We start from the raw sequence: 124,013 nt of genomic DNA, 5'->3' as shown, positions 1-124,013 counted from the left end.
ATCTTATTTCTTTGTTAATCTGTTATGGATTCATCACTGTTATGGAACTTTTGTTGAATTGAGTGTTAGAGAAGAAAACGTTTTTGTTGGAATGTTTAAAGTTAGATACTTGCGTGAAAATTCAAATCTGAAACGAACAGATAGGTGTTGTTGAATTATGAAAATTTATTGTTTATTTATTTATTTATAAATATGGATAGATTTGAATGACTAATTATGATTCATGTTGCCAACCTCAAATTTTTGGATATTGTTTGTGAATGATGACAAGTCTTATTTTTGTGTATATAGATAATTTGGATTTAACAGCTTAGCAAAATAAGGATTGAACAAATATCAATCTAATTTTCCAGTATATTTCAGAGAAATTAATGGAAGCTGGCTTTCCAATAGCTAATAATTACACCCAACACAAGCTCAAAGAAGAATGAACTCCATGTGTTTGAACTCCAAAACATCATAAATAAATATTCCATGTAAAACTCATGAACATAATACTGAAAAAAGGTTTCTAATGAGCAAAGGAGAAGAGTATAGAAGCAAAGTCCTTTTTCTTATGGGGACTTTATCCTACTCCCTTTATGCTGATCTTAGGATTCTTACGCAGATAATGGGATTTTGAACTTTCTGGGTCTCGACTCTTCTTAAAAATTTTATTTTATTTTTTGAAGTTGGGTTTGATTTTAATTGGGTTTAAACTCACCATGTATTTTTTTGAATGTTAATGTGTATGAGATGTTACGTGGATGTTAGATTGTGTATTATGCAAGTACTTTTTTTATCAGGAAAATTTCATATGTTCATTTTTAAGGGGAGATGCTGTCAAAATTTCGATAGAATTATAAAATTTATAAATTTATTTAAATTAAAAATAATTATTTTTATAATTTTTTAATATAAATTTATTTTATATATATATATATATATATATATATATATATATATATATATATGGGTCACGTTATTACGACCCCCTTTGCGACACACCTTTTTGTCCTATATGGGCAAAAATGTTTGGAATGGGCTGATTTTTTGTGAGGATGATCTCTGTGATGAGGGGATCATCCTGGCAAAAAATCATCCCATTCCAAAATTTCTAACCCCATCAAAATTGATTTACAAAAATTGGACGGTCTATAATTTTTCAACAAAAATCGGACGGTCTAGAAGTTTTGGAATGGGATGATTTTTTGCCAGGATGATCTCCTCACCATAGAGATCATCCTCACAAAAAATCAGCCCATTCCAAACATTTTTGCCCATATAAGACAAAAAGGTGTGTCGCAAAGGGGGTCGTAATAACGTGACCCTATATATATATAGTGTAATTATATATTTATGAAGGTATTCTGGTCATTTTTGGTGCATTCTGAGTGTATTATCAACATTAAGGGTATTCTTGTCATTTTATCAGAATCCAGCAATAAAAAGCTGTCAAACAAACATCAATTTCTGGCTTTTGTGCTTCTGTAACAAACAAACTTCTGCTACATGTGGCTTTTCAGGTTCTGGGCTTCTGCTTTTTTCAGAAGCCAGCTTCTGGAGCTAGAGCTGGCTTCTGTAAAGAACAAACCCTACCTCTCCCTGATAAAGTTAAAAGAAAATTACTTAAAGGTCCTTGGTGGAGAGTTTTCTTTCTTAATAGTACTTGAATTCTGGTGATAGCTTGATAGTCCATTTAATAAACTTTTTTTTTTTCCTTTTTTTCATAATGGTCCCTCGTTATTGTCGAGATCAACATTTTTATTGTCAAAGTCACCACTGATTATTGTCAAGCTCACCCCATTTTTTTTTTTTATTGTTGAAGTGACTAATTTTTATTGTTGAATTTAATATTTTTTATTGTTGAGCTTGACAATTTTTTAAATTATCGAACTCGATGATGTTTAACCCATCCGTTTTCATTTTTTCGATTAGAATACATGAAAAGATCGACTAAAAACTTGACATAACAACTTGTCTAGATGATTTCAAATCAAAAGTATCATCTTTGATCGATTTTCATTCAAAAATAAAATAAATTTTCTTTATAAAAAACCTTGATTTTCTACATATGTTTTCAAAATGCTTGAAAATGGCTTTTTCTTTCTTCTCAAATCTTAAACTTAAATTCTTTATAAAAAAATAAAAAATAAACCTTGAAAATGCCTCTATTTTTTTTCTCCAGTACTTAACGTTTTTTCCGAAGTTTTCCCTTCGAGTTAAACCCATACTCCGACTTTCTGATTATGAAGGGGAGCATCTCAAGTCTTCAACACAGTCAAATTCACGGCTCTTGGACAAGTATACCCTCCAATAAATAAAACAATTACATGAAAAACCCTTGTTACCCATACAAAACAGAGGAGCGGGAGCCTCATCTCTATGTTGTCTTCCCCATCAAAGAAAGTCGTTTTCTTCTCTGTGAAGCTCGTAGCCGGTTAGAGGTTAGTTGCTTTTTTATCTTTTCTCGTTCTTCTCCTCTTCATGAATCATCTTCTTCTTTTATGTGGAGAGCAACAAAAGTGTATATATGGTGAAGCTAAGGTTTCTATTTTTCCCCATTTTCACTCTTAAATTTCCATCTCTATTAGATTCCGATCCAAATCTGTCGTTCTTAACGATTTTTTTAAAATAATCTCTCCATGTTGGTTTTATTTTTTTTATATATCTAATTTCTCCTTCTAATTTTACGTTTTTCTGTTTATGTGCCTCAAGATGTTTCTGATTTTGTAGTTTCTTTAGTGTTATGTGTTCAATTTTGGATTTGGGTTTGTGTAAAATAAGCTAGGGTTTAAGGGTTTTCAGTTCTATACTTATTTCTCTATTGATTTTGCGATTTTAGTTGGTCTAATGCAATTTTCAGCCATTGTTTTTTTTTGGATGGGTAAGCTGGACTTGAACCCACGACCTCAAAGTTGTTTTGCAATGTGTCAAACCAACTGAGCTATGGGTCTAAGCCCAATTTTCAGTTTGTGTTATTAGTATGAATTCCTTAATGTTACTTATGACATTTTAGTATTAATTCCAGTTTTTAGGGGAGTTTTTGCCAATTTTTTTGTAAAAAGAGAGTATAGTTTGAGTTTCAAATGATAGATGGTATACGTTTTTATCCATAAAAACAGTAAAGGTTACTTTTTAGGGCATAATTAGTTGAGTTGTAATATTAAAAACAATAACTGGTACTTATAAGGGCATTTTGGTCATTTTACTAGAATTTAGAATGGTTCCAAACACAAAACTCCGTCAGAACTACTTATGATAGTACTTCTCAAAACACTGCATCCAAATACACAACACTTATCTAGCTTTTTCAAACAATACTTTTGGCTCCTGCATCAAACGGGGCCGAAAAATAAAAATTGTACCAAGAAAATATTAAATTCATGCATCTAACAGTATGCGCCATGGGTTTGATGTGAGAATCTTGAATTAAACTTCGATTAATTGATGAGCAATTATAAAATATTATTTTATATAGATCACAAACACTTATCTTATTAAGAATTATTATTTTATAAAAGTTCGTGTAGTTTTTAATTTACACAATAGAGAGAGGAATCCTTTGTTTGTTTAGTATTTACTTTACACAAATCACTAATCATGCTTTGGACATAATTTAATGGATGAGTAAGTTCATTCAACTGACCCCAAATCTTTGGGATGAGGCTTTGATGATAATGATAATCAATCCCGTAGCCAAATAAAAGAGGATTTTGTCCAGACAACAGTCCATGTAAAAACTCGAAATCCTAAAACTCAAAATAATAACGTGATACATAATTTCTTTCTATGAGCATTTTTCATTTTGGTTTGTGGTTGAAAATGCTAAAATTGAAAACCATTAGGAATCACCTATCAAAATATGAATATGTAGACCCACCCATGGTGGCTAGATGAACCACAAAAGGAGGGTCACAAGGCATTTTTGGGTACAATTCCATTGGTCAAGCTAAGAGAGTCGGCCTTAAATTTTCTAAAAGTCCCATTTCTTCGTTTTCCTAATAAATTGATTTTCGTAACCATAAAAAAAAATAAAAATCCTTAATTTTAAGGTATGTATGATTGCATAGGGAAAACCAATGGGAAAATTCCTCTTTCAAGAAAATGTGGTTTGTGGGCATTTTTGATCGATTTTTCCTTTTTTTATTCCCTTGCAAAAGAGATTTATCTTCTAACCTAATCCACGGAAAAAGGAAGTTCTCAACTCTTAAAAGATGTGGATAGTGGAGCTAGAAGTACTCTGAGAAAGAGCTAGAGTTGAAATACTTTTTGAAGGAGCTGGAGAAGTACTCTAGGGCAGGTTATGCGTTTGAGAACCAAACTTTGAAAAGTACTTCCAAAAAGTACTCCTATGCTAGAATGGTGTTTGGGACCTATCCTGTCTTTTGAGAAAAAGATTAGAAGACCCTTATATTCATTATTTTACTTGTTTTTAATTCTCAAATGTTATATTATGCTTTTATGAGATTTGAATTACAAATATTAATATAATGAATAGTTAAACCTAGACCATTTTAAAAATTTCAATAGCAAATGTCATAATTAAATCAAAACATATAAATGTTGCGCACAACATCAAAATTAACCAAACCGGTTACACAAAAAATTGTAAGACAACACTCCACCACCATTAGAATCCACTCCCTGCACTCCACTACCACCACTAGAGTTTTGCATCGTAATCAACAACCATTGTAGATACATCTCCTTTGTCTTCAAACTGCAGAAGATATCTCCAAACTCTTACTTTTCCATAAACTTATCTAATGCCCAAACATAAAGTTCACTCATTGGTGGGATATCATTTGATAGTTGGTCTAAAAACTCAATGCAATATGAGATGTTGGTTCTTGTGTTCTTTGTCTCATAAGCAGAAATAAGTCGACCAACCTCTTCTTCAAGTCTAGTACTTTTTCTACCCTTCTTGCGTCATGAGTGGGACTTCTTACTAAATGATCTCCTTCTTGTAGGTTCTGCAGTTGATGTCTTATTCTCAAAATCATCTTCATTATTAGACATGTTTGGTGGAGGTTGGGTCTTGGACTGGACCTCTGATTGGGTATCGGACTGGAACTCTGGTCGGGTCTCAAGGATCAAATTGGGGGTACCATCATCCATATCCTCTGAAAAAAAAAAAAAACCTCGGTACTAATTGCAGGTGACTGGGCATGAGCTCCAGTGGCTACTCAACCTCCCTTAAAGGTCTGATGTTCAATTGATGGTATCACTATTCACTAGAAACTACAACCTTCAAAGTGTTGTGTATTAGTTTTAGTTTCACGAGTTTGATTTTAGATAAAAGAATAAAAGGCTTTTACAAGTGATATCTACACTTTAATTTCCTTATAAAAGTGAGGTGTTCTGTTAGCAAAGATATCTATGTTTGGTTTATGCATTTGAGTTTTAGTTCTTGTGATTTTTGAAATTCTGGAATTTAAAAAAATAAAAATAAAAATAAAAAATTGAAGTAGAGTGTGCACTAGTTTTAATTTCACAACTTTTGATTGTCGATAAAAGAAGATTAGATAAGTTGATCTACAACTTGCATGGTTAACAAAAAAGTATGGAAAAAATTCAATAAAATTGGAATTATTTTTACTAATTTTATCCACTCTCATCTTTTTGACTCCGATGATTCACTCAATGAGCTACCTTTTTTATTGCCTGTAACCCAAAAATTGCATAAATAGAATAATTATCTATTTCTGATTATCTGGTCAGTCACATACTTTTGTATGGTAGAGAAATGCACATATGGTTAACTTGTTATTGGTTGCCCAAGGAATGCATATCACAGTGAGAGCTAAGAATAGACAAGATCAAGAGAACCCACTTATTTTTTTCAGGCTCAACCTAACTACAAGTAAAAACTTCCCAAGAAAAATTTCATTGGAAAGATTTCTTTGCTAGTATAAGTATTCCCTTAAAAATGTTTTACCAAAACAATGGAATCAAAAAGGTTGTAGTTATGGATATGCTTTTCATGGTTATTGGAAAAATCTAATTACTGAAGGAAAAATAGTTATGTTTTTCATCTTTGTTAATCTTTGTGCAAATGCACATTATGTTATTCTACCTTTGGGACACATTTAACTAGTTACCTTTTCACTTGATTCTCAGTTTGGAATTTTTGACAGAGACTCAATGTTCTTCCTTAGCCTAATTGAGCATACCTTGCGTCTGCCTCCTCATCTCCTTAACCTTCCTCTTGATGAAGCTATTAAGGGAGAGCTAGATTCTCTATTCTTGGATAAGGTATATGACATTTTTGAGACTCTTGTTTTCTCCATGTTATTGTAATTTGCATGATTTTATTTGCTAATTAATGAGTGAACAAGTGTTTTGATGAAGATAATTGCAAATTTGGGGCTTTGCATCTCTGTCTATGACATTAAATCTATCGATGGTGGATTCATCTTTCCAGGAGATGGTGCTTCAACCTATACGGTATTATTTATTCCCTAAGGCTTATCTATTCGTTTCCTTCTTATCTTTCTATACTATTGTTGATATGAAGTGAATAATGAAATTGGTCTGGGTCTTGTTAGTATTCAATAAAAGGAATGTTGATTATGTCCAGTCCCCTCCACCCTTTCTAAAATCTTCATACAACCATTTTGATATTGTTAATACATACAATTTTTATGGTTGATAAGCCATTTTCAAACCTAATTGTCTTGCAAAAGACTTTCTAGTTGTTGGATATATGGTTCATAAAATCATCCAGGGTGATGGTTTTGACTCAGTAAAGTCTATGAGAAAGAAAATTATTTAAATGGTCTATTTCTTGATGAACATCCCCCCCCCCCCCCCCCGCTCCCCAAATTTTTGCAAAATTTCAATGGATAATAACTCTTTTGCCATGATTTTGCAGTTTCTGTTGAGAATGTGTTCCATGACAATCAAAGCTTGATGTTAAAATCGAAAGATTTTTTATAGTAGTAATCAAAATAAATATGTATTCACATATGGGTTGTTCAAATACTCATGGGTGTTGTGATCTTGTGGCAGGTGATGTTTAGGTTGGTTATGTTTCGTCCGTTTGTGGGAGAAATTCTTTCTGGAAAGGTTGAAACATCCGATGCAAATGGTTTACGTTGTATGTTGTACTATACTTCAGTAATTTGATCATGAATCCATTACAAATGTTCTCCTTATAACCATTGTTTAAAGTTACATACCATCTCTGAATGTTTTGGAACATTTAGGTTGAGATTGTTTTAATTTTTCTCCTGACTGGATCGTTGCCTGAAGATGAAATTTCAAACATTGTTTTAGGAATGTTCCAAATTATCTCAGAATGTTTCGGTCTGGATGGTCTCAGTTTTTTCTCCTGACCTAGACATTCACTTGAGACGAGATTCTAAACCTTCATTATCACCACCCCCATGGTACACTAAACATGTAGACTTATATTGCTAGGGATGTTACACTATATGATACACAGATGCTTTAATATGCCCAGTGTACCCGTATCCACTTAATATAATACTAATGCCGATGCTAGATACTTCTACATTGTGATTCACTCATTTCCTATGGTACTATTATAAATATTCTTAACTCCTAAATTATTTCTTCTTCAACAAAATGTTTTAAAACAAGTCTTGCTGGAAAAAACTTTGCAAACATAGAAGTTTCATTACATTTCACAAAAAAAAATGATACTAAAACTAGAAAAGATGAAAAATAGAACATGGTATCAAGATATTAGATAAATCCATGTCCTGGATTTTATGACATGAGAAGTCATCTCTCCATTTACTGTACCGTCTGTGTCAGTATCCATATACGCTGCCTAAAGTGTGAAGGAAATGACAATAAGAGAATTGTGGATGCTTTCAAGATCACACTACTACTAGTGTGGGTGACGTAGGGCAACCAAACACTGCAAACGTTTGTGGTCAGTTATGAAGGCATTTCTTTTTTTGTTGTTGATTTGATTCATCTTACTCGATGATGAAAAATAAGTTTTATGATTTCCCAAAATTCAGATGATATATGTAGTCATTGAGGAAACATCTTCACTTGTGATTTCATTCATTCTATACTCGTTCATCTTAGTTATAGATGAAATGTTCTTGTCTATCTATATTCTATTGTTTTGGATAATTCAGATGTTATATGAAGCCCCTTAAAAAAAAAAGAAAAGAAGAAGATGTTATCTGAAGCCATTATGAGAACTTCCTTAGTTTTGATTTGATCCATTCTGTACTTACTACTACGTACTGGTGTTGACTCTGTAATGGCAGTATCTCTTGGGTTCTTTAAAGACATTTATGTGCCAGTCCATCTTTTGCCTAACCCATCCAAGTTGTAAGAATCCTTGCCCGTACTGATTTAAGAGCTTACCTTATTTTGCAACAACATTCAATTCAAGATAGTTTACAACATTCTCTTCTTATCTTTGTGTTCAAAATATCACATGTTCTTATTGTGGACTACAGTGGCGACGATGGAAAATGGACCTGGGAGTTTCAAGAAGCAGAACTGACTATAGAAAATGAAGAGGAGGTTCAAGTTATTGTGCTTTGGTTGCGTGATTTTTAGAATTTGAACTTAATATGATGTTTCATGCCCATAGAAGACAAGGGTATAAGTTTAACTTTTTGTGGTCCAATTGCAGATTCGCTTCCGTGTTCACAGTATAAGATATCCTCCCATCCCACTTGAGCAAGAAAAAGATGCAAAGCCATTTTCTCCTATGGTGATTACTGTGAGTTTTTATTCTTTGAAATTTTTGTTCCCCCACTGCAGCATTCAATTTTGTTCTGATCTTGGGAAGTTATACTAAATTGTTTAGTGGTGTCAGCTATATTGTTAATTTTTAGTTGATAGGCCATAAAGATATTTGATGCTTTTAAGAAAATTGCACCTCATTCTTTGCATGTGGAGTGACATAGTGATAGCAGATATGAACACACTTAACAGAATGCATGGCTTTAGACAAAATTGAGTGTTGTTCAGCCAACTCCAAATTTTGGGTCAAGACCTTGATGCTGATGCTAATGTTGTATTCTGTGCGAATGTATCTTGGTCTTTTTTGTTACTTGACATGCAAAATTAAGAACAATTTTTTAAAGCATATGAACCGTAGATATTTATACCAACAAAGGAGCAGTTTTCTCGATTCTTTGGCTTCCAAAATCAAATCTGAAACCCTGCTCCTGAATAAAGAAGATTGCAGTAATTTCCTAATTAATAAATCTCATTTAAGTAATAATTTTTTTGACCCAATGATTATGTTGCTCTGGGTTTCATTTGTTCAATGTTTCTCAAAATATATCTTTTTGGTACTTAGTTGAATCAAGTTCTTCTCTTGGACTCTATAACCGTGTTTGCATTTATTTGTAGGCATCGATTGATTACGATGGTTTGGGTCCCGTTTCGTGGTGGGTGTAGAGGATCATCTTCAAAACATCCAATATGGGTGTTGCAGGAGCAACATATCCAATTTGTTTTTTGGGGTTTTAAATAGTTTAGGCTCTGAGGTAATCTCTTACTAAGAAGTATGAGAACAAATATAAACAATAAGCATCTTTTGGTTGAAAATGGAATTGATTTTAGCTTACCAAATGTCTCTCACTTTACAGTCAACATTTTTATTGCATGAGGACTTTGTCACTTTGAGAATAAGAGATGTTGCCTTGCTATGCCCTTCATGACCCTACTATATACAAGGGTTTCCAGTTTTGACAATTTAAAATAGTTATATTTGGAATCCGAATAATCGATTCTTGTTCTGATTGATATCGGGAGGAGGTTGTCAACTGGTCGGTTCTGCTCAGGAAACAGATCAAGAATGGAACTCAATTGTTTTGGTTTTTATAAACTCTTGACACTGAATAATATGGGCCCAAAATATGGATAATCAGTTCCAATTCTGGTCTAGTATTAATTTTCTTCTGGAGCAGGATCTACAAAGAATTCAGAGTAACTTTTTTCGAAGATTTCTTGTTTAAATGGGATACTTTATGTGACTCATGATGTTTTAGTTGTCTTGCTTTTTTTCAGATTGTTTTTTCTTCTTTGTTGTTGTTGTTGTTGTTGTTGTTGTGTATGTGGCCTCTGTGGCCACTTGCCTTTTGTTCCTTCAATAAAATTGATTTTCCTGTGAAGGAAATACAATAAAATTATGGTCTAGTATTAGGTACCCTATTGTTGGAAGAAATGTTACAGGCCAAATGTGCGTTTCTTCAACTGTTTGGGCATTTGAGTTGGAAAAAACTTTGAAGTGGCCATCCCACTTTAAAATTTCGATAGAACCCACCCTCCATTAGATGACACGTGTCTCTAGTGAGGTATCCCAAATATTAATGAAGAGTAGGACCTTGAAATAAACACAAAGTTACATGTGACGTTTCAAGGAGTGTACCTTCAAAGTTGGACTCATTAGAGTTGCATTGTTGGTCCTAAGCACGGATATAAGAGGATTGGTCCTTTCCCTGCTGCACTACATCGAATCAACTAGTTCTCTTTGTTACCAATGGGATAGAATTCCTTGTGAATTAGATTCTTAATACTTCTTTAAGGAAAATAGTCTCAAATCCCTTGACAAGTGTCTGAATTCTTTGGTGTTTGGTAGGTGTCTCCTTGTTTTGTATTCTTTCAACTTCATGATCAAAGTTCCCTCGATGGAGATTAGTCCGACTCCCCATCGCTAGGCATTGTATTACCTTTATGTTTATGCTTTTGTATGGTTTGCCAAGTTTTAAACCTGCAGTGGACTTTGCATTTGAAAAAATGAATGATTGTTAGACCCATTCGCATTTTTAATATCAGATTATGATTCTGTTCATATTTTTCGATGAAGCCTGTCGCAGATCATTCTGAGATCTTTCGTATGCTCAGTCAATCATGCCTATCTGATAAAACCAGCTGGGTTTACAATCTCTCGTTTGATTGGTTTTGAACTTTTTCCAAACCCAAACAGAATTAAACATTCACCTTAAATTACTGAACTTTAGTTTTGTTCATCAATTAAAAAAAACATTTGTTTTTTCTTTTGAAATGAAAGTTAGAATTTAAAAAACAAATCACATTTTTGATATTGATAAACATTAGAATTGTTTCAAACATTCTGAAAGAAATATAGAAACCGAAACATTACATTTAATACATATGGATGTAAAATGTTTTATTTAATTAATGAATTTTATAAGCTAGTGAATGGTTGATTTAGTATTGAAATATTGCTTTCGACATGCTTTGGATAGCATTCCGAAATATTGAAACATTCCAGAATGTTTTTAAGCATTTTGAACATGTTAATTTTCAATAAAATAAATAAATTTCTTGATGTACTGACATGATTTAGTATGTGTTGTGGAACATTTCAAGATATACTGAAATATTCGATATATTTACAATGTTTTGTTCTATATCGGAATGTTTTGTTGTATCATTTTGGAATGAAATGAAACTTTGAACCATAGATCAAATGTAATCAAACAAAGAAAAACATCCAAAAAAAAAAATTAACAGGAGAAGAAGTTTTGAGTAATAAGTTCAGGAATTCAACACAAGGATGCTTCTCAATGCCCCTTTTGATGACAATCTACAATATATGTTTTGGTCTTTCACTTAGAGTGACAACCCAGACTCCTCATCCTCTTCAAGGCTGGCAGTGTAGGTAAAGTAGAGTGCCCAAATGAGACCAAAGACACCAAACAGAATCCACCCTAGAAGGTTGTTGCTCAACCCAAAGGGTAGTCCAGTTCCTTCTGTGCTCAATCTCTCATCCACCAGTGCCAAGGCTGGGTTCGACACGACCGCAGCAGTTGCAGCTGCCATCAATGATGCACCCATGCCCGTGACCGAACCCGTTCCACGTGCCGATGATGGCTTCTCCTCCATGGAACACTTCACACGCCCCCTCTTCTCCATTGCTGGCAATCCTGAAATCCATGTTGAATTCGACAAACAGTTATGTAAATGATTGCAATAAAGTTACTAGTTTTATGGGAAATCGATATTAAGTTACTCTACATGTGCAACTAAACAAGTTCCAAATTTTACTTTGTTTTGCTAAAATTCAATTTTTAACTACAAAAGGAAGACAAACCATGAAAACCGACGCATCGTCTACATCCCACGTAAGATTTGAATCATTTAATGGGTCAGTAATTAGTAGTTGAAAGCGGGTTTTGATCCAAGGACGTCATATCAACACTCATATACTTTAACCAACTTAGCAAGTTGACATTAATATTAAAGGGGAAAAAAACATGAAGATTTTCACATAATACTTTCAAATGACCCAAAATCTCACCAAGAACGGCGGAGGATGAGACCTTGATCGAACCCTTGTGCACGGCACTGGCATGTGCGACCAATGTTGCAGTGGTTGCAGTGATTGTGGTGGCCATTGGAAGAAATTGGATGTTGGATTTAGGAGGAAGAAAGAGAGAGATGGTGCACAAAAGCTTTGCTATGGGAGTTTAGTTAATTTCAAATGTGGAATTTTAACAAATTATACTGTTGGCTATAAAGTCTCTGTCCAAGCACCACACAAGATGGATAGAAAATAAATGGATAGCCTCCCATTTCATATCCTCATCACCACACTACCAATCAGTGTCCTCCACGTGTCATTTCATCTATCACTTAAAATGAATTTAAGTGGTACACCAAGAAAATGAAGGTTTTATCGGTTGCCAATGGATCGGGTCTGACCCCTAATATGATTCAAGTAAAGAATCCGATTTGATAACCTATTGGATTTAGTTCTGAATCGAACATGTCCCAAATACATAAGGCCTTTGTCTGGTAAAATATTAAAAAGTATATAAATTACATTATATATGTGGTTCAAATGTACGAAATTTATCTTTATTTTGTATATCAAATCGGATTTGATTTTATCCGGACCCAATCTGATTGTTATCGGATCAGATTTGGATCCTGAGATTGGATCTAATAAAAAACCTGATCTGACAAGTGTCTGATCTTGATCGACTCCAGGTCCTATCTGCTTTTCATCTAATTGGCCTAGATCCGAACGATGCATTATAGGGGTGCAACTTGGTCTAGTTCAAACCGAGAACCGAACCAAACTGATAGCTTTGGGGTGGTTTGGTACGGTTTGGAACAAGTTGCGGTTCAATTCTGAGTTACGAAAATGGAGAGCCGATCAATTTGATTTGATTCTCAGATCAAACTTGTATAGAACCGAACCAAATCGAGAATCAAACCCCTATGCAATAATATATATATATATATAATAATTATTATGAATTATTTTAGGAGTTAAGACATAAATTAGTATTCTTTTATGAATAAATTAATGACTTTTTATGAATGGATTTGTGATTGATTGTATGAAATTTTATATATATTTTTTTCATTAAAAAATATTACTTACAATTTATGGAATATTGACAATCCGTAAAGTCAAACCGAATCAAATCGACTTTAATTCGGTTTAGGTTGGGTTGGGTTGATTCCCATGGAATTTGGTTCGATTCTAATTTTTATTTAGTGGAACAGATCTATATTAGTTCGGTTCCAATTTGAACTCAAACTGATCCAAACGGAATCAAGTTCAGCCCTAATTGCATTAATATGGTGACAAATTTATTTTAATTACCCGAACACCCTCCAATTTTAAATTATCAAAACACCAATAGATAGATATTATGGTTAGGCTTATCCAATCAGGTTCTATAAGTGGGGCCCGTTAATAGGAGGATTCAAAACCTACTCATGTGTGCTAAAAAGGTACCTATTATATGGTATAGGATCAGATCCAATGCCAAACCTGGATTCGGATACCTAGAAGTAGGTTCTGTACAAGCTTCACTTAAATTTCGTTTACATTATTTGGACTAAATCTAACCCCATTTTCAATTTGGACCTTGTTTTCAAAAATCCAATTCTGACCCGACCCAATCATAAAACCCACTTGGCTAATACCCTAGAATTATCTTCCCTCATATTCTGATAATGAAAGTCAGACAAGAAATAATATGTACCAATGGAAGGTCAAATCATATTGTATGGTCTGTATAGACTTACTTGTCTTATTGTTTAGGTGCTTTATCTGTCTTTAACAACTATAACTTGGATCAGAAAATAACTATTTGGGTGTAAATGGTGACCATCTTTTGCGAATTACAAACACCTGAAGAAACAGATTTTTGGGTTATAAGTGTACCCTCGAAAAATGATGGTTTACAATTACATCCACAACCAATCACCCCCTTAACCCAATTAAGTACCAAATATTTTGCACATGGTCGTTGACAGAGCAGGGATATGTTCTGGACATCAATTGCGTTACGTAACCAATGAACGTCACCACCTGCTTAGACAATCAGAAAAAATCAGTACCATCGGGATCAAACCCAATCGGGATTTGACTGATGTTCTACCATAATCATGCATCTCAAAGAGAACAATCAATCAATCACAAAAACATCTGGAGCTAGAATTATAAATTTAATTTGAAGTGGTCAATCTGTTCCAATTCAAAACAAGAATTAATGTGTTTGGTATTACGGAAATATCTGAGTATGATTTGTGTATACATTCAAGCATCAGCATTACAAACACCAGGGACTCTTCTCTTATTCTATATCCATTATTTGTTTCAATTGACTCAGCTCTAAGATTATGCCGGCAAAAAAAAGATAGTTGCATTTACATAAGGGATTGTGAAAAAGATTTTAAAAAATCGAGCAACCGATACTGAGGAAGAAGAGTTAATTTGTACCTCCCAACCAATTATAACTACTCGTGGATGTTGCACTGTTGCAAATAAGGGTGGTTGTACTCGATATATCTGTTCCAATATCCCTTGTACTTTGCAATCCCGATCTCCAGCCATGGTTTCATATTTCCATCGTAGTGGATCACAGCTGCTCGCTCGATCTCTCCCCGTGCTACACCCAATTCGTAGCCAAGACCAAGGATGTGCCATCTCCGGTCCAGAGCCATTGTTTGGTTGTAGAAGGTAACCAGACCCAACGGCAAGCTCCCACCTTTCCACAATTGGTGCTTCCTTCCCTGCATCCCCACTCAAACATGGACACAAAACAAGCATTAGTATCTGCACATGCATGCAGAAATAGATACATTGAAGACACATATAAATACTGTATAGATCATTACAGTGGGTAGCAAAGAAATCATCATGCATGCTTGCATTCGTTGTTCACATCCACTCTATGTGCTGACCAAGCATTACACATAAATTGACATGCAAGGAATACACGAAAACATCTCTGTGGATGGATTTCAATGAAAGTAGAAAATTCGCATATACAAATTTATATTGGGAAATTATCTATCGATTCAAGAGACAGAGATTCAAGGTAGAAGACTTAATGTGTTTATACCTGTAAAGTACTGAAATGAAAAGGTTGTCAGTATCAAAGATTAAAATATGTCGAGCAAGCCCGTAGTTATTTTCTGTAACTAACAAAAATAATATGGTTAACAATTACTTAAGATATTGGAGGTGATTCAGTAGTGTAGGATTCCTCTTCTGTCCTTTTTAGTGATAAAAATTTCACACAGAGAGACTTTGGTTAGATGAATATTTACATCATGATGGGAGGACTTGAAGAAGCCCTTCCATGTCTCTGTTGTACACATAGTAGTTGCACACATCTACGGTGGTTTGAAGCAAATATTGGGTTACCGAGGAGATTTCTTGGTCAAAATTTGATATAATCAGATCAGTCATCCTCACCCTAGACTTCCATTTTTGGACTACTGGTTATGCTTTTGACCATCTAAATGAACACAATAGACTGAATGTGCCCCTCCTAGGTATAATTCAATTGTACAGCAGAGGCCAGGACAGAACCCCCTTTTTTTGAGAGAGAGAGAGAGTGTGTGGAGTGTCTTCTTCCCCTACTCACATTCTGAGGCAAGTACTGCATTGGGAAAATAAGTTTAAATATGATTCCTTACAAGAACAATCAAGAATACTCCATTGCACAGCAGAGATTACATAAACCCGAATAAATAGCTGATTCTATTTGAGAAGAAAAGGGACAAGGAAATGCATAGTTCTCACAAAGAAAATCATTCACTGCAAAGAAACGCATCCATGGCAATACAAAAAATAAGAAATTGTGTTAACTTCAGCAAAAAGAGGTGTTAGAGTGACTTTCAGAGGATTAGATTAATTTCAGCCAATCAAGAAGCTCCTGAAAATATTGTTCCTACTCCAGGGAGAACAAAAACACATTTTCAACGAAGCAATGAAACTGAACATGGGGTAGCATTATTTTCCTTTTAAGAGAACCGAGGTCTCCTGATCTATGATAGATAATAATGTGTTCTAGATGGGCAATAAAAGTAATATTATGGCTTAAGCTTATGTGCATACAGTACGTGTATATAATAAATACAAGGGCTTAAGTTCCTTTACCAATTCCAAGTATTTACGGTAAAGTGCTGTCAAATTCCGTCTCCTCCACTCTCGTAGATCAAACAAGTTCATCCCAAATGCCCATGTACACGCCTTAACATCGAACCTTTTTGCAATGGTTGGATCTGAAAAGTCAATAAGCATATCCATCCGACGGAACGAATAGTCACCTTTCCGACAAGTCTCCACTGCTCCATTTACTTTCCCCTTCATATCAATTCTCCACAATCCCCTGAGATCCCTTTGTACCACCACATCATGGTCAAGAAGTACAATCTTATTCAGTGCAGGGAATACCTCTGGCAGATAGAAACGGAGGTGGTTAAGTGGCGAAGTGTATCTGGGGTCCCGAGAGCCTTGATCCTTCAATGTTGAACCATAGTTGGAAGACAACCATTCAAAATCGTCAATGCTCTGGACTTGGATTGTGGCTTGACCAGGAGGGTTTAACAGGAACCACATTTTTATTGCCGGGAAGTTGAGAGCATCAGCCACCACATGGAAGACAACTTTCTCTGGTTTCTGCAAAGGGTACAAGCAGGAATGACCTCTCTTTTGCTAAAAAGTAAAAGAAAGAAAACAAATTTAGTCCTTATGATTTTATATTCTGTTGAGTGCATATTTTCCTCCACTCTCGGGTGTGTCATATCCCAATTAAGTCCCCTGACCCTCTTAAATTCATAGTTCTCCCGCTCTCCAACAGATCGGTCTTTTCAAGTAGTTAATTGGTTAACATCTGTATCAGAGCGCTAGGTTCGTATAGGTCACAGGTTCAATTCTTTCCACCCTTATGGGTGAAGGGGACTGTTGAGTGTATATTTTCCTCCACTTTCAGGTGTGTCATACCCCAGTTAAGCCCCAAGTCCCTCTTATATTCATAGTTCTCTGCCTCCACAATGAGATCGGTATTTTGGAGTAGTTGGTTGGTTAACATATTCTATAACCGGATGTATGGCGTATTATTCATTTAAAGATTCTTGTCAATCAAGCATCAGAATTTAGTGTAGCTAACAGATGAAAGCAACCGAAGAGCAATGGAAAGTGAGGGATGTTCGTGGCAATCCTTTCAACCTTCAATCTCTTGTTCCTTTCTCTGAAGTTTGCAGCTGAGCCCACAAAGCCAGGAGAAAGGACAATACAAAATTGAGTTTTTCTAAAGAAGTGCCCAACAAAGATGAGGAATCTTACTGTAGAAGAGGAGATGGTGGAGTTAATAACCACTGCACATGCAAGGATATTGTCAGAGAAGACAGCATAGTGATAGAGATCTGGTTCATGCAATTTGTGTTGGTTAGGGAACTCCCGCTCCTCAGGCTGCAGTGCAAAGTAATCCATGGTGAGCCTCATGGAAAGGCAGTGTAGACCTTTCGAGGTAGTCCTTGAAGCAAGCTGAACAAGATATGTGGCTTGATTCTTCTGTGTCCGGACCTGTTCTTCAGCATTGTAAGTCATTGCACGGAGCTTTGTCGCCATAGCAGAGCAGTCATTGTAAATACGACCAGCTTTGGTAAGGGATGCCTCCATGGATCTCATCCTCTGCAGAGCACTGCACCGTTTTCAAGCTCAACAGTTTATAAAAGGTATCTCCTTGTCTAAAACTTTACTTCTTGTAATATAATATTTCCAAAAGTTCTAGTTGCAGATGAGAAACCAAGTGAATTGCTTTACCTTCTAGACAAATCTGAATCCTTGGTGGCTTCACCCACAGCTCGTTCTACCTCTTTTATCCTCAATTTTAGCTCTTTTACTAAGTGGGAATTGCTGTTTGGTGGTGCAAAATTCAAGTATGCCTTGGCCCTGATCACCTGATCTTTCATCTCTCTTACCTTCTCATCACTACCACTCCAAAGCTGGGATCGTCCATTTGCTTCTCCCCTGACAGTTGTTTGGTTGAATTGCACCAGCTTCTAAAACCAAAATATTTTTGTGAGCAGAAAGCAAGAAACAGTGGAAATTACTTATTCTTCTTAAAATTTTGGCATTTTCTTAAAAATCCAATTTTTAATTAAACATTTTTTTAAGGGTAAGCTGGACTTAAACCCACGACCTCAAAGTTGTTTTACAATGTGTCAAACCAACTGAGCTATGGGTCTAAGCCCAGTTGCTGTTAAATCTTATTAAAAGCTTCATATGAAAATCCATTCAAGTTCAGACACCCAATATACAGACAAAATTTGAGTGCATGAATCTAAACCACAATATTTAGTGTGCAGACAGCAAGAAACAATGCAACTTATTTACTCTTCTTAAAATTTTGGCATTTGCCTTCAAAAAAAAACTTTTATTACTGTTTCAAGAAACACCCATTGTATTCAAATTTCAACCAAACCTTATTAAGAGCTGCATAAGAAAGTCCATTTGCACCAACATTTTAGCCCAAAAATCTTTGCACCATCATCTTAGTCCACAAAATTAAAAACATAAGGTATCTTCCTTTAGACTTTCCTGGAGCTATACTCCAGACTCTTCAATGCAGCAGAAGGGTTTTTTTGCCCCATAGATGACTGACATGGTCATGTAGATCATCTATCTAATAGAAGTGTAGATGGATTGTCACGTGCAAGCATCGGAAAAGACATGTGGCAATGGCACTAATTTACAATATTTTTCTTCACCACAGCGGCCTTGCTGGCATTAGATCCCCATCATGGCCTTATTACATACAGAAGTCTCAAGCAAGCTGGTGTTAGCCTGAACGCCGTCGTCCCCAGTAGTTGTGAGATGTGAACGCTATGAGTTTGACTTAGCTATTACCAGCTCAGCATGCCTCCATGTCCACTCGACGTTTGAGCCAAAGACCTTGTTAGCATCATCACATTACATCTCCCATGCCCACAAGAAGACACTATTATCATGTATTTTACCTCTCCCATGTGAAGTGCATCCATTAAAATTAGTTGTTGTTATTTCAGATATTCCAACTTTGTGGATCGATTGATGCAACTACGATCAACCAGAAAATCCAGATTTTTGGTGCGACTCCATGGTCACTTGTTCCAACTATCCTTTTTGGCTTCAGATCATCATATTGATGATTTTCTTTTGTGTATCATTTTCTACTCTAAATTGGACCATCCATAACCTGCTTTAGCCTATTTTACAGCCACTTTGCACCCTGACCTCCATCTATTTTTATTTTTTATTTCCACTTAGTATTAGCCAACATAAACTATATAACAATTTACTATTTTCAGTCCTAATCTAGCACCTAAAATCCTGGTTTGAACCCTAAAAAAGAACCCACCCTGTTGTCCTGAGTCAATTGGTAAATAGAGTGTGCTACGAATGGAGAAACGTAAGGGTGGAGATGCTTGTTCACTTCAAAGGTGGTGCCGGGATTCCCCAAATTGTTTAGTATGGATAGAATGATATCTCGAGAATAGATTGTTATGGCTACATGTCTATTTTTCAATAAAAGACGAAAATCCTTTGGAAACAATATCTATTAGCAAACTTAAGACTTGTATAAGGAAAGGGATATCTGATATGTTCTTAAAAAGGATTAAGTGAGGAGGAATGTGAAAATTCAAAGCTTAAATCATTTTGTAGACATTAAATTAATTATATGGAATGGGCTTAGACTTAGACCCATAGATCAGTTGGTTTGACACATTGCAAAATAACTTTGAGGTCGTAAGTTCCAAGTCCAACTAGTAAAGCTTTCCTTCTAAAGGCCCACTGGGACACATGAACTGAGAGAAGCAAAAAAATCCACAAATACCGAAGTAAATCCCAACAAAGAAATTTGATCCTATCCACATAAATCCCAAATTCTCGTACAATTTGACACAAGACAAACATGGACTAATGTCACCGAAGTAAATAAATCCTCATAAGTATAAAAATATCACCTTTCCTCCAGAAGGAGGCGACATATTTTTCTGTTTAATCTTTTGATTTTCTTCCCTGACATCATGATCGATCCCTGAGAATTTCGACAGAGGAAGAAGTAATTAGAGTAATTTCCAACTAACCCAACAAGTACCAAAACCAAAAAGACCATCCCTAACCATTTCTTTCTAACGAATGGGCACCGCTTCCAGCATCGATGCTACCTACAGAATTGGATTCCCCGTCTTTGTACACTAGTAGCATAGGCTCTTTTAAGCCAGCTCCTCCTATTTCCTACATCACAAATCACACCCAATAACACATGACATAATCAAAGAAATCAAACAAAAAATCAAACTTTAGAATCGCATTTTGGCCAACCTAATTAACAAACCTGCTGGATCGCGTTTAGTTTCAGATGATCTGTCTTGAATTTCTGCATCGATTAGCAAAACACAATCTTCAATCTCTATTCATCAAAATTTAAAAAAATAAATAAATAAAAAAGAATCTTTGAAGGGGAGAAATTCATACAAAGTTGGATAAATCCTCAACAAATTCTTTGTGTGCTGCAGTAACAAATTCATACACCAATGGATCAAGACACGAAGAAATTTTGATCGATAACTAAAGTAACCAATCAAAAAAATAGATAATCGAATTTACCAAAAGAAGAGGTGAAGTTTGAGAGTCTGTAAGAGACTAAGACTATCGGAGCGAAGACAGAGATGGAGAGCAATAAGAGGATGAAAATCCTCTGGCATTTGAGAGCTTGCTTCATCAAGAGCTCTAGCAGAAATTCAAGGGTTTTCGATTCTTCTTCTTCGTTGAGACCACATTAGGGTTCTTTCCTCTCCTTCATCGATTCAGAGAGAGAGACTAATAATTCTGTATCTGTAAACGAGTTTTTCAATTTATTATTTATTTTTTTGGAATTTATAGTCTTGGGAGTTTTCAACGAGATTTGAAATTAACAGATGGCAATGATGGGGATGGTAAATGATGTTGATTTCACTGATATTTATTTGTTATGATGTTACACGACCCAACTTATTAATATACTCCCGTCTTCTAATTCGTTGAGGTCTGCTTACTTTGATTACTTCTACCGGAAATGTTGGATGGGCAACCTAGGTTGTAGAACCCTCGACCCGAGCTCAACTCAACTCAATCGTCAGGTTAGAACCCAAGCTCAACTCGAGATTGAATTTCTAAAATCGGGTCGAGCTCAGATTAACTCAAATTAGGTAATTTTGAGCGAGTTGGGCAGGTTGAGCTCACTAAACAAGCCTAATTTCATTTTAATCAATATATATTTTATTATATATCTTAAAAAATAAATGCAGCATAAAAAATATAAAATCACTAGTAAATAAATTTGTCCACAACCTCTAAATCCATTAATTTTTATATTATATACATTATTCATTAATTTTACAAATATATTTAGGAAGAGAAAATTAATATTTAAAAAATAATAATAATAATAATATTTATATGTAAATATATAACATCAGGTTCGGGTTAGTTCGTTCAAGTTGCAACCCTAGAATGTGGCAAACCTAAAAATCATTCCTATTATAAGTTTGTATTTTCTTTGAAAGTGAAATGTACTGTTTGAGTGTCCAATCAATGGTTAAGATTGGCAAGCATTCTCAAGGGATTTCCTACGAAAATTTATGATTGATCAATGTCCAATGTTAATCGTTTATAGATTTGTCAATGTATTCGGTTAGACTCAACATTTGATTATTTTAATTTGTTAACTTAATAATAAAAATCTAGATGAAGAATTATAATTTTAACAATAACATAATTTGAATCAATTTTGTATCAATCTTATCTCAATTCAATTGGGACCCGATCAAATGATATATATATAGATATATAGGGAAGCGTTCGGATGCCCTAAAGAGAGCAAAACATTGTGCTAAACATTTTTCAAAATAGAGATTAAAAGTTTCGAAATGGGCTGATTTTTTGTGAAGATGATCTCTATGGTGAATAGATTATCATCACCAAAAATCAGCTCATTTTGAAACTTCTAACCCTAGTTTACAAGTTGAAGAATTGTGGACCGTTTGATTTTTATAAACAACTTTTGATTGGATTAGAAGTTTTGGAATGAGATGATTTTTGGTGATGATGATTTCTTCACAAGAAATCAGCCCATTCCGAAACTTCTAACCCATACATTGAAAAAATGTTTAGTTCTCTTTAGGGCCTCCGAATGCCACCTTATACATATACTAATGATTATTTTCTCAAAAAATTTCACTCGATTGATGTAGCAAATGCAAAGAATTGTTGATCTTTTTTCCTTGTATATCCTGAAGAAAAAGATCTATGGTTCTCTGTCCTTGCCACATTGACTGAGTGAAAATTTTCAAGTAAAAAATCATGATTCTCTCTCTATACATATAAATTTTATATTATATGATTGTTTAAATAAATGATTATACATCATATATATTATACATCCACTCTTGATGGACCTTCACACAAAAAAAATTATTAGTTAATGAATTCTAATCACTAGATTTGGGTAATTTTCGTCGTGAACAAAATTCATAATAAAAAACCATCCATCAAATCTAAAAACCCATCATGTCTAGTAGGGTTGGTAATGATCCAAAATATACCCGATGTCCAAATCAGTCAAATCTGATCTGATCCAAAAGAACATGAAAAATTAGATTTTCAGATCGGATTCGAATCTACTCCAATCCAATCCGAACATATTTCATATAAATACATATAAATAAAATGTTTTAATCTTTTGTATAGGAAAAAATATATTTTTTTTTTAATTTGAACATTGAGAATTTGAAAATACGGCATGTATTTGGATCAAACCGGATCGATTTCAAATTAAGGATGAAATGAAACGGATCAAATCGATTCACATATTCATTAATCCGATTGAATCAGGTATATCTTAAAAAAAAAAAAAATGAATCAGATTGGAGTGGCACTAACGGGTACCGAACTGATCCATCAATGGTCCAGATTAACTCACTATGTTCCAATATTTGAAGGCAAATACAAATAGTTTGTTTGTATAAGAGATGCGTGTAAATTTAACGATCATCATGATGGTTCATAGATGGAATGGTGAGTAGGATGGTGATGCCATGATGAGGAATCAATGATGGAGACAAAAAGATTCCTTTATTGCTCTATACGGCAAAACCTCGTAATACTTTTTGGCCGTCAGTGTCTTTTTCTTTTTCATAGCCTTTGATGGATCAATGACACGTATTTAATGTTCCGTTATTCGATTAGATAAAATTATTAAATAGCCCTATCTTTAACAGTAGCTAAATTTAAAGATATCCCCCATATTTTGACGAATATTTTAGATAACTCCTTGGTTTTTCAAACTTATGTCATGACTTTGAAGAATACAGGAATTTATATTTTTATAAAATCCAAGTTAAGCCAGATAAGGGTTTTTTAAAAAATTCATCAAAACATGGAGGGGGTACGTTTAAATTACCCTTATATATTTGCCTTCTATTAGAATGTTATTAATCAGTCTCTCGCACATTAATTAAGTTACTAATGATAGTAATTTTATATTGTTAAAGTCTGTTAAAAGATGTCCTCGTTGTGCTAAAGTATCTCAGTTATAAAATATCTATAAAGATAACCCATCACATGCTTCCGAGTTCCGTCACCCATACGTGTCCCTCTCTTAACTTTTGTTTAGGAAATCAAGGAATTCTAAGTAGTGCCATTAGCTAACATTGAGATCTCATACACATGTTTGGGTCACTATTCTAATATGGCCAAAGACATTTTTAACTTTTAATGTATATGTGGTTAGGGGGGGAGACAGGATTTTTCCAAGGTGGGGCCACCTAAGAGTGAAAAACATGATTTGTGGGGGCAACTTTGAGTGGAAATTTTTTTTTTGTGAGAAGCAATCCATGGCTAATATTTGTCCCAGTGGCCATTAATCCATAGATATAGAAAATTCTTTTGTGTGTGTTTGTGTGTTTGTTTTGGATAACTGGACAAGTGCCCCCACTATAAGTTCACATTGATGATCATTTTGGAAATACTCTCGAAAGATAAATATCTTCCTTAAGGTGAGGTATTTGCTCATCTTCTCATGTCTGTCAACTTGGTTATTTAATGACATTCACCAACACGTACTGGGATTGGATTTGGGTGATCACATGGTGACAAAGTCAGAGTTCGAGAATAGTTCGACAAGAGAAAGTTTTAAAATAATCAATAAAACCAAAAAACATCAAATAAATTTAAAAGTAAAAAATAATTTTTAAGTATAAAAAATTATGCATTTTATATATTAAATGATAAAATAACACTAAAAAAATATTTAAAATAAAAATAAATTGTGATTTATACCCACCAAAAAAAATAAAAAAAAACCAGTTTATTTAAATCATGATTAATTGTGATCTTATGAAAAATCAAAGATAAAAAAATTAAAAAAAATCGCAGAATTTTGTCACTATGGATAATCATGAAGGGTAGGGCATCTCAAATTTCTCAAAGTGTGTAGGTGTACAACTTCTCCCCTTCTTTTAGTTAGGTCCAATGGATGGATATGGTTACATGGAACATGGTGGGACATATCTATTCCACTAAGGTGGTGGTATATATAGTTTTATAACTACAATGTCTCAATAATCTAGAGATTGATGATACTTGGTATTATGCTTTGGCCAGGTTCTCGATGTGCATTGCGCCCTTCAAATTTGCATGACCTCTTGGGGAGTGATCTAAGATAGTATTGTGGGTCTAAGGAACTCAACATGGTGAAAGACACGTAATCTAAGGCTCCAAAAAGAGTTTGTCCCGATTGATGAGCGAGTCTGGGTTAAGTTATGTAGAACATGAGTTGAGCTCAGGTTTAGGTTCAGGTTACTGAACTCAATTTGAACATGAGGTTATATAATAATATATGAATATTTTTATTTATTTTTTAAATTTATTTAATTACTTATTGTTTGAGATAAATTTGTGATTTATATTGATTGTATTTCTTATTAAAGATATAAAATTTTCTTTAAAATCAAAATAAAATTAGACTTGTTCAACGAGTCCAATTCACCTAACCTGCCAAAAGAGAGGAAAGTTAGAACATTTGAAAAGAAAAGAAATTATTGTCCATGACATCATCATCAATATAAAAAACCGATCGATCAAATATTTATCGAAATTAAAAAAGAGTTGAAAGAAATGGTTCAATCCTCTTATTTCTCGAACTGAGAAATCCATGAATCAGGATCATGATGCGTATAGATATTATGGTTTAGTGGAAGAAAGAATTTTGAAGAACAATTGAAATATGTTGGGTTGGGCTGGGTTGGGTGTAAAGAATCCTTGTATCCAAACATGCCATTAACACCTCCTTGTGTGAGGCGTCATCATTTATGTACCCAAAGGTCCCTTAGATTCCACATTATCATAAAGGTTAATAAATGTGCTTGGGCTCTATCTGTTTCAGAGGAAAAGCCAATTTCAAGAAAAAAAAAATCTTGGAAAAATTGTTCCAACTCTAAAGCAAACCTGTCAACTCAAGGCCTTTAATGCCCTTACATCCATTACAATCAGTTCTTAAACGTATTACACAGGAAAAGAAACCAAAATCCTTCGACTCGGTATTATTTTAATTGGAAAACTAAGCGCCTACCGAGTCAACTTGCTTACACACGAGTTGATTCGGATGAGTCCATAAAACATATTAGATAATCAAATAATAAACTTGATTGGTAACTTTTGATCATTAATCATGGTTGATTTGATCCTTTTTGGAGTGCAAGAAGAAACTAATATTCATATTTGATTTGTTTAGAAGCTTGATCAGAGACGATTCATAGGCTTAATTGACCCAATTGAGTGTATCACAAGTCATTTTCAGAGGTAGGACATCAAAATTTTAAGTAAATGAAAACAGCAAAATCACGCCTTCAGGTCGTTTTCCATTTATTTTTCATGTGAAGAGCCCCCCATCAAACTCTTTTCCTTTTGCTAATTGAAAGACGACAAATTAACTATTTCTAAAAGAAATTTAAATTTGCTTCAAATGTACATTTAACTATTATTATTTATATGTTTAGATAGTTCAATTATTATTTTACCAAACATTTATATTAAAATAAATAACTTATCTTTTTGAAGATGAATTTCTATACTTTATCGTGAAAGAATATATCTTTCAACTGAAACTCATACACCCGGTGAAATGGACAAGCGATTTTATTCCCACCCGGGTATAGGAGATCTTTTTCTTAGTGTTGAATTGATAAATCAATGCTTTTCTATGGATAAGGCAGGCTTTCTTTTAATAATAAAGCCCGATACGATAAATAATATAATTCTAATATATATAATAGTAGGGAGAAGTGTATTCAATGATCTCGCGCTGATCTCAGCAGTTTCGTTAAGCCCGCTCGCATTTCTGATCTGGATCCGAAAGAAGCTGGATAGGGTGGGTTTAACCTAGAAACCAGAATGAATCGATTAGCTTTCATCCAATGTATGATCATCAATTCGAACCTAACATCTCAATCGAAAAAGATAGGTTGAGTCTTTACTATGACGTAGGTCCAGAGTTTGGTGGGCTATATAAGGGTGGTGGTTGGCTTTTAAAGCATTGAGAAATCCATGTCTGGTGTATTATCACAATAATTGATGAAAATCTCCAATAAGTTAAGAGAGAATTTGTCGAGAGTAAGCTTATCTTTCTATTAAAGAACATTTTGGATAATTTACTTAATTTCGTTCTAAAGTTGGAAAGGCTTTACTAAGAAAATCTTGTTTTAAAATCTATTAAGCAATTTTCCCAAACTCAATACATGTGAGTTGGTGGAGTCGACATGGGATCTTTAGTGCCCCCATTTTACACGCCACCTATCCTGACTTTCGCATTTGGTATTGCTTTTGACTTTGTAGGTCTCCATACAAACTTTTGCTAAAAAGGCTGTCAAATTGATCCGTCGAAGACATGAAATCTGATATGGACCCATGCAATTAATTTAGGGTTTGGATTCCAAATAGGTTCTGATCCGACAGGATCTAATCAGATAAAATATTAGATTGGTTCCAATCAAATGAAGAGCTTCATCTGATAATTTGTTTTTCTATAAATTATATTATATGTTTCGTATATTTACGCATCATCTTATTTGGATCAATTTCTACTTTATTTGATTGTTTTTAAATTAAAAGTGGACCCAATTGTTGAGATCCAATTTGAAGAGAACCCAATCTAATAAATTATTGTATCGAATTCAAATCTATTACAATAGGAAAATGCTTGACTGCCTCCATCGAACATTAGGTTTGACCTAGCAGTTGGGGTGTCAATGGGTCGGTTTCAATTCAATTCCTAACGAACTTAGAACCATACCAATATATTTATTTTGGTTTTGGTTCCGAATCCAGTTCCAAAATAAATAGAACCGAAACTGTAAAAAAACACGGATATCCACCGATTTCGATTCTCAATAATCGAATGATAAAAAAAGGTATTTCAAATCATTATAAAACTTGTTTTCTTTCAAAAAAATTAACATATTATCTAGAAAATTATTAACTTAATTATAATTTGTTATACTAAAAATCTAAGTTAATGATTTTTTTTCAAAAATAAAAATTTATCTTATTTAAAATAGTAATTTTCTAGAAGAGATAACTCATTTTAAGCTTCAATTGATAATTTATATGAAAAATTGAAGAACTTTACATAACATGCATTATTTTTTAAATAAAAGAATACCTTAAATCGTTTATAGTATAAATCAATTGACAAAATAAATCAATTCTGGGTACCTATGGGTACCCATCAAATAGAACCTAACGGCTCTGGTTCCTATCGGTTCGATTATATTTTAGACCCGACTGTAATTGATTCCGTTAAAAAGGGAATCTGAACTGGGGTTTCCGGTTCCGATTTGATTTCGATTAAATGGGTACTCATTGGAACCCTTTCCTGGCATTGCATAGAGAATTGTTAATTTTCTCATTTGTATCTTGAGAAAATAAATCTATGGTTATCTGTACACTGCCAGGTCAACTCAGTATTGAACCCATTGTCTAACGCAGATAGTGTAGCACTACTCATTACAATATTGTTAATATGATCGGTTAACCTCTTATTTGATCAGTTCCAAATCAATTCTAAAGCACCCCATCATAATCCTATCTTAGAAAACTTTTATTAGATCCAAAGAGGAAATCATTTGAAAATGACACAATCTAATAAATTACCAGATTTAATCTAAATCTTTTACAACAATTAATTGATTCGAGATCAATACAATTCAGCTCTTGATTAGTTCCAAATTGATCACCAAGCACTTACTTCGATCGTGTCTTGGAAAAAAAAAATCGATTTATAAACCTCTTTTAATTCAAGAGCCACCATCTATAGTTCCGAAACTGATTTTGTCGGAAAATTTAAAAAAATAAGATAAAAAATGAAGTCCCCTTCATCTCATTTTCATATAAATGATCTCATTTTAATCAGAAGATATCACAGGATTGATACCTATAGATATATCAAAAGTTTTCTCAATTCCAAATCTAGCCATCATACATGTGGCAGACTCCAATGGATTGTTGATGCTGTACTCCATACTCCCCCTATGGTTAGATTCGAGTACAACTTCAAATACCCTTTGTGCCACGCGTCTTTCGAAAAAGTCTCAAGCCACGTGTTTATCAGAGGAGGATCTATGTCAGATTACGAACTATGTACTTGGATTACACTAGCAGAATTGTAGAACTGATGGGTAATAACTTTCTTACTGGTTAAAAACAAACGAGTTTTAATTGGGTCGACTCAACTCATACAAACTTGCGTACAAAAGTGCACTTATATTATGATTTCATATTTTAGGTTTGGATTTCATCCAAAATTTAGAAACTCGTTTGGCTGCTTTACGTGATAATTGAATTGAAAATCTATAATTAAAATCGTGCTTTTCTTGATCTGTCATACGAAATAGGATAATTTTGATTTACTCCTCCAGGTTTTGGCGAAAATTTGAGATATCCACATGTTTTCAACGTGATGGCACACCACCAACTAATGAGAAATTCTTTGATAAATCAGAAGAAAATGATTCAAATGCCATTGTCTTCAAATTTTTATCAAAATTCTTCGTGTTTTTTTCTTCAATATTTGTAAAGTTCAATCTTTTGTGTAAATGTTTTACCTTTGTTTTTGAAAGGGTTGAATAGTTTGAAGACGATGTGTTTTTCTTTCTGGGAGAAAATCTAATAATTAGAAGTTAAAGATGAGGGTGTCAAGTCACTTTCTATGTCTATCATCGAAAATTTTTGTCAAGAGGAAATGATTTTTGATCTTCCAACAGATTGATTTGGGGTCTAACTCAATTCGCGATTAATTAAAGTGTTTGAAAAGAAAAAAAAATACTAGAATATTCGAAGGAAAGGGACAAACATCTCAAGAGTTATGTTTATTGGTCCTTGGGCTCTTATTCTTTTGGTGCAAAATCTTTAAAGAGTTTAAAAGGGTATTCTTTGAGGACTTTTTAATTCGCTGAAGTTTATTTGTTATCTATCAGAGACCTAACTTGATGTATTTTACGTTATCTTTCTTTCTTATTTCTTTTTTTCTTCTTGGTGTAGGTCAGCTCGACCTCCCGATTTGTTTGTGTTTTTTCTCTGGTTATTAATATAAAAAAAATTATGATCAAGAGGGGAGCTGTATCCCAATTTTCCTGTACTTCTTTGTAACTATTGTTTTACAACCTACAAAACATCAAATTGAAACAAAAAAAATAACAATTCATTCCTCTTGCATTCGTGGTTTAGATCAATCTTAAAAAATGTTTAAAAAAACTTTGTTCTCAAATCAAGTGTTTAAAAATTAAAAAATCACTAAACTTATAAATTTAAACGACTTGATGTACTTGTCTTGATGGCGTGGTACACCCTCAATCATTGATATTAATTACAAATAACTACATAAAAAATAGGCTACATAGGATCTGTTCTCAATTAAGAAAGTATGAGTAAAGCATCTTATAAATATTATTCTTCTAATGCACAAAATGTCACTTAAGTGTAAAAATATAAAAAAAAAGTATAGAAAACGGATTCTTGCTTTATTTATGCATGAGAAACCCTTTTATAATTAGTACAAGAATTGATCCAAACACCCCCTCCGTTTAAAACTGGTTTTTTCGCCCCACGTCCTCACTCCCCACGCAGTAAAGAAGAATTTTTTTTTTTAATTTCTTAGTTTGACGGGTCAACTCTATAAACTCGGGCCTCACAAGCTTCCGAGTCCAATAGACTCGAGTCGAGTGGAGTTTCAGAGTTTTTAAACGCCGAGTCCGTATTCCGTAATCTCTCTTTCTCTCGCGTCGTCAAATCTCTCGATTTCGTCCTCGAATAGATCATCCACGATTCCTTTGTCCTAATCCAACAAAACCCACGTCGGCTCTTCACCAAAAATCCAAACCCATCTTCGAATCACCTCTAAAAATCTGTTTTTCTGTTCTCTTCTTCGACAGATCGAGAGCCGTTTGTGTCTCAAGCCACACTCCATGAAACCCAAAAAACCAATCTTTTTTAGCGTCTCTTTGTTTCTATTTTCTTCTTGATTCTGATTCTCATTGTTTATCCCACTCAATGCAGTTTTAGAGATAGAGATTGGGAGGCATGAATGCAAATCTCATGTTTCGTTGCTTGTTGCTAACATGCACCTTATGCGTACGTCCATAAAGCTGCGCCGAAAGATTGCAAGATGACGAGTCAGTTGGTCAAAGTTCGAAAGGAGGCTCTCATGGCGTGCATGAAATGCCCTCTCTGTAATAATCTCTTGAGAGAAGCTACGACCATATCTGAATGCCTTCATACGTGTAAGTCTCTCTATGTTCTAAATTTCGTTCCTTTTTGCTTGTTTTGATCTGGGTTCTTCGTCTTTCTTATTTTTCATGATCTGGGTCGTGCATAATTAGCGTTTTTATGATCTGGGTTTCTCGTATTTTTCGTTTTTACGATATGAGATTATCATGTTTTGCGTTTTTATGATCTGGGTTGTTTGTATTTTGAATTTTATTAATGATCTGGATTTCTCTTGCTCTATAGATTTGAAGCTTAACTACCGAAAGGAAAAAAAAAAAGAAAAGAAAAAGAAGATCAATAGAGTTTGTGGTCTTGTTCTAGTTTTTTTGGTTTATCTTATTTGTAAGATTTGAAGTTGTTGATGTGGTTAGATTCACCAAAAAGGTTAGAAACAATTTGTTTTAGGCTTTAAAGACTATGAAGGTTTCACCTTGTTTGTAAATAGGAGCTGAATGTTTGTTTGATCAATTTATCTTTCTATTTTGTGGTTCCATTGGAAAATAATATTGTAAGAAATTGATGGTTTCTTTTATTTTTCCTGTTTATTTTAAATAATAAGTCAATCAATTAATAAATTCTGTACTTGTAGTTGAAACATTTGTAAGGACTTGATTGGAAAAGATATAGTTCACGGGTTGAGTTGATTAGGGGCACAAAACTCTGTTTCTTCCATGCTTTTCCAGCTTTGCTAATTACGTATATTGTTAACAATCTGAAGATCTTCACTCCAATTAGTAATCTATCACGGACGAAACATCTCAAGACGAACAACATTCAAATGGGTCTTCCTCCCTTTTGAAGTTTGGAATTTGGTCAATTTGACTATCTTCACTCCTCTTAACATATCTGTCAAAGATGAAACAGCTTGAGAATTGAGAATAATACATTGATTTAAATGAGACTCTCTCACATTTGGAATTGGAAGTTTGGTAGTGGTGCTTATGGGGGCAATCTGGTTATTTCTTGCATATGTATGCATTGTGTCTAAGTAGGTAATTCTTTATCTTTTTGATCCCATGTATGGTCTTGTGTTGGCTGCTGTTCATAGAGTGCATTCGAGAATAAATTTGAGTTCCTTGACGTGGTTAACAACTTCGATGAACTTTTTGGGTTTTTTGTGGAAGCTTCTGATGGCTGCAGGTTTTGCACCTACAGGGAAGCTCCTAAAGGCATTGTTCAGCTTTTTCTTTATTTTGGAGGACTAATTCTGAAGCAACTAATTTCTGTTTATGGTTATTAAAGGAGAATGGCTTTTCTTTTAAGTGTTCAATTTCATAAGCATTTTATAGAATTTTCCTTGTTGAAAAACATTTTTTACCTATGTATTTTCTTTACATGCTAACGAGCCCGACAACTTCTTTAGATTATTTAAATGTCTTTTTGAAATATTACTATTATTTTTTTAATTGGGAGTTGAATTTTTTTAGAGCTTTTTTCACTCTTCTAGAGCAATAAATGTCACTCATTCCTTCTCACATTATTGAGTGAAGTAAAGTGTTCTCTGGCTGAATTTAGATGGAGTTTAAAGACATTTAGATAGAGTTTAAAGACATTTACTGCTCTGTAATACGTAAAATGTGCTTAGGAAAAATATGTTTCCCTTTTAAGTTACACCATTTTATCAAAACTTCTTTATACCGTACACCGATCATTAACAGAAGTATCTTAGAGAATATATTGCTCAACATATGGAACAAACAGAAGGGACATGTTGGTTCTGTTGAGGGTTGGTGTGGCTGACACTTCCTGTTGGTGTTAGACATTGATGTACATGTCATCATCTTTGCTACATAGTTTTCTGAGAATGTCTTTGACTCTATTAAGGGGAAATATCTGATACTTGTATTTGATGTTCAAACCAGTCTGCAGGAAATGCATATATGAGAAACTCACAGATGAGGAGGTCGATTGCTGCCCTATATGCAATATCGATTTGGGTTGTGTTCCGGTGGAGAAGCTCAGGTCAAATCCTTTTTTTCGGACTTAATGTTCTGCTAGCATCTATGATCTCTCTCTTCATTGGTTCAACACTTCAAAATTTTGCCAATTGGTTTAGTTATATTGCCATGTGAAAATTATTACTGTGCTTAAAGCTACATGGTAATTTAAATAGAAGTTTTTGTTTTTTTGTGTGCTTATCATGGGTATCCTTACCCTTCGGGTGAGACTAATCCCATGGTCACACGCACCGCCCACTTGGAAAGCTCTATGTGCAACTAGTTGAGTTGAAGGTCAACCGGACCCTGGAGGTGGCCCCAAGAAATTCATTGCTTGGTGGGGTTTTGAACACTTGACCTACCCTTCTTGAGGAGCTTATCAAGGTTCGGCTTGCCACTAGGCCAATCCCTTGGGGTTTTAAATAGAAGTTACATCCTGTGAATTTGAGGATCTAATGGAGGAGAAAGATCACGACATGTCTATAAGGCGTCATTCTCCATTCTAGTTAATGGTTCTCTTGTTGGCTTCTTTAGAAGCTCTAGAGGACCTAGGTGAGGTTACCCATCATCTCCTTCTCTTTATAGTTGTGATTGAAGCTCTAAGTAGATTGATTTAAAGGATAACAGATCTGAGTATAATGAGTGGTTCAAGGTTGGGGGGGAAAGACCAATTGTTATTCATTCCCACTTTATGGATTACATCATCCTTTTTTGGAGCTTCTCTAGACCAAATTCATGCTTCGAGGTATGTTTAATTGTTGATGCGGTTTTAGGCTTTCAAGTTAATTCATAAGAGTGGTGATAAGGTTGGGGATGTGAACTAGATTTAATTGGTGGTGGTTAGCTTGGCATGAAGGACAATCCATGTTCCGATGTCTTATCTTGGTCTTCCATTAGAAGCTAGCTATTGATCTAAAACGGTATGGGATCCAGTGGTGAAAGTTCAATGGTACATGGAAAGTTATGTACTTGTCCATCGGAGGTAGAATCACCCTTATTAAAGCATTCGTTTCAAACCTTCCTATTTGTTTCTCATATTTGTTCTCTATTCCGATGAACGTGGAGAATAGGATAAAGAAGTCAGTTAAAAACTTGTTTTGGGATAAAAAGATAACCATCATGAATGTCATCTTCTTGAGTATTGGTGGGCACGAGTTGAGACACTTTAAAAATATGAACGATGCTCTTTTATGGAAGTGGTTATGGATTTGAGATTCAATAAGTAGACGAGTGCCTTATGGGTAAGAACTATCTACTTCAATAGTAGTTCACAAAATCAACGATAGCAGACCCTATCCTATTACTCCTTGTGGTTTTAGTATGTGGAATGGAATCTCCATGACAAAGCCTTCATTCAACAATGATATTGGATTTTGTTTGGTTTTAATGAGAAAGTGAGATTTTGGGATTGTGCTCTGTTGTGCGGTGAATCTGCTCTTTGGTACAGTTTCCAATCCATTCACACACTAGCTAATGAAAAAGTCCTTTTCATTGATTGCCTCATCATAGTTGGAGACAATACCTCTTGAGACTTAAACCTTAGTAGAAGTATTAAGTGATGCTCTGTTGGTTAGTCTGAGTACAATGGAGTTCATTGAGACAAGAAGATAAAAGAATTTAGAAATGAATGCTTAATGGTCAATTAATTATTGATATAAGGTATTTCTACAAGTGCCTAATGACGATCTGCATGCGAATGATCAAATTATCCACTTTCTGACATTTATTTTTCTATATCAAGAAGCTTTACGGAAATCAGTGCCGTATGTTGAAATTGTGCACAACTCATTGTTGAACTACTAGTGTGGAGTTTATGTTTGTGTGACATGTCTATTAATAGGATTGTCGGTGCCATTGGATTGCTCTTTTACTAATTTGGGTGTGATAACCCCAACATGTTACATGGATAAACTATCTTTATCAGACTTTATATATGGGGATGTGTGTCTCACGCCTCGAAGACTAAAACAAAATCATGGGGATTTGTGTTAGAAGTTTGGAGTGTGACAATCTTAATTGTCCTGACAGGTCTTTTCACATGGTTCTTGATGCAGGCTGGTTAACCTATTTATTTCCACTTAAATTATGTTATGGATTTCCATTATTTGAAGATACCCTTTGTTTTTCTCACTAAAACAAGGTTTGGATTGATATGTGCTCATGTTTGTTCAAGCAAACACTTTGATTTTTGGTAATTTGCAGGCCAGACCACAGTTTACAAGATGTAAGGGCCAAGATTTTCCCTTTCAAAAGAAGAAAGGTTAAGGCACCTGAAGTTTTGCCTTCAATTTCATTGCCAGTTAGAAGAAAGGAGAGATCACTCTCATCTCTGGTGGTTAGCACTCCTCGAGTATCAACGCAGACCGGCTTTACTGGAAGAAGAACAAAAGCAGTTGCAAGAAAAGCCGCTACTTTACGTGGATCTAGTTTTTCCATTGAGGAACCCATTAAAAAAGAGGAGAATCCTCTCGAAGATCGCCCGGAGAGCTCAAGCTCACCTGAGACCCTAAACAAGATTGCTCAAAATCGAAGGCAGGTAAAGGAGGATTCACATTGGTTTGTTTGTTTGTTTTCTGTACTTTTTTTTCCCACATACAAGATCATGGAATATTTTACTAACATGTCTTTGTGTGCTTAATTTTTTAACTGTTGCAGAATTTTTCCAATGCCGAGCCTTCTAACCATCACATATCTAATAAAGATACAAAGAATGGCGATGAACCATGGGAAGGGAAAGTTGATCTCTGGAAACCCTTAAACTGCCTAGTTGAGGTTGCAAATAGAACAAAGTCATTTAAGTACAATTCTCAAGGCTCCACTCTCAAATCAGAAGCAACTGATGCTCCCGACTGTGAAGTACATGTGCCTAGAACTAAAGTTAGGGAACATGTACACAAATCAAAAGGCCAGGATTACAAGAATGGTTCCACTCCATCGTCTCAAGGATTGGTCAAACCTGGAAAATTGCGTAGGATGGGTCGAAAAAGGTCCGCTGCTTCAAGGGAGCCGTGCTTATCAGCTCAAGATGTGCTTGATGCATCAAGTGCTAAGAATGACAGAAGAACCAGTCCGATTTGGTTCACATTAGTGGCTTCTGAAGAACAGTAAGAAACCTTTTAGAATCTGAAATAAAAAAGAATTCATTTTTTCTCAGAGACATCAAGTTAGACAATTTAGTTTTATCTTTTGTGCCTCTGTTTGTTTGCTCATATCGTGGTAAATGATTTCAGGGAAGGAGATGCACCCTTGCCACAGATATCTGCATGTTACTTGAGGATAAAGTTTGTTCCTTTGGACCCTCTCTACCTAACTCTATATTCATAGTTTGTCACTTATTCCTATTATGCATAATTTTGTCTAGATTTGTTTGACACCCTAAAATATATTCGATGCCTTGGCCTTAAGCATGTTCTTCTTAAGAGAGTGTTCCTTTTTGTTTGCAGTATATATTGTGTTAAAATTATTAAGAAGGTTCACATTTATCAAGCATACCGTAGTTGTCAATTTTGGCTGGTATTGTAATAGAGGTATTGGTACAATAGGGAAAAATAAACTTGGACGTGTGTTTTACATGAAATGCCTTTGGAAAAGATATGGCATGGTTTGTGTATGCAAGCACATATCATATATAGAATATTATAAAAATATTTGACCAGTTGTATGACTAGGGTTACTATTTCCAATGATGTTGCATTTTAGATGTTTGTTGACTTGGATCTAGGTATGGATATGGCTTAGCTGTACCTAAATATTTATGTTAAAAAGGATAAATTATTTTAATAATTTAACTATATTGTCCAGGTACCCTATGAGGCAAGTCTGGTACTTGGACTCAATTCCCATTGCAAAGTATCATGATATTTGTTGGATAGAAGCTGTTAGCTATTACTCTAATAATATTTATCCAAATGCTTGTCCAAGTGAAATTTCCATATGCTTTAATGCATTTGCTTATATTTATTTTTTAATAGAAAGTGAGAAAATCCCTAGCATGAAAACCTAGCTCCACTGCACTCCTCTCTCTCATAAAACTCATGAAAAAGGTAAATATGTTGTGATCTTACCCATAACTCACAGTTTCACACATACCTATCAAACCTTAATTATGTCAATATATTCACTTGGGCTCCATTTCTTTCCAACTACCCATAAACCACTTAATTAACTGTGTATGTACTATGTCATGCGCTTTCTCAAGTCAATATAAATGTAGAGATTACTCTTCTTTTCGAAGAACTTAATTTTTCCATGGAAGGAGATTGTCTCCTCAATTGTTGATCTCCCTCGCATAAAACAAAATTGGTTTTCTTCTATGATTGTTTGTCTTGATCTTGTTTTTTTTTTTTAAAACTATCTCCCCTAGTTTTATTTCATAGTGTAGTTCATTTGATATCTTGATAGTCGGTGTAACTAAATATTTATATTAATTCTACGATAGTTTTCTACATTCACCTGACATTTCCTTAGTCTTCAAAATAATATTGAATTTGGTTAGCCAAAGTAATCCAGTGTTTCCCATGCATTTCCATACCTCCATTGAAATACTATCTGGTCCTAAATTCCCTTCTACCTTCTCAAGTGCTTTTCACTTTTGATCACCTTTTTGGTTGTCATGTATCTCTTCCTAGTCCTCTTCCTTATGTGCTCTTTATCTAATACTTTATGTGAGTAACTATTCCACTTTTACCCAATCTCCTCATCTTTTACCAAGATCCCTCCCACATTGCCCTTAATGCATCTAACATGAACCATGTCCTTAATTTTACTTAATTCCTTCATCTTTGAATTGATTGCTTATTGTTAAATAATGAGGAGTGTTTTTACCATTCTTGTTCAATCACATAATCAGTGCATTTTCTAGCTTATTAGCAACATTTTTCCAAACTCCTATAACTTGGTTAATTTTGACAGAACTTCTCCAAGTCAAATTAAACTTTCTACAGGTAGTTTTGTATTTTAACTGAATGAAGTTTAGGGCTATTAGGAAGTTTAATACCTTGTTTGCACCAACCTTTAGTCTTCTATTGAACAGCACCAATACTGCATTTTTTAAGGCTTCACAAACAAGATGAGTGGTTTTAAGGATTTATTTAGTGTCTGGACAGTGGCCTTTGATTTATATTCTAATACTCTCCAACTTTTTGAATGACACAGATAGCAACTTTAACACACTCCTGTTAATACTAACAACACACAAAAAATAGTAACCCACATTATAAATGGACTGAGAATAGAAATTATCCTAAAGCTAACATGCCCATGGTTTAAAATATCGGAATGTATAGATCAATACGTATTGGTATTGGCTCAGACTGATACGAAACATTTACCTCGAAACATTGAATGATTCGGGAATGTATAGGCCGATACCGTATCGGTTTTCTCATTAACCGAAACATTCAATCAATACGATATTTTAAACCATGAACATGCCTAAAATTGTTCCCAAATGATGGATATGGTTAAACAAGTAGTAACCATACTCAATTTGGTTTCTTATTGTTTATTTACTACTAGTTAAGATAAGGATTTAAATTTTATTTGGTCAATAAGAGATGACCATCATCGAAGTTCACTACTGTTACTTCTTGTTTATTTCAGAAGTTTGGGGTTGGAATTGTAAATGACTATAATGAACATTCCTTGTATGTCTGCAAATTTCTTATTTCATATTGACTTTTTTTTTTCCCTGAACACTACATTTCATTCCCAAGCACGGATAAAAGCTTCACCACCTTCCTGACATGAATTTTGGTGCTGATATTAACTTGTTTTTATTTATTTATTTATCATAGGGATGGTAGTTTACCAGTTTCGTTCATCCAGAAGTATCTTGTGAAGAAACTTAATCTTACAAGTGAAGCTGAGGTGAGTTCATCTTTGTTTCCTTCCCCAAAATCAAATCCAAATGTGACCTTAGCAAATAATATTTTTCTGCATTGCAAGCTCAATAACATAATAATGGAGCAGTGGGCGTTTGTTTTGTTCTTGGGATGCATGGAATGCATTGTAACCTAACATTCCTTGAGTTTCTACCTATGTCTTAGTAACGGCTGTAATAACCATTATAATAGCATTCTAATCATCTTTAGGTCATACTGCATTGCATTATATATTATAAATACCAGTGTCTCATTATTTTAGAATTATCATAACATTTTAATAATTTCACATATAAAATCTAAATATTAAAACATAGAACTAAAACAGAATAAATGGTCACTATTATAATGGTCATAGTAACCATTATAACAATACGGATCCCACTCAGATGATGCAGGTAGCCCAAAATCCACTTATATTCCATATTTTTGAGAATTTCGGTTGTATTATATTCTTTGTTTTTAATTGGGATAACATTTGTGACTCGTAGCCCCACGCAGGGCATGTATTTTTGCTTTCTTTCTCCTTTTCTTGTTGTTTTGCTTATATTGTTGTTTGGGGGTTACCTCAGCCTCCCTTTCGTCTTTTCATTTATATAATTTATATTTATAAAAAAAAAAAATTATATTCTTTATAAAAAGACATAAATTTGTGTATTAAACATGAATTATATTGCAAAAATTTGAGGTTCCTTATCTTATGCATAACATGTAGACATGTTTCTTTTTGTATGCGCTTGGATAAATGTAAGTTATCGATACTAAATATGTACAAATGAAGGACAGCCTTACCATTCATCTTGTTGCATTGACTATTTTTTATTTATTATTATTTAAAAATGTAAATTGGTTGGTTTATTGTCTCATAGGTCGAGATTACATGTCACGGTCAGGCATTGGTCCCCACATTGCAACTGCATAACTTGGTAGATTTGTGGCTACAAACTGCATCGACATCGCAAAGAGTATCTGCATCTTTAGGCACCTCGGGAAAGGATTTTGTGATGATGCTGGTCTATTCTCGGAAGATTCCGCTCTCTTAAAAGACCCTATCATTCTTTTTTCGTCTACATCTTCAATAATCTAAATGGTGGCTTTGGTCTTACTCACTTAGTCTCTGTCAGTCCGTTGGCTTCAACATGTATCTTCCTAGCATACGTTTGCATGGGTAAAATTTTACGGTATTTATGCGACCAGGTACCTGTTCTCAAGCATATTTCGTATGTTTGAGTTCTGATCTTCGTGTGTGCTTGTGCACGCGCATAATCTATGATTCTCTCATTCAACTTGTTTGTAACAAATGAATTATTATTATTATTATCATGAACAGTTTTTTTCAGGATTTCATGCATTTAATTACAAATGAAGATTATTTCCATTCTTTCTGGCTTTCGGGCATGCATTCTATGCTGGGTTCTTTTGCTATCCAGAAGCGATGATCCTAATGCATGTGGTGGTCGTTTTCTTTCCGAAGACCTTTGCTTTATGGCCTGAATGTTTGGCAATTAAACAATATCGTCACTTGGTTGAACATATTGGAGATAATGATAATATTGAGATGGATGATGGAAAACTGAGAAAGATTGAATAAAAGCAGTTATTTCCGTTGTAGAGGATTGAGTGGAACTTAACTCTAACACAAGCAAACTGTGGGCATGTTTAGTGATATTTGAGTGTTTTTAATGATGGACGAGTCATCCCAGTGGCCTATCATGAAGTCCATTAAAATTATTCAAAAGATGAGTCCGAAACACCAATCATAATGATTTTTACTGTGTAGGTCCATAAAAAAAAAGGCCAAATGTTCATGAGTTAGAAGCATCGATGACCCTTTCCAAGGGATTAATAGATTGTGTGGCACGATTAAGCTAGCAAATGGGCATCATGGAAAGTGATTACATGGCCTTTACTGACTGAGGGAATGTTCTCGAGGACACACAGAAGGAATCTTATTACTCTAGATTCTTTTTCTTTTGTTTTTGGTATTTAATTCCTTTCAGTCATCAAGGCAGTTCTCTGCCTTTACGAGATTACGATTTGTAACGAAGAGATTGGACTCGTTGTATCTTGAAAATTCATTTGTAATCTTCGAACATTTTTATTTGAGAAGACAGCAAATAACGTTATTAAGAAAAAAAACAAGTTCAAAGTCTTTTATTTTCTTTTCATTATATTTTCAAATTCTAAACCAATATTTCCAACATGTTTTTATCCTTTGTAGGCAATATGAGTTTGTGGGGAAAAAAATCAAAGAATTTTTGGCCTAAAGTGGAAGATAACGGCAAGGACATTAGTCTGAAAAATATAAATAATAATAATAATTATTCCTCCAACTTACCTCTGCTCAACGATGCTCCATCTAAATAAGTACATCATCGTTGAAAAAAAAATAAAGAGAAACAATTTCCTTACTAAACTTAGTAAAGATTTTAAGCCTTATTAAGAGTCATTTTACTCAAATGGATTACCATATTGGCAATCCAACACAACCTTGTGGATTTCATGGAAAAATTCATTAAAATTTATTATTTTTTTCCTTTGTGTTTGATCAACGATTTTTAAAATGGATGGCTACCAAATTTTCACATAACTCCCAAATTTAAAATTAAAATTCAACAGTGAGAAAATAACTTTATTTTTAGAATTTTTTATTTTTTTCAAAGTTCACAAAATTTTATCCTCTACAACCCGGAAGCATCGGATCATGGTTTTGGATGTGACAAGTTGGGCCCAAAGACCCTTAGTGAGGGTGAAATCCTTACTAACTTAGTAAGACTAGTTGGACCAAAAAAAAATCAAAGGGTAGAAATAACATAGAAGAATTTGATGTGTACACATCAAACATTTTCATTGAAGATTGGGGTGAGTAAAGTAAAAGTTGGTCTGGCAATAAAATTTCTCTACTAACAAAGTAACAATGGGATCGATCCGTCTAACCAAACTGCGCACAGAGCCAATACACACGAGCTTTCTTCACCTATTCTGTAGTTGAAGCTCTGAATAAAAAAGATGCAGCAGGTAAGAACCCTACAAAAACCCTAATTTAGTTTTTTTTTACTTAGGTTTTTTGGATCTGAGATTTATTTATTTATCTATATTTAATGGTACGGTTTGAAGGGTGGAGGATCAGAGACGGAGGTGACATGGGAGGATCAGCAGAACATTAATCAGTTCGGAAGATTAAATAACAGATTTCACGAGCTTGAAGAAGAGATCAAGATTGCTAAGGTATCCCCATCAACTAAACTTTCCCTTTTTTAGTTCTTTGCGTTGTTCCTTACTTCTTGATTTTTCTTCACATTTTGAATCTAAACGAAGTAATATGTAATTATAAAGAAGAAAGTTGATCTCTTTGAAGGGTTTGGAGCTCAAACATTATAAAACTATGAGAAAGATTGATTGAACAAAGGTTAAGATAAATGAATGTATAGGAGAAGTAATTAGGTTTCATCTAGGCAATCTTTCTACTTATACAAATGATAGAGACATATAGAGAAGAGAGCGAGAATCAGAGAATGGTTTTAATTGATCTAGAGAATGAATATAATGACGTGCCTAGAGAGTTATTTGGTGTGTGAGAAATAATTCGTGAATGGGTATATGGCATAATTAAAGATCTATGTGCAAGAAATGTGATTGGTGTAAGAGTGAATGAAAAGGAGATAAATGGGTTTTACTTCAGGATCGGTTTTGAGTATATATTTGTTGGCTTTAGTTATAGATGAAATGACTACTCATATTCAAAAGCATGTACATCGGTGTGATATTTGTAAATGATGATGTAGTATTAGTTGATAAAAATAAAGAGGGAGTTAACATAAACTAGAATTATTGAGAGAGGTGTTGGAATCCAAGGGCTTTAAAATAAGTAGATCCTAGACTAAGTATGTGGAGTGCAAATTTAGTTCTGAAATCCATGAAGAATGTGTACGCGCAATTGTTGGTCTGAACATACCCTGAAGCAATCATTTTTGTTATCTCAAGTTTATTATATGTAATGATGGAGAGATTGAGGAAGGTGTTCTCTGTATAATTAAAAGTGAATAAGGCGTTTTAAGACTAATTATAATGGAGCTGAATGTTTTGGCGGTCAAGAAGCATCTTGTTAATAGATTGAGTGCAATTGATATGATGATGTTGAAATAAATGAGTTGGCTATAACAGATGGTAAACTAAGAGAAAGTACCTATCAAAAGTAAAAGATAAATTAAGAGAGTTAATTGGGATGGTTTGGACATGTTCAACGAAGACCGATTACAACCCTAGTTGGAAGAAATATACAAATTTAAGGTTCTAAAATAGTGAGAGGAAGGCTTAAAAGAATGTAAATTGAGATAGGAAGGCCAAATGCGGTTGTGGAAAAAATTGAATGGAGGAATATAATTCATTTAGTTGATCCTAAATCTTTGGGGTAAGTTTCGACGATGACACACACATAGACAAAAAAAAAAAAACACTATTTCCCTTAGGGAAGCATAACTAGGTCCCAAGTACCATTATTTTCAAGAGCTTAAAGCCTTCCTTCAAAGTATCTGGCCTACATTTAAAGAGGAGGCCACAATGGGATTTCGTTTCGTACATATATAGTAATGGATATATCACAACCTTACATAGGAAACTAGATTTTAAAAACAACAATGCTAGCGTAGAACCAACTTACTAAATGTGAGCTCAAATTAGACCATATCGCCTGAAAGTGCCAACTTAGCTAAGTTGGTAATGGAGTGTGGAGTATTGATCCCATGACCTAGGTTCAAACCTCTTGAACCCACCTTAACCACTTTGCTCACTTAGCAAATAAAAAATAGACCATATTGCCCCATTTCCCTATGGATTAACATTACTCTTGAAGTTGAAGCTTTCCACTACTTCGTTGGAGGTAGCCTCATACTTAGCTACTTCCTATCCTTTTTGAAATCAACCAAACCGATTCTTATTCCAATATCGTAAATGTGACCCCCACATGAACATACCAAGGAACCTCAAAGAAAGATTTGCAGACTCAAAACATTTATTTTTAAACCGATTTGCAGTGAAAAACTTGTACTTGTCCATGATCATCGAAGCCTTATCCCAAAGTTTCGGGATTGGATGAACGATCCTATTCCTCCATTCAATTAAGTGCAGAGGCACATCTTCTGTTATTGAAAGTGTGTTCATATCCGCTATCACTATTGTTTTTTTTTTTGAGAACGTGGGGTATTCCACACCCATTTTGGGATAGGACTAGTCCCTATGGAAATTTCCCAACATGCAATAAGGTAAATCAGGAGGTCACCCAGTTTTGAACACATGACTAGTGGGAGCAGATCCTTGTCACTAGTTTTACCATTGAGCCAACCCCGGGGTCCTTTCACTATTTCAATCCACAATCTTTTGGATATCTTCTCACTCTTTTAGCACCTTCAAGCACACCTAGGATGCTTCTAGTTAATGAGAACATACAAAAAAAGGGGGAAATTTTAGATGCTTATGTTGATGGCTGGTATCTCAGTTTGATTTATTTATTTTTGATAAATAACTGGGATATTATTAAATAATTAAGCAAGAACAAAGGCAAGAGATTCCCCTAAGCATTGCAAAGACAAACTACAAGCACAAGACCCCTCGCCTAAATGAATGAGTTAACATCATGAATCAATTCCCCACAATTAACTATGAAATCAGTCACTTTGATGCCACAAAACTCCTTAATCATCACTGGAGTACCAGGGTTTTCTTGCTATGTGGGACTGTTGTATGGCCATATCAGACTGTCCATCTGATAAATGTTTCTCTTCGGCTGCATGGTAATGTCCTCAACCATGTCATACTCTTTATTATTCAATTAGGGAGATCTGGTCTGTTGTTCCAGAAAAACTGGTGGTCCACTATGTGACCTTTCTGATTCTGTTGATTATGGCGTCTATGGTGAGGATTCTGAAGGTTTGAGAAGGCACAATTATCTACTATGGTTTCCTTTCTTTAAACTACTCTTAACTGGCATGATTCACTTGACAGAAAATATAAACTTTTCAAGCATGAGATATGAATGTGGTTTCATTAGTTTCTGGGTATTATGAAGATCTCAATCTATGAACTGTCTCCTTCCCCCAGTATACATATTATACCAAATACTATCACAATGGAAAACCCATTACTTCAATCAGTGAAGCAATGTGTTTATCAGCACTTTTTCCTCATTCATGTTCGTTTCTTTTGGTGTCTCTATACAGATGCATTTCAAAATTTTATATCGGCTGTTTTCTACAGGAAACAAATGAGAATTTGGAGGATGCAAGCAATGAGTTGATCCTCACGGACGAGGAAATGGTGAGGTTCCAGATAGGGGAGGTTTTTACTCATTTGCCAAGGGAAGAAGTAGAGAACAGGATAGAACAGATCAAAGAGGTGACGAGTAAGAACTTAGAGAAGCTGGAGGAAGAGAAGGAATCGGTGCTTGCCCAGATGGCCAAGCTAAAGCGGATTCTATATGGGAAGTTTAAGGACTCAATCAACTTGGAGGAGGAATAATTGGGTTTGTTTATTTTCCATTCACTCAAGTTTGTATGTTATTGTATGATTTTCTTTTGGAGGGTGAAGTGCTTTTTTGCAATAGATAGTGCGCAGTGGTCACTGAAAAGTGTTTTCTGGATTTGGAACACCATGGCTTATGTTTATCTTTATTGATGGTTTAGATTTTCAATTTCAAGGCTATATTCTATCAACGAAGTTCTAGTTATTTTGATGACAAGTTCATACATAGAACATTTCTGATCTACACATAATACATGAATTCAGGTCTATTCTGATTGTATGGGAAAATCAGCTGGAAAATGTATGTGCAGGTTTATGATGGCATGTTTTGTGGGGAAGTATTGTCTAACCTGACCACCCAAGAAATTGATTTTTTTCATAAGAGCAGGAACTGTCACAATGTATTCTCTCACAATTGCCCCTACCCCCAAAACTGAAGAACCAGCTACTTTTCAACAATTTCCTTGGTGCAATTTAACACAAGTAAACAGTTCAGTTTCGGAAAAATTGATTTTCCTAAGAAAATATTTTCTCCGTGATCTTATTACACTTGGAAGGGGCAAGAATAGTAATCTATATAGTTATGCTTTCTCTGCTATGAAGCCCATCGACACGGTTTTGGCATAAAAGTAGTGCTCTTTTGCCGTGTCTAGAAGCTCTTTGAATTAATGTTGTGTAAGTGGTGTTTTGTAATATTCATAATATTGTTTTTTTTTTTTTTTTTGGTAGGTAAGGATATTTTATTCAAGGGTGTACATGATTGTAGATAATCCATTTTCTCTGGGAAATTAATTTTCTAAGAAAATGTCCCAATAAAGTCGTCTTCCTTATAGAATTGCTAGTGTTTGATTGCACTTAGAAAAATGTCAGACTAACTTATATTTTGGGGTGGGGGTAGCCATGAGAAAATAACATTAGGATTTTCACAAGAAAAACCATTTTTCCAAGGGGTTGAAAATTGTTTTTGTCGTATACCTACAAATTGTATTTTCTTGGGAATAACATTTTCTCCAGACCTTAAAAGAGGTCTAATGATAAAATGACTCCAAAGAGAAAAAAAATACTTGGTTTGTACTTGGTTGACATGGAAAGTGCACAAAATCGTAGATTTTTACCTTGCATATCCCGAAGAAAAAGAATTATGATTCTGTGCGCTTGCCATGTCAATTGAGTACAGACAAAATGGTTTTTTTCCTGTCAGAAAATCATGATTCTTAAATTTGTGGCAATCCTTTGGCATGTTCGATATACAAAGTTGGCTTATTGGCATGCCTTTGGACGGACCCTTGACATGTAAGACCAATTGTTCAGGCACTTTGGAAGTTTGTACCTAGAGAAAGTATGGTTATACATTGTCATTCCTTATAGGTATTGTCATCGATCACTACTGCACATCACCAAATCATATCTTGGCAGCAAGAATCACTTGCTTGGTTTAATGGATGAGGATCTGACTGTTCTCCAAATTTAACTATCAAGTTGTTGGAAGTTCAGTTTTAACTGATTGAATTTGCTCTTTTCTCTAATTGTCCCGTTTGATGACTCACTTCCTTTGGCATTTGAACATCAAATAACCCTGTTGATTATTTCAATACGGGTGGCCATAGTATACAATTAAATCTGATATGTTTTTAAGAATTAAAACTGATTGGTGGCTGTGAGATTAATGATGGGAGTAAGAGAAGTTATGCTGTTACATCGGGCCATAACAAGAATGATTGGAAGAACAACCAATGGTGAGTTTGGAGTTTGAATCGTGTGGGTAAAATAATAAGAAAAATAGTAACAGGCTCCGTTGCTTAGTCATTTACCATTCATAACAGCAATTATTGAGGTTTCAAGAAATTGTATATATATATATATATATTTCTATCGATTGAAATTTTGTCAAGATGAAATCTTGACCGATACCTCAGATAGATTCTTTTTAGAATCCGTATCTGTCCAATTTTAGAGGGATGAAAGGAAAGAGATGGTTTACTTCTAATGCACTGTCGCAACGTTCCAAGCAACTAAAATTACTCCATTAAGCTGTGAGAAACTGAGAGTTTCAAATCCAAGATTCTATCCAAATCATAGAAAAACATCTAAAGGTTCCCAGCTAAACATATAAACATCAAGGCTGTCGGTGGGCACAACCGCCTCTCTATTTCAGATACTCAACCTGAGAAGATGAACACTATGAAATGGGTCCAAGAAAGTCACCCTCCAAGCTGCCCAAAATTTGAAATTCCCTGTCAGTCTCAATCCATTTTGTCCCAAGTACCATAAACCGAACCTCCACATCCTTCTCTATCTTCGAAAGTTTGTCGTTCATGAAAACTGGATTCTCGCCTGTTACATAGTGATAATCTGGCATTTTCTGAGCAGCGAGAAATACCTTTTGAATGGGACCGGAACTCAGGAAAACCCCTTGTTTCATGATCTTGTTTATAACTCCTGTTAAGATCTCTCCCCTAAAGGGTTTGAAAGTGATACATTTGAAGACAACTGGGAAGAGAACGTCCCCAGATTGCTGCCTCACCTTCCCTTCACCTATGCTCTCCAAAGTGGTTAGAGCAATAAAATAACCATGATCTTTGGTGGCCTTCCGACCTGCGATGTCCTCCAATAGGCGAATGATGATGGACCTCTGAAGCATCAGTCCTTTCCCATCCAGATTTTCTGGAGGGATCACTACATTCCAGGGCAATTCTACCTTGAGATACATATTTGTTATATCTGTCACATGATCCAAAAAAAAAGTAATAGCAGGTAAGTTTAGTCTTAACACTCGAAAAATTTTCCCAATCAGAGTGCATGAAACAACATAAATCTATTGGGATCCAACAGTCTCTTACTCTTGCTTTTGGGGATTGTTGAAAAAAAAATACAAGTGTTCAGGTCGACAGAGTTCGTTGATGTAACTGCAATGTTTTCCAGACATTTTTGGGACACAACCAAGATTTAATTAATCAATATTGTGTTCAAGTAAATTAAAACACCCACATTTTTGTAATTTCTATACTATGCATATAGTTTCAATACGATATTTACTTGGAAGTGCTTTCTATGCATGTTATTGTATTTATGTATAGTATATATCTTCTACTTTTTTATTTCCCGATAGACAAGTGGGTTAGAGATTAGTAACTAATGGGTGAAAATGGTCTTTGAACCCAAAAATACATCTGGCAACTATTTAGACTCCACAAGTCACTTGCACACCCAACCTTAGAAAAAAAATCTACATTTTAGGTATTTTTAAATTCTTACCAGTTGCACCCAACAAACCATTTCCCATCCTTTCTTTCTCTGTTTTTTGTTGAAGGACAAAGAAGAAGCTTTCTCTTTATTTTTCTTTGTTGAAGGAAAAAAATCTCCTCAATGAAAGTCTCCTCTTTCTCAAAGTCTATTCTATAATAGAAGCATAAGCTGGGGCTCGACCAGACCTTTAATCCACCAATAGCTTATAATGGATTGAGTTGCATAGTGCCACCCAAGCACTTAACTCCCACTCTTTATTAGTGAATGTGCATGCATGCACATTGACCATCCTTAGGAATGGCCACCAAACCCTCAATTTCCTACAAATAAATCTCCCCTAAACTAACAAAGGATGAGGACTCTTTCTTTCTCTTGTTGAAGGGAAGGAATACAACTTTTTTTTCTTTGGGTGTGCAGTCACACCAATGGAGTACACGGGGATGTTTTAAGTGTTGGGGTGCAATTGGTTCTAGGTGGTAATGTCATCCTAATTCTGAAGAAACCAACGTTGCATGAACATTGTTCATCCCTTCAATTTTACTCACTGACACAAAAGTTGGTGAATTTTTCAAAAATTAGTCAAATAGGCCAATCGATTTAAGGATTTATTTTTTAAATAAGAACTAGTCGATGAATCGGAGATTTGCCATTTAATCACCAAATCATGGCTCCCCCCCGCGCAATATAAGGGTTTCAACAATATTTTTTTTTCTAGAACCTTTCCAAATTTGAACTCTGCCTCTCTAAAAAGTTGATCTTTTTTGCAACCTCAATTTTTTTCCTAAAAACCCAGCATCTTCAACCTTCATTCTTATACTTCAACTGAACTTGTATTGAATATTCTTTTATTTTTCAAAATAAGAACCGTGATTTTTCCTTAAAAACCAATCGCCTTCAACCTCTAAGGTACAATTTTTACCCTTCAACCTCAAGATTCTATCTTCTTCAACCTTCAAAGCTCAAGAACAAAAACAAAGTCTTTAGAGAAGTTGAATATAATGGGTTTTCAGGAAGAACCCAAAATTATCATAATCCCTAAAATTTCACCAAATGGCTACTACTACATTTTGATGAATATGTTCGTTTCTCATTCATCTAAGGAAATGGCAAAGATTTTACTCAGGTTTCCAACTTAGAACCTTCACCTTTATAATTTCGTAGTGAAGAAAAATCAGTCTTCACCAATCATATAACATGCATGTATGCATCTCATCCTAAACCCTAAAAATCTTTCTTTTATTGTATTATCCGTTGACATTGAAGATCATTACAACATATATATAATAGATTGTCTCCTTTTGACCTTCTCCACCACTGCGAACTCTCAAGAATCAACTTCGCAACTCTTAGGAGAAACAGAAAAAGAAAATCACAAATCAATGCAGCAACACTAGCAGATCAGATCAGAAAACAACATCACATCAACAAAAACAACAAAAATCCTTAAAATATCACCAGCATATTCACATTAACAAACCCTAAAAAAGGGAGACGGACATTAACATCAAATACTTCTTGGATTGGAAGATCTACAGACCTGTGTAATTCGAATCAACAGATATGAAATCCAAACTGAAACCCTAATGGAGAACAAAGATTGATTGATTGAGAGAGAGAGAGAGAGAGAGGAACTCACCGGAACTGTAGATCCGGTGTCCTCTAAGATAGATTTCAGTCCGGGAGGATCACCGAATTTCGGTGACTCCAACGGAGAGTGATCGGAGACGAGGATCAACTTGACGGAAGCCGGAAGCAGCACAGAGAGCAAGGCGACGAAGAAGAGTGTGATTGAGTGAGTTTTTTATAGTCTTTTTTTTACTGGGCAGACCCCAAACTAAACCAAAAAACCCAAGTGCTATTTACATTTTCGCCCTTCAAAGTTGAGAAATATCCCAATCTCTCTAAACCTTCGTTTTTAAAGAAAGTTATTATTGGCACCCCAACTTTCACTTATTATACCCTAATTATAAATAAAGATGGATAAATTACCAAATCGTGCGTTGAATAATGTAATATTTCAATTTCGGTACACTATTAATTTTAATTCCCAAAACATGTTTTTCAATGTGTTTGTCACTTTTATAATCAACGATCTCACTGATAATTACTGACGAGCTCACCATTAATATAAACAATTGCTATTGCCACACCAATTTTTACAAATGACTCACAAATTCTTATGTAAATTATCAAAGAATTACACACAATTGATGTGTTGTTAGTAAAAGTTGGTGTGACAATAGTAATTTTTTAATATATCAAGAATATTTGATTTTAACATAACTTGCGATATCATTGATAATTTAACAGTGAGATTGTTATTAAAAAATGACTATCTCACTGGAAAACATGTTTTGGGAATTAAAATGATTAATGCATCGAAATTAGAATTTTGCCATAAGTTGCACACGTTCATGAAAATTTCTCAATAAAAAAAAAAGTAAACAGTGAGAATAAGTAAAAGTTGGGGTGTTGATAGAAGTTATCTTATGTTTTGAGATTTTATATGAGCCTAATGATATTTGTAAACATCTACCATTGAAATTGTTTGTACAAAAGGGTAATAATGTTGAGATGATAATTAGAACCAAATCTTTATATTATGTTTGAATGGTGTGTTTTAATCTTTAATTGGGGTGTGATAAATAATTTAAGAAATTGGACAATATAAGCTCTCTTTTTAAACCATGTCACAGAGAGAGAGAGAGAAGGTACTTCACAGTTTACACCCCAAACAAAGCACATAAACCCTTCAAATTCAAAAACCTTCGCAGTTTTTCAGCACAGAAGCCTTCATTTTACTATAATTCACTTAATCTCGTGTAGATTATTTGATGCCTCTTGTACCTAGTTTCCGAATCTATCCAACAATCTTATTGGATTTGTTTAGGATCTCCTTCTCAAGGTTCTACGGCTCTCGCCTGCAAATTTCGAGGTATGCATCATCATTCCCCTCCAAAAAACAAAATTTGTATGTAAATCAGACCACAATCAACTCAGATTCCATTACTGAACAATTCCCACTAAGGAAATCCGATTCTGTGCAAAAACCCCCGAATGACAAATGGCATTTTGCCAAAGAAACATCCATTTCTCAATCTACCTCTAATGGTGGATTCTTGAGTAATAATTGGATCGAAAAATGGAACGAAACTATCGGACCGAGACTTCCGAAACAACCACAAGCCTTATTGGATTACCAATATGGCGGTGGTGTTTCAAGTGAAGACGATGAGAGTTGTAGTACAATGGTGAGGATTGTGGAGAAAATGAAGAAATATGGATTTGTTGATGAGGTGAGTGAGAGGAAGGAGAAAATGCCTGAGAAAGGATCGGTGGAAGATATTTTTTACATTGAAGAAGGAATATTACCGAATTCACAAGGTGGGTTTTCGGGAGAATCTCCGTTAGGATTTGAAAATGGTTTTGGAGGTGATGGGAATGTTGAGTTTCCATTGAAGAAACCATTGAGGAGGACTTCTTTAGCTGAGTTGACACTTTCGGAGTTGGGGTTGAGGAGGCTGAGGCATTTAACATTTCAGACTAAGCAGAGAATAAAGATCGGAGGTGCGGGTATTACTCAGGCAATAGTGGATTTGGTTCACGAGAAGTGGAAGACGTCGGAGGTGGTGAAGCTCAAATGTGAGGACGCTTCTTCACTTAACATGATGATTATGCATGAGATATTGGAGGTCAGATTTTTGCTGAAATCAATCACTTTTTTTTTTCCTAGCTTCATTCTATGTTTCTGTCTAGCTTGAGAAATTGGTAATCTTATAGATGAGGATGATTCCAAGTTGTAATCATATTGTTATACTCATTCCACTTTAAAAATAGTGAACAATTGTAATACATCCACACCCTCTTTTCTTAAAATAAATTTTCCTAGCATCATTGGTAAAGTAGATGCTTAGTTTTTTTGTTTTTTTCCGTATCCCCACCTGTGAACTTCAAAGTTTAGAAAAGCTACAAAGAAAACTGAGAAACATCCAACATTAGTTTTGGGTTGCAACTTGCAACCTTGTTTTAACAGGAAGTTCTTTTGGAAAAAATTCAATGACCTCTGTTGTGATTCTCTTCTAAGCATACTTACTTATTACATTCTCACACCAAAGAATGCAAGTGAGTGAAGTGGACTTTGTGTCATTGATATCTTTCACTAAATCTTTGTTAAAATGTCGGAGTATCTGAGCAAAAATAGTAGTCCTTTCTAGTCTCCTTAATGCATTTTAGGGTTCAAGAAAAATCTTACATGTCTTACAATGAAGGTTGTTCTTGCAAGGTTTAAAATTTCTTTTCAGAAGAATGTTTAGGAAAAACTCAAAATGGAATTTCTGAAACATTCAATTTTTTTGAAATATTCCGAAGCATTCATACAAACCAGCATTTTAGTGATAAATATTGTAAACAAGCATATTTAGGTTATAAAATAACTCTTACAACTAGGTTTGTCAAGTTTATCATACGTTTTTTTTTACATTGATACACATCTATAAATCCATTTATCTCCCAAAAATCTGTTATTTTTCTTCCAAAAGTCTATTTTGTTCTTACTTCTTACAGTTTAAAGGTTGAAGGAGAGAGAATCCCAAGGCTAAAACTACAGTTCTGTAGGAAGGACTAATTTCTTTGTCAATCGGCTGCTACTCAACATTTTAATAGTTACTTATTTGGAGATTTGCTGGAAAATAACCTAGTGCACTGCATGCTCAGCAGCTGAGGCAGTTATTCTTCTTGGGCATCACTGTGGCATCAAGGTGTCTCAGATTATTCGGGCAACAAATTAAAATAGAAATGAAAGATCATGTCTTAATTGCACTTTTTTTTTCCTTTGGGATGGTGGGATCCAAAGATTCCATCCAAAGTTAACTTTTCATTTTGATTGCCACTTGAAATAAAATTCTTACTCTTGATAATATCGTCTTGAGAGGCATTGTTACAGTAAATAATTTGTTCCCTTTACAAAACTAGAGGGGAAGATGTCCATTATATTCTTATGCATAGTTCTTTTGCGGCAAAAATTGTCTCATTTTCTTTTTTTGTTCAATATTCTTGTACTCTTATCTCGTGATTGTTCCAATCTTGGCGGTCCATGTGTGTCTCAACGAAGGAAAGGATTTTATGGAGTTTGACTTCTTTTGCAGTCTGTTGAGCCATTTAGAGAGAAAGTAATAATCATTTCCTTGAAGGGAGAGGTCAATCCATGAAGTGATCATTAGTGCTATAGGAAATCTTTTAAATATTCTCTATTTGCTGATATGGATTCTTCTATGCTGTTCAGAGAAAAACTGGTGGGTTGGTGATATGGAGGTCTGGCACTTCTGTTTCTTTATACAGAGGAGTGAGCTACAAGTTTCCTTCAATGCAACAAGCAAGGAAACTAAATCATACCAGTGATATCAACTCTTGTGTAACAGCTATTTACAGAAATAGTAGGGAATCCATAGAACGTGACTCTGATGGTGATGCACAATTGGCTCAAGGAACCTTGTTATCTATCAAAGGGACAAAAGAAGTGGAATCAACGTCAGAAATCAAGCTTGAAAATGAAATTGACAAGCTATTAGATGGTCTAGGGCCACGGTATACAGATTGGCCAGGATGTGATCCATTACCTGTGGATGCTGATTTGCTCCCTGGTGTCGTTCCAGATTACAAACCTCCCTTTAGAATACTTCCTTATGGAGTGAGATCTGCTCTTGGTCTCAAGGAAGCGACAGCTCTAAGAAGGCTTGCAAGATTTCTGCCCCCACATTTTGCCCTTGGTATGCATATTGGGTTACTTTATATATTTATTAATATTCAAGTCTTGTTTTCCCTTGAATTGTGATCTAAACTTTTTTTCATTTGAAGGGAGAAGTAGACAACACCAGGGGTTGGCGATGGCCATTATCAAATTGTGGGAAAGAAGTTCAATTGCAAAGATTGCACTGAAGCACGGCGTGCAACTTAGTATTAGCAAGAGAATGGCTGCAGATATCAAAGTAATTTAATCATAATTCAGTACGTCGTATAGGGAATTTATTCTTATTCAATCTAATATGGAATATGGCTTAGTCACCAAGAATCAATTACAATGCACTCAGCTTTCTGACCAAGTCAACACCTGTTTGTGTTTGATATGGCTTTCCAATATATAAATATTTTATTTAATAGTGCGAGTTATAAAATGCTGCCTAGTTGACTTCTAATGTCACTTCCATCTCTTTCATGTCATCACCACATGTCCACTTTTAGCCTCATTAAGGCTAACTTATATAAAAAAGAACCACACAAAACCCATTTTTGTACAAAGCTGAAGCTTTTACATAGAGGGAGAGAGATGAATATTGAAGCTGTAATAAAATATTGCACACCATATCAAAGAGAAAAACAAAGAAACCCATTTCGAAATCCTTTCTCAAAATACAAAATTCCTACTCAGAATTTCTTCGAGACTATTATTCCAACTTATGCTGAGACTCAGTTTTCCTTCTTTCTCTTATAGAGCTCTCAGTTGAATTGGAAAGTTTCGAGACAAACTTTTCTTGACTGTGTAACATTCGTCATTATCAAATCCTTGTCCCAAAATTTTGGGGGCCTTGGCTGAACGAATCATATTCTTCCATTCAATTTTATCTAAACCCATGTGATCTGTTAATTCAAGTTTTCATATCTGCTCTTACTACATTAGTCAACTCCTTTTTTAATCTTCCTCTCACTCTTTTAGAACCTTCAACTTGCATGCTTCTTTTAACTAGGACTGTTATCGGTCTTTGTTACTAATGACCTAATCATCTCGATCAATTTTCCCTTAGTTTATCTCATGTATGCACATGTAAACTCTTGCTCTTGTGAGTTTTTGAGTAGAAGTGCATTTTATTTAATTTTTTTTGTTTGTAAATCACGATTTCAGAATCTGAATTCGATATTTGATTAAATCTTTTGGCCATTGAATGCAGAAACTGACTGGAGGCATACTTCTTTCTAGAAACAAAGACTACATTGTCTTCTACAGAGGGAAGAACTTCTTGTCTTCGGATGTTACAGAGGCATTATTAGAAAGGGAGAGGTTATTGAAGGCCCTTCAAGATGAAATGGAGCAAACACAATTGAGAGCCTCGTCCTTGATTATTCCAAGTGTTGAAACAACTGAGGAATCTTGTACTGCAGATATATTTGGCGAAACTCTAGAAGCGGATGCCCGATGGGGAGAAAGACTAGAAGATGGTGATAGAGAGATCATGATGAGAGCTACAGAAGAAGCAAAAATTGCTCTTGTAAGTTCATCTAACTTGGAATTCTTTGGTGAACATTAAATGTCTAGAGTATTTGATAATGCTTTTAAAAACACTTTACATGCTTCACATTTATGTAAGAAAGCTTGGTAAACCTTTTTCATAAGAGTTTTAAGTACCCCAAAAATCTCTCAATCGCAAGGTAATGAAAATTTTCTTTGGTGAACTTGATCCCAGGGATTTTCCTTAACCTGCCAAATGGTTTATGAGTGGTATAGCTTTAAATGTGGCCAAAATCTACCTTGGTTGATGGCTATAACCATCTCTGTCATATTCTTTTGGGAATTAAAAAATGAATAATGATGAATGCACGCGGTAAGTGTGTATCCTGAAGAAAAAGATCTATGGTTCTGTGCCCTTGCCACGTCAATCACGTACAGACCGCATGTGATTTACTGCATGCATTCTTCACGACTCTTAAAAAAACTTGCTCAATCTTTTAGAAATGAGGGTTGTGATCTTCTGGGGGGTTAATCTTGAGAGCTGCTATTGGCACCCGAACTTTTACTTATCACACCCCAATTAAAATATATATATATATACATAAACAAAATAAGTCAATGGGTGAGAATAAATAAAAGTAAGGGTACCAATAGAAACTCTCGTTTGCTTTCTTTTTTTTAAAGATTTTGTTAGATTTAGGATTTCATATGGGCCTAATCCTAATTGTGTTATGATGCTTTGTTTTGTTGGAGTAATAACTTGAACCAAATTTTTGTAATGTTTGGATGGTATGTTTTAATCTTTAATTAGGGTGTGGTTAATAATTTAAGGAATTGGGGTGTAATAAGTAAAAGTTGTGGAGCCAATAGCAGCTCTCTTAATTTTTTAACCTAGAGGGCCTTCTATTCTGAATATTCAAGCTATTGGAAGCTTTTTTCATGTTCCTTGCTATGATTATACTTTTAAAGGTTTGCTTAAAATTTGAGTATTTTGTGCATTAAATATTGTAGTTCATCTCGTGTCCATGGGTTTTCTAATCTATGATATCCTTGCTTGAATTTCTGGAACTTTTTTGTAACAGAGAGAACATAAAGTTATGGAAGCAGAGAAGGTTTTAGCTAAGGTGGAGATATTCTTAACGCCTGTGGAATGGCCAACAAATCCAGAGAGTATAAATGACAAGGAGAGGTCTATTTTTCGCCAAATCGGTTTGAGAATGAAAGCTTTTGTATTCCTTGGTAACTACTTAAACCACCCCCCCCCCCCCCCCCACCACACACACACACACACACACACACACAAAAATTGTTTGAATTGCTTTCCTTGAATTAGGAGGAAATGTTTCAGGGAAGCGGGGAGTCTTTGATGGTACAATAGAGAACATGCATTTGCATTGGAAGTACAGGGAACTGGTTAAGGTTATTGTGAAGTTTAAAACTTTTGACCAAGTCAGGTACATTGCATCATCACTGGAGGTTGAAAGTGGGGGCATCTTGGTTTCAGTAGACAAAGTTTCCAAAGGGTTCGTCATTATTGTATTTCGAGGGAAGGACTATCAGCGGCCTCGTTCATTAAGACCCATTGATCTTTCGAGAAAAAGTAAGGCATTGACACACTCAATTGAGCTTCAAAGGAGTGAGGAATAGCATGTGAAACTGGATTCTGCATATTATACTGTAGATGAAGATACAGGAAATGGATTTGGAGAATCCAGAGGCTTTTAAACCATATGGATTCATGGAACTTAATGCACAAAGCACCAAAGCTTATGAAGCCAAGACAGTAAGACAATTTCCACAATTCGAACCAAGTGCGAGCACCTTTGCTAAAGCCAAAGTTTTGAATTCTTCTCCTCAGCAATTGCTAAGGAGAAGCTTTGTAAATAGTCCTTAATCAATGAAAATTAGTAGCTTTAGTCAATATGTTTGCATCTTATAAAAATTTCCTTTAAATTTGGTTGGTATGTGTCGATTGCCAAACCACAACACATGAAATTTCTAGTTCTGAAAATTCTAAAAAGAAGGCAAAGTATTTCAAGAATTAATTCTGAAGAAATAGAAAAGAAGGATGTGTAGTTAAGTGAAGAAATCGATATCCATGTGCTTCACGTGTGCTTTGGAAATAACTATAAACAAACTCAGAACCTCTTGGAAAGAAAAATGGCAATGATACTAGAGTTGGTCCGAGTCTTGTTACATGGTACAAAGGATTTACTAACCGAAACAAATGGGTATCCTCTCCAACAAAGATTGCCAAACAAAGACCAAAAGTAAACAGTTACCCCCTTCACTGACCTATATGTTACAACAACGGGTGCAAATTGCTATATTTCTCAAATATTTGTAAAACACATTTCTTTAAATCTATCGAATATTTTGTTTAAATACAGATGATGAATACAGTACAATCTGACCGGTATAGAACTCCATCATATTTTGTTTAAATACAGATAATGAATACAGTACAATCTGACTGGTATAGAACTCCATCTATGTTTGTGAAGAATATGATAAGTTTAACGCCACAGCATCCTTTAAGGGTTGACCTCGTCTGCAAACTTCACCATCTATGAACAGCACCTTTACCTCTCTGCATCATTTTGCTTTGTACGTGATTTGAGACCAAGCTTTATAGAACTCTATTTGATTCACAAGACTTACATATCGTAAAAGAACTTGTAAGTCTTAACATCATTTATGATGAATTTGATTGCACCAATGCAACCCAATACTGCAACAACAGAGAACCAAGTCGCAATGGAGATGTTAAGCACCTGTACTGAACATCGGAACCTTGTGTTCTTGGGCATTCTCCCAGCTTTCAGAAAGGCTAAAGAAGGGAATACAAAGTCTAGAGGAGTGAACCCAATAGCTCCACAGATGGAAACAAAATCTCCAAAGAAAGGCAATGCTGCGGCAATCGTTGTAATAAGAACCATGTAACCCGACGTAAGAACAAGGCGTACGAGATAATTTCTGAAGGGAAAGTGGCCGCTTGTTTTATCAGACAGCATTTTTTCCTCAATGTAAGCATAAGTTGGCCTGCAGTATATCTAAATAAAGGCTATGTAATTAGATGGACAATTCAAGTTAGTAGATTGGGCTTGAGACGAGATTAAAAACATAGACGCTGATGCTCTTTTACCAAACATACATGTAAAAAGTCCTACTCTCGGGAGTACAACTTCGCGAATCAAACATACCCTTAATATGCTTGGCAATATGCAAAAACATGCTGATATCACAGGTCTCGTAAATAAGAGTTAAAACAACAGTAGAAGTGCCATGTCAGACACCTTGTATCTGTTGGAAACTGACAATTGTGTCTTTGATCTTTTACATCAATCAGCAATGAGATAAATGCATAGTGGGTAGATTAAATTGCAAGAAAATTTACAAACAGTGATGCAAAAAAAAATTACAAAAATTGTATTCAAATGTTACTATTATAATGAGAGAAAGCGGAGTAGAAGTGGTCTGACACCAAACTATGAATGACCAAACATGCCCCCCACTTTTATATTTAAATTTAATATAATCAGGGTCATTTTAATAAAAAAGCTAAAAAATTGCGACTCACATCTCTAGAATCAAATGGCTTAGTTTTCAAAATTACAAAAGTATTCTATTTTTACTATTTAATCTACAAAAAATCCTTTAACCAATATTTTAAATTAGAAATAAGCCCTTTAGACACGTGTGTTTGCACATGCCACCTTCTGGTATAATATAATGTAAGAGTACATTATCTGGAATTTTGGGAAAGAAAATCATCCAACTGGTTATCAGTATGACTATTATTATAATAAAAATTACTTTTTTTTTGTGGAATATACTGAATTGTTTTTGGCATCATATGTTAGGTGTTCCATTAAATTTAAATATTATAGATCTAAATAATGGGCTCAGTGCATATTAATATTACCATTTTTATACTTTTTTTATCATTTTATTTTTCCCTTTTTTATTTGAGCCAAAGTTGATATCACATATCGAAAGCATCCTCCTTCCCCATCCTTTTTTTTCCATATAATTAAATGAATTTATCTTTTTCAGAATTAGAAATATAACATTAAAAAATATCATGAGGGTTGCATATGGCATTAAGCTTTTAACCAGCTCAATCTCATAAACCTTTTACTTCACTAATATTACTAAAGGAGAGAAAATTATCTTGATAAATTACAGAGGTAAAAAACTACCTGAAAACATCCTGAGATCTGAATCACTGCAAATATGTTAGCCATAACAATGGTCCATTCTGGAATCATGAGAGAAGCCAAGATATAGGGTTGAACTTCTGATCCAAACGCCCAGTAACCACTGAAAGCTAATTGCCAATAAGTCAAAACAATGATCCCATATGCCGCTGATACACCTTTATACATATTCTTCCTTGCAGGTTCCCTCACCGTATTCTGTTAAGTTAAAAAAAATCAAAAACATTGTGTTAGCCCACAATTATAACCATCTCAATAAGAGCGACAATGTTACAGCTTGTATTGTTCAATTTATCATAAAAAAAATCGATATAAAAATATTTTTACCTGTATTTCTGGAAGCATTGCATCTCCAAATGAAAATGCAATTGTTCCTAAAGCATTGAAGGCTTTGAATATCTTAGCAGAAGAGCTTCCATTTAATCCATAGCTAATTGACTTCCTATCGATCTTTTTCCCTACAAAGACAAGAAAGATTTAAAGTGAAGCTTAACCAAAGGAGACATTCCAACAAAACAGAAAATAATAATAATAATAAAGCATCTCAAGCTTACCATTATAGATAGTCACACCTATGGTTGTACCAGCAAAGCCGATTGTGCTGAAAGTGCACAATGCGTTTACCCATCGCAGTGAGTGGATGTCAGGGAGCTGTGACAGAAGCAACTCAAAGGCCCCAAAGAAAATAATGAATTTCTGCAATGTTAAGGTTCCATCCGTGTTGCAGTATTTGTAAACTGCCTGAAAAAAGGTAAGACCGGAAAAAGATTACTAGTCTCTGGTCAACGTGTGAAGCATAGAGAAAGATTTCACCATATATACCAACCTTTAGGCTGCTTCCTGCAGCAATATGGATGGCGATGTTATTGCCCAAAGAAGCTACCTGTTGAAAGAATGTAATAGACCAGTAACCCCAAGACCCTTCAAAGATTTGAGAAAAAGGAGAACAAATCAAGAAGAAAACAGTGAGAACATAAGCAGAACAAGAACAATATGGGTATGGTTTGTCATCCGATTTTGTTACAGATTAGATGCGATGAAAGGTCGTATATATAATTAAGGAAAAAGTTTGAACTGAAGTAATACCAACCAAATATACTCTTTCCAAGTTGTCGATATGTGGTTTGTTTTTCTCCATTCCACCTCCACAGAGATGCAATCAAAAGACTAGAATACCATGTAGCTAATGTTCCAGCCACCAAACTACTAACACCTGAAACCAAGCAAGGAATATTAGATTTTGAAGAACATTCCAAAAGTTCAAAAGAGAGTGAAGACACATTCTACATGCACATGCAGCATCCAAATCTAAATAAGAAATGTGCAGGTTCGAACATCAAAATTATGACTCCTTTACTACAGGTGTATCTTTTATGAATTATGGCCTCTTCCCAGGTACGAAACTACAGTTTTGGTGGATGTTTAATGAGGAACTAGCGTCTAATGGGCAGAGCTTTTGCAATCCAAAATTCTAACCCGAGATTCAATGAGTGATGGGAAATGAAATTCTAGAGCTTTTGCAATCTCAAAACAGAAAAAAGATACAAAATTCTAACCCAAGATTCAAACAAGGGTTGGGAAATGAACTTCTAATTGAGCAAAATATCAAATTAGCTAACCAATTTTTCAATTTTTTTTTTTAAAGAAACTCTACAAATATTTCACAGTTGGAAGTTTTTCCTCTACTTAGTATGATGGGGCACAACATTAGAATGCCTTGAAATATTTTTTCCCCATTCAAATTCTTGAGAATTGGAACCAATGGTACCAGTGTAAGTTTTTTTTTTTTTTTTCTTCACTTTCAAAGTACGATGGGGCACACCATTATGACTTGAAATAATTTTTTTTTCCCATTCAATTCTTGAGAGCCAGAGCCGAAGGGTACCCGTGATTCTTGGTTGTTCTGGTTCCACTTAATTTAGAATCAAAACCGAAAAAATATAATGCTTATGGTTTTAATTACCTTATGAACCGAATCATAACCAACCCATTGACACCCCTAGATGCATGTATTCCTCATTTAATGGCATTACTTAAGTATTTATGTGAATATTCATCATTATCATCGAAGTCTTATCCCAAAGATTTAGTGTCAACTAAATTAGCCCTATCCTGTATTCAATTCCGTCTGGATCCACGTCTTCTGTTATTGAAAGTGTGTTCATATCCTCTTTCAAAATCTAAATTTACATTCTTTTGGGTCTTCCACTCACTCTTTTAGTACCTTCAACTTACATGTTCCTTTTAACTGGGGAAGGCATCGGCCGTCTAAACCATCTCGATTGACTCTCTCAATTTATCGATTTTCTCTTAGTTGTTGTACGAATAATTTTAATAAAAGTTTATATAAAATAATAAATAATTATCACAAATAAGTATGGTATTTCATTGATGGTTGTAAACTAAACTAAGTATAAACTCTGTAGTTAACAAAGAAAAGCAAACATTCCCAAAAATATAGGAGATATCTCTTTTCTCCCTCCTATGAAATAAACTTGAAATCTTAGAAGACAATTTTAGCCTTCAAAAGTACTTAGCACTTGAATCTCTAATGAAGCAAGGGGTAAATTTGAGAAGAAAAATAAGCGGCTTAAACTTAAATTTGCTCTTGTTCTTGGTTCACTTAATATAGAAACCTAAGTTTTAAAACTGATCCACTCTACTTGAAAATTGGCCCAGTCGAGTCAACTCAATTGAGTTTTGAAATAACTCGGAAGCAAAATTTGTTTGACACAACCAACTCATTGAGTTTTAAAACATTTATAAAATTACAGAATTTCCTTAAAAGTTAAAACAGATCAAAATTTCACTATTTCAAAGAAAAACACAAAGATCTCTCATTAAAACCTAAAAATTTAGATAGAATTTTACCAATAGGCCAACCGAGAGAGGCGAGAGCGAATGGCAATGGCGCGTAAGCAGCTGGTGTGGCGATCGTCGTAGCGACATGGAACGCTGCGTGCTTCCACGTTCCTCTCCCTCCATGAAGAGAAGAAGAATCCCGTCCTCTTTCATCTTCTGAAACCCTAGGAATCTTTATCGATTCGGTTCTGTGTTTCTCTGTTGTTTCTGTTTCTGGTGGATTCTTAGAATCCATTTTAGTTCTTTTCTGCTACTTCTACTGCTTCAGATTGTGAGAAATGAAGAAGAGAGTCCATTAATGGCGCTTAGGGTTTTGTTTTCTTTGACTTTGATGCAGAGAGTTGATTTTTCCACACGTTAACGACGATGGAAGTTTGGAAGCACGGCAATTCCGTTGACTATTTGGACTGTTCGACACCGTTTCAAATAAAACATGACGGGACGGTGTTAACGTCTTAACGGCCAGGGTTAACAGAAATAGAATTTCAAGTGTGCCCTTAGGGCTCATGTTAAAGTGCATTAAATACACTTTAGGTTCTGAATTTTGGCTCGAAACTGTCCCATAATTTTTATTTTTACGAAAAATACCCCCCTTTGCATATTCCCAACTTATATATATATTTAAGGGAAAATTACTTAGAACCCTCGGAGAGGGACTTCTTTCTAAATAGTCCCTAAGTTTTCAACGAATGAATGCTCCATAATCATTTGAACTCATTGTTTTCATCTAAAAATTGGATTTTTGACATCTCAATCAAATTTCGGAGATTCCATTCTATCAAAAAGGATTTAAGAAAGAAGGAAAAATCATTTTCAAGGATTTTTTCAAATATTTTGAGGATGTACGTAAAAAATTAAGATTTTTTCAATTTTTTTTTTAATTTTTAGATGAAAATCAATCAATAATGATTATTTTGGGTTGAAATCATTTAAACAAGTCATTAACTCAAGTTTTTAGTTAATCTTTCCATGTAATTTAGTTGGAAAAAACTTGAAAATGAGTAGGTTTTACTAATGTCGAGTTCACCACTTTTTACTAAAAAAAACGATGAACTCAATAGTAATTAAAAAAAGTATTGAGTTCAAGAGTAAAAATTATGAACTCAACGGTACAAAAGACCATTAAGAAAGAAAAAGTTTTACTAAATGTCCTGTCAAGTTAAAGCGTGCATTCATCATGACTCTAATTTTATTCATGATGGCAAAAATTATAATTACCATACAACAATAAAGCCTTATCACAAACATTTGGGATCTAGTCCTTCCGAGTTCATATTTTTTTCATTATCTCCATCTATATATTTTTTCCCCTTTCCCTCTTTTATAGGACTTTTAGTTTAAACATTTCTTTAGATTGAAGTTGTGCTTAGCCTTCGTTGAGCTTTTACAGATCACCTCAGTCGACTTTCTCTAGATTATCTCCTAGTAAAGCTACTTTTATATTTTTTTTTTCAAATATGTTCATTTATAATTTGATTTTTCCAATCACTTAAGTAATCTATATTAGAATTATCATATTTGTTGCTCTTAATTTATTAATGTGAAGTTACTTGACCATTCAGTTCCATAACAATTCTAGTTAAGACATGATTTCAAATCTCGTTTGAAATTAAGATGACTAGGTTGAGTCATCTTGGTATTATTCATCAACGAGACAAATTTAGATGGTGTCTTTGGCTTCACAAAATCCCACGAGAAAAACGAGATGACTCGCACAATATTTTTGAAAAATCTCAGTCGTGTTATTTAGAAATTTGTATATTTTGATTAAAATAATTAATTTTTGAAACATAAATATTTATTATCCAATAAAAATATGATTTCATGACTAAACATTTTCTAATCTACCTTATTTTATAAAAATTAATTATAAATATTTTTATATAAATATATATAAATAAATAATTGTAAATCGAGTAAAATGATTTATTGCATACGAGACAATTACTCGTCCAATATAACTCAATTGCATCTTTGAACAAGACGAGATGAGACATCAAATCAAGATTTGAAACCATGTGTTAAATTTTATATTTAAGTTTTTTAGAACTAATCTCACACCATTAGGTTCTGATGATTTTAAGATTTAATAGATCTCTATTTGAATTAGTTTAGTTGGTAAAGTCTATGAATAGGTGATTCCTCTCAAAACATCGAGTTACTGATCCCATTAAAAAAAAAAAAGGCTTACCAATAAAATAAAAAAAATTGGAGAATCTCGATGAAAACCAATCCATTCATCAGACTAGGATCTCAAACAACTCTTATTTCGAGGAGGGACGATCTTATTGGTGTCGGATGCTTCTTTTGTCCACTGCATTTGGACACTAACATCATCCAAATTTGAAAGGGTGCGTCACGTGCGTCTACAATGCGAGCGAGTAAGGAGAAAATTCAAGGAAACCAAACAATTGACCACGTTTAAATTGTGGGATCTTGACTTGCTCTTGAAGTCTAAATATTCAGACTAATCCTCCTATATAAAGTTCTACAACGAACAGTTGAAATTAATCAATTATAGCCGTTGAAACCGAAATTTGAAATTCCCGGGAAAACAAAAACAAATAAGATCACAAGAACCAAAATTAAACCATGGCGGATCAATTCTTGTTAGAGGAGATGCTCTTGCTTGAGACACATCCCACGAATCAAAGCGCCTTTGTTCGATACCCAGGACCTACCGAAGGGTTCGGATTGGGGAATTCGATTGTAGTATCTAACCATCGGAACATGAACAAAAGAATGATCAAGTTCTTGACAGAGAATCGAAGTATGAATTATGATTATAGAGAGTTTGAGAGGAATCGAAGTTACCGACACATGATCAGTGAACGATTAAGACGTGAGAAGGAGAAACAGGGTTATGCAGCTCTGCACTCATTGCTGCCACCTCGAACCAAGGTGAACATCTATGACTTGTAGCCCAATTTTTGAGAATTAGGTTTGTTTGTTTTGGGGAGTATTTTTATTCTTTTTTTGGTTCAAAATTTGCACTGAAAAGCTTAAAATTGGGATGATTTTGAATCCTAATGGTATTAAATTCGACCCCTTTTGTACTCTTCCCTTGCAGGTTGTTAAAAAGATGCATATTTTTCTGAATTGGGTTTTCTGTTTTAGTGAGATTTTTCACAAAATTTGGACTGAAAAATCTCTAATTTGAGATGCCTTCGAATCCTAATGGTACTAAACCTGACTCCTTTGGTACTCTTCCCTTGCAGATTGGTAAAATATATAAGTGGGTTTGTTTGTTTTAGTGAGAATTTTTCCCAAATTATGAACCAAAGATCACTAAACTGGGGTGCTTTTGAATCCTAATGGTATGACATGGGACTCCTTTCGTACTCTTCCCTTGCAGATTGGTAAAACATACACTTTTCAGAACTGGATTTGTTTGTTTTACCAAGAATTTTGAGATTTTTTGCAAATTTTGCACCGAAAATCTCTAAATTGAGATGATTTTGAATCCTAATGGTAATAATACCCTGACCTCTCTCTACTCTGATATTGCAGATTGTTGAAAGAATCGTTTTTTTCAGAATTGGGTTTGTTTTACTGAGAATTATTTCTAGACTTTTTTGCAAATTTTGCATCAAAAATCTTTAAATTGAGATGCTTTTGAATCCTAATGGTACTAAATCTGATTCCTTATTCGACACTTGTAGATTGATATATATATATATTCATTTTTCAGAATTGGGTTCGATTGTTTTAGTGAGATTTTTTTGCAAAATTTGCATCGAAAAAATCTCTAAATTGAGGTTCTTTTGATTCCAAATGGTACTAAATCTGACCCCATTTGCACTCTTCCCTCTCAGATTGATAAAAACTCGATTGTTCACACTGCAACTTCGCATTTGCAAACACTTATAGGACTAAAAGAAGAGTTGAGGAAGCGAAATTGTGAGCTTGAGGAGAATTTACAGGTTAATGAAAGGGATAACGCAGAGGTAGCTAAAATTAAATTGCGAGTGAAAAGTCCGTCTTCTTCGATCGATTCTATGATTGGAGTTCTTTGTTGCTTGAAGAGTATGGGTTTGAAAGCGAAAACAATCCAATCAGAATTTTCTATGGAAGAATTTTCAGCAGTAATTGAGATTGAAACAAAGGTGAATATGCAATTTTATTTTTATTTTTATTTTTTAGTTTTCAATCTTCATTGTGCTTTACTTTAATTGGTATCTAAACTTTATTTAATCCACTTTTTAGATGCAAATTTTTATTATTATTAAAATATATCACACTGCAGAGAAGCTTTCTTCATTGGCCCTCCAGGAGAATTTTTTTGCTACTCATTTATAGCCTATGGATTAGTATAAATTCAAGTGTTATTGTTTTATGGAAAAAATAAAATTCCTGCTTCATATAAAACTTTTGGAGGATAGTTAGGTTAAAGTTCTTTTTTTCACATTATGTAATTTTTTGAAAAATATTTTTTACATGAAATAGAATAGAACATTTGATGTAAAAAAATATTTTTGAAAAACTATATGAAGTAATTCAGACAGACACTAATTGGAAAATGGGTCTTTTTTTTCTTATGTTAATCGAGTCGTGTTGGGGTGACACAATGATGTGGTGGCGCACACATAACCGTAGATGCTTTTCTGCGAGATACGAGTAAAAAGCATTTACGATTATGTGCTCGTCACCACATCATTTGTGTCTCCGTTTGTGTCATTCCAGCATTTTCCATGTTAATTTAAGTGGTTAGGAAAATGTGTCTTCTAAAGTGATAGGATAGTTCAGATTCCGAAGGATTAGCAATATTTTGTTGCCACATGGAGGGACCATATGATTAATAAAATAATTTTTTTGTCCTGATCATGGTTTTAAAACTCATTATGATGTCTCAAGTGTCGCTACATCGAATCCATCTTTAAATTGATTAAATATTTATTTATTTAAATTTTTTTTGAAATTAACTCGAAATAACACTAGAAGTAGCATTTGAGTGTGCAAAAAATCCTAGATGCTTGTTCTCGAGATACAAGTATCACACACTCGAGTGTCATCCAGTGCTAACTCTAGAACTATTTCAAGTCATTGTAGCATGGCTCATTTAATTATTCTTCAATTATATAATTTTAAAATTATTATAATAATAATAATTAATTATTCTTAATCTTTTATTGTTTATTATTATTATCGAAGACCGAGGCTTGGATTATAGAAGGGGCCGTACAGAATGCTTTAGTGGAAGTTGAGAAGAAGCATGCATCTGATTTTTCTCATCTAGAGTGGAGTTGTTGAGAATCCAACTGTAATCGTTTTATTGATAATGTGACACCTGGCAACACAGCTTAGGTTGGCGCCAAATTTGACCGTTGGTAGTCTAGTGAGGGGTGGTGAAAGGATGTAACCAAGGAGATAAGATAGGGTTGTATTTATCAATTTTCTTTCGAAGTTACAGTAAAATTGACATCGTTTCACACAGTAATCACTCCATTGAGAACGTAACACCTGGTTGGCGCCTAATTTGACCGTTGGTAGTTTCTTGAGTGGTTGAGATGGATGTAACGAGGAAGATAGGGTTGTAATTATCTATTTTCTTTCGAGAGTCGTGTTGGAGTCACATGAAAATTGACATCGTTTCACACATTAATGTGTACAGAACTATAGATACTTTTCTCTCGTATCTCGATGAAAAGCGTCTATGATTCTTTCCACATCCACGAGATCAATATTAATGTTACTTCAGCATTTTTTCCTCTCCCACGTGGCATACTCAATCGATTCCCCCTGACATGTGGTGGGTTATTTTATCGGGAAACACAACTGCACAGATTATAGGGATGCGCGGTTTATTATCCCGAGGCATAACGGGTACACCCCCCACGTGGGGGTGTCATATTATCACCACTCATTGTTTGTTGGTTTTGTTACGTTTGATTTACACGGTTTGGAATTTTTGCACGTGATGTTATATGAAAATATCTAATGATTAATATTTGTGGTCTAAATTAAGATGTCTAGCACGCCAAAGCCAAAAAAACGCGCTTAAAACCTTATTTGCATATTTTATCAAATTTTAAATTAGAATATAATAATTGTTGATTGTTCTTGTTCGTATAATAGTAGATTAGGAGTTTAATATTAGGGGCCAGGGACCATGGACCATGTTTTAAAATTGACTCGTGCCACTGGTCCAAACTGGTTTGGTGTGCATTTGGACTCACGAATCAAGATTAAAATATTACATTATTAAATATATACAAAGTTTACAAATTGAAAAAAAATCTAATAAAATAAGCATAAACATTTCTTGGAGGAAACAAGTATTAAGTTTCATTTGAACATGTCTCTTTCTTGATTAGGTTGAGTAATTAAACCAACCAATTCAATTGGATGGGTCATCTAAGGTCGTAGTCAAGATTTTACTGTAGTGAGGGAAAAGTATAATTAATGGTGCAGTTGAAGAACTTGAAAATGAATAATTTGGAAGAGAAATTAAAGGTTTTTGTTTAGAAGTTGAAAAAAATGATATTTAGATCTTTCTAATTAGTCTATGAGAGGAGGTTAGTGAGGAGACAATGTCATCTTAAAAAATTAAATGGCCTGGCAAAAATTGGAGGAAGGTGAGGGGGTGGGGGAAAATTGAGAGGGAGTGAAGGCAAATAAGATATGTTGTTAGTTGAAAATAGAAGGTTATCTCAAAGTTCTGCGAGAGCAATTGCCCCCACAGGCTCCTTACTAGCTCCGCCCTTGAGGTCATTTGATTTCTAAGAACTTGATTTTTAGCAATCGACTCAACATAGGAAGGTTTGCACGTCTAGTGTTGGCAATAGGTCAAGTGTGGATTGGGTAAGGCTTCTATTGTCTCCATATCCAAATTAAAACACACACACACTCATACCTGCACTTTAGGGTAATATCAAAATTCAAAATTTTGCCCAAGTTTTAGGTGGATAACCACACCCGATTTCTTAACCGACGCTTGAGGTACCCAAATTTTTACCCTCTCGTCCAAATTTTTTTTTTACTCTAATAACAAAAATTATATAATAAAACACTAATTATTTATATATAGAATATAGAATTATACTTTAGTTGTTGGATAAATGAGTAATCTGGTAGGATATGACGTATATTCATAGTCGACCCTACAAAACTTTTGGGTAAATAGGTATAAAGTAATACTATCTTAATTTTTAATCGGGTAACAAAATCTTGCCCATATCCGATTTGTTCAAGTCAGATGAGTCGAGTAGACGGTTATCATTGACCCATTGCCAGCCCTAACAATACATATTAAAAGGACAAATCAAGTAATATTCATCTTGAACTTAAATCTACCATGTGGAGAGTAGGACTTTTCTAACCTCAAACAACGTTTGATCTATCCATCAACCTACGTTTGAGAGGTCTATAGATGGAAATGAGTGCATTTACATGGGGTTCACAAGATGTACCTCCCATATTGGTCCTTCACTTGGTCGATAGAGTTTTCCACCAGTGATAGATACCATTGGCTTTTATGATAGTGAAGCTCACTTTGATACAAAATTTGATGATCTTGAACCCCTTCAAATTTCTCAAAGGAAAATTATGAACGAATCAAGTATCTTAATCCAAGTACATTAGTATCGACTCCTATTACTTTAAATCACAATCTTTTCTTGGTTTTTTTATCACTCTTTTAGAATCTGCAACTTGCATTTTTTATGATGGTGAAACTCGCTCTTTTAGCAATTAGTGTTTGCCTAATTTAACAATCTGGATACATGACAATTATAAGGGATTTTGTGATTTTTGCAAATAGATTAGAATATGCAAAAATAATAAAACCAACAACAATTTATGTGGGCATGAGTGGGGAAGAAGAAGAAGAAAATGAGTGCATTATTTTTTCTATTATTTTTGAAGTGTAATCATCTAATGGAGCCCAAAGGGGATTTTTTAAGTGATGGGGTGCAATTGGTAATCATTGGCATGCAACTAGTCGACGTTGACTTACGATTAAGCTCTTCAAGCCCATTTGGAAACGTGTATATATATATATTACTTTTAAAAGTTAAAAAGCTTGTTTGAATTCATTTTATAAAATTACTTTTGTTTTTTTTAATCTTGATTTTTTTGAAAAACAAAAAAAAAATTACTTTCTCTCAAAGTTACTTTCTACTTTCTATCCAAAGAGACTATAATTCATTAAATCGTTAGAGCCAGCGAACACATACCCAACTGCTTCTTGGGTTCAATGTTCAATTTGATATCTTACAACATTAGGTTCAAAAAGTTTTGTAGATGCATAACGCAAAACTTTGCAATCTCTGGATAAAAGTGTAAGATCTTTTGCAGTGATTTACAAAGTTTTAATCAATTTCTTAAGGCAAAACTTTGTCGCTGACAAAAGTTAGTCTAAGGAAACCAAGCACTAGATGCCCACAAATTTTTACCATTTTGAAATTGAATCGAAAAGTAAGCATTTTCATAGACCTAAGAACAATAACCCATTTACGGATTAATGCGGTATAATTAAATAATATATTAATAATTATTTTTCTATATGGGACTAGGCAAAGTCATTGAAGTAGACAGGTGCAAATATTACAAACCTAAACCACAAATTAACACTAAATTAGGGGGAAAGTACGTGTGAGTTACTTAATCACATAGAAATAACTAAACTATATGATCGTGGACCTTTGTTAACACACACACACACACATACATATGATGGCGTTCGAAGGCCCTAAAGAGAGCCAAACATTTTTATAATGTATGGATTAGAGGTTTTGGAATGGGCTGATTTTTTGTGAGGTGATCTCTATGATGAGGAGACCATCCTCATAAAAAAACAGCCCATTTCGAAACTAACCCCATCAAAAGTTGTTTATAAAAATTAGACAGTCCATGATTTTTCAACTTGTAAACTAGAGTTAGAAGTTTCGGAATGAGTTGATTTTTGGTGAGGATGATTTCTTCACCATATAGATCATTCTCACAAAAAATTAGCCTATTCTGAAACTTCTAACCCCTATTTTGAAAAATGTTTTACACAATGTTTGGCTTTCTTTAAGGTCTCTGAACACTTCCCATATATATGTGCACTCAAAAGTCATATATAATCAAAATATTTCTTATTGATTATACCAGGTTTTTAAAACAAGTCATTCTTTTATTTGATTTTGTATTATAAAAATAATAATGTTTTTGTTTTGAAACATGGTATTCCTGTTTGTAGACGACCATGACTTGGTCCATCAGGTAGTCCATAAGACAGGCCCAACTGGGGTTTCCCAGTTATATCCGACAAAACTAATCCATGACCACATGCACCAACCCACACAACACGTGTGACATTTTAATCAAGAAATGGTCATCAGTTTCAAACTCACAACCTATAGGAGCAAACTCTATTTGTTGGTCTTACCGCTGAGGCACACCCCTGATGGGTTAAAAAATAATATTATCTATTAGTGATTTTAGTGGGAGAATCAATAAAAAGTGGGGAGAGTTGACACCACTTTGAATGAGTGTCAAAAACAATAAGCCCCGTGTTTTAGAATTCGATGAGTCAAATCGATTGAATTTTAATTCGTTGATTCAGTTTTAAACCTCATTTGAACCCATTCATTGGGTTGACTAGGAAACTAGTCAAGTCGGATTGAAATCTCAATAGGTTATGTGTTATGTTTATATTCTTTATAGAAAACAAAAAATCAATATAATCCAACATATTAAAAATATAATGGTAATACTTAACAAATTTATTGTAGATATTTATATAATTTACCTTCGTCAACTAATAGGTCCTTGAGTTGATTCAATTTGATAGACATATGAAAAGGGTTATGAAGCCTCCAATAATACTCGCAAGATCGGCATTATTTCAAAAAACAACATGACTCTATATTTTATATGGAACATGTGCATGATTACAACATGAGTGATGCTCAGTCATAACGTCCATAGACTTGTGCATAAGAGGAGTTACGACGCCATAATACATGATCGTCAGCTCAACATCCAAGATCACCCAATCCGTTTTGTGATTAAGAGAGGGGATTTGAACTCAAGGCCTTCGTTTCTTGAGACATGATCTTGGCCATCTTATCAACACTTGGGGGTTGATGCAAGAACTATTATTATTCTTACAAAACTATGATTTGAATTCGATCCACACTAGAAGCACACAAAAACTTGTTTTAACCCATATTTAAACAAGCACTCCCTTGATGAAGAGGCTAATTATCCACGAGGTCTTGGATGTTAGTATTCTCCTTTATAAATAAATAGAGCTTTTATTACTACACCAATTTTTGCTAATACTACATCAAGATGTATCTAATTCTTTGGTGATTTACATATGAATTGGGGTGGTATTAGCAAAAGTTGGTGTGACAATTGAATTTATTTAAATAAAATATACTTAAGGATCGGTTAAAGTCGCCTGGTGGGTTTTCGATTTGACTCAATTCGATGGACATCTGAGTCGAGTCAAATTGAGTTTTCGAGTTGCTTCTATCCTAACTAGTGAGAGAGAAGAAACAGAAAGGTTTCTTTTTAAGTCAAACCGTTTTCTAACCAGTGGGACCCACAATGGGACACACATCAAATTTCCCAAACTTTTACACATGTCACAATATCATTCATATATGGGAAATGTTCAGCAACAAACATTTTGACAAACATTTTGGCAAAACATTTTTCAAAATATGGGTTAGAGGTTTTGGAATGGGCTGATTTTTGGTGAGGATGATCTCTACGGTGAGGAGATCATCATCACCAAAAATCAGCCCATTCCAAAATCTCTTACCCATCAAAAATGGCTTACAAAAAATGGACGGTCCACGATTTCTCAACTTGTAAACATGGGGTTAGAAGTTTTGGAATGGGCTGATTTTTGATGAGGATGATCTCCTCACCATAGAGATCATGCTCATCAAAAATCAGCCCATTCCAAAACCTCTAACCCATGTTTTGAAAAATGTTTTGCCAAAATGTTTGCCAAAATGTTTGTTGCTGAAAGGGACCCTTCATATATATATATGTTGCAACGGCTACTTTGGATTCCCCTCACAATCGTCTGACAGTTTGACTAAGAGTATTTAAAAAGAGATTTACTATTGTCACACTAACTTTTACTAACGCCACACCAATTGTATGCAAGATCTCCATAGGAATTGATGTGGCATTAGTAAGAGTTGGTATGACAATAGCAACTCTCTTAAAAAAAAAAAAAAAATGAAAGTGGTCTTTGGTGGGTCCTAGCCTTGGACCTGCAACAGAGATGGCCGTCTCAGTTCTCACCCTCTTTTCTCTTCTCTCTCTGCAATTGTTTACGATTTTGATTAATATTACATTTGTAGGCACCAAAATTTTGAAAAAGGGCTTTACAAATTTTATAAATAAAAATCCCTAATTTTATTAATGGGCTTCAAATCCAAATTGAGTCCATTAAATGGGAACGTGCCCCCCTACAAGTTTGGGTTTTGGGCTTTCGCAGATAAAGCTCATGATCCTATAAATTCAAGTGATCCACATTAAATATTGGGCCTAATACCCAAATAAATAAATTTGGCCCAATAATAATCCATAAAATCCATAAAATTGGATTTGGACAAATTTAGCCTTTTAAACAAATCAATTAAGCTTTCTTAAGTTGGGGGTATAATTGGAAAGCTAAATTACCTTTAAATCTATAAATACAAGAGCCTCTCTTATTGAGAGGGGATCTGGATCACTTTCTCTGAGAAGACAGAAGCTCTCCCTCTAGAAGAAGAAAAAGCTCTCAAGCCCTCCTTCAGAGACAAAAGCAAGGTTCTTCAGAGATCCGGACTCCGACTAAAGAGAAGATCAAGCATAAAACCCTTCTCCGGAATCCAAGCAACCTTCTCAGCCGATAAAGCGCGAAGCCCGGAGAGAAGAAGATCTACAGAAGCCTCTACAGAAGATCAAGCACAAAGCAAAGCCACCGTTCAAGCAACCTTCTCAGCCGATAAAGCGCGAAGCACGGAGAGAAGAAAAGCTACATACGTCATCACTATTTTGTACTTGACTGTTAATCAGAGGAAACACTGAGATCTGTATCCACTTTTCATCAAAAATCAATAAAATCATTTGTGATTATTTTTCACGGATCCCGAGGTAGATCCGTAGAAATTTATTGTCGACAAATTTCTGGCACGCCCGGTGGGACCATCTCAACCTCTCATCTTTCAGTCAACTGCAAGAACATCACCTAAAGCATCAATGGCATCTCGCAACGTCAACGCTATCGCATCTGCCATTACTGAGAAAGGTAAGAAAACCCTTTCTTCTAATCTTGAATCTGATCAAGTTACTAGTCGCGATCATCATGTGACACGAACAAAGACAAAGACTGGTGGAATCAAGCTAATGGAGCCTCTCCAGCATCACTCCAAGAAACGTGTCACAAAAACGGCACTTACCACAAAAGAATCGTGGGCGGACGTGGTAGAAGACGACTCGTCAGATTCTGGATCTGATTCGAAGTCAAGCGAGGGATCGTCTAGATCTTTATCGATTACTTCTCCGTCACAAACTCACACATCCATCAGAGCAGTGATGACAGCTGGAGCGTTAACAAGAGGAACAAGTTGCCCAAATGGCAGACACCATCAACAAATTAACAAAAGCAATGGAAGACAAAGACATTCAAATTGCAACTCTCGCCAGCCGTTTGGAGAGCATAAAGACAAGGAGAATGAATCGAGTGCTGGACCTTCGCATCCTCCAGGATTCACCCCCGAAGCATACATGCTCCGCACGAAGAGGAACAACGAGCAGACTATTCTGGTTCACGAAAAGCTACTCGAGATCCACCACAAGGATCTGTTGCCTCGCTTTCCGTTCAACAACTGCAAGCAATGATTACGACACCATTCGTGCTCAGTAGGGGGGCATGCCACAGTCCTCATTGGTTTACTCCAAACCTTACACTCAACAATCGAACAAATGCGTCTTCCAGCGGGATATCAACCACAAAATTCCAACAGTTCGAAGGAAAAGGCAATCCAAAGCAACATATTGCCCACTTCATCGAAACTTGCAACAACGCCGGTACATTCGGAGACTTCATGGTGAAACAATTGTTCGCTCCTCCGCGCAATGCGTTTGATTGGTACACTGACTTGGAACCCAACTCAATAGACAGTTGGGATCAACTTGAAAAGAGTGTTTTCGGTCCGCTTCTACAGCATAGAAGAACAAGTAAGTATGGTGCGGCTTGCGCCGTCAAACAAAGGAAGGATGAACCAGTCATTGAGTACTAGACCGATGGAGAGAATCTTTCCCTCAAGTATGGATCGACTCTCCCAATCTTCTGCGATCGAGATGTGTGTTCAAGGGATGCACTGGCAACTCCTTTACATCTAAAAAGGAATCAAGCCACATACTTTCGAAGAGCAGCTACTCGAGCCACGACATGGAGCAGCAGCAAGTGCAAGTTACCCGACAAGCAGACGAACAGAAGCAGACAAGAGACGCAAAAGAGAGTCAGTGCAGGAGAACCAAGTAAACTCAGAAAGACTCCAAGGAGAAGAGTCCCTTCAGTACAAAGTTAAGTAACCACGTGTCAGTACAGCCACAGTCAGTTTAGAACTCAGTATAATCAAGTTTGTAAAACCACAAAATTCAGTTAGGACAAAATCAAAGTTAGCGAAACGCAATAACCAGTAATGTGTTAACTTCAAAGAGTTAAAGTTAACTGTCCAAATTAAGAGTCTGTCCACTTCATTCTACAGATCTGTCAGAGTATTCATCAGAGAGAACGTAAGCAGAGTTCGGTACCGTACAGTTCATAGTAAGCGAGTAACTCAACGAGTAGGAAAATCTTTCCTACACTTCCAATCTTCGAGGTCAAGGGCGAAACTCCTTTACATCGAAGACCCTCAGATCGAGCCACGACAGGAGCAGAGTATAGCTGTGCATCAGACTCCACGACCAAGCGAGCCTCGAAGGCAAGAAAAGAAGGATGGCAAGTCCTTCAAAACCAAGAAGTCTTGTCTACCACTACCAGCAAACCTGTTAAGATCACAGGTAAAAGAAGAGAAGATCAGCCACGAGCTGATTCAACACAAGAAAAAGGAAAAGCTTGGAAACTCTCAAAGAGCTTGAGGCAAAAGAGTACCCTTTTCCTGATGCTGATGTCTTGGGCATGTTCGAAGAGCTACTGAAGTTAAAGCTCATCGAACTTCCAATATCCAAACGACCTGAAGAAGTAGGTCGCAACAATGATCCGAGGTATTGTCGTTATCATAGGGTGATTAGTCACCCAATTGAAAAATGTTTCGTCTTCAAGGAGAAAATCATGGATTTGGCACGTCAAGGGAAAATTGAACTTGACTGTGCCGAAAATGTTGCTACTTCCAACATGACCTCTGTCACTTTTGGATCTTTTGATCCAATACTCTTGACAAGTCAGTATGCTACGCAGATTCCATCTCCTCAAATCACCAAAATTTTACTTCAACCATCACAACTCATATCCGTACATTCCGATGTTGAAAAGGCCCATCCCACGCTGGGGGCAAGGCCATATCAAAGAAAAATCATCACATTTCCTACCTCACTTCAACAAGGACCACAATCTCATTCGGCTTCAAATTCAAAGTCGAGTATCTCACAGTCTACTTCAGTCGACGACGAAGGGTGGACGGTTGTCACTTGTCGAAAAAGACGTCCTACATACATGCCAACTCTTTCTGCTCCAAAGCCAAAGAGAAATAGAAGAAAGTCAAAACCAAGTACAGGGTCAAAGAAACGAAAGAAAGCAACAAAGAAGAAGGCTTTCCGAGTTCCACCTGCAGATCCCGAAGACATCCTTCAGCAACCTCCTCGTGTGCCAGTCACACTTCTAGAATTCTTACCCAAGAAGCTTTTAAAGGAAGTCTGCACGGTTTCATGTCATCAAGTAGAAGCAGAAGTGCTAGAAGATGATGTCGGTAATAGGTCCGAAGAACATCCTACTGCTTCCAGTAATGGAGATCAAAGACTTGAGAAAGACAATAGCACTTCGGAAATAGAAGATTCGCAAGTCGACTTGGATTTGTCCAGTGAATTCCAAAAAGTTCAGCTTACTTCAAAGCAAAGCTCGACCAATTCAAAACAGGAAGTTCAACCTGACGTAAATCCACAACAAGACAGTATGTGTATGGCCACAATCACCTTTACTGACGAGGATCTCCAATTAGGGTCTCGACCTCATAATAGGCCTCTTTATGTTACAGGTTATGTGAGGGAAACTAAAATTCAAAGAATCCTCCTGGATTGTGGTTCTGCGGTCAACATCATGCCAATTCGTACTATGAAACAGGTTGGCATCTCATCGGATCAACTTGCTCGCAGTAAGTTGATGATTCAGGGCTTCAACTTGGGAGGTCAAAGAGCGATTGGCATGATAAGAGTCAAGCTCTCTATTGCAGATTTGGAGTCAACAGCGCTTTTCCACGTGATTGATTGTAAAACTTCATATCACTTACTTCTCGGTCGACCATGGTTACATGAAACTGGAGTAGTAGTACCATCCACATTACATCAATGCTTCAAGTATTACCAAGATGGTGTGCAGAAACGTGTAATAGCCGAAGATCAACCGTTTGACAAAGGCAGAAACGTATTTTGCAGATGCAAAATTCTATTTTGAAGGGGATGTCATTCAAGAAGCATTTCCAGTTTCGGTACCTCCTTCGAGTAAGCAAAAACCTGACAAAGGAAAGTATGCTATGAATGACGCCGATAAGATTTCTCCCGGTCCTCCGCTTCAAAAAGAACGAAGTAAGAAGCAAGAACCAGAAACTCGACAGATGAAAGTGGGCCAATCAATGGTGGACGCGTCATCCACAGTTGTATCGCCAACCCCAATGCTTCGTTACGTGCCACAATCGAGACGAAAGCCGGGACAATCACCTTTCGAAGAGATTTCTTCAAAGACTAAACTTCCTGTCTCTAAAATCGAATTGGAGACGTTGAAAGAAGAGTTGACATTCCCGGTTACACCTCTCCAAAAATCTTACATAGTAAGGACACCCGTGGAAAACGTTGTCCCAACTACATCAATTGTGAAGAACCATAAAGACAACCTCGCAAAAGTAGAGTCCAAAAGTTGGTTCGGTCCTAAAACTTCAAAGTTATTCGAAATTGCTGGTTACGGAAAAGGTGAACCCGTACGATTGGGTGAACTACTACCAACTGATCAAATTCATGGTTTAACTTCAACACAAGTCAAACTCGTTCGAGCTGGAGAAAAAGGTTTCATTCACACGAGCGGGGCTAGGGTATACGTCAGAAGCTCCAATCAAAATTTCTAAGATGAAGACGGCTGCTTCGCAACATACTACAGTAGAAATCATTGATGAGTCTGAAGAAACACCAGTTCCACGAACATCGGTCTTTGATCGAATTGGTGGCCACATCTCGACCACGTCGGTATTTGACCGATTAGGTGCTTTAGATGATCATCATGATGTACAGATTCATAAACCTCGTGCGTCTGCTATATCTAGACTTGGTCAGAATGTTGGGGTAAAAATACGAAAAGAATCGCGACGTCGACCTAAGCCAATGAATAAACATGTGGAGCATAAAGATAGTAGTGGCTTGCATAGCACTATTCCATCTCGCATGAAACGACAAACGACTTTAGAAGTCTCGATATCAGATGCATTGGTTGTGAAACGACGCACCATCATCCTCACAAACCAAACGAGCAACAGCAGAACTTCAACTGTTGAAACAGACAATTCTGAAGATGTCGTTTCGGTAAATCATATTACCATCGAGGAATTCCCTGAAGAAGATTCTACGTCGTCTCAGATGAAGAACTCGAAAATGCTCCACCTGTCTTTGAAGAAGGCGGGCAAGCCACTGTAGATGACTTAAAAGAAATAAATCTAGGGACAATTGAAGAGCCGAGACCTACGTTCGTTAGCACTCTTCTAAACCAGCATGAAGAAGCCGAGTACCTCAAGTTGCTACAAGAGTACCGAGATGTATTTGCTTGGACTTACAAAGAAATGCCAGGACTTGACCGACCCGAAGATCGCTGTTCATCAGCTCTCAGTTAAACACGGAGTTCGCCCAATAAAACAGGCACAACGTCGTTTTCGACCAGAGTTGATACCACAGATTGAGACAGAGGTCAACAAGTTGATAGAAGCTAGCTTCATCCGAGAAGTAAAGTATCCAACCTGGATTTCTAACATAGTTCCGGTAAGAAAGAAGAATGGGCAAATTCGAGTATGTGTCGATTTTCGCGACTTGAATAATGCATGTCCAAAAGACGATTTTCCGCTCCCAATCATAGAGCTTATGGTTGATGCAACCACAGGACATGAAGCTTTATCTTTCATGGATGGATCTTCTGGCTACAATCAAATTCGAATGTTGCCAAAAGACGAAGAGCTTACAGCCTTTCGTACCCCAAAAGGTATATATTGTTACAAAGTTATGCCTTTTGGACTTAAGAATGCTGGTGCCACTTACCAGCGAGCTATGCAGAAAATCTTTGATGACATGCTACATGACAAGGTGGAATGTTACGTTGATGACCTAGTAGTAAAGTCCAGGAAAAGAGAAGATCATTTACAACATCTACGTGATACCTTCGACAGATTACGACGGTACCAGCTCAAGATGAATCCATTAAAATGTGCTTTTGGAGTTACCTCGGGCAAATTTTTGGGATTCGTGGTTCGGCATCGTGGTATTGAAATCGACCGAAATAAAATTGAAGCCATTCAAAAAATGCCAGCACCAAAAAACATTCATGAACTCAAAAGTTTACAAGGTCGACTTGCCTACATTCGTAGGTTTCATCTCAAACTTAGCTGGGCGTTGTCATCCCTTCAGTCGATTGATGAAGAAAGATACATCATTTGAATGGGATGAAGCTTGTGAGAATGCTCTGAAAAGCATCAAGGAGTATCTTCTCAAGCCTCCTGTTCTTTCTGCACCAATTCCTGAAAAGCCATTGATTCTCTATATTAGTGCACAAGAAATGTCACTAGGAGCATTGTTGGCTCAAGAAAATGATGAAGGAAAAGAAGGTGCACTCTACTACTTGAGTCGAACTCTTGTTGGAGCAGAAGTAAACTATTCACCCATCGAGAAAACATGTTTAGCGCTCATCTTTGCCACAAAGAAACTCCGGCACTACATGTTGTCGCACACAATCCGACTCACTGCGCGAGCTGATCCACTCAAGTACATCATGACAAGGCCAGTCTTGTCGGGAAGACTAGCTAAATGGGCCCTTCTCTTATCAGAATTTGAAATTATTTACATCCCTCAAAAGGCTGTAAAAGGGCAGGCGTTAGCCGATTTTCTTGCTGATCATCCTATTCCGGCTGAATGGGAATTGTCTCACGACTTGCCCGACGAAGAAGTATTCTCTATTGATGTGCTTCCAGCTTGGAGAATGTTCTTTGATGGCGCAGCTAGAAGAGATGGAGCGGGGGCAGGTGTAATTTTTATCACCCCACAAAATGAAGTATTGCCATTCTCGTTTGCCTTGACAAAACTATGTTCAAACAATGTTGCAGAATACCAATCTCTGATCATTGGTTTAGAACTCGGGCTAGAGATGAAGTTACACCAACTCTACGTATATGGGGACTCACAACTCGTCATTAACCAACTCTCGACAGAGTATGACGTTCGAAAGCATGAGTTAGTGCCTTATCACTGCTATGCTGTACAACTGGTAAGACAATTCGAAGACGTCATCATTAGGCACATACCAAGAGCCGAAAACAAGCAGGCTGACGCTTTAGCTAGTCTTGCTGCAAGTTTGGCTATGCCAGAAGGAAAGACAATGAGTATCCCTATCTGCCATAGGTGGGTACTACCTCCTTTGATAGAAGAAAATTGCGAGTCGCATGAAGCAAACGTTGTTGAAATAGCTAAAGTCAAAGATTGGAGACAGCCACTTATCGACTATCTACAGCATGGGAAGCTACCAGACGACCTAAAGCACAAAATCGAAATACGTCGTAGGGCACCTCGATTTTTATATTTCAATGATAAGTTATATCGTCGCTCTTTCGACGATATCTTAATGAGATGTCTCGGAGATGATGAAATTCGAGATGCTTTAGAAGAAGCATACTCTGGAGTGTGCGGTTCACATCAGTCAGAACCAAAACTCCATCACAGTCTGAAGATGATGGGATTTTACTGGCCTACTATGGTGAAAGATTCTCTAAACCATGCAAAGAGGTGTAAAGCTTGTCAATTTCATGGAGATTACATTCGTCAACCACCAGAGCCATTGCATCCTATAATCGCATCTTGGCCCTTTGACGGGTGGGGACTTGATGTCGTTGGACCACTCCCAAAATCTTCGAGGCAATATCTCTATATCCTCGCCGCAACAGATTACTTTTCTAAGTGGGCGGAAGCAGTTCCCCTTCGAGAGGTCAAGAAAGAAACGGTTGTCGACTTCATCAAAAGTAATATCGTCTTCCGTTACGGCATTCCACGATATATCATGACAGATAATGGGAAATCTTTTAGCAATACGCTGATGGATCAATTCTGCCTGAAGTTTAACATTAAGCAGAGATGTTCTACAATGTACAACGCCGCAGCAAATGGACTCGCTGAAGCCTTCAACAAAACTCTCTGCAAGCTTCTTGAGAAGGTTGTCTCAAAATCGAAAAAAGATTGGCATGAACGAATTGGAGAAGCATTATGGGCATACAGAACCTCATACCGCACCTCCACACAGGCCACACCTTACTCATTGGTTTATGGAGTTGAAGCTGTTCTCCCATTGGAACGACAGATACCTTCCTTAAGGATTGCGATTCAAGAAGGTTTGACCTGCGATGAGAATGCTAAGTTACGTCTGGCTGAACTTGAAGCATTGGACGAAAAAAGATTGGAGGCACAACAACGGCTAGAATGTTACCAAGCCCGGCTGTCACGTGCATTCAATAAGAAAGTTCGACCACGTTCTTTTCAAGTTGGCGATTTAGTTCTCGCTGTACAACGACCAATCATCCTCTCACACCGTTCTGGAAAGAAGTTTGATCCAAAATGGGATGGGCCTCATGTAGTGAAAGAAGTATACACTAATGGTGCATATCTTCTTGTAACACCAGAAGGATTACGTCTTGGTCCGATCAACGGGAAATTTCTCAAACGATACTATGCTTGAAAGAATCATGCTCCCCAGCACGAGCCTAAACTGTTCGACAATGCTCCCCAGCACGAGCCTAAACTGTTCGACAATGCTCCCCAGCACGAGCCTAAACTGTTCGACAACGCTCCCCAGCACGAGCCTAAACTGTTTGACAATGCTCCCCAGCACGAGCCTAAACTGTTTGACAACGCTCCCCAGCACGAGCCTAAACTGTTTGACAATGCTCCTCGGCACGAGCCTAAACTGTTTAGCAATGCTCATTATCGTACGAGCTTAAACTACATGATACTCCTGACCCGCATGAGTTAAAACTGTGAACGGTCCAAAAAAAAAGAATTGAGCTCGCTAGATTGAAAACCCGAGAGGGCGGTCTAGGCAAAACTTAGAGCATCCATCTGAACTACGTTATGGTTTGATCCCGTTTTTGGGTACGTAGGCAGCCTGTAAAGTTACTTCAGGTTCAACCACATCAAAAAAAAAAAAAAGATATACTCGTATAAGGAAAAGGGGAAATTTTATTAATTTCAAATGAAGTGAACAATGATATAATTTCCTAAGTCCTATACAGTAAAAAATAAATAAATAAATAAAACTTAATATAAAGAAGTAAGGTTCCAAAACTTCTTCTTCAAAGACTCTCTCTCGGCTTCGCAAGCAGCTATTTCATCATCATCAATGATTGGAGCATTAGATAAGCGAGTACACTCCGCTTCAACAGTAAGTAGAGCCTCCTCCTCTTCCTGAACTTGAGTATTAAGAGATTCTTTAGAAGCAGCGACTTGTGGTAGCATTTCTCTGATTGAGTCAACTCGTTTCTATCTCAACTTCTCGTTTAGTCAGTTCAACTTCTTTATCTTTAACTTCAGTCAGTTGCGTACGTAAACTATCCACTGATTGACGTTTTAGTTGAGCTTCCTGATCTAAGACAGATAGCTGAAGATCCCTATCATCTGCTGACAAAGATGATAAAGCCTTCTCTCGTCTTGAAAGATACGCTTCTACTCCAGTTATAAGTGATTCGAAGAAGTTAGCAAAAGGCATAGGATCAGTTCTGAAAGCATTCTTGAGAGAAGAGATGATGGCCGGCATATGAAGTGATTGCCATTCTCTTAGGTTGGAAAAGCCAATATTGAGCATCAACTCAACCCTAGATCGAAGGAATTCATCACGAGCTCTATGTAATGCTTGTTGAACGCATAAGTCGATGTCACTATCATGTAAAGAAGCTTGTCGAGTTTGGGTAGAAATAGTAAGCATTCCACGTGACTTCGGAACAATCACAGATGAATCAACCAACTTATTAGAAGTAGGTAAAGCCAATGCGGTAGGAGCCGTATGTGTAGTTGAAGTTGATGAAATGCCATGAGAATTTTGACGAGGACATGAAGAAACCTCATCCCCATCACTCTTTGAGGGGTCTTCAGTAGCAATCAATTCCGAAAGCCCTCTACTAAGATGACTGACATTCAAAACATCTCCCATACCCGAGAAGGCAGGGAAGATTGGAAAATCTTCTGAGGCGAACAAATCGGCAATGGAATGTATATTGGTTGATGATTCTGCGAGATCAATTAAATCACAAAAGATTATACATTTAAAAAAAAAAACATGAAATTTCTAAGAAAGGAAAAAGTGTGTAAAGTTACCTTTCCTAGGAGACACATCATTCTCAGCTTCAGCTTCTTGCCTATCCGGAGTCACACTCGTATCTTTAGGTTTAGTCTGAACAACAGGCTTCAAAGAACTAACGGGACGACTTGATTTATGAACAACTTGTTCTACATCTACCCCAAGAATGTTGGCCTGTTCTGTTCGAGTAGTCGTTGGAGTCGGCAGTATTTTTTTGAAACGCAATTTCAATCTACGTTCTGCAATGACATTTTGCGTATCATCAATGCTAGTGTGTTCTATTCTTCTTTTTCGAGAAGGTTTTTGCGTGACAAGCAAAGCACGACGTGCCTCACGATCTTCAAATCCTTTTCTTTCATCAAAATTAAAGTTCGGAACGGAGACGCTATCTTCAAGAAGACGAAAATCAAGGGCATCCAAATGAGGTAGTACATCTTGAACCCACCAATCCCTATAACTCTTATCAAATTGCCGGTTCATGTCTTGCACTTTTGGAGGAATAAAAAAATTGACTCGACTTTTGGTCTGAGTCAAAGACAACCATAAACTGTATAACTCTATCCCATCCACGGATCTTGTGAAAGGAATCGGAGTTCCAGGGATACGTTGACGAAAGCCTTGTTGACGAGCAAACCTGTGAGGGCTATACATTTCCACCTCGTAAACATCACCATATCGAAACATAACAAATCCAGGACGACAGCTTATCATGAAAGCTTGAATTTCAGAAGGATCATCACCATCATCAGTCCGCATCCTTCTATGACCTTTTGGCGGCCAAATCTCTTCCGGATACCATTTAAAATCACTAGAATCCATGGTTCTTATCAGATTCCTTGCATCTTTAGCACTATCTTCCCAATAAAAGTATGAGTTGGAAACACCAGCTGTGCGAACCAAATACGGAGGTCCAAAGTCAGCATCAATGCTACCAAATACTCCCCGAGGAAAATGAAGTCCAACCCACCCAAATAAGTAATGAAGGGGACAATAACTCGTGGAGGCACCTACAACTTTCTGTGTTTTCATACCCCAATAAGTCTGAGTTAGACCTTTGTATAAACAACACAGAAGTGGAGGTACCAAGCTGAACGTAGTACCTCGGGCCATCAATGCTGCTATCTTGAAAGTACCTGGACGAATAACATCACCATTCTCACAAGGGAGAATAAAACGACACAACCACAAGGAGAGGTATGCAGCTGTCATAGCTTCATCTTCAACATTCTGATTTGCAAGAAAACCGAGCCTGATAAATGGATTTTCTCCCTCTTTACGACCCCCCTTAGCCAAAGTAACTCGAGAAGAAAAGGGTCTTTGTAATTTTGTTCTAGGATACTGACGGCCATTACGATTAATGTAGAACGATTTTGCCCTTTCTTTATACTCTACTGTCAGACGAGGATTAGAAATTCGTTCAGCTTTAACATACCAGAAATCAAGCCACTCACTGTGACTAACACAGTCACTCCCTTTTTCAAGAATCAGTAAAGCATATGCCTTGAACAGATACTGACAGGAAAGAGGAAGTCCTGAAACACCGTTGCAACCCATGAGTTCATTGAGACTGGGTACTACTTCTTCATAATACTCACCGGTGATAGAAAGCCCAGAAATCTTCTGCATTTCCCATAAAGAAATGCCAACTTCCCCACGACCTGTCACAAAAGTATTGGTTTCGGGACACCAAAACTCACACAAAGCCCGGTACATACCATTAGGACGACTGTACTCCTTACTAGCTGCAAATATAGTTTCACCAAGGGAAGCTGTCGACTTTCTGCTTTGTAGTTTATGGCTCACGTCCAAACTCCAGTCCCAAAAACCACTGAGATATCGAATGTCGCCTCGAGGTTCAATATCCGAACCCCATCGAGTGAAACGTTGCATGATTTTCTGTGCCAAAACAGCCTGTGGACAATTACGAGTTCGATCATGATGTGGAGGATGACATAAAGATGGTTGACGCTCCATATCAATCTCATCTCCAGGAAGTAGGTCAACCGTTGAAGGATATTCACTCAAAGCTGCCAAATCAAGTGATGTGTCCCTTTCTGTATCATGTGCCTTCAAAGGACCAGTCATCGGTGTGTGCACTGCAAGTTTCAGCTCCATAGATGAAATATTTCCTCCTTTTGAATGACCAGATATCATAACATGGGGAAAACAAAGCCATTTTCCTTTCTGAGAAGGATCTGCATGGTCATCTACCCAACCTTCACGCGGTAAGCTTCGTTTGGAACGATTCTTATTCCTTAAACCTTTGGAAAGGGTGTCCCTAGCCATCTCTGCAAAATTTCAATGGAAAAGAAAAGAATAAACACATTTATTCAAAAAAAAAAAAAAAAAAAAAGTCTTACTAAGTACTAGTGTCACATTGACTAAAAGTATATAAGAGTATGAATAAAAATCCATCATGTTCAATAGTGCTATAGTGCTAGAGATTAGCCAATTGACGTTTGTCCACTCTTAAGCACTAATGATAAATGACTACTTTAGAGCTTGACCAACTAACTGGACAAATAGATCGTCGCCTGGTTCTTCTACTTGAACAAATCCTGCTTCAAGTAATTTTTCTAGCCAATTGACGTTTGTCAGCCAGTTGACGTTGTCACCTCTTAAGCACTACTGATGAACAGCTATGCTAAAGATTGACCAACCGACTGGACAAATAGCTCGTCGCATGGTTCTTCTATATGAACAAATCTTACTTCAAGTGATTCTTTAGCCAATTGACGTTTGTCAACCGATTGACATTGTCCACTCTTAAGCATTATTGATGAACAATTGCTTTAGAGATTAGTCAATTAGTTGGACAAATAGCTCGTCGCATGGTTCTTTTGTATGAACAAATCTTACTTCAAGTGATTCTTTAGCCAATTGACGTTTGTCAACCGATTGACATTGTCCACTCTTAAGCATTATTGATGAACAATTGCTTTAGAGATTAGTCAATTAGTTGGACAAATGGATCGTCGCATGGTTCTTCTGTTTGAACAAATCTTGCTTCAAGTAATTTTTCTAGCCAATTGACGTTTGTCAGCCAGTTAACGTTGTCACCTCCTAAGCACTACTGATGAACAGCTATGCTAGAGATTGGCCAACTAGCTGGACAAATAGATCGTCGCATGGTTCTTCTTTTTGAACAAATCCTGCTTCAAGTAATTTTTCTAGCCAATTGACGTTTGTCAGCCAGTTGACGTTGTCACCTTCTAAGCACTACTGATGAACAGCTATGCTAGAGGTTGGCCAACTAGCTGGACAAATGGATCGTCGCATGGTTCTTCGGTTTGAACAAATCCTGCTTCAAGTAATTTTTCTGGCCAATTGACGTTTGTCAGCCAGTTGACGTTGTCACCTCCTAAGCACTACTGATGAACAGCTATGCTAGAGATTGGCCAACTAGCTGGACAAAAGAGATCGTCGCATGGTTCTTCTTTTTGAACAAATCCTGTTTCAAGTAATTTTTTTAGCCAATTGACGTTTGTCAGCCAGTTGACGTTGTCACCTTCTAAGCACTACTGATGAACAGCTATGCTAGAAGTTGGCCAACTAGCTGGACAAATGGATCGTCGCATGGTTCTTCGGTTTGAACAAATCCTGCTTCAAGTAATTTTTCTGGCCAATTGACGTTTGTCAGCCAGTTGACGTTGTCACCTCCTAAGCATTACTGATGAACAGCTATGCTAGAGATTGGCCAACTAGCTGGACAAATGGGTCGTCGCATGGTTCTTCTACGGGTACATATTTCACATTACGCAACGCTTCTGTCATGTCAATAATGTTCGCCCCAAGCATGACTAACAAATTCGAGTCATTATAAAATTAACGGACAAGCACCGTTTCCTAATAACTTGATCAATGCACCCTGTTGCAAGTCATCATGTATAAAAAGGGAATATGGCAAGATAATCAGGTTTTAAAAGAAATATTACCTTTTTTTTTTTTTTTGGTATAGTTGTCGAGGTGCGATGACGAAAATTGAATTGAGTAGTTGCTAAGATTAAAGCTACTGCAAAAAAGAAAAAAAATGCATGTTAGATGTTATACTGAGCAACATCACAAAAGGAATCTAAAAAAAAATCCCAAAATAAGTCTAGGGGTCAAAGACCTTAACAAGATCTCAAATCTTATTGGGGCCATGGGTCCATAAAGATTATTATATCGGCAATCCAATTTTGAAATTGAGATGCAATGCTGAAGAATGATCTCTGTTTTCAAAAATCTGAAAATTTTGTGGTGTTAATGAGGAGGGAAATTCGTACTTACAATTAAGAGGGTGGTATTTCAAAGAAAAAAAATGGAGATTCAAGGAGCTTAGTTCCTTGAAAATAGATCGGCTCTTAGATACGCTGGTACTATCGTCTTCTTTATCTTCTCATCTGTCAAGCAACTCTCCCAAACCTTGCTACTGCCATTGATGTGGATAGTTAGTAAAAATTTCAAAGAAAGAAGAAAGAAAGAATGACGTAGATCCATCGCCACAATATTCGATCCAAGGGGTTATAAATCTCTGTTCCCCAACATCCATCAATAGAGAAAGGAGAGTGAGAAGGAAAGCAAAGAACTCGACATCAATAGCCTTTATCACTAATATGGAGGTCGCAGCCCCTGTTTTGTAAAAATAAAAAAAAAAAAAAATTATTCTCGAACTTAAGTATGTGAGCGCACATGAGTTACCGCATTGGCAATCCATCACCACAGTCTTCAAGATGTTACGAGAATAAATTTTACAAATAAATCCATCATGTTCTGGAAAAAGGAGATTAAAGTTTTGTTGTCTTCATTTACTTCCTTCTGACTTCAATTTACGTTTTGGAGATCACAATGTAAACCCAGTAAGCCTTAGCAAGATTTGGAAGCTTATTATGGTAGTAAGAATAGTTTTTTTTAATATAATAAGAAAAAACAAGAGCAGCCCTTGTTTTAGCCTCCACGTACAGCAACAAGAGAGACTAACCTGTAGGCAGCTGTGGTTGGGACGTGAGTAGATGCGCCTTATGAGAGTGTTGCTCCAACGAAAAAAAAAAGAGGAGAATGAAATAAATAGGCGAGAAGAAGGTGGAATTGAAGAAGGAGTAGGAGAGAAAGAAGAGAGGAGTGGGACTCTCAGCGGTGCAGGAACGTGAGACAGAAGGAGAATAGAGACGTGAAAAAAATAAATAAATAAATAAATAAATAAAATAAAATAAAATTCGAAAAAAAAAAAAAAAAAGAAAAAAAAAAAAGAAAAAAGAAAGTAAGCTAAGCTTACTAACTAAGTAAGAATTCAAATCTTACTAAAGTTGTTGCTGCCCCTTGATGTTCCCTCATCACAATCTGCAAAGAAGAAAAAGGAGGACGAGACAAATAGTAGACGATGAACCCTCTACAGCAGCCGTGGGAGATGAATCCTTCTTGAAATAGGCTATTAGTGTTTAAAGAGGATTGAAAGATCTTCACCGAATTGATTCGATTGGCTTGTAGAAGGAAGAGTCCTTCTTGAACCCGTCTTGAATGTTTGGAGACGAAGTAAAAAAAAAAAAAAAAAACAATTTAAAGAAGAAGAAGGAGAAGGAAGAGAGGTTACCTATAAGCATGTAACGCTCAAGAAAAGAACGTGTTGCTGCAAATTCCTTCAAGAATCGTCCATTAACTGCAAACCGGCTCGGTTTGAAGAAGAAGAGTTCTTCTTGGACATGGTTGTGAGGGCTCTTCGAAAAAAAAATTAATTAAAAAAATAGATAAAGAAATCGAGGTTTCAATCTTGAGATCTGTTTTTCAAAGAAGGGCAATTCCAAACCCAATAATCGGTTTCTCTCCGGAGAGAGAGAGCTAATCCGAGGCTGTGGAAGGTGTAAATCGATCTTGACTATGCGAATCTACGGCTGAAATCTGAGAAAACGAACTTCCCATGGCTGCGACTTGAGAGGGTGAAGCTTCCATGGCCGTCGAGAATGAAGAGAACAGGGAATAGATTTAGAGTTTTGTTTTGTTAAAACTTCTATTGACACCCCAGTTTTTAATTGCCTAAGTCTCAAAGGGTTTACACAAAACAGCAAAATCGATAAATAAAAAAAAAAAAATGATAGTAAGCTAAGCTTACTAACTTAGTAAGATGCAAATTATGCTGAAGCCCAACCTAGTCCATTACAACATCCAAGCCCAAGACTAGTATAATTGTTTTAAGGCCTGATCCATGGCTATTGGGCCTAACAACAACAAAGCATAGAGCTATGAGCCTTTAAAAAAAAAAACAGCCCATTGGGCCAGGTTAGTGCGGTAATGTTCCTATACATGACCCAAACACGATGGGCTGAAGAGGCAGCATTCAAGTTCTGTTAAAATAAAGTTGTTGAGAAGTGGCATTGATCCTATGCACACTGGATACACCAAATTCTAATGGGACTTAATTGCTTCCAAGTTTTGTTCCACCTCAACTCGAATGAATATAGAGGCAACTCAGTTATAAAGCTTGTTAGAGGAACACGTCGGATTAACAAAAAAAAAAAAAATGTTGACACATTCACCAAAGCATATCACACACTAGTCAAGGTGATCAAGAATGCATCATTGCTAGCTACGCATCAAATAATGCATCCTTGAGGGGGCATTTGTAGGCACCAAAATTTTGAAAAAGGGCTTTACAAATTTTATAAATAAAAATCCCTAATTTTATTAATGGGCTTCAAATCCAAATTGAGTCCATTAAATGGGAACGTGCCCCCCTACAAGTTTGGGTTTGGGCTTTCGCAGATAAAGCTCATGATCCTATAAATTCAAGTGATCCACATTAAATATTGGGCCTAATACCCAAATAAATAAATTTGGCCCAATAATAATCCATAAAATCCATAAAATTGGATTTGGACAAATTTAGCCTTTTAAACAAATCAATTAAGCTTTCTTAAGTTGGGGGTATAATTGGAAAGCTAAATTACCTTTAAATCTATAAATACAAGAGCCTCTCTTATTGAGAGGGGATCTGGATCACTTTCTCTGAGAAGACAGAAGCTCTCCCTCTAGAAGAAAGAAAAAGCTCTCAAGCCCTCCTTCAGAGACAAAAGCAAGGTTCTTCAGAGATCCGGACTCCGACTAAAGAGAAGATCAAGCATAAAACCCTTCTCCGGAATCCAAGCAACCTTCTCAGCCGATAAAGCGCGAAGCCCGGAGAGAAGAAGATCTACAGAAGCCTCTACAGAAGATCAAGCACAAAGCAAAGCCACCGTTCAAGCAACCTTCTCAGCCGATAAAGCGCGAAGCACGGAGAGAAGAAAAGCTACATACGTCATCACTATTTTGTACTTGACTGTTAATCAGAGGAAACACTGAGATCTGTATCCACTTTTCATCAAAAATCAATAAAATCATTTGTGATTATTTTTCACGGATCCCGAGGTAGATCCGTAGAAATTTATTGTCGACAAAAATACTGGATTTGTTTTTTAAGCCAAGGACCAAGTCTTCTCTTTCACACGATCACACCTTTCAATCTCACAGCCATGAAATCAGAATCTTGGGTTTCAAAGCTGAAATCCAACAGGTCCGTTCTTACTCTTCTTGTTAATCTTTGTTTCTTTGATCATTCATCCTAATTTGGTTTTTCTTTTTTTTCCATCAAATCTTCATGTACCCACTTTAGCTTCTTCTGTCTCGTTTCACTCTAAGATGAAAAAATTGAAATTTTGATTAAACCTATTTAGTTTTTCTAAAATGGTTTGTTGGAGATTTGCAATGTAGGGCTAGATTTCGGAGTTTTTTTTTTTTTTACTATGTTATTGTGTTTGGGTTTCTAAGGTTTTTGAGATTTAGGGTTTGAGAATCATGGAGGAGGTCGAAGAAGCTAATAGAGCAGCTGTTGAGAGCTGTCATAGAGTTTTTAGTCTGTTTTCTCAACCCAAAGATCATATTCAGTATAGAAACTTAATGGTGGAGACAAGGGAGGCTGTGTTCAAGTTCAAGAAAGTTGTGTCTCTTCTGAGTACTAATTTGGGTCAGGGAAGAGTCAGAAAATTGAAGAAATTTCAATCCCAACCCCCCTTTCCCCAAAAAATCTTCTTAGATAACCCAAATTCTAAATCAGATTCTTCAGCCAAGCCCCTCCAACTTCTCCAAACTAGTCCAGCTATAGAGATATGTTCAAGTTCAACAACTAAGAATTATATGGATCTTCCTCAGAAATTGTTCTTAGAAAACCCATCTCTAGAAATGGGTTCAATTACTAAGAATCCTCTCCAACTTGCCCAACCAACACCACCAACACAGTATCAAATCCAACAACAACAGAAAATGAAATTCCAGGCTGATACAATTTATGGAAGGAGCAACAGTGGGTTAGACCTCATGTTTGATAGTACTTCTAATTGTACACTCACTATGTCATCGACCAAATCATTCATTTCGTCTCTAAGCGTGGATGGAAGTGTGGCTAACATGGATGGAAAGGCCCTCTATTTGACCAGGTCACCGCAATTTTCTAATTGGAACTCACACCAGACTCCAAAGAGGAGGTGTTCTGGGAAGGGAGAGAATGGGAGTGTGAAATGTGGAAGTAGTCGTAGATGTCACTGCTCAAAGAGGAGGTGAGATTTAATTAATCACCGGCTTTTATATTCAATTAGTTATGATCGATTGATTTTAATTGGCGATGATCTTTATTTCTGTTTATAGGAAACTGAGGGTGAAGAGATCAATCAAGGTGCCTGCAATTAGTAACAAGCTTGCAGATATCCCTCCCGATGAGTATTCATGGAGGAAGTATGGACAGAAGCCAATTAAGGGTTCTCCACACCCTAGGTACATCTACACTTCGCTTTCTTATTTGTAACGTATTATGTTATTATGGATGATTCATTAAGATTGAATGTCGGTTATGATTTGACATATATATGTTTTTTATAGAAAAATTGAATTGTTTGTTGCACACTTCTAGGGGAAATGGGTGCACTTGTCCCCACAAGAATTTATAAAATTTATATGCTATTGGAACGGATAACAGCGGTGGATTTTCCACCGCTATGGCTCCCGCAAGAAATTTTTTAGAGTTTTAATTGTCCCCCAGGTAGACAAAATGGCTCCGCACACTAACACTCTTTGCTCTTGCCAATGGTTGTTATTGCCGTTATACTTATCCCCAGCATTGGAACGGTTCATCCTAACTTTACAAAAGAAAGTGTTACAACTAGTCTGAAATGACTGTAACTAGTCTCTTAAATTTACATGAACCCACATGTTTAATGCCTGGACTGGTACCTTTTTATCATAAATTGTCCTGAAAATGGGTTAAGGAAGTGTCCATGAAGTAAAAACAAGAAAAGAGAAGTTTTTGGATCATTCATATTAAATAAATGATACCTAATTGTAGACTCCGTACTCTGAAATATAGCAAAAGCAACCAACTTTCAGAAGGTATAGTTGTAGTTGTGTTGATGTATAAGGGTTTAGTTTTTTGGTCATGGTAGAATATTTTCCTTGATTTGCTCTCCCTTACCAAGAATATCTGTTAAGCAAATAAGGGTATTTCATACTCATTTTTAAAAGTTGTCATTGGACAATTATAATTGTAGGTGCATTTTAAATACGGTTTTTGTTAATGTGTGCCCTAAGGGTAAACATTAAGATGCATTAAATACACCTTGGAAAAAAGCATTTGAGGGTATTAATGCATCTTAACATGTGCCCTTAGGGAACATGTTAACAGAACCCTTTAAATATTGCCAGTATCCAAGTATTTTTCTTGACATTGCACGAACTCAAATTTGATAATGGAGACAATCTAGTCTCGACTGAGTAGGCTTGGGTTGAACCTATGCAGGGGATACTATAAATGTAGCAGCATGAGTGGTTGCCCAGCGAGGAAGCATGTTGAGAGGTGCTTGGAAGACTCCTCAATGCTTATCATCACTTACGAAGGTGAACACAACCACCCTAAGTTGTTTCTATCCCAATCTGTCCACACACAGACTTCATAAAAAGCAACATCGAGATCACTGCAAGGGACCCACTATTCATATCCATTAACGTCCAATATTTGGTTTACTGTAAATTGCTCCTGGACATAATATGTATGATTCAAGCCTGAGAATGCAGATGATGGAGTGGTTTTCTGGCAAGGGGAGTATGCTTTTCTAGGTCTTTCGGCCTCTTGGGGCATATTAGGTATAAACCACAAAATCAGATAAAAAACTCAAGACAGAAAAAAAGTGATTGAAATATGCTTCCCATTTGACAAAGTCAGACACTTGAAGAGTTTCCTACTTGTACTTTTAAGGCTCTGCTCGCCTTCGTTGCCTTCTTGTTGATAGGTGCGACTTTGTGAATTGTGTCGTTTATTTGATCAATGGGTCGATTGCTAACAGTATCAGAAGGTAAATGAGAATTTGACTGGCCTGTAACTTTTATTCTACGGGAATTAGAGATCGTCCTTAATTTCATTGCTGCAAATTTTTGTGGAATGTTGATCCGACATTTCTTTTTTTTAAAAGGTGAATCTAACAATCTCATCATTAGTATTTCTAAAAATCTATGAAATAAGTTCGATATCTAGTATGAGCATTAATCCCTCAGGGGCCTCTTGCAAGGGCACACTCTCGCTTGATGCATGTGATGCACGTGCCCTTGGACTAATCCTTGGACAAGGCCATAGTCTATATAGATTGGGCAAATCCCAAATGGAAGTCAAATATTAAAAAAAAGGCAAAACCTTAAGGGCACAAATATATATTTATATTTATAAAGAAAAGACATTTAAACAACTAAGATAGGATTTAGCAGTGGACCATAAATATGGTGAGCGTGCCACGTAAGGATAAGCTTTAGTGGGAGTATTTATGTGAAAGGCGCATGTGTTGCCTATCCATGCATGATCATACATAATATCTACACATACATGCATGCATGCATGCATTTGTGAGTTAAGAAGGAAGGAGTGCGCAGGGGGGGGGGGATAAAGTAGAAAGTAGCTCCACGTGACCATTTGGTCCCCAGATAAAGAGACAGCTAAGAACGCTCGGCACAGACGGGGAGGGCGAAGCTACAGTAGCCACACGTGTGAAGTCAAAGAAGCGTGTTGTATGAAGAAAATGACGGCCATCTGCTATTATACGCACGTAGCGTCTTTTGAGACATCGAAAGCTTACACATTGTTGTTGTCTACCAATTTTCCGACGAGTAATTCTCTCGTTGGGTTTTTAGGGGGAATACTGGGCGTACACCAAAACGGTGTCAGGACCGGATGATGTCCTCCTTCAACTACGCTACAAATTATCCTGTGTGTATGTGATTTTAAATTTACAAATCCAATGCTTCAAGCTCCACCGTTGATATGTCCTACTAGGATTTAATCTCTACTGGATTAACTGATCGAATCATATGGGAGGCTTGCAAAATTATTTCTTTGAAAATAAGAAAATCCTATAATTTGTTTTCATATATTTAGATTTGACATTATTCTCAATTAAAGAGTACTGTAAGTTTAAAAAAAAAACACAAAAGTGCAATCGTGAAAAGCTGAAAGGAGGTGTTTTCATGAGGTGAGATGAGAGACTTTCGATCTAACAATAGTATAAAATCATGAGAGAGTTGATGGAGAAGCAAATAATTTTCATGGAGGAACTTGAAGCGTTGCTAGGATCAATAATCTCAGTCTTAGTTCATCATTTATCTTTGTCATTGACTACAACGTCTTTAATTAAGGTGAACCCTTTCATTTTTTCACTATTTCTATACATTTCATTTGGTAGCCCATCCACGATCCATCGCACTAGTAAAATAAAAATTTATATATTTTTTCTCAACGAAATTAAATATTGCGACCTATTTAAGACCACCACTATTTGAACAATGCGTAAAGCCAAGATTTTGTCCAAGTGAGGGCAATTAATAAATTTAATTAAAAAAAAAAAAAAATTTAATGTGAGAGCAATGGTGGTGATTTTATTTTTCTGCCACTATCATTCACCGCAATAGCATATAAATCTAATAAGTTTTAAAAATTCTTGAGGGGGGGGGGGGGGGGGGGGGTAAGGTGGGTTGCGTGGCATGATGATAAAATATCTAGACATAATAGATTTGTTGCGTTAACATGTAAAAATGAAAACATATTTAATTCGCCTATGTTTTTCAAATGGATTGAGAAAGTGCTTTTGAAAGTATTTTTCATATTTGTTCTCAAAATTATTATTGGATTGTGAAATTAATTTCAGAAAAAAATTGGATGGTAAACTTTTTGGAAGGAGAATGGACTCCATATTAATAAAGAAATGGGAAATAGAACCTATCAAAAAACTTGGGGAAATTAAAAAAACAAAAACACAAAAAAACAATAATAATAATAAATAAATTAAACTTGAAATTAATTTCAATAATTAAAAAAGAAAAAAAAACTATATTTAATGCCCATCTACGCTTAAATGGTCAATCAAGTTAAACTTTTAATGCCAGCTCGAACTATTTCAACCATGAGTTAAGGGACTACAATGGGATAAAGTGGGGCAGAGAAGTTCCAAGAGCCTAGCAAATTTGAGATAAAAGTTAAAGCCATCTTTTTTAGTTCTCCTAAACCAGATATGATGGAAGAATTTGCTTTTATAAATAGAGGAGGTAGTCATGATCACTAGAAAAAGTCAAGAAATCAATGTTATTATTATGAAAATAGCAATGTTAAGCTAAAACAACTTAATTCTAGATTTAATATTTTATGAAATTGTTACAATTACCAAAAATTAACACTAGATGTAGCATTATGCATACATAAAACCAATGATTTTCTTTAAAAAAAAACATTTGATCATACTTTTTTATGAGTTTGATCATACTTTCTTGATTCAAGATTGATGTCACAACCCTTAATTTATAGGTTGGTCTAATCAGGTTAGCAGATCAAATTCAAGGATGTATTTTAAATTTTGGTGAAAATTTATTATAATAAATTTAAAATATCACATGTCTTGTAACGAGGATGTTTCTTCAAATTTTAAAACGGATTATCCATTTCTAAGTTAGAATCAATTTTTATATCGAAAATATCCCCAAAATGGTTTTTATTAAAATAACCTCGGATTCTAATTTTCAAAGTGTATTTATGGCAATTTAACGTGTGTTCTTACGACACACGTTAACAAGACACCTCAAATATTGAGTTGATATCCTTGTAGAGAGAGAGAGAGGCCTTTATTAAAGTTACTTTTTGTAACCGGTGTACTGTTCCTCCTGTGCATCAAGAGGTGCAGCATATGATAAGACACATGGGTCGAGAAAGATAAGTAAAGTGGCGCAATATAGAGTAACACGTGTCGAGTCAAAGAGAAAAGGCCATCAGCACGAGATAGCTTTGACTGCGTGAGATTCGAAACGTGGCGGCCATAGTGTGATCCTACGGCTGGTGGGCGCCGCATGTCAGAATACCCAGCGATTCTTCTGGCGCGCGTTTTGCTGCTCTTTCTGTCTCTGTACGGCGCTAAAGGCGGCCCTTTTTTTTTTTTTTTTCTGTTACACGTGTAACAATATCTTCTCATCCACGCCGTCTAAGAGATGCTGCCTCTTTTCGTCATTTTAAGAAAATTACAGGGACTTTTCTGTCAGTTTATGAAAACTATTGAGGGTATTTTTGTTATTGGAATCATAGAAAACTGACTCTTAGCCGTTTCTTTGATTAATTAATTGCTACACAATATTTTCCTATTTTCATTTAAATCACGCTTTGCTTCATCAAATACAGCACGTGATATATTAAACGATTTTATTTTGAGTTAGACTCGATTCATCACGATTCCATATCAATTCCTAATTTTGTTTTCAATTTGGGTATGTTTAGATTGATTTTTTCAAGTGTTTTTTATTCCTATAAAAAATTAGAAGCACTATATCAATCGTTTGAATATATAAGTATTTGGAGAAGTAATTCTTTAAAAGAGTAAAAATATTATTTTTGAGAGAAGTATTGAAATTAGTACTTCTTAAAATTATTTTTGTACGGAATAATTTTATTCGTCAAATACAAATTGTAATTCTAAATATATTCTTACAAAAATTTTACATTTTATCTGATATATCTCTCGTCAACTTACTAAAACATAAAACTATGTCAAAAATACATCAAAACACAAAATTATGTCAGAAATACTTATCAAAACTTATATTTAAATATAAAATTTTGTCAAAACAATTCTAGGCAATACTTCAAAATGTACTTTTGAGAGTACTTATATTCTAAATACTTCTGACTTCTATATCCACACGGGCCCAAAAATTGGGAAAAATATTTCTAGAGATTCACGTCTCAATTTTCTACATAATTTACACTGATCCCTATGAAATTTGTATTTGTATGGTTTTTACTGAGAGGCCTGAGTCTATGAGTCGTTAGATCACTGATTCCCGATTTAGTCTCGAAAAGATGGGAAGATATTTTTAGAGATTCCCACTGTATCCTTTTTTTTTAACTAAACTATGCCGATCTCTAGGAAATCCCTGTTTTCCCTCCATATTGCCTTGCCCTGCTTTTTTATTTATTGAGAGAACCAGAATTCGATGACTAAACGAGTCTCAAGCCAATAAAATAGTGACGCGTGGAAATAGTCCAACGGGTTACTTACTCAACAGTTTCCCTTGTTGGCAAACAAAACGAAAAAATAGTGAAGTAAAACCGATTTACCCAGGTAACCTGTGTCCTCTTCCGACAGTTCACAATCTCACTGACATGTTCGATTAAACTCAAAGAAAGAAAAAAAAAAAGAAAAAAAGGACGAGTTGATTCGTCCGAGTCCGAGACAGTGACTAGGTACATAGTTGAAACATTTGTTTAATTAAAAACTTCAAGGTTTCTTGAACTGTACACTACAGGAATAAAAAGTTACAGCTGAGGACAAAATGGGAACAAAACAAAAAAAAAAAAAATTAGAAACGCTGCCTGCTTCATCAGCGACAGTGTGAACTTCCTAGAATTTATCATCTTTATAAATCTCAATCAACAAGAACCGTCAGATCAAAAGGGCGGCGGCGGGAGATTAAGATCGAACGACAGAGGTTTCTTTTCATCCTTCCTCGCTTTCTTCTTCTCTTGGTCGCTCTTCACTACAGCATCCACAGCATCAAACTTAAAACCGGAAAAATCAGAAACAACCGGAAAACCAGCCGGATCTCCGGCAGTAGATAACAGATTCAGATCATCTCCGGCGAAATAAGACGATCTAAACTGCTGAAGATTTTTCTGGAAAGTTCCAGAAGAAACAACAGATCCGATCATCCCTCCATCGCCGAAGTTCGTTTTCGCTTTAGGTCCACGAAGATTCCTCGCGGCTTCATCATAAGCCATAGCGGCTTCCTCGGCTGTATCGAAAGTTCCAAGCCATTTCCTCGTCTTCTTCCACGGATCTCGAATCTCAGCTGCGAATCGCCCCCATGGACGCTTACGTACGCCTCTATAATGCGCCTCCTTAACTGGCGCCACAATCTTCACTTGTTCCTTCTCTCCACCGGTAACAGAGAAACCTTCCTTACGAAGATGAAGCATCTCCACCGCCATTAGCCGGTAACTCTAGGTATGGTTACCGGATTGGACTGTACGGTCTTCCTTTGTAGGGAAGAAAGGGAGAGTTTGAGGGAAGAGAAGGGAAGTGAGGGGGTATTTAAAGGGAAAAAAGTAGACGGTCTTCGTTAACCCCGACAGAGAACTAATTTATTATTTTTTGGGGATATTTTTTACCGCTTCATTGAGTCTTGAAATTAAATGCAAACGTGCATGTATTTGTACATTTAATGTACGGTAGAGATTTGGTATGCCGAACGAGACGGATCATCTTCTGGACTTTTTCTTGTTAATTTATCGTGTTTTTCTAAGGTTAAATTTCTCAGTTATTGATTTTTTATAAATCTGTTTAATTTATCGTGGTGTTTTAAACAATAACATGCCTTTGACCTTGGACTACTTAGGAAAATTAACAGAAAATTACTTAAATGTCCTCATCTTAAATCCTTGATATTTCTTCCTAAAATTCATCATATTCAAGCCCTTCAACCTTAAGTCATTAATAATTTATTACAAATGTCGAGGACTTGATCTACGCATCTCAAAGTCCTTTTAACGGTGGATAAAACTTAGTAAGGCCTTTTTCTTCACTATAATACTAAGGAAAGAGTTTCTCGAATAATTTATTAAGTTTAAAGGTTGAAGGAGATGTAATCTTAAGCTTAAAAATGGGGGTAAAAAAAATTCTATCCTAAGGTTGCTGGTTTTACCGAGAAAAATCAATAGTTTTTAACTAAAGGTTAAAGATGAGGGTATTTTAAGTCATTTTCCATTGGTCTCTAGAAAAAGACTGAAGTGCAGGGGTATATGATCAGTTTTAAAATACAAGGGATGACCCAAATAGTCATCTAAAACGAGTGGTATGTCCAAATCACGCTATTTTAAAGACTCGGTCAGGTTCATATTTACTTGAGAAATGTTATTGTGAATCAGAACCCATTTAACTAAGATAAAAAAAACCAATTCAAATCTTGAGAAAAAATAATCCGATTTCTGAGTTTGATTGAATCGTTAGATTCCAACTGGACTCAATTGCACACCACCCATCCAAACCCAAAAACTGATTCTTATAATAAATGATCTCCTTGGTCAAGAGATTGAATCCAACGGCTAGTATTTTCTGATAGGGAAGATATGGTGGGCTGTGACCCACAAATAGATATGGCCCATCAATTACCGAGTAGGAAGAGAGGTGTCTTAAAGGAGAGGCCACAGAAACTTTAATTTCTCCTTAGATGAGAGTAGATAACGCTCGAGTGTTTGGTTGCAGTGATAATTGTATCCTCGATTCATTTCTCACTTATACCCACTACACAGCATAGTGACAAAAACTTGTGATTAAATCATGATTTTAATAATTATTGATTAAATCCCGATTTTTTCAAAAAATCAGAATTAATCATGATTAAATCCTGATTTTTTCAAAAATTCGGGATTAATCATGATTTAATTCAGATTTTTCTTTTTTGCATTTTTAAGTATTATTTTTTCATTTAATATATAAAATACATATTTTCTATTCTAAAAATAATTACTTTTTAATTTATCCGACGATTTCCAATATTACTGATTTTTTCCATAACTTTCTCTTGCCCAAGTATTCCCGAACCCCAACTTTGTCACTATGCTACAACGAAGCTAACATCGGCCATGCCATCAGCTTATTTTGCTGCAAAAATTCTTAGGTCTTGCAAATTTTGTTTTAATGGCAATTTAGAAAAAAAATTGTAAAAATCATCGAAATTAATGATACACCTTTAAAAAAAAAAAAATACAAGATTTGATCTTCACCCTTTGAATAAAAGTCAATTTTATTGACTGATAGTGAAGTAAAATTGATTTTGAATATTTCTCGAAATGATCTTTCACACAAGGGAAACTATTAAAATGCCATTATATGTTCTCTCTTTCGCCTTCTTAGTAGACTTTTTTTTTTCTGAATTTATTTATTAGTCATTTTGCCCATCCAACACGGGCAACATAATAACCCATTAAAGTAGTCCATAGAGGAACTTTCCTAGAACCTTTACTAAGTGACAAATTAATAAAAATGGCAAGTTGACTAGATAATATAATCCATTAAATCGATCGACAAACATAATTTCAACAATCTAAACATGCAAGATTTTTTTTGGATTGAATACCAAAACCTCGTATGATCTAATTTGTTACTAGATAAATAGGAAGTAATGGATTTATCCTAGAAATTACCTGACACATGTGTACTGGAGAAGGGATTGCACGTGCTTTGAGGATTAGTCGGATTAAAAAATATTATTTGTGACATTTATAAATCAATAAGAAGTTTGTTTTTGTTGAAAATAGAGGATAAATGTGTGTAAGTTGAATCATCGACCAGATTTCAGAAGAAACTACTTACAAAATAGAAATTGGTTGTTTCCTTCGTCATCTTTTCAATGCAAACAATAGAAATAAGAAATATAGAAAATAATAAAATAACTTAATAAAACTTACAAAAAAACGAAGAAGTGGAATATTTTATTCAAAATGCATATATGTTATTGATATTGTTGCATAAACATAGTCAAAACCTAATTAGGGATGGCAAATGGCAGGTTTAGCTAAATCCATCCACAACCCTAGTTATAATAGTTTGCCTCGAATCCGTTCCGATCCTACTTGTGTCTGAATTTTTTTGACCCATCCTTGCCTCGCCTTGTCTTATCCCTTTTTAATGTTAATAAATAAAAGAAATATCGGTGGAGGTTTAAACTTAGAATGTGGGGATACTTTTTATATATCTTACATTTAATTAATTGGCACTTCTTGATAATACTCTAATATACATATATAATCAGGATGGGATGAGTTAACGAGGTGGGTTATATCAAAATTGTCTTCCCCCTTAAACGAAATCCATTTTTAATTTTCAATATCGAAATCGCCCTGAAACAATTTAAAATAATGAAAACCCGACCCTACAGGGTGCAGTCGGGGCGGGGCAAAATTACCATCCCTAAACCTAATGGAGGAACCCTCCTACTTACAGGGCACTTGGCTTTTGAATTTATTCCATGCCTGCTTTTTGTTAATATTTGAGATACCTCCTTGTAATTGCCACGTGTAATTTGAAGGAGAGGGTGTTTTGTTAACTTGTGTCTTAAGGTAATTTAAGTACACCTTCAAAATAAATGTTTAAGGTTGTTTTGGTTAAAAAAAAAAAAAAATCTTAAAGCAATTTTGACACCAAAATCAATTCCCAAAGTATATTTAATGCATATTAATGTTTACCCTTAGGGTCCATGTTAACAAAAACCCAACCTAATGTAGAGTATGTAACGTCATCAACACTATTAAATTAAATCGAAAGTTTTGATCAAACCGTTGTCTCACAAACTTCACTCATTTTTATAGTGATTTGGATGTAGTAATGTCACACTCGAACTTCACTCATTCCTACATTTTATTTTTATTTTATTTTTTTAATTTCCTATTTTCCTGACTCAACAAGAATGAGAATTTGAATGAAATATCTTGCGAGTAAAAAAATATTTTTTCCTAAACTCGTTCCTAAAAACTGCAAGAAACTAATTGAAGTGATGAAAATAACATTTCCCACAAAATATTATAAAAGAAAAAAACTTTTTTTTTTCAAAATTCCTTTATCTTCAATTAGATTTGGTGGCAAGATTGACACTTGTATTTGAAGCAATTTAATTAATTATTTGTTTTTCACCATGGATCCATCTTTGTAATTTCAAAAAATTAAAAAAATAAATTCACCTAAGCTATATGTGGTTGAAGAAAAAAATCAAAAATTTTTTTGACAAAAAAAAAGAAAGTATTTTAAAGTCTCATTCTATTAGACCTTTTTAAAAAGGAGTCCCGATAATATGACTTGTTAGGTGGCATACTGAATTGACTCCCTGAAGTGGACAAACTCGAGAGTCGTAGATTTGTACGTCTCGGGATACACAACTCCCTCGGGTTACACTTTTTTATGGGGAAACACAATTGTGTATCCCGAGACATAATTATCTATGGATCTCGAACTTATCATGTCAGGGAGTCGATTGAGTATGCCACATGATGAGTCTTATTATCACGACTCTTTAAAAAACCATGATCAATGGACTCAAATATATTTAACAAACCCAAGGAGACTGGCTAGTCCACTCTCCACCTAAAAAAACCCATGGTGAAAAGAAATCAGATCAATGGTTATAAACTACCAATCAAGATGGATTTTTTTAATGTTTGGGTCCACCAAAGATTGGGCAAAACATTCACTAGATTAGTAAGCCCTAACAGAAGGATGTACCAGATATTACAGAGCCGTGTTAAATCAATACGACCAAACATACAGAATCTGTTTACGTGGCTGATGTGGTAAGGGCTCAGAATCATAGATTTTTTCTTCGGGATACAATATACAAAGATCAACAGTTCTGTGCCCCACCACGACTATTTTAAGGTATGGGACCATCGAACATTCAGTGGCCCGGGTGCATAACATCAGTGTCCTTATTAGTACTAGAGCTCTCTTAAACAAGCAATTAAAGCCCGCTTACCCGCCAGATTTTCTGCCTTTTGTTTTGTTAAATTAGTTAATTTAATCTTTAGCCGAAAAGTGTAGGAGTTTAGATATATATATTACTCGTTTTTTTAATAGTATTCGACTGCGCCGGCTAATTATTTTCGAAGCATGTTTCCTTATACGATGATGATGATGATGATGATCATGCACAATGGATGAATGCATGGATGGGTGATTGTTTGTGAGTCTTTATTTATGGTCCTTATAAGTGTTTGTAGATGTTTCTAAGTGGACGTGTGTCGTAATCATAGATATTTTTCGTTAAGATACAAGTGCGAACTCGATAAAAACATATATAATTATAACTCAGAAATGTCCACCATGATGCCCCTCACAATATTAATTCAACTGAATCCAATCTCAAAACAAATGCAATTTTTTTTTAGAATTGTGTTGGGGTGACACAAAAAGAGATACGAAGATGACAAAAACTCGTGTTGATGTGCACAGTACTGTAAATATTTTTTTGTGAGATACGAGTAAAAAACATCTACAACTATAGGCATGCCGCCACATCATTTTTATCACCTTTTTGTTTTCATTTACGTCATTCCAACATTTTTTTTATATTATATTATATATATATATATATATATATATATATATATATTATATATATATATATATATATGGTCCCGTTTAGCACCAAACATTTTGGCCAATCATTATTGTCCTACATGGGTTAGAAGTTTTGGAATGGACTGATTTTTGGTGAGGATGATTTCTACGGTGAGGAGATCATCCTCACCAAAAATCAGTCTATTCCAAAACTTCTAACCCCAGTTTACAAGTTGAAAAATCGTGGACTATCCATTTTTTGTAAACCATTTTTGATGGGATTAGAAGTTTTGGAATGAGCTGATTTTTGGTGATGATGATCTCCTCACCGTAGAGATCATCCTCACCAAAAATCAGCCCATTCCAAAATCTCTAACCCATGTTTTGAAAAATGTTTTGCCAAAATGTTTGTTGCTGAACATTTCCATATATATATATATATATGGGTAGCGTTCAAGGGCAAACTTTTTGGCAAAACATTTTTCAAAACATGGGTTAGAGGTTTTTGAATGGGCTGATTTTTGGTGAGGATGATCTCTACGGTGAGGAGATCATCCTCACCAAAAATCAGCCCATTCCAAAACTTCTAACCCATGTTTACCAGTTGAAAAATCGTGGACCGTCCATTTTTTGTAAACTATTTTTGATAGGGTTAGAAGTTTTGGAATGGGCTGATTTTTGGTGAGGATGATCTCCTCACCGTAGAGATCATCCTCACCAAAAATCAGCCCATTCCAAAACTTCTAACTCATGTTTTGAAAAATATTTTGCCAAAAAGTTTGCTAAAAAGTTTGCCATTGAACGCCCCCCTATATATATATATATATATATATATATTTTAAGATGTGAGCCAAGCATTAGTTGTTGAGTAATGGAAGTCGAATAATATGTCACGTGGCAATTGAGACAGTTACGTATCGACTGTGGAAGTAGAGATACGTACCGAATTATCTTTACTGATGTGGGACCCAGAAGACTTTCGAATCTCACTCAACTCCGAGCGGTTTGTTTACTGTTGAAGTACCATATTAAAATCCCAGTTTGGATAGGTGTAATGACCAAAACGCCCTTCTAAAAACCTTTCAAGTACATGTATAAGTACCTCTTAATTACATCTCGACCATTTCTTTGACTAGCAGGTTTTCTATGCATTATATTCTATTATTATATTAATAACAACATCGTCAAAAAGAACGTAAAAAACGTGCTTCGAATCCCAAAACACGTTAACAAGAAAGAAATTACAAGGCACCTTTAAATAAAACAACTTCTATTGCCACACTAATATTTTACTAACATCACATGAGTTATTCTTAAGTGATTTATTTATGGTGATTCTTCATTTCACACCATACTGTTTATTTTAATTCTCAAAACATGTATTCATCATTTTTATAATTTAAGAATTTGTGAGTTCGCTACTTTTAATATTTATGAATTCATAGATATATCAACGTATTCATTGACTATAAAAGTGACGAATTCATTAGAAATGATAATATATTGAGATCGAAATTTGAAAATAAATTATACATATTTTGAGAAAAATCTTATTTATCATGTGAATAAGGATAGCGTTAGCAAAAGTTGGTGTGGCAATAGAATCTCTTTTTAAATTATACATTCAATACCAACGCGGCAAAGAGTTAAATTAATCTGTGCAAAATACTTCACTATCAGTTTTAGTATCATGTGAATAGGGATGGCCTTAGCAAAAGTTGGTGTGGCAATAGAATCTCTTTTTAAATTATACATTCAATATGACTGTCAATACCAACGCGGCAAAGAGTTAAATTAATCTGTGCAAAATACTTCACTATCAGTTTTAGTGGCAAAGAGTTAAATTAATCTGTGCAAAATACTTCACTATCAGTTTTAGTGGGACTCACGTTTGACAGAAATTGCATCGTTCCATGTGGATGACATGGAAAGATTTGATCACGTGGATTATCGCCATACATTTAACGTCTGGCTGACGTACTAAAGATTGTAAAAAGATTTTTTTTTCTTCTAGGGAGAAACATTTTCCCCACTAACATAGTAAGATTTTAAACCTTATCAATGGTTATTTTCCCTTTATAACCGTGTATCCTTATAGACAGTGGACCGGACCCTTATCTAGGCTTTGTTGAGCCCATAATCATGATTTTGTCCAAGGACTAGTCTCAAGGGACGTCCAATGCCTGTATATCACACGCACTTGATAAATGAGGGTGTACCTTCACAGGTGGACCCTAAGGAATTAATGCTCATCTTGAGTATCAAACTCACAACCTACAAACATTAATCGCTTATCGGTCTACTATGGGTTGTTTTGATAAAATGAATTACTACATTAACAATCCAACATCATAGCCTTCTAAGTTTTTTTGAAAAACTCTGATAAAAAAGAAAAAAAAAGTCTTTTGAACTTGACTTAAGGTTTTGAAAATGTACACCTACTGGAGCTCCACATAACCCCCAAAGTTAAAATTCATAGAATTTTGTCCTCTACAACTCTGAAGCATTGAATCATGTTTTTGGATGCCACAACGTGAGCGCAAGGACCCTTAAGAGGGTGAAATCCTTACTAACTTAGTAAGGCTAGTCAGACTCTTATTCAGGGTCTACCAGGTCAGACATCAAGGATCCAACAAACGATAGACATGGGATGAGAAATACCAATTTCTAGGGATGTGTACAAATTTCGTAAGATTGAATGAGGAATATACAAAGATTATCAACTGCCTGACGTATGAAATTAGCTACATTTACATTTTCAAGGGTAATTTAAAAAATACTTCTCCCGAATTGTGGCAATTGACAAACATCTAAGATATCCTTCGTTGCCTTCTCAAGTGATTTCCACTCAAGTTTTTTAAAAAAAACCATCAATTAAATTTTGCATTAGGCCTCGTGGAAATGGAAAATTTTTAATATATTTTGTGAAAGATATGCCTAAACTTAAAATCCAATGGTCATATTAAGTCAATTTTAAATAAGAGAACTTCTATTGCCACACCAACCTTTTACTAATGCCACATGAGTTATTCTTAAGTGATTTATTTAGGGTGAATCTCCATTTCACGCTAACCTTATTCATTTTAATTCTCAAAATATGCATTCGTTATTTTTATAATTTATGATTTTGTGAGTTTTCTATTTTTAATATTTATGAATTTGTAGATATATCAACGTATTCATTAATTATAAAAGTGACAAATTCACTAGAAATGATAGTGTATCGAAATTGGAATTTGGACATAAATGACGTACATTTTTGGAAAAATCCCATTTATGTACATGTGAGCAGAGTGACGTTAGCAAAAAATTGGTGTGACAATAGAATCTCTCTCAAATTATACATTGTGACGGTCAGTTCAATTAATCAGAGCAAAGTAGTTCAGTGCCAGTTTTAGTGGGACCCACGTTTGATAGAATTTGCATCGTTCCATGTGGATGATATGGAAAGATTTGATCACGTGGATTATCGCCATACATTTAACGTCTGGCTGACGTAGTAAAGATTGTTAAAATTTTTTTTAAGGAGAAACATTTTCCTCCTCCCCCCCAACCAACCAACCAACCAACCAACCGTTTATCCCTCTAGACAGCGGATCGGATTCGGATCTAGGCTTTGCCCAGTCCATAACCATGATCTTGTCCAAGGACTAGTCTCAGGGGACGTGCAATGCCCACATATCACACGTGCTTGATAAATAAGGGTGCACTCTCGCAAGTGGCCCATGAGGAATTAATGCTCGTATTGAGTATTGACCCAATGGCCATCTCAATGTGGCGTCCATATACACTATTGGATGCTACATATATGTAGGGCTTAAAATTTTATGAACTCGAAAAAAAAAACAAAAAGAACAAAAAAGAAATCGGATTGAAAAAAGAGATTTTTTTTTGTCCTTGGACTTAAATTTGAAATCTGATGTAAAGGAGTGGGGGGGGGGGGGGGGGGTCAAACTCAATCTAGACCACAAACAAGAGGTTAAGTTGTCATTTGGACCAATGTAGCAGTCCATGTGACATTAAAAATAACTTATTAAACATGCTCTTCCTCACTCAGTCATTAACTTATTAGGTTTTTCCTTTTTTTTTTTTTTCTCTTCTTTTTCTTTTTTACAATTATTTTTGAAAACATATACCAAAAAGTCTCCTCTAAAAAAAAATATTGACTCTTAAGTACTCACTTTTACAAATATTAGTCTAGAAAAGAATTTTGAAGCAAAAATGTCATAATTACTCTTTCAACTATTTTTGAGGTATAACGAAACGTGTTATTTGAGGTACTCATTTGTTTTTAAATTAATGACATACCCCTTGAATACCATTATCTCTTATAGATCAATGAAAAAAAATTCCAAACGAAAAAATTAAAAAAAATCCTTAATTTCTTTTCTCAAACCTAGTAATCTTTAATTCACATAGATGATGACGACGACGACGACGATGATAATGGAGAGAAATATGGCCATCATCATCAAACTGATTTAGTATATGTTTATTAAATTTATTAAAATAAAAAAATAATTTTAAATAATTAAAATGTAATTTTAAAATTCGACTTGAATGCTCATCGAGTTGATTCAACAAAAAAATTAGCAAGTTGATCAATTATGATTATATTGAATTTATGAATAATTTTTAATAAATAAAAATATTTATTACTATTTTTCACATCAATATTAAGAAGCAAATAAATTGATCAAATCTTTTTATTTAACTCGGTATATTTTTATTAGATAAAACCACTTGAAAAATTGTTAAAAAGGTATTTCAGGTATTTTCCTTTAAAAAATCTTTAAAAGATCCTTAATAGATTAATATTTTATTAAGTAAGGCTTGAATGATCCGTATTATTTACTAGGGGACTATTCGATATATATTCTCAATAAAGAGTCCTTCGCAGTCATTGTCCCTATTTTTTTTACCTCCATTTTAACCTTTAAGATTCTATCAACTTCAACCTTCAAGTCTGTAGAAGATTTGATTGAATTTGAGTAGAAAATCAAGGGTTTCCTAAGGGTCATAATCTAAACCTAGGATTTATTCTATTTTATTTTATTTTTTAAAATAATTTATCTTCTTAATGCAAAAGGCAAATGATTTCACTACAATTTTACAATGATAATTTTGAAAATATCACAAAACCTTACCCAAATGCCAAACAAAACTTATTCATTCTAAAAGACAATAGAATTAATAGAAATATTAGCAAAAAATAAATAAATAATAGTTTTGAAGGTTACTACCATCCCATTAACTAATACGATTCGCAATTTAATTCAATAGAAGCTCAAATTCTCGAGGCTCAAATTTCATACAAAAACATTTAAAATTTGCAGCTGTAGTATGATGCAACATTGGGTCTCAATGAGCCGTGCCAACAATCAGAATGGGTTGGGACCCAAGTTCAACGTATTGTCACTAAATAGGAGCAAATAAAAAATAAAAAAAATCGAACACAAACGTAGGAATTGGAAAGCAAATGTTTGATTTTCAAGCAGGCAAGTTCCTAAAATCCCGACTAGACAAAAACTGAACATGGAAAAGCTACTAATCAAAATTCATGACAACAATAATTGGCATGATTATAAATAAAACATCAATATAGCTTGAATCGATCTCACTTGAAAGGAATGAACTTGGCAGGATCAATGAGTGGCTCCAATCTACCATTTGTAATGAAATCTTGACTTTGGCAATGAGTTTGCATCTCTTGAGCCTCCGCAACTCTTCCCACCTTGGATAACCCACCTATAAGTGTGTAATACGTAATTATGTTGGGAGTCATTCCCCTGTGACACATATCTTCACGCAGTTGCATGGCTTCATCCAATCTATTAACCTTGCAATATTCATTGATCAAAATGTTATAGCTAAAAACATTAGGTTCATGACCACTATCGACCATTGAATCAAAAACATTTATCGCCTGTTCCATTTGGCCTTGCAAACAATATCCATTCATCAATGTATTGTATGTAATGCGATCTGGATTTGGGCCATGAGTTTGCAACTTATTGAAAATCTCTTGAGCATCCACAACTCTCCCCGCCTTGCTTAACCCACCTATAAGTGTGTTATACGTAATTATGTTGGGAGTCAATTCCTTGAGATGCATATCTTCACGCAGTTGCATGGCTTCCTCCAATCTCCCAACCTTGCAATAGCCATTGATCAAAATACTATAGCTATAAACATCAGGTTTATGACCACTATTGACCATTGAATCAAAAACGTTTACTGCCTCTTTCATTTGGCCTTGCAAACAGTATCCATTCATCAATGTACAGTACGTGATTATGTCTGGCTTTACACCTCTTTGAATCATCAAATCCAATAGTTTATGTCCTTCTTTGGCCATCTCTTGTTTGCAAAGAACATCCATTAGTGTATTTAACACATGCATATTCGGTGAGATGTCATGGTCTATCATTTCATTGAATAATCTTATTGCTTCTTTCCCTTGACCACAACTGCATAATCCATGAATCAAAGAGCTATACGTGAAAACATTGGGCTGAATACCTCTTTGAGGCATTAATTCAAACATATCGTGTGCTTCTTTGGTCCTCTCATTTTTGCAAAGACCATCTATCAAAATGCTAAAGGTTATTACATCACTTATATCAATAATTTCTTGAAAGAGGTTCAGTGCCTCATTTACACGACTCTCCTTGCAAAGTCCATGAATAATGATATTATACATTATTGTATTAGGCTTCACAAATCTTTCTCCGTTGTACTCCTCCATCCCCCTTATCAAGCTAAGAGCCTCATCAACATTCCCACTCTTGCAAAGCACCTTAAGTATGCTACCACATTTGACTTCATCGTGTGGATTTCCACTCTTCACTATTTCTTTAAACAACCCCATCGCACGAGCTAATTTATCCTCCTTAGAGAGTCTCTTAAGCAGAGTGTTCAAGGTTAAAGCTGAGGGATCTGGTTCAAACCCACGTTTCAGAATCATTCCCAAAACAGAAAAACCCAAATCAACACGACCCAAGTTGCAGTAGCAATCAATCAAGATATCATATGTGAATTCGTTGTGTGGATATCCATTCTTCTCTATTTCCTTAAACAACTCCATCGCCTGCAATGCTTTACCCTCTTTACAGAGCTCCTTAAGCAGATTGGTCAAAGTTCCGGGTTCCGGTTCAAACCCACTTTTCAGAATCTTCCCCAAAACAGAAAAACCGAAATCAATACGACCTAAGTTGCAGTAGCAATTAATCAAGATGTTGTATGTGAATAAATCTGGTTGAATTCCTGCAGAATCTATAAGTGTAAACATGGGTAACAAGGTAGAATACTGTTTGATCTTGGTGATGGATCCAAACAGTCGATTAAAATAGAAAATGGAGGGAATGGATCGCATTTCAACCATGTGATTGAACAAACCTAATGCCTCATCAATCCCAAGTGTTCCTGATTTACATCTCTGTATTACGAAATTCTCGAAATGGGTCTCAGTATCGTAAGGATTTGGATTTGGGTGTGATGGTTGTGTAGTTTCGGAACGAAAGTGTAAAAGAGAAGAGAGTGCAACGACCTTTTGTTGATGATGATTTGTTAAAACTGCAACATCTCTTGACATTTTGATGACTGAAACTGAATCTCTTCTTAACATCGTCATCATGGTTTCAAGGCGAAAACAAGATGATGGAAATGGTTGGTTCCAAGGCGAAAACAAGCTGATGGAAATGGTTAAGACATAGAAGAAGAGAGGTGCTAATGGTACCCCAACTTTTTCTTATAAAATAATAAAAGGAAAGTTGCTATTGCCACACCAATTGTTACTAATGCCGCACAATCTGTTTGCAATTTTTTGATGGTGTATATATTTAATTGGTGTGGCATTAGTACAATTTGGTGTGCCAATAATAGCTCTCTAATTTTCAAAATAATTTGTACTACTTTTGAGAAAAAGTTTTGATAATCTGACATAGGCACATGGCAATTCATCGACTTACTTGACGTGATATGCTTAGGAATCGTAGATGTACTCTTCTCAGGATACAGAATTATGGTTCCCCCATAAAAATGTGTGGTTTTGTATCCTGAGAAGAGCAGATCCATAGTTTTCAAGCCTGTCACTTTTATAATCTACGAATTTGTTGATAAAATATTAGTGAGTTTGCCTTATCAATGATCTCACTAGTAATTTATCAACAAATTCATTGATTATAAAAGTCTCTAATTCACCCAAAAAGCATGTTTTAGGAATTAAAATGAACTATGCTCCAAAATCAGAATTTGCACATTAGTTGCATACGTTTTGGGAAAAATCACCCCCAAAAAATTGACAGAACTTTTGGTGGCACCCTAACTTCTACTTATTCTAAACCAATGAGTGTTGGGCGTAGTGGCTACTGCCTCTCTCTAAAAAGGGGAGGTCTTTAGAATAAGCCCACTCGTTGGTAGATAGTTCATCCCTTTCATAAAACAGATAAAAATGCTTTGCTACAATTATGGATCGAATTAAATTTGAAAAGCGTCGAAATTTTTCTGATTGATTATTTATGGCCGTTTGATTTGAAAATATAGTCAAATCCAATTATTATGTATAGTAAAATATCAATAGATCCCTCCGGTTTGTGGACCCAAAAATGTGAGTCGAAATATTAAGGTTGAGTGAAGAAGTTTTTGTTTTTACCAATATAATTCGATATCATATATGGTGTTCAGGATTCAATCCAAATTGGTCAATTAGGACAAAGATTGCTAAAGAGTTCCGTTAGGACACCTGGTCTAGAATTTCTTCCAATATGTTCTTATAATTGTTGTCAAATGAATTTTTGGTAAGGGACTTCCCGCGCCTACAATCCTTCCAAAATCTAACTTTATCTCCCCCTTACCTTACTGACTTTCAAATCTATCCTATTTCTAAAATCAGGTAACACATAAAAGGAATCCCTTGCACCCATAAGTACCCTTTTGGGGTAACTTCCCACTCTACATTTCAAGACCCGATTTTGAACTCATTACACAACCCCACATGCTATTCTCCTCCATCTTAAATCTCAGAAACTGTGGCATTGATATTTTCATTGAAGGAAGAACATGAATCACCAATCTGCCACCCATTCTTAAAGCACAAATAGACATCCATCCAACCATGTGAATCTTGTTGTTCCCACCCTTGTCATTCCAGAAATCTTGGACCAGCTTATCCCACTCAACTCTCCTAAAGAATGAAATCAGGATTACAACAACAAGTAATCTGGTTTTAATTTTCAGTGCGTATTTTAAGGTATTTGATGAACTTAAAAGAGTTCCTTATTGATAGGGATATGCTACATTTGTTGTTTCATCTTTGATGCAGGACACATCGATTCAAAGATCATGAACAAAACAACTAAGTCTACATAGAATTCACCTTCATCAACTGAAGTGATATTATCGCTCACAAGCCATCTAAATATCCACAAATGAAGTAGTCTACAAATTAGGTTTCCCACCAATGGACAGTTAAGTAGTTGATAAATCTTCAACAAAACGTTCCCCAGTATTAATGAGAGAAGGTTGCTAGAATTATAAAAGACAAAGTATCTTAATAGAAATGGTGCTTCCGCATATTCGCAAGCCAAAAGATACAAACTAATAACCATTTTATACTTCAACGTCAAAAGTATAGAACATTAATATAATTTTTTTTGAATATGACTTAAATTTCCAAAGCAAGGCACCATAGACCAGAGGTATCGACAAAAAGGAAAAGAAAAAAAACTTATAATTTCATTAACTAATGTAGATATATTAACGTATTCATTAACTATAAAAGTGACAAATTCACTAGAAATGATAGTGTATCGAAATTAGAATTTAGACATAAATGACGCACGTTTTGGGAAAAATCCCATTTATCTACATGTGAATAGAGTGACGTTAGCAAAAGTTGGTGTGACAATAGAATCTCTCTTAAATTATACATTACGATGGTCGGTTCAATTAATAAGAGCAAAATAGTTCACTACCAGTTTTAGTGGGACCCACGTTTGATAGAATTTGTATCGTTCATGTGGATGATATGGAAAGATTTGATCACGTGGATTATCGCCATACATTTAACGTCTGGCTGACGTACTAAAGATTGTAAAAATATTTTTAAGGACAAACATTTTCCTCCCCCCCCCCCCCCCCCCCGCCCCCAACCAACCAACCAACCAACCAACCAACCGTCTATCCCTATAGACAGTGGATCGGACTCGGATCTAGGCTTTGCCTAGTCCATAACCATGATCTTGTCCAAGGACTAGTCCCAAGGGACGTGCAATGCCCACATATCACACGCGCTTGATAAATGAGAGTGTACCCTTGCAGGTGGCCCTTGAGGAATTAATGCTCGTATTGAGTATTTACCTAATGGCCATCTCAATGTGGCGTCCATATACACTATTGGATGCTACATATATGTAGGGCTTAAAATTTTATGAACTCACAAACAAAAAAAAAAAAAAACCCCGGATTGAATAAAGAGATTTTTTCATCGTTGGACTTAAATTTGAAATTTGACGTAAAAAAATGTGGGCAAAAGGGGGGGATGCTATTTTTCAAACTCAATCTAGACCACAAACAAGAGGTTCAGTTGTCATTTGGACCAATGTAGCAATCCATGTGACATTAAAAATAACTTATTAAACATGCTCTTCCTCAATGTGTAGCTAAAAATTCTTTTAGAGATTTTTTTTTTTTTTGACAATGACTGCAAAGACCTAATTTTTGAAAATATGTACCAAAAAATCTCCTCTAAAAAAAATATTGACTCTTAAGTACTCACATTTACAAATATTAGTCTAAAAAAGAGTTTTGAAGCGAAAATGTCATAATTACCCTTTCAACTATTTTTGAGTATAAAGAAACGTGTTATTTGAGGTACTCATTTGTTTTTAAATTAATGACATACCCCTAGAATATGATTATCTCTTATAGATCAATGAAAAAAATTTCAAACGAAAAAATTAAAAAAAATCCTTCATTTCTTTTCTCAAACCTAGTAATCTTTAATTCACATAGATGATGACAATGACGACGACCATGATGATGGAGAGGAATATGGCCATCATCATCAAACTGATTTGATATATGTTTATTAAATTTATTAAAATATAAAAAAAATAATTTTAAATAGTTAAAATGTAATTTTAAAATTCAACTTGAATGCTCATCGAGTTGATTCAACAAAAAAATTAGCAAGTTGATCAATTACGATTATATTGAATTTATGAATAATTTTTAATAAATAAAAATATTTATTACTATTTTTCACATAAATATTAAGAAGCAAATAAATTGATCAAATTTTTTTATTTAACTCGGGTATATTTTTATTAGACGAAACCACTTGAAAAGTTGTTAAAAAGGTATTTCAAGTATTTTCCTTTAAAAAATCTTTAAAAGATCCTTAATAGATTAATATTTTATTAAGACTGACTTGAATGATCCGTATTATTTACTAGGGGACTATTCAATATATATTCTCAATAAAGAGTCCTTCGCAGTCATTGTCCCTATTTTTTTTACCTCCATTTTAACCTTTAAGATTCTATCAACTTCAACCTTCAAGTCTGTAGAAGATTTGATCGAATTTGAGTAGAAAATCAAGGGTTTTCTAAGGGATATAGTCTAAACCTAGGATTTATTCTATTTTATTTTATTTTTTAAAATAATTTATCTTCTTAATGCAAAAGGCAAATGATTTCACTACAATTTTACAATGATAATTTTGAAAATATCACAAAACCTTACCCAAATGCCAAACAAAACTTATTCATTCTTAAAGACAATAGAATTAATAGAAATATTAGCAAAAAATAAATAAATAATAGTTTTGAAAGTTACTACCATCCCATTGTAGTCCCCCATTAACTAATACGATTCGCAATTTAATTCAATAGAAGCTCAAATTCTCGAGGCTCGTATTTCATACAAAAACATTTAAAATTTGCAGCTGTAGTATGATGCAACATTGGGTCTCGATGAGCCACGCCAACAGTCAGAATGGGTTGGGACCCAAGTTCAACGTATTGTCACTAAATAGGAGCAAATAAAAAATAAAAAAAATCGAACACAAACGTAGGAATTGGAAAGCAAATGTTTGATAGCTTTCAAGCAGGCAAGTTCCTAAAATCCCGACTAGACAAAAACTGAACATGGAAAAGCTACTAATCAAAATTCATGATAACAATAATTGGCATAATTATACTTATAAAAAAAAAAAAAAAAAATTGGCATGATTATAAATAAAACATCAATATAGCTTGAATCGATCTCACTTGAGAGGAATGAACTTGGCAGGATCAATGAGCGGCTCCAATGTACCATTTGTAATGAAATCTTGACTTTGGCCATGAGTTTGCATCTCATTGACAATCTCTTGAGCCTCCGCAACTCTTCCCACCTTGGATAACCCACCCATAAGTGTGTTGTACGTAATTATGTTGGGAGTCATTCCCCTGTGACACATATCTTCACGCAGTTGCATGGCTTCATCCAATCTATTAACCTTGCAATATCCATTGATCAAAAAGTTATAGCTATAAACATTAGGTTCATGACCACTATCGACCATTGAATCAAATACGTTTACTGCCTCTTCCATTTGGCCTTGCAAACAATATCCATTCATCAATGTATTGTATGCAATGAGATCTGGATCTGGGCCATGAGTTTTCAACTTATTGAAAATCTCTTGAGCATCCACAACTCTCCCCACCTTGCATAAACCACCTATAAGTGTGTTATATGTAATTATGTTGGGAGTCAATTCCTTGAGACGCATATCTTCACGCAGTTGCATGGCTTCCTCCAATCTCCCAACCTTGCAATAGCCATTGATCAAAATACTATAGCTATAAACATCAGGTTTATGACCACTATCGACCATTGAATCAAAAACGTTTACTGCCTCTTTCATTTGGCCTTGCAAACAGTATCCATCCATCAATGTACAGTACGTGATTATCTCTGGCTTTACACCTCTTCGAATCATCAAATCCAATAGTTTATGTCCTTCTTTGGCCATCTCTTGTTTGCAAAGAACATCCATTAGTATATTTAACGCTGGCATATCTGGTGAGATGTCATGGTCTATCATTTCATTGAATAATCTTATTGCTTCTTTCCCTTGACCACAACTGCATAATCCATGAATCAAAGAGCTATAAGTGAAAACATCGGGCTGAATACCTCTTTGAGGCATTAATTCAAACATATCGTGTGCTTCTTTGGTCCTCTCATTTTTGCAAAGACCATCTATCAAAATGCTAAAGGTTATTACATCACTTATATCAATAATTTCTTGAAAGAGGTTCAGTGCCTCATTTACACGACTCTCCTTGCAAAGTCCGTCAATAATGATATTATACATTATTGTATTAGGCTTCCCAAATCTTTCTCCTTCGTACTCCTCCATCCACCTTATCAAGCTACGAGCCTCATCAACATTCCCACTCTTGCAAAGCTCATTAAGTAGGCTACCACAGTCGACTTCATCGTCTGGATTTCCACTCTTTACTATTTCTTTAAACAACCCCATCGCACGAGCTAATCTATCCTCCTTAGAGAGTCTCTTAAGCAGAGTGTTCAAGGTTAAAGCTGAGGGATGTGGTTCAAACCCACGTTTCAGAATCATTCCCAAAACAGAAAAACCCAAATCAACACGACCCAAGTTGCAGTAGCAATCAATCAAGATGTCATATGTGAATTCGTTGTGTGGATATCCATTCTTCTCTATTTCCTTAAAAAACTCCATCGCCTGCAATACTTTACCCTCTTTACAGAGCTTCTTAATCAGATTGGTCAAAGTTCCGGGTTCCGGTTCAAACCCACTCTTCAGAATCTTCCCCAAAACAGAAAAACCGAAATCAATACGACCTAAGTTGCAGTAGCAATTAATCAAGATGTTGCATGTGAATAAATCTGGTTGAATTCCTGCAGAATCTATAAGTGTAAACATGGGTAACAAGGTAGAATACTGTTTGATCTTGGTGATGGATCCAAACAGTTGGTTAAAATAGAAAATGGAGGGAATGGGTCGCATTTCAACCATGTCATTGAACAAACCTAATGCCTCATCAATCCCAAGTGTTCCTGATTTACATCTCTGTATTACGAAATTCTCGAAATGGGTCTCAGTATCGTAAGGATTTGGATTTGGGTGTGATGGTTGTGTAGTTTCGGAACGAAAGTGTAGAAGAGAAGAGACTGCAACGGCCTTTTGTTGATGATGATTTGTTAAAACTGCAACATCTCTTGACATTTTGATGACTGAAACTGAATCTCTTCTTAACATCGTCATCATGGTTTTAAGGCGAAAACAAGATGATGGAAATGGTTAAGACATAGAAGAAGAGAGGTGCTTATGGTACCCCAACTTTTTCTCATTACACCCCATTTATAAAATAATAAAAGGAAGGTTGCTATTGCTATTGCTATTGCCACACCAATTTTTACTAATGCCGCACAACCTGTGTGCAATTTTTTGATGCTTTATATATTTAATGCTGTGGCATTAGTACAATTTGGTGTGCCAATAGTAGCTCTCTAAAGAAGGAACAATAGTTTTTTCAAAATAATTTGTACTACTTTTGAGAAAAAGTTTTGATAATCTGACATAGGCACATGGCAATTCATCGACTTACTTGACGTGATATGCTCAGGAATCGTAGATGTACTCTTCTCAGGATACAGAATTATGGTTCCCCCATAAAAATGTGTGGTTTTGTATCCTGAGGAGAGCAGATCCATAGTTTTCAAACCTGTCACTTTTATAATCTACGAATTTGTTGATAAAATATTAGTGAGTTTGCCTTATCAATGATCTCACTTGTAATTTATCAACAAATTCATTGATTATAAAAGTCTCTAATTCACCCAAAAAGCATGTTTTAGGAATTAAAATGAACTATGCTCCAAAATCAGAATTTGCACATTAGTTGCATACGTTTTGGGAAAAATCACCCCCAAAAAAATTGACAGAACTTTTGGTGGCACCCTAACTTCTACTTATTCTAAACCAATGAGTGTTGGGCGTAGTGGCTACTGCCTCTCTCTAAAAAGGGGAGGTCTTTAGAATAAGCCCACTCGTTGGTAGATAGTTCATCCCTTTCATAAAACAGATAAAAATGCTTTGCTACAATTATGGATCGAATTAAATTTGAAAAGCGTCGAAATTTTTCTGATTGATTATTTATGGCCGTTTGATTTGAAAATATAGTCAAATCCAATTATTATGTATAGTAAAATATCAATAGATCCCTCCGGTTTGTGGACCCAAAAATGTGAGTCGAAATATTAAGGTTGAGTGAAGAAGTTTTTGTTTTTACCAATATAATTCGATATCATTTATGGTGTTCAGGATTTGATCCAAATTGGTCCATTAGCACAAAGATTGATAAAGAGTTCCATTAGGACACGTGGTCTAGAATTTCTTCGAATATGTTCTTATAATTGTTGTCAAATGGATTTTTGGTAAGGGACTTCCCGCACCTACAATCCTCCCAAAATCTAACCTTGTCTCCCCCTTACCAACTTTCAAATCTATTTTATTTCTAAAATCAGGTAACACATAAAAGGATTCCCTTGCACCCATAAGTTCCCTTTTGGGGTAACTTCCCACTCTAGATTTCAAGATCCAATTTTGAACTCATTACACAACCCCACATGCTATTCTCCTCCATCTTAAACTGTGGCATTGATATTTTTATTGAAGGAAGAACATGAATCACCAATCTGCCACCATTCTTAGAGCACAAATAGACCTCCATCCAACCATGTGAATCTTGTTGTTCCCACCCTTGTCATTCCAGAAATCTTGGACCGGCCTATCCCACTCAACTCTCCTAGAGAATGAAATCAGGATTACAACAACTAGTAATCTAGTTTTAATTTTCAGTGCATATTTTAAGGTATTTGATGAACTTAAAGAGTTCCTAAGTGGACCCTTCGAATTTATTGATAGGGATATGCTACGTTTGTTGTTTCAACTTTGATGCAGGACACATCGATTCAAAGATCATGAACAAAACAACTAAGTCTACATAGAATTCACCTTCATCAACTGAAGTGATATTACCCACAAATGAAGTAGTCTACAAATTAGGTTTCCCACCAATGGACAGTTGAGTAGTTGATAAATCTTCAACAAAACGTTCCCCAGTATTAATAAGAGAAGGTAGCTAGAATTATAAAAGATAAAGGATGTTAACCACATTTTATGTGGTCTACTTTATAGAAATGATGCTTCCGCATATTCATCAGCCAAAAGATACAAAATATAACAAAATTTGAATATGACTTAAATTTCCGAAGCAAGGCACCATAGAACAGAGGTACCAACAAAAAGGAAACGAAAAACTTATAATTTCATTAACTAATGTATCATTCAAAAACTAAGCAAATTGCCATATTCACCATCATCGAACAATATTCCTCTATGGGACTGCATGATGAAAGAAATTTATAACATAAATAATATGATCCTTAAAGCACGCAGTTACAACATTCCATAGAAAGACTTTCTAACTGCTAACTCAACAATGAGTACGTTAACTTTTCCTTAGCACTCTGGTAAGAACTTACGAAGCATTTCCACATGTTCACGATCTAATCCAGGCTTCATAAGCAAGTTGACTAACATAGAGGTGGTCTCTGCACTCGGTGAGAAACCCCTCTCAATCATTGTATTGAGGAGATGAATTCCCTTATGGATAGCATTATTTTGAAGGAGCCCTCGAACCATGACATTGAATGTGAATTCAGTAAGAGAACCCTTCTCTTCAATTTCCATGAACAAATTTTCCGCTTCTCTAAGCATTCCTTCCTTAAGAAATCCATTGATCATTATGGTATATGTTTTAGTGTTGGGTTGCAAACCTTTGGTAGAAAGGTTGCAAAACAATTCCTTTGCCTCCTTCACATTCCCAACTTTGCACAAATTGTCAATAATGATGCTGTAAATTACAATATTTGCTTTTAGTCCATTACTTTCCATTATATGAAACAATTTTATTGCCTCGGAAAAGTAATTATTTGCATATAAACCATCCAACAATATGCCATACGTGAAGATATCTGGAATTTGGTCATGAGTTTGCATTTCATTGAAAATCGCTTGAGCATCCGCAACTCTCCCCACCTTGCATAACCCACCTATAAGTGTGTTGTATGTAATTGTGTTAGGAGTCAATCCCCTGTGACGCATAACTTCACACAGTTGCATGGCTGCATTCAATCTCCTAGCCTTGCAATAGCCATTGATCAAAATGTTATAGCTATAAACATTAGGTTTTTGACCGTTATCCACCATTGAATCAAAAACTTTTATTGCTTCTTTCATCTGACCTTGCAAACAGTATCCATCCATCAGAGTATTGTACGTGACTCTATCAGGCTCTTCACCTCTTTGAATCATCAGTTCCAATAGTTGGTGTGCTTCTTTGGTCATCCCTTCTTTGCAAAGAGCAACCATTAGTATGCTAAATGAAGATCTATTTGGAGAGATTTTACGGTCTATCATTTCATTGAATAACCTTGTTGCTTCTCTCCATTGACCTGAAAGATATAGTTCATGAATCAAAGTGTTGTACGTGAAAGCATCGGGCTGAACACCTCTTTGAGACATTACTTCAAATACATCGTGTGCTTCCTTTGTCCTCCCATCTTTACAGATAGCCTTTATCAAAATGTTAAAGGTTATTAGATCAGGTGAGATTCCATGGTTCAGCATGTCATAAAAAAGCCTTTCAGCTTCTTTAAACATGCCAAAATTGCATAAACCATGAATTAAAGACCTATAAGTGACAACATTTGGCACAACGTCTTTTGTGCCAATCATTTCTTGTAAGAGGTTCAGTGCCTCATTTATGCGACTCTCCTTGCAAAGTCTATCAATGATGGTATTATACATGATTGTATCAGGCTTCTCAAATCTCTCTCCTTTGTACTGCATCCCCCTTATCAACCTAAGAGCCTCATCAACATTCCCAGTCTTGCAAAGCCCATCAACCACAGTACCATAAGTGACTTCATTGTAAGGATATCCAATTTCCATTGTTTTTTCAAACAATTCGATCGCCTTCACTACTTTGTCCTCCTTAAAGAGCCCCTTAAGCAGACTGGTAAAAATTATGGGATTTGGTTCAAACCCAAGTTTCAGCATCTTTCCCAAAACAGAAAAACCAAAATCAACACGACCCAAGTTGCAGTAGCAATTAATCAAGATGGCAAAGGAAAAGAAATTAGGTTGGATTCCATTTCCTTGTGCAGAAGAAGAATCCATCATCACTGTATTAAACAAAGATAACAAGGTAGAATACTGTTTCATCTTGGAGATGGCTCCAAATAGATGATTAAAAGGGAAAATGGAGGGAATGGGTCGCATTTGAACTAAACGATGGAACAAACCCAATGCCTCATCAAGACCAAGTGTCCCTGATTTACATCTATCTCTTACAAAATTCTCGAAATGGATTTCGGTATCGTAAGGATTTGGATTTGGATTTGGGTGTGATGGTTCTGTAGTTTTGGAACGAAAGAGAAGAAGAGAAGAGAGTGCAACGACCCTTTGATGCCTTAAAACTACAACATCTCTTGAGCTTTTGATCATGACTGAAACTGTATCTCTACTTAATATCGTTTAGAAGATTCATGGAAATAGTTAAGACATAAAGGAAGAGAGGTACCAATGGCACCCCAACTTCTACTGATTACACTTCATTTATATAT

At 35.4% G+C, this 124,013-nt stretch overlaps 13 protein-coding genes and 1 long non-coding RNA gene across 24 annotated transcripts in view; 7 read left to right on the top strand and 7 right to left on the bottom strand.

The window, feature by feature from the left end:
• LOC147402198 (RNA polymerase Rpb7 N-terminal domain-containing protein) overlaps positions 1-9,635 on the top strand; it is a 10,124-nt gene extending 489 nt beyond the window's left edge. Inside the window, exons 1-9 of one of the 7 annotated variants that reach the window (XM_086443754.1) lie at positions 2,405-2,426; positions 4,953-5,184; positions 6,103-6,237; positions 6,334-6,429; positions 6,994-7,081; positions 8,235-8,298; positions 8,430-8,496; positions 8,609-8,698; positions 9,337-9,635. In XM_086443754.1, the coding sequence (XP_086299880.1) occupies positions 6,127-6,237; positions 6,334-6,429; positions 6,994-7,081; positions 8,235-8,298; positions 8,430-8,496; positions 8,609-8,698; positions 9,337-9,384 (564 nt within the window). In that variant the 5' untranslated portion in view covers positions 2,405-2,426; positions 4,953-5,184; positions 6,103-6,126 and the 3' untranslated portion in view covers positions 9,385-9,635. Of the gene's footprint in view, positions 1-2,234; positions 2,427-4,952; positions 5,185-6,102; positions 6,238-6,333; positions 6,430-6,993; positions 7,082-8,234; positions 8,299-8,429; positions 8,497-8,608; positions 8,699-9,336 lie in introns of those variants that run through there. The other 6 variants (XM_086443756.1, XM_086443753.1, XM_086443751.1 and 3 more) reach the window with 6 other exon arrangements.
• A 1,824-nt stretch (positions 9,636-11,459) lies between these two features.
• PSBW (photosystem II reaction center W) lies at positions 11,460-12,446 on the bottom strand. Its single transcript, XM_086443759.1, has 2 exons — positions 12,254-12,446; positions 11,460-11,879 (listed from the first exon to the last, which is right to left on the bottom strand). The coding sequence occupies exons 1-2, from the start codon at positions 12,348-12,350 to the stop codon at positions 11,566-11,568; spliced, it is 411 nt and encodes a 136-aa protein (XP_086299885.1). The 5' UTR covers positions 12,351-12,446; the 3' UTR covers positions 11,460-11,565.
• A 1,504-nt stretch (positions 12,447-13,950) lies between these two features.
• Positions 13,951-21,117, bottom strand: GAUT6 (galacturonosyltransferase 6). 2 transcript variants are annotated; one of them, XM_086443749.1, is made up of 10 exons: positions 20,861-21,117; positions 20,729-20,763; positions 20,589-20,630; positions 20,374-20,488; positions 20,215-20,288; positions 18,032-18,270; positions 17,552-17,909; positions 16,364-16,885; positions 14,696-14,988; positions 13,951-14,284 (listed from the first exon to the last, which is right to left on the bottom strand). In XM_086443749.1, the coding sequence occupies exons 1-9, from the start codon at positions 20,973-20,975 to the stop codon at positions 14,713-14,715; spliced, it is 1,776 nt and encodes a 591-aa protein (XP_086299875.1). In that variant the 5' UTR covers positions 20,976-21,117; the 3' UTR covers positions 13,951-14,284; positions 14,696-14,712. The 2 variants fall into 2 exon arrangements, with proteins under 2 accessions (XP_086299875.1, XP_086299876.1); XM_086443750.1 differs by having other exon boundaries at positions 18,032-18,267.
• Positions 21,118-30,552: 9,435 nt separating this feature from the next.
• On the top strand, positions 30,553-40,251 carry LOC147402195 (E3 ubiquitin protein ligase DRIP2-like). Its single transcript, XM_086443744.1, has 7 exons — positions 30,553-31,065; positions 32,914-33,013; positions 35,191-35,524; positions 35,644-36,092; positions 36,219-36,269; positions 38,784-38,856; positions 39,740-40,251. Exons 1-7 carry the CDS (start codon positions 30,951-30,953, stop codon positions 39,911-39,913), a joined length of 1,296 nt encoding a protein of 431 aa, XP_086299870.1. The 5' UTR covers positions 30,553-30,950; the 3' UTR covers positions 39,914-40,251.
• A 1,480-nt stretch (positions 40,252-41,731) lies between these two features.
• Positions 41,732-45,597, top strand: AIP3 (ABI3-interacting protein 3). The gene is made up of 3 exons (XM_086443747.1): positions 41,732-41,888; positions 41,988-42,098; positions 45,123-45,597. Exons 1-3 carry the CDS (start codon positions 41,880-41,882, stop codon positions 45,381-45,383), a joined length of 381 nt encoding a protein of 126 aa, XP_086299873.1. The 5' UTR covers positions 41,732-41,879; the 3' UTR covers positions 45,384-45,597.
• Positions 45,598-47,388: 1,791 nt separating this feature from the next.
• LOC147402193 (DNA-directed RNA polymerase V subunit 7-like) lies at positions 47,389-50,436 on the bottom strand. 2 transcript variants are annotated; one of them, XM_086443746.1, is made up of 3 exons: positions 50,269-50,436; positions 48,227-48,292; positions 47,389-48,107 (listed from the first exon to the last, which is right to left on the bottom strand). In XM_086443746.1, exon 3 carries the CDS (start codon positions 48,094-48,096, stop codon positions 47,566-47,568), a length of 531 nt encoding a protein of 176 aa, XP_086299872.1. In that variant the 5' UTR covers positions 48,097-48,107; positions 48,227-48,292; positions 50,269-50,436; the 3' UTR covers positions 47,389-47,565. The 2 variants fall into 2 exon arrangements, with proteins under 2 accessions (XP_086299872.1, XP_086299871.1); XM_086443745.1 differs by lacking the exon at positions 48,227-48,292 and having other exon boundaries at positions 50,269-50,433.
• An 896-nt stretch (positions 50,437-51,332) lies between these two features.
• LOC147402192 (CRM-domain containing factor CFM3A, chloroplastic/mitochondrial-like) lies at positions 51,333-57,772 on the top strand. 2 transcript variants are annotated; one of them, XM_086443742.1, is made up of 6 exons: positions 51,333-52,324; positions 53,914-54,397; positions 54,486-54,616; positions 55,574-55,891; positions 56,934-57,090; positions 57,200-57,772. In XM_086443742.1, the coding sequence occupies exons 1-6, from the start codon at positions 51,467-51,469 to the stop codon at positions 57,496-57,498; spliced, it is 2,247 nt and encodes a 748-aa protein (XP_086299868.1). In that variant the 5' UTR covers positions 51,333-51,466; the 3' UTR covers positions 57,499-57,772. The 2 variants fall into 2 exon arrangements, with proteins under 2 accessions (XP_086299868.1, XP_086299867.1); XM_086443741.1 differs by having other exon boundaries at positions 57,185-57,772.
• A 227-nt stretch (positions 57,773-57,999) lies between these two features.
• LOC147402191 (GABA transporter 1-like) lies at positions 58,000-63,420 on the bottom strand. The gene is made up of 7 exons (XM_086443743.1): positions 62,943-63,420; positions 61,162-61,284; positions 60,898-60,992; positions 60,626-60,812; positions 60,399-60,529; positions 60,054-60,269; positions 58,000-58,904 (listed from the first exon to the last, which is right to left on the bottom strand). Exons 1-7 carry the CDS (start codon positions 63,166-63,168, stop codon positions 58,509-58,511), a joined length of 1,374 nt encoding a protein of 457 aa, XP_086299869.1. The 5' UTR covers positions 63,169-63,420; the 3' UTR covers positions 58,000-58,508.
• A 2,019-nt stretch (positions 63,421-65,439) lies between these two features.
• LOC147402190 (transcription factor bHLH92-like) lies at positions 65,440-68,846 on the top strand. Its single transcript, XM_086443740.1, has 3 exons — positions 65,440-65,834; positions 66,749-67,039; positions 68,085-68,846. The coding sequence occupies exons 1-3, from the start codon at positions 65,526-65,528 to the stop codon at positions 68,181-68,183; spliced, it is 699 nt and encodes a 232-aa protein (XP_086299866.1). The 5' UTR covers positions 65,440-65,525; the 3' UTR covers positions 68,184-68,846.
• A 12,631-nt stretch (positions 68,847-81,477) lies between these two features.
• LOC147402189 (uncharacterized) lies at positions 81,478-83,055 on the top strand. The gene is made up of 3 exons (XM_086444484.1): positions 81,478-82,469; positions 82,599-82,849; positions 82,955-83,055. Exons 1-3 carry the CDS (start codon positions 81,478-81,480, stop codon positions 83,053-83,055), a joined length of 1,344 nt encoding a protein of 447 aa, XP_086300610.1.
• Positions 83,056-88,125: 5,070 nt separating this feature from the next.
• On the bottom strand, positions 88,126-91,074 carry LOC147402188 (uncharacterized). The gene is made up of 3 exons (XR_015178246.1): positions 90,239-91,074; positions 88,939-89,080; positions 88,126-88,681 (listed from the first exon to the last, which is right to left on the bottom strand). It is a non-coding gene; the product is annotated as an uncharacterized LOC147402188 (long non-coding RNA).
• Positions 91,075-92,065: 991 nt separating this feature from the next.
• On the top strand, positions 92,066-94,760 carry LOC147402187 (putative WRKY transcription factor 74). 2 transcript variants are annotated; one of them, XM_086443738.1, is made up of 4 exons: positions 92,066-92,191; positions 92,461-93,230; positions 93,319-93,444; positions 94,463-94,760. In XM_086443738.1, the coding sequence occupies exons 2-4, from the start codon at positions 92,473-92,475 to the stop codon at positions 94,617-94,619; spliced, it is 1,041 nt and encodes a 346-aa protein (XP_086299864.1). In that variant the 5' UTR covers positions 92,066-92,191; positions 92,461-92,472; the 3' UTR covers positions 94,620-94,760. The 2 variants fall into 2 exon arrangements, with proteins under 2 accessions (XP_086299864.1, XP_086299865.1); XM_086443739.1 differs by having other exon boundaries at positions 92,081-92,191; positions 92,446-93,230.
• Positions 94,761-99,432: 4,672 nt separating this feature from the next.
• Positions 99,433-100,274, bottom strand: LOC147402186 (ethylene-responsive transcription factor 11-like). The gene has a single exon (XM_086443737.1). It carries the CDS (start codon positions 100,169-100,171, stop codon positions 99,632-99,634), a length of 540 nt encoding a protein of 179 aa, XP_086299863.1. The 5' UTR covers positions 100,172-100,274; the 3' UTR covers positions 99,433-99,631.
• A 16,850-nt stretch (positions 100,275-117,124) lies between these two features.
• On the bottom strand, positions 117,125-123,918 carry LOC147402185 (uncharacterized). The gene is made up of 2 exons (XM_086444483.1): positions 121,851-123,918; positions 117,125-119,618 (listed from the first exon to the last, which is right to left on the bottom strand). Exons 1-2 carry the CDS (start codon positions 123,892-123,894, stop codon positions 117,559-117,561), a joined length of 4,104 nt encoding a protein of 1,367 aa, XP_086300609.1. The 5' UTR covers positions 123,895-123,918; the 3' UTR covers positions 117,125-117,558.
• Between the last annotated feature and the right edge of the window lie 95 nt (positions 123,919-124,013).

This window comes from Akebia trifoliata, chromosome 5, assembly GCF_017979445.1.
Source record: "Akebia trifoliata isolate Shusen 1 chromosome 5, ASM1797944v1, whole genome shotgun sequence".
Lineage (NCBI taxonomy): Eukaryota > Viridiplantae > Streptophyta > Magnoliopsida > Ranunculales > Lardizabalaceae > Akebia > Akebia trifoliata.
Note: the sequence above shows the minus strand (reverse complement) of the source record. Positions and strands in the feature narration are given on the sequence as shown.

Coding starts and splice junctions, on each gene's coding strand:
- LOC147402191 (XM_086443743.1), bottom strand. CDS start 63,168: ATGGATTCTAAGAATCCACCAGAAACAGAAACAACAGAGAAACACAGA. Junction 60,530..60,625: donor AGGTGTGACTATCTATAATG/GTAAGCTTGAGA, acceptor TTGTCTTTGTAG/GGAAAAAGATCGATAGGAAG. Junction 58,905..60,053: donor AGATCTCAGGATGTTTTCAG/GTAGTTTTTTAC, acceptor GCCTTTATTTAG/ATATACTGCAGGCCAACTTA.
- LOC147402187 (XM_086443738.1), top strand. CDS start 92,473: ATGGAGGAGGTCGAAGAAGCTAATAGAGCAGCTGTTGAGAGCTGTCAT. Junction 93,231..93,318: donor TGTCACTGCTCAAAGAGGAG/GTGAGATTTAAT, acceptor TTCTGTTTATAG/GAAACTGAGGGTGAAGAGAT. Junction 93,445..94,462: donor AAGGGTTCTCCACACCCTAG/GTACATCTACAC, acceptor GAACCTATGCAG/GGGATACTATAAATGTAGCA.
- LOC147402193 (XM_086443746.1), bottom strand. CDS start 48,096: ATGTATCTCAAGGTAGAATTGCCCTGGAATGTAGTGATCCCTCCAGAA.
- AIP3 (XM_086443747.1), top strand. Junction 42,099..45,122: donor AAGAGATCAAGATTGCTAAG/GTATCCCCATCA, acceptor TGTTTTCTACAG/GAAACAAATGAGAATTTGGA.
- LOC147402186 (XM_086443737.1), bottom strand. CDS start 100,171: ATGGCGGTGGAGATGCTTCATCTTCGTAAGGAAGGTTTCTCTGTTACC.
- LOC147402195 (XM_086443744.1), top strand. CDS start 30,951: ATGACGAGTCAGTTGGTCAAAGTTCGAAAGGAGGCTCTCATGGCGTGC. Junction 35,525..35,643: donor TTGCTCAAAATCGAAGGCAG/GTAAAGGAGGAT, acceptor TAACTGTTGCAG/AATTTTTCCAATGCCGAGCC. Junction 38,857..39,739: donor ATCTTACAAGTGAAGCTGAG/GTGAGTTCATCT, acceptor ATTGTCTCATAG/GTCGAGATTACATGTCACGG.
- PSBW (XM_086443759.1), bottom strand. CDS start 12,350: ATGGCCACCACAATCACTGCAACCACTGCAACATTGGTCGCACATGCC. Junction 11,880..12,253: donor CTCATCCTCCGCCGTTCTTG/GTGAGATTTTGG, acceptor CATGGATTTCAG/GATTGCCAGCAATGGAGAAG.
- LOC147402190 (XM_086443740.1), top strand. CDS start 65,526: ATGGCGGATCAATTCTTGTTAGAGGAGATGCTCTTGCTTGAGACACAT. Junction 65,835..66,748: donor TGCTGCCACCTCGAACCAAG/GTGAACATCTAT, acceptor CTTCCCTCTCAG/ATTGATAAAAACTCGATTGT. Junction 67,040..68,084: donor TAATTGAGATTGAAACAAAG/GTGAATATGCAA, acceptor TTATTATCGAAG/ACCGAGGCTTGGATTATAGA.
- LOC147402185 (XM_086444483.1), bottom strand. CDS start 123,894: ATGATCAAAAGCTCAAGAGATGTTGTAGTTTTAAGGCATCAAAGGGTC. Junction 119,619..121,850: donor TCGTAAGTTCTTACCAGAGT/GCTAAGGAAAAG, acceptor TGTCTTAACCAT/TTCCATCATCTTGTTTTCGC.
- LOC147402192 (XM_086443741.1), top strand. CDS start 51,467: ATGCCTCTTGTACCTAGTTTCCGAATCTATCCAACAATCTTATTGGAT. Junction 54,617..55,573: donor GAATGGCTGCAGATATCAAA/GTAATTTAATCA, acceptor CATTGAATGCAG/AAACTGACTGGAGGCATACT. Junction 57,091..57,184: donor GAAAGCTTTTGTATTCCTTG/GTAACTACTTAA, acceptor TCCTTGAATTAG/GAGGAAATGTTTCAGGGAAG.
- LOC147402189 (XM_086444484.1), top strand. CDS start 81,478: ATGAAGTTACACCAACTCTACGTATATGGGGACTCACAACTCGTCATT. Junction 82,470..82,598: donor AAGCAGAGATGTTCTACAAT/GTACAACGCCGC, acceptor ATGGGCATACAG/AACCTCATACCGCACCTCCA. Junction 82,850..82,954: donor CAATAAGAAAGTTCGACCAC/GTTCTTTTCAAG, acceptor GGCCTCATGTAG/TGAAAGAAGTATACACTAAT.
- GAUT6 (XM_086443749.1), bottom strand. CDS start 20,975: ATGAAGCAAGCTCTCAAATGCCAGAGGATTTTCATCCTCTTATTGCTC. Junction 20,489..20,588: donor AACTAAACGCGATCCAGCAG/GTTTGTTAATTA, acceptor TTTGTGATGTAG/GAAATAGGAGGAGCTGGCTT. Junction 17,910..18,031: donor GATTCAGATTTGTCTAGAAG/GTAAAGCAATTC, acceptor AAAACGGTGCAG/TGCTCTGCAGAGGATGAGAT.